Source organism: Prionailurus viverrinus, chromosome B1 (genome assembly GCF_022837055.1).
Source record: "Prionailurus viverrinus isolate Anna chromosome B1, UM_Priviv_1.0, whole genome shotgun sequence".
NCBI lineage: Eukaryota > Metazoa > Chordata > Mammalia > Carnivora > Felidae > Prionailurus > Prionailurus viverrinus.
Window position 1 is genome coordinate 64,058,367 of NC_062564.1, and position 144,179 is coordinate 64,202,545.

Below are 144,179 nucleotides of genomic sequence, written 5' to 3' on the forward strand. Positions count from 1 at the left end.
CCTCTCCATCCCAGGAAGAAATTCATGACATAGCTAATCATATTACTTAGTGCTTTTTATTATTTGATGCATAAACATTACAATATAATTTCTAGTCACCATGCAAATATGTACTTGTTATGTAAAACACACCTGCCACCAAAAATTCTTTGGGAGTAGATGTAATGAAATGGTATTTCAAGATCTTCACGAATTTCATCTAATCAGATTATGAAAAAAAGTTCACACAAAGGATAATCACTAAGATTAATGTGACTCAAATGGCATTTGGAACCATATTTTTTCCCCCTAGCAACTGAGAACTAACTGCATGAATCCCTTTTTAAATGTCTCAGAACTTAAACACACAGTTTGGACAGATGGTCAGTGGAAGGGTTTCTTGTAGAATTGTCCAATGAATAGTAATCTTTAAGAAAATGCTATTTTTCCTTAAAATATGCATAGCAGAGGCATCAGTTAATTCTATATATCCCATTCTACAATGTTCCAAAATGTTTAAATTTTCTTTCGTATTAAGTCATAAAGCAAAGGGCGTTTCTGTAACTGAGATTCGTTGTTGTTTTTGTTGTTGTTGTTGTTTTCTGCGCTAGGATTACCCTGGAGAATGACAGAGAGTTTATTTAAGAGAATCTTGGGTGTTTTGATTAGTAACCCTCATAATAATAGCTCAGTACATGTCTGTCTGCAATTCACTGTAGAGCACAGTCAATGAATAATTGTTTCAGAACAATTGTTTCAAGAACACTTGCCTATTAGCATACTAAATAAATTATAAAGAGAAACTTTGTCTCTGGAGGCATATGCAAAATTTACAGTGCTTTTGGGGTGGTTCTACTTTTTTTTCCCCTTGCAATTTAAAAAAATGTATTCAAAGCAAAGCATCTTAGGAGGGAAGTGTTCTTAGTGGAAAGTTTGAGCACACGTTCTTAGAATGAGACATTCCAAATTGACTCTGTTTCAGGTTTTTTTTTTGGTTTTTTGTTTTTTTTGGTAATTTTTGTTTATTTTTTCAACATAATAATTATATATTTTTTAATATTCATCTGAATTAGCATATAGTGCAACAATGATTTCAGGAGTAGATTCCTTAGTGCCCCTTACCCATTTAGCCCATCCCCCCTCCCACAACCCCTCCAGTAACCCTCTGTTTGTTGTCCATATTTATGAGTCTCTTCTGTTTTGTTCCCCTCCCTGTTTTTATATTTTTGTTTCCCTTCCCTTATGTTCATCTGTTTTGTCGCTTAAAGTCCTCATATGAGTGAAGTCATATGATTTTTGTCTTTCTCTGACTAATTTCACTTAGCGTAATACCCTCCAGTTGGATCCACGTAGTTGCAAATGGCAAGATTTCATTCTATTTGATTGCCAAATAATACTCCATTGTGTGTGTGTGTGTGTGTGTGTGTATGGAAAGTGTGTGTGTGTGTGTGTGTGTGTGTGTATACACACACACACAACCCACATCTTCTTTATCCATTCATCCATCGATGGACATTTGGGCTCTTTCCATACGTTGGCTATTTTTATTTTATTTTTTTATTTTTATTTTTTAAATTTTTTTTAACGTTTATTTATTTTTGAGACAGAGAGAGACAGAGCATGAACGAGGGAGGGTCAGAGAGAGGGAGACACAGAATCTGAAACAGGCTCCAGGCTCTGAGCTGTCAGCACAGAGCCCGATGCAGGGCTGGAACTCACGGACCGCGAAATCATGACCTGAGTCGAAGTCGGCTGCTCAACCAACTGAGCCACCCAGGCACCCCAACTTTGGCTATTTTTGATAGTGCTGCCATAAACATGGGGGTGCATGTGTCCCTTCGAAACAGCATACCTGTATCCCTTGGATAAATGCCTAGTAGTGCAATTGCTGGGTCGTAGGGTAGTTCTATCTTCAGTTTTTCGAGGAACCTCCATACTGTTCTCCAGAGTGGCTGTACCGGCTTGCATTGCCACCAACAGTGCAAAAGAGATCCTCTTTCTCCGCATCCTCGACAACATGTGTTGTTGCGTGAGTTGTTAATGTTAGACTTCTGACAGGTGTAAGGTGGTATCTCATTGTGGTTTTGATTTGTATTTCCCTGATGATGAGTGATGTTAAGCATTTTTTCATGTGTTGATTAGCCATCTGGATGTCTTCTTTGGAGAAGTGTCTATTCATGTCTTTTGCCCATTTCTTCACTGGATTATTTGTTTTTTGGGTGTTGAGTTTGATAAGTTCTTTATAGATTTTGGATGCTAACCCTGTATCTGATATGCGGATTGCAAATATCTTCTCCCATTCTGTCACTTGCCTTTTAGTTTTGCTGATGGTTTCCTTCACTGTGAAGAAGCTTTTTATTTTGATGAGGTCCCAATAGTTCATTTTTGCTTTTGTTTCCCTTGCCTCTGGAGATGTGATGAGTAAGAAGTTGCTGCAGCCAAGATCAAAGAGGTTTTGCCTGCTTTCTCCTCGAGGATTTTGATGGCTTCCTTTCTTACATTTAGGTTTTTTATCCATTTTGAGTTTATTTTTGTGTGTGGTGTAAGAAAGTGGTCCAGGTTCATTCTTCTGCTGTCCAGTTTTCCCAGCACCACTTGCTGAAGAATCTGTCTTTATTCCATTGGCAATTCTTTCCTGCTTTGTGAAAGATGAGTGGGCCATACGCTTGTGGGTCCATTTCTGGGTTCTCTATTCTGTTCTATTGATCTGAGTGTCTGTTCTTGTGCCAGTACCATACCATCTTGATGATTACAGCTTTGCAGTATGGCTTAAAGTCTGGAATTGTGATGCCTCCTGCTTTGGTTTTCTTTTTCAAGATTGCTTTGGCTGTTCGGGGTATTTCTGGGTCCATACAAATTTTAGGTTATTTGTTCTGGCTCTGTGAAGAATGCTGGTGTTATTTTGATAGGGATTGCATTGACTATGTAGATTGCTTTGGGTAGTATCAACATTTTAACAATTTTTGTTCTTCCTATCCAGGAGCATGGAATCTTTTTCCATTTTTTGTGTCTTTTTCAATTTCTCTCATAAGCTTTCTATAGTTTTCAGTGTATAGATTTTTCACCTCTTTGTTTAGATTTATTCCTAGGTATTTTATGGTTTTTGGTGCAACTGGAAATGGGATTGATTACTTAATTTCTCTTTCTGTTGCTTTCATTGTTGGTGTATAGGAATGCAACCAATTTCTGTGTGTTGATTTTATATCCTGCAACATTGATGAATTCATGAATCAGTTCTAGGGGTTTTTGGGTGGAATCTTTAGGGTTTCCCATGTAGGGTATCATGTCATCTGCAAAGAGTGAAAGTTTGACCTCCTCCTGGCCGATTTGGATGCCTTTTCTTTCTTTGTGTTGTCTGATTGCAGAGGCTAAGACTTCCAGTACTATGTTGAAGAAAAGTGGCGAGAGTGGACATCCCTGTCTTGTTCCTGACCTTAGGGGAAAGCTCTCAGTTTTTCCCCACTGAGGATTATATTAGCGTTGGGTTGTCCAGATATGGCTTTTATGATCTTGAGGTATGCTCCTTTTATCTCTGCTTTCATGAGGGTTTTTATCAAGAAAGGATGCTGTATTTTGTCAAATGCTTTCTCTGCATTTATTGAGAGGATCATATGGTTTTTGTCCTTTCTTTTATTGATGTGATGAGACACAATAATTGTTTTGCAGATATTGAACTAGCCCTGCATCCCAGGTATAAATCCCACTTGGTTGTGGTGAATAATTTTTTTAGTGTATTGTTGAAGCCGGTTAGCTAATATCTTGTTAAGGATTTTTGCATCCATGCTCATCAGGGAAATTTGTCTATATTTCTCCTTTTTAGTGGGGTCTCTGTCTGGTTTTGGAATCAAGGTAATGCTGGCTTCATAGAAAGAGTTTGGAAGTTTTCCTTCCATTTCTATTTTTTGGAACAGCTTCAAGAGAATAGGTGTTAACTCTTCCTTAAATGTTTGGTAGAATTCCCCTGGAAAGCCATCTGGCCCTGGACTCTTGTTTTTTGGCAGATTTTTGATTACTTACTGGTTGTGGGTCTGTTTAAATTTTCTGTTTCCTCCTGTTTCAGTTTTGGTAGTGTATATGTTTCTAGGAATTTGTCCATTTCTTCCAGATTGCCCATTTTATTGGCATGTAATTGCTCATAATATTCTCTTATTATTGTTTTTATTTCTGCTGTCTTGGTTGTGATCTCTCCTCTTTCATTCTTGATTTTATTTATTTGGGTCCTTCCCTTTTTCTCTTTGATCAAAGTGCCTACTGGTTTATCAATTTTGTTAATTTTTTCAAAGAACTAGCTTCTGGTTTCATTGATCTGTTCTGTGTTTTTGGTTTCAATAGCATTAATTTCTGCTCTAATCTTTATTATTTCCTATCTTCTGCTGGTTTGGGGTTTTATTTGCTGTTCTTTTTCCAGCTCCTTAAGGCATAAGGTGAGCTTGTGTATCTGAGATCTTTCTTCCTTCTTTAGGAAGGCCTGTATTGCTATACACTTTCCTCTTATGCCCGTCTTTGCTATGTCCCAGAGGTTTTGGGTTTTGGTGTTATCATTTTCATTGGCTTCCATATACTTTTTAATTTCCTCTTTAACTGCTTGGTTATCCCATTCATTCTTCAGTAGGATGTTCTTCAGTCTCCAAGTATTTGTTACCTTTCCAATTTTTTTCTTGTGGTTGATTTCAAGTTTCATAGCGTTGTGGTCTGAAAATATGCATGGTATGATCTCGATATTTTTGTAATTGCTGAGGGCTGATTTGTGTTCTCCAAAAGAGAACATTCCGTGTGCTCTGGAGAAGAAGGTATATTCTGTTGCTTTAGGAGGAAATGTTCTGAATGTGTATGGTGAGTCCATCTGGTCCAGTGTGTCATTGAAAGCCATTGTTTCCTTGTTGATTTTTTGATTAGATGATCTGTCCATTGCTGTGAGTGGAGTGTTGAAGTCTCCTGCTATTATGGTATTACTATTGATGAGTCTCTTGATGTTTATGATTAATTGATTTATATATTTGGGTGCTACAACATTTGGTACATAAATGTTTACAATTTCTAGGTCTTCTTGGTCTATAGACCCCTTGATTATGATATAATGCCCTTCTGCATCTCTTGATACAGTCTTTATTTTAAAGTCTAGATTGTCTGATATAAGTACGGGTACTGCGGCTTACTTTTGTTGACCATTAGATGGTTCTCCATCCCCTTACTTTCAATCTGAAGGTGTCTTTACGTCTAAAGTTGGTATCTTGTAAACAGCATATAGATGGATCTTGGTTTCTTACTCATTCTGTTACCCTATGTTTTGATTGGAGCATTGAGTCCATTGACATTTAGAGTGAGCACTGATAGATATGAATTTATTGCCATTATGTTCCTTGTAGAGTTGGAGTTTCTGCTGGTTCTCTGGTCCTCTGTAATCTTTGTTGCTTTTGGTATGTGTATATGTATGTATGTATGATTGTATTTTTCATCTTTTCTTCCCTTGGAGAATCCCTCTTAAAATATCTTGCAGGGGTGGTTTAGTGGTCACAAACTACTTTAATTTTTGTTTGTCTGGGAAACTTTTGGTCTCTCCTTCTATTTTGAATGACAGCCTTGCTGGATAAAGAATTCGTGGCTACATATTTTTCTGAAACAGCAGATTGAGTACATCCTGCCACTCCTTTCTGGCCTGTCACATTTCTATGGACCTAATCTGTCTTCCCTTGTAGGTTAGAGGCTTTTTTTCCCCCCTTGCTGCTTTCATGATTCTCTCCTTGCCTGAGTATTTTGTGAATCTGAGTGTGATCTGCCTTTTTGATGGTCAGTTTTGTTGAATCTAATGGGAGTCCTCTGTGCTTCCTGGATTTTGATGTCTGTGTCTTTCCCCAGGTTAGGAATGTTTTCTGCTATGATTTGCTCACATAACCCTTCTACCCTTTATCTCTCTCTCTTCCTCTCTGGGCCCCCTATGATTCTGATGTTTTCCTTTTTAATGAGTCACTCTAATTCTTAAATCATGTTCTTTTGCCTTAATTTCCCTCTTTTATTCTGCTTTGTTATTCTCCATAAGTTTCTCCTCTATATCACTGAGTCTCTGTTCTTCCTCATCCATTTCTGCTGCCTTGGCATCCATTCGTGATTGCAGCTCTTTTATGGCATTTTTTATTTCATCCTGATTAGTTCTTAGTTCTTTTATCTCTGCAGAAAGGGATTCTAATCTATTTTCTACTCCAGCTAGTATTCTTATTATTGTCATTCTAAATTCTGGTTCAGATATTTGTATCTGTGTTGGCTAAGTCCTGACTGTCATTTCTTCCTACTCTTTTTTTTGGGGATGAATTCCTTTATTTCATCATTTTGAAGGAGAAAAGGAATTAATGACATTGAAATAAAAAAAAATAAAATTAAAAAATATTAAAATTAAAAAATTAAAAGCACACACACAATAGACATCAAAAAAATGATGCTAGATCCTAGGTGTGTTTTGGTCCGGGTGTGGCTTGATAGTGGCTTGACAGATTAGAGAAAAAAGGGGAAAGAAGAAAATAAAGGAAATCGTTTGAATATTTGAAAAATGAATACACTGATGTAGACTCTAATGAAATGATGGAATTAAACTAGAATTTGAAAAAATTCACACAAAAGTAAAAAATATAGTAGAAAAATGTAAAATATTTTTAATAAAAATTAAAAGTAAAGATGTATTTTTTCTCTTTCTGTATTCAAGAAAAGGAAAAGAAACAAAAAAGAGAAAAAAGGAAAAAGAAGTTGTTTGAAATTTGAAAAAATGAATACACTGAAGTAGACTAAAATAAAATGATGGAAGTAAAATAGAACTTGAAAACAGTTACACAGAAGAAAAATAAATAGTAAAAAAAATTAAAAATATTTTTAATCAAAATTGAAAATAAAAATGCATTTTTTTCTCTTTCTGTATTCAAGAAAAAGAATTGAAAAAGAGAAAAAATGGAAAAAGAGAATAAAAAGAAAGAAAATTGAATAGATGGACCTGCTAAGAGACTGAAATATGACTGAAATTACTTCATTTTCCCCTAAAAGTCAGACTGTGAAGCGCTTTATAGTCCATAAACTAAGCAGGTGGTGAGACTTCTGTTCTTGAAGAGCAAGGTTGGCCCAGTTGGGCGGAGCTTAGTGTAACGGCTCCATTCTCCACCAGGTGGCACTGCTAGCCTATTGGGGTGGATTGTTGTGGAGCTCGTAGGTGCGTATGAAAATGGAGGAAAATGGAGCGGTGAAAATGGTGTCACCCAGCTACCCAGTCTCTAGTATCAGAACTCTGTTCTCCCTGATCAGCAATCGTGCACCAGTCCTTTGTCTTCAGCTTTCATCCACTCCCTATGTTAACACTCTCCGTCACCAAGCCCCAGGTAGTACCTCTCTCCCGAGTTTTGTCTCAGATACGCCTGCTTTCCCTGGCCCCTTCCTTCTGAAGGACTGCGGTTTTGACGGGTTCAGCCCCTCTGCAGAGGGTCTCACCGAGCAGTGGCTGAAAGCTGGCCACACCCAGGAAAGTTCACAGGACGGTGCTGCTGCTGAAGCCCAGAGACTGCGGCCAGGTGCCAGCTCGCCCCAGAAAAAGTTTGTGAGATAGTGTAGCAGCAGCTTTCCAGGGATTATGGAAAATCACAACACATGTGTGGCACAAGGCCTCACCCTTAACGACTTTGTTCCAGCACCAGCTAATGTGGCCGTTCTCTGGGGTCTGCTGGGCCCAGGTTGCCTCCCAGCCTCTACCAAATGTCCTTCCAGCAGTGGAACTGCTTCTCCCCCTGTGGCCTGAGAACCTCCCGGACTCCACTATGTTCCTGGGATTCACCCTTCCCATGAGAGCACCACCAGGTATCGAGTTGCAGAGTTGCAGTCTCTCTGTGCTCCCCTTGTTTACAGTCTTAATGGAATTTAAACCCTCTCCTTTCTCCTTTCTCCTTTCTCCCTTTTTAGTTCAGTCTCTGGGGCTGTTTTCAATTTTCCACTTTCTCTCCAGCTGCTTTTGGGGAGGGGTGCTTTTCCTGTACTGTCCCCACTGTCTCCATCCTCTCTCCACACGCAAAAGCCCCTCCCTGTCCTCTGCGGCTTCTCTTTCCCCAAGTTCACCTCTCCACACCGCGTACTCTTGACTTCTGTGGTTCGTGTTGTGCAGGTTGTTGTGTTAATCCTCAGATCAGTTTTCTAGGTGTGCAGGATAGTTTAGTGTTGGTCTGGCTGTATTTCATGGACATGAGACACACAAAAAACTTCCATGCTGTTCCTCCATCTTGGCTCCCTCCCTGTTTCAGGTTTTAATGTAGACCCGCAAATTGTTAAATGGAGAAGAAAAGAACCATTATTTATCTTCCACTGTCATTATTAACAAATATCTCTAAACTCCATGTGATAAATTATATTTTTGTATTTTTCCAATTATCTCATTTGATTTGTGCTCCAGGTTTTCTTATGAAACTATATTTTTACTGTTTCAAATAGTGATTTAAAATTAAGGAGCTATGAGGAGCAGCTTTAAGCCACTGTATAATTTCTCTTAGAGAAAATTGTTATTCATGGTGAAAAATTAAGCACCATGAAATAATAACTATATTATCTACTGCTGTAAATAAATTTCAATTTTCTGATAAAGATAAAAACACATTTTCATAAACAGAATGGTTTTAATTGTCTCTTGAATCATGTCCTTTATAAAAATGCTTTCTTTTCCTAGTAGTTCAATAAAACTCAAATTCCATTTTTCCTAATGGTTTGGAAAATAATTTATAAGAAGCATCATTTTATGTATTTGTTTCTTTGAATAAAAGCAACAAAGAATGATTTATTGTGAAAGAGAGTTCCTGAATTGCATGAGTTTAGTTTTACACATTGTTCTTGATACGGGAGCTATCAGGCATCAGAAAAAGAATGAGCAATGTAATTGCTATTTCTGATTTTCCATTAAGTTATTAAAGCATAGGGTTGCTGCTACATGGCTTGTCCAGCAGTTTCTTGTACATACCCAGTTGTCTGGTTGAGTTCCTTTTTGTCCCCTTTAATATCTTCGGATATATTGTAAAATGCATCTTATTCTGTTGAACTTGATTCAATTCCACAACTAGTTCTTGATTGGTTACTATGTTCTTAAACTGTGCTAAGCCTAGAATACAGGAATAGAACAGAAACACATGAATTGCCCCTGTCTGCAAGGCATTTATACTTGTGTTAAGAGTGCAACTCATATTTTATTAATTTGTACCAATCAATTTTATTGATTTGCCCTCCACACAGCCACTTCTAAATTATAGTGCCTTTACACCCAGCTCCCCTCTTGGGAGTGCTGTGCTATATGTTCTTGATCCAGAAGTGAGCATTGTACCCACAGTATTCTATCTGTAGAATTGTTAGCTACTCTTGAGTCTACAGGAAGGGTCCTGCCAAAAAGGTGTCGTTATTGACTCTTTCTGGAATGTGTAGGGTAGAACAGGGCAGACACACACAGAGAAAAGCAGAGATCCACGATACAAATGTACATTAACACACACAAGTGCCATATATATATATATATATATATATATATATATATATTTATATAGTATACAGACATGATGAGAGAGTACGTGTGTGTGCACACACACACAACACTGGTTATGAATTAATCAACACTTGATAGTTTCCCAGAATTATAGAGCTAAAGAGGATTAAATTTGTTTTTGCCACATATACCAATGGTAAAATCAACCTTCTTTAAAAATATCTAAGGCCATATATTGTATACCTGAAACTAATATAACACTGTATGTTAACTCTAGTGGAATTAAAATAAAAAATATCTAAGGCAAGTGATCCTATAATTAAATTTCTCTCCTGTTTTCATGTTTGCTTATTCTTGCTGCTTATTTTTTCTTTATGCTCCAATTGATGCTCTCTTTGCACAATACACATTTTCATCATCTATTTGTCATCTGTTTTTACTGATGATATTTTGTATAACCTTGAGCTACCCCCTCCTTTTTCTCTGTTTCTTATCTGTATGGTCATTTTATGAAATCATACATTAGATTTTTTTTTTTTTTAACATTTATTCACTTTTGAGAGACAGAGCATGAGCAGGGAAGGGGCAGAGAGAGGGAGACACAGACTCTGAAGCAGGATCCAGGCTCTGAGCTGTCAGCACAGAGCCCGACGTGGGCTTGAATTCATGAACTTTGAGATCATGACCTGAGCCGAAGTCGGACGCTCAACCGACTTAGCCACCCAGGCGCCCCTGAGATCATACATTTAAAAATATCTTTGGTACTTTGTTTTTTCTTAAGTGATAGCATTTGTAATCATCTTGCATAATTAGTTGAGCTTTTCTGGAGCTTGGATAAGCAGAGAACTCCATGGAGTGCAGAGTGAGCTGATTTTCTAAGAAAATGATCATGCTCACAGATTGGCATCTATAGTGAGTGTGATCTGAAATCAATACATTCTACCAATAATATCATTATAATTCTTTTCTGACTTCTTTGTGCTAGAATCCAGAAAAGAAAATAGCAGATAATTTATTCCCCACAGCTGTTTGTTTAGTTCAATATAAGTGTAATCTCTAAGTTAATGTTTGCTGACATAGCTCCACATTCAGTGCCAGGCTTTGATGGAATTTCAAGACCCTTCTGTGAATCATGTCAAGTCATAAGTATCATTATGATTTTTTTCTACCTAGAATTAAATATGTCGTATTTAGGTTAGTGGTTTTTGAAAAGATGCTTGATCTAACTACTTCAAGTAGAGAGGCACATTTTCTAGTCCTGTCACTCCAGCTTTTCTCATACATTGCTCTGTATTCATTAGTGTATAGTTACTCCATCTGGCAGATATAAAAGAGTCAGTGTAGCTATAAGACAACTGGAAGATTTGACGTGTTTAGTAGGCTCAAGGGGCCAATAATGTGAATGAAGACACATGATTTGAAAGCATTTACAGCACAATAGTTTTGAAGACTTGAACATTAAGCTCATATATTCTTCCTGAAAGGAGGCACATTCGGGAGTTGCAACCATCTTCTAGTTTCTCGGTCTTGTTACATTGCACGAGTTTCCTTATATTTTTGTTTACTTTTGTTGTGCCTGTACTTTGTCTCCTAACTCTAACACCAACCTAAAGGAATAAATGTTTTCATAAATTAATCGTACCTTTAGCATTTAGCAGTGTCCTTTATGCAAAAGATTACAGTCTCAATCCACAAACAATATTTCTTTTATTGTTGAATTGAATTTTTAGTTAAGGTCTCCATACCTCAGAGTGACAAAAATGGAATGACATTGGATTCCAGCTTTCCCTGCCTTTTGCCCAAGGGATTGGGGATGGGAGGTAAGAGATAGTGACACAGGGCAGAGATTACACAGGGTTGGGAGGACAGAAGTTCTGATCTTCCCTGGCCATACATCTGCCTTTCAACTGTTGATATGTCCATCATTTCATCTCAGCCTTAAAGAAGTAAACTGGTTGCTGCCATTTTTTCCCCTTCCATCCCTGTGCGCAAAGCCCCTTTACATCCATCACTTTTAGATACGTCCAAGTTAATTTGGTTACTTCTCTTACTATGCTGGGTGTAAAGAACTCTGAGGCTTTGCTTGGTAAATCCCTGAGAGGCACAGTTCAGTTTTTCATTTTCCCTAGATTTATAGTTATCTGAGGGTTCAGTCTTCAGAAAACCTAGGAAACCTCTTACCTTGTGGGGCAGGAGATGAGTTGTGGATTGTGGGGAAGTCTAGTTTCTATTCCTTTTGTGTTCATCCAGATCTTTTAGATCTTTTGTTTAAGATCTTTTGTCTATTCTTCTAGGCGAAAGCACTTAAAAAGTCCGAAGGTAATAATTAAAGATTGGAGGGACATAGTGTAAGAAAATTGACAACATGTGTGTCACATCTCCACCTATTACCGCCTTCCCAATTTAAAATTACTTAATGAGGGGCGCCTGGGTGGCGCAGTCGGTTAAGCGTCCGACTTCAGCCAGGTCACGATCTCGCGGTCCGGGAGTTCGAGACCCGCGTCGGGCTCTGGGCTGATGGCTCGGAGCCTGGAGCCTGTTTCCGATTCTGTGTCTCCCTCTCTCTCTGCCCCTCCCCCGTTCATGCTCTGTCTCTCTCTGTCCCAAAAAATAAATAAAAAACGTTGAAAAAAAAATTAAAAAAATTACTTAATGAGCAGATTTTGTTACTAATGATTAATTTATGGTATGTGGCTTACCTAACTTTTAATCAGTATTTGTTTGTATAAGGGACTCAATTATATATTTTTTTCTTTTTCTTTTATTTTTATAAACTTTCTGGATGTGCACTGAATTTTATTAGGACATTCATTTATCTTTTAACCTCCGTTGGCCATCTCCGTTTTAGAAGAAATATTTTATCCTTTGTCACAGCAAGTATAGATTATGATCTAAATTTGAGGAATATCAGAGAAGGGCCTAGGAAGTAATATGAAATCAAGTGACTATTAATAATTTCCTGAAACAAAATAATCTTATTGCAACGAGGAAGACTTATTTAAAGCCTAGTAGTGTGCAGGAGGGAGATTAATGAAAGGTGGCAAAGTAATGGGGAAGTAAGTTTAGCAATATCATCAAACAAGCCTTGTCTCATTTCTGACCCAGAGTATGACCTTTTCGTTCTGGAACACAGTTTCTTCTTTAAAAAAATGAAGTCGGTTGATTTTAGTAGGTACCTCAAGATTTCATAGGATTCTCTCTCTAATAAGAAAGGTAAAGAATTTCAGCTGAAGAAAAATACCACAATCTTGGTAAGATTAATTTACTGAATTTTTTTCTTTAATGATTATTATATTCTGGACATGTTATGGAAAATGAACAAACCTGGAGACTACAATTCTTGAGAATGATTTTTTTCTTGTCAGTGATAAATTCTGAGGAATTAAAATTCTTGGCTATGTTTATTTTTCTCTTTTAGTCACATTTTTATTCCATATATAGTGACAGGAACATGATTTTACTTTAGTATAACTTTGTGAATGAGACATATGTGCATTAGTAACAACTAGTAATAACATTTTAAAGGTTCAAGGAATTATTAAATATTTGAAGTGAGTTTATTTAAAAAAATTTTTTTTTCAACGTTTATTTATTTTTGGGACAGAGAGGGACAGAGCATGAACGGGGGAAGGGCAGAGAGAGAGGGAGACACAGAATCGGAAACAGGCTCCAGGCTCTGAGCCATCAGCCCAGAGCCTGACGCGGGGCTCGAACTCACGGACCGCGAGATCGTGACCTGGCTGAAGTCGGACGCTTAACCGACTGCGCCACCCAGGCGCCCCTTAAAGTGAAGTGAGTTTATTTTTAACATACTGCAGTATTTTTTATTCTAAAATTCTATTTACATATGGAAAATATGTGAGGGTGTTCTTTATTAGTTCTTGGTTAATAGAATATTAATGTAGTTTATATAAAATTAATACTTTAAACAAATAGGATACTTTTATTTTCTTAAAAATTTTTTTTTCATGTTTATTTATTTTTGAGAGAGACAGAGACAGAATGCGAGTGGGTTAGGGGCATAGAGAGAGGGGGATACAGAATCCATAGCAGGCTCCACGCTCTGAGCTGTCAGCACAGAGCCCCACACAGGGCTCAAACCCATGAGCTGTGAGATCATGACCTGAGCTGAAGTCGGACACTCACCTGACTGAGCCACCCAGGCACCCCTACTTTTATTTTCTATAAAATACCATTTCCCAATTTTTGAGGTACAGATCACTCATGAAAGCGTGGGGTTTTAGAGTTGGAAGATTCCTTATTCTCAACTTCCTCATTGTTTCATGCTGTTAATTATTGGCGCCACTAGACTAGAACTCAGGTGTTCTGATTTCAAATGCAGCGCTGTTCTGATTGTATAATTCATTCTGGCCGTCTTCCAGTTTTTTTCAACACTCTGATATTTTCCTGTCTAAAATATTCTTTCCCCACTCTTGGGCTGCCACTCCTACTTTGTCAGATTTGAGCTAACCGGCCTTCATCCTGAGCCCGCCACTCAACACGGTTCGTCTTTCTAGAATATTCTGTCCTTTTCCTGAACAGCACTTAATCAAAATTTATAATTTTATATCTGTATGTATGTCAAGTTTATTTGGTCAGTATCTATCTTCCCAACTAGAGTGTAATCCATTTGAAGGTAGATCTCCTGCCACACATTGTTTCTCAGTGCCTAGGACAGTGTTCGGCACATAGTGCACAATAAATCTTCAATGAGTAAGTAAAGGTGGGAATTGATGAATGAAGGGGTTCACTATAATCACAGTAATGTGTTTTGGGTTTTTACAAATGACGTTGGAAACTTAGACTATGTCTGTTTACAAACCTATTTGATGAAAATGTTCAGATTCATTAAAATATTTAAAAATCTAAAAGCAACTTTTCTAAAAAAAACTAAAAGTAAATGGCTTATTTACTACATTTAGCTTTCTTCTTTCCACAGACAAAACAAAACAAACAAAAAACATTCTGTGGACCCAGTAGCCACAGACAAAATCCTGCTGTTCAAGGACATCTGTAAAATTGTGACATGTCAACATAATGGTTGCATCAAGAACACAAAATTTTGTTGTGAATATGTAAGTTATCAGGAAGGATTCACAGGCTCTAGGATCACAGGCTCTAGGATTGTGCGTTGGGGAAATGACTTATCTTGTCATGGGCTTTGCCACAGCCCATTTCAACACAAAGTATTTCCGTTAGAGTAACTTAACAGTTGAAATACAAACCGGGTTACTGTTTGTGAATTTATATACATTCTCAAAAGTTGGCATTAACTGTGAGCCTGATCTGGCCGCTGCTGACTGGCCCTAAATAGTTTGAAAACGAGCGAAGACATGGAGAAGTGGAAGGGTGATATGCAACAGGGCTGTACATGACTTCTCATTTATTTCAAAATGCTCTTGCCGCATATGCAAAAGCTCTTAGTGTACTACTTAGTCAAACATCCTTTGAACTATTGGTTTCGTTTGCTTCTTTAGAATTTAATAGACTGTTGCTAGGAGGCTCACAGTTTGTATTTTACACCCCTGTAACTTGCTTTGTGTTCATGGATTATCTTCAGGGACATCTATCTATACTTGTTTTTTTCCCTTTGGTTATAGCTAATCATGTAGCCTTGTTTCTGGTATCTCTTCTCCAATCTCCTGTTTGCGATCCTAATTGCAAGTTTCTGTACTATTTTGTGACTTGCAATCTTCCAGTCTTTAGGGATTAATTCATAATTTGATTGTTTTCAAGAATGTGATTTAGAGTGAAATAGCTTGCAATTGTCCATTTGGTAAAGAATTGAATAGTATGTCAGCTTGATATCTTAAATGCCAGCAGTGGGTAGGGGTAGGGGAGCTTTTACTCAGATTTATTGGTCACTCCGGGTGTTCATTATCACAGTAAAGCCCATGGGAGCTATAACTTTCCTCTTTCTTAATAGCAACTAAGAAAATAAAATTCCCTTTACTTTGTCTCTCATGAATTTCATTTAAGATCCCAGACCTGAGATGTGTCTGTGTGCGCGTGCGTGTGTGTTGGTGGTAGAGACTGGGGCAATGGGGGCGGGTAGTTGTGGCAAGGACGGTGTGCTAAAATGAAGTCAACCCCATAAGCTGTATGTTTAGTTAATAGTACTTGTTCCAAGGGGATCCAAAAACACTTGACAGGGATGACTACAATTTCATGAAGAATGAAGGATGTAATTTGTTGAATACCTATTCTATGCCAGGCACAATGATAGGTAGTCTGCACGCAATCTAATTTATTTTTCATTTAATCCTGTGAGTTCATTTGTTTTAGCTGCCCTCTGCCTTGGAGGTTGTGGAAAGTATTCTTCCCACCACAGATACATTCTTCATTTCTTGGAAGAGAAATGTGCATTCTTATTTAAAAGATTGAGTTTTTTAAGGTTATTTATTATACAGAAACAAATCATGAAGTTTGGCCACAAGTGATAAAGCCAAGAGGGGCCCATCAAGTTTTAGGGGCCCTGTATGGAAAGAAGGGAGACATAGATGAGCTGGAGAGCAGAAAGTGTGTATGTTCACACACTGGGATGCTTTATTTCAGATTAGGGAGAAAACATGGATCAACTCAAGTGGCAAAGATAAAATTATAGACCACAATGTGGGCCTGTGGAATTAATAACGTCCAACTACTCCCACTCCAGAAAGATAAACATCTAGGGGCGCCTGGGTGGCTCAGTTGGTTAAGCGTCCGACTTCGGCTCAGGTCACGATCTCGTAGTTCGGGAGTTCAAGCCCCATGTCGGGCTCTGTGCTGACAGCTCAGAGCCAGGAGCCTGTTTCATATTCTGTCTCTCTCTCTCTCTGACCCTCCCCCATTCATGCTCTGTCTCTCTCTGTCTCAAAAATAAATAAACGTTAAAAAAAAAAGATAAACATCTATTAGTGATTTTAAAGATCTCTTTTGGAAGCCTTATAAACATGAAAATATTCTTGCAGTTGTATCTAACTGAACTTAAAAAATTTTTTTAATGTTTATTTTTGAGAAAGACAGTGTGAGTGAGGGAGGATCAGAGAGAGAGAGAGAGAGAGAGAGAGAGAGAGAGAGAGAGAGAAGAGAGAGAGAGAGAGAGGGAGACACAGAATCTGAAGCAGGATCTAGGCTCTGAGCTGTCAGAACAGAGCCCAACACGGGGCTTGAACCCAGGAACCGCAAAATCATGACCTGAGCCGAAGTCGGACGCTTAACTGACTGAGCCACCCAGGTGCCCCTAACTGAACTTTTTCATTGTGCAGATAGGTTCCTTTCTTTCTTCAAGCCTTAACAGAATGCTTAGAAATATTCTTTATATGAGAACTCATAAACATAAAAAAGTTTTTAGGCTTTTCCCCCGCCTTATCTTCATAACTGAAATTCTCTACCTTTAAGAAATCATGACATTAGGGTTAATAAAGATTTGCCTTTTCTCAAAAAAGAGATCTGGGAAATTTAAGTTGATTTTAAGATTTTTAATTACAAAATTAGAAAGTAATTTTAATTCAAGACATGCTAAAGTTCAGATATGCCTTTTAAAAATTTTAATTGTGTTATTTTGGAACAGTGGAACAATGTGCTTGTGTAGGAAGTATTTAATGAATCAGATACAAAAGACAGTAGCCCATAAGAGGCCCAATCTGGTGGCGTTCCCAGAGGGTCTTTTGTAAGCTCTTTAGAAAGTGGGTAGTGGCTTTTTCTATTATACAGTGCTCAGTCTAGGCATCACCAGTGACAATTATAGAAGTTGACCTACAGCTGCATTTGCCATCACCACTTTTCAAAAGAGCTGTATAAATTCTGAATGCTCCATCAGTTAAATGTGATGTGCTACTGTATATGTAAGAAGTATCCCCCTCCTTTTCTAGAGAAGAAGACATCCACACTTCTCTCCTGGACTAACCTGTCCCCTTTTCTCTTGCTTCCTATACAGTCCTAGCCCATCATTTGTCTTTTTTTTTTTTTGGTCTTATAATATCCTCTGTCCTTTTCTATTTCTTCCTGCCATTCTTTTTGCATTTTAGTTTTTGTTTCATACTTCATTTTGACTCCTTTGTCAAAGTCAGCTAAATTCATGAGCTCTACCAGACTTCAATCTTTCTAGAACTGTTTTTTCAACCACTTTGGGACATTTTCATTCCTTTTGCCTTCTAGGAGATTGAACCTTTGGCATTATTTCTTTAATTGATTTTTCCCCCATTGGTTTTCTTCTTTGATTCTTTGTTTACTCATTAATTAAATATATAAGCTCATTAAATTTCTGGTATTGGCCTTTTTTATTGGTTCAGCATTCTCCCCTTGGGTGATTCTACCCACGCCCAAGGCTTAGCTCTGAGTTTTGTGCTCGTCACTGTCTAAAGTACACAGATAGTCCTGTCTATTTTTCTTAGCTCTGAAGGAAACTCTTTTTCTGTTGGATGGGCTTTTCCACCTCTTTATTCTATAGAATTTAGCGTGGTTAGATCCAAACCTTTCTTATGATGGCCTTACAATTATTCTGTGTTTCTTGTAGGTTGATAGCTACTTTTTACACAGACTAGAGCATAAATAGGTAAGGTTCCACTTTCTTCTCCTCATTTTTCAAATCCTGGTAATTAAATCTTCAACATACTTCTGTTTTCCATTCTGACCTTTCATTTCTACCGCTATTGGCATGGGTTAGCATCTCTGTTTCTTCAGCTTCTAATGCCTTTTCTCCCTTAGCATTTTCTCACATAGTCATGGAAGTTACTGATTCTCTTTGGAACTTAAATGTCTCCCATTTTTAACATATTAATGCCTAATTATGTGTTTGGGCATTTTAAGATCTGGCTTTATAGTAATTTGTAGTGTCTTTTTTTTTTTTTTTTTTTTTTTTTCATGATAGCTCTCCAAAGACCTTTCCTAGGCAAATGAAACATGCTAGGTATTTTGTTTGAGCGGTTTAACTTCTTGTTTTCCTGTCTTCTTTTCCCCCATCTATTACATCTTTTTTACTCTTTAATGCTCAGTTTAAGTGCTACCTCTTTTTTGTCCCCACCCTGAATCAGACTGGCAAATTTTGCATCTATCTGTTGCACTGATGCACTTATTACCTTCAAAGTAGTATCACTGTTAATTTCATGCATGTCTTTCACCAATATTGTAAAAAACATTATTTAAGGAGTGGAGATTGTCCAGGAGATTGGGAAATCTCTAGAGAGGAGATCTGGGGCATTGGGAAGTAACACCATTTTTGGAATTTAAGGTTGTATTGAGACTTCCATGGATAGGTGAGAAGACTAGGCATAGGTTTTAGGATTTATAGGTGTATCAAAAGCTCATTATGGCCAGCATTAAACTCCAATAAGTATATGGCAGTTGGCTTCAGTCAGCCAGGTATGTAATTCATTGTCTGACATACTGTTTTTAGCCACAGGACTGTGAAGGATAGCTTAGAGTGGCCATTAAAGCAAACTCTTAGCAATAATGAAAATGATAATAATGATATTAAATGTTGGGGGAAGGGAGGAAGAAGAAGAGAAAGAGCCACTTGTGATTGAATTGAATGCCTAGTCTTCAGAAGTCTTCCGGTCCTGGAAGAGTAGGTATAGTATCTTATAGTTTGATTTTTATTTATGTCATTTATAGGTTCCATGGCTACAGATGGGTTTTATATATTTTTTCTTCCATTGAACAGAATAAAATTTTGTCAGATAATTAGTGAATTCTTTTGAAACTTGAAATATTTTAGTACTTTGAATGAGTATACCCTGGGATTTATTTTTAAGATACGACTTACTTTAAAGAGTCTATAATCATAGTTACCTTTGTTTCAGAAAACAGAATGCTATAAAAGGCAAAATCATCTGTCTTTGTATTAGTGTCACTTCTCTAAGTTCTTTTCCTCTGCGCGAATTGAAAACACATTGCATAGAGTCATAGCCCAGTTGCCAAACAACTCAATGATTGACCTCAGAACATCATGGAAGATGGATTGGAATGATATTTGTGGTACTAGAGTCTTTTCATCAGTTTTACCAAGTAGAAAAGCTCTCCTCTGTATGTCTGGGGTCTGTACAGCCTTAGTTGGAATGCTTTGACTGAGCTTGTCAGATTTAATTCAGGAAGCAAAAATCCAATATCCTTAACCTCCAACAAATTGTGCCTTATGTACTTTTGATTACTTGATTCCTTTTCCTTAAGCTAATACTGCATTTTAGTAATCACGGCAATTTCTAAATTTCCCTCTTATTATTTCAGGCCTGCTGCTTTCTGATGCAATCATTTCTTTCCATTACAGTATTTCTAAGATTTCCATTAACATGTCAAAGTTGTCAGGACTTCTGGTGGTAGGTGTTTTTTTTTTTCTTTTTTCCTCCATTAAAACACAGATTTTAGAATTGTGGATAGTTAAGGGATTTGTCCTTGGAGGCTCTCTTAATGGAAGGAGCATAGCTCTATGAAATGAAAATAATGCTACTTCTTTGCACAAACCTAACACACAGCGGGCACTCAGTATTTACTGGATGAATGCATGCTTCCTATCTGTTTTGTAAATGATAATTTTGAGCAGGTATTTGGTGAGGATGTATATGTCAGGAAGAATATATTGTGGATAGTGTGAGTGCATACTTTAATATGTTTTCTGTTTAAAATGTCAAGATTTTTTAAAGAATATACACCTGAAACACATTTGTTTTTCTGTGCTTTTACTTAGACCCTTCCTATCCTGAAAAATTTTCTATCATTTTATTCTGTAGAGTGTACCTGAAAGTGAATTATCTTCTCTCTTTCACTTAACTCCCTCTAGCCATAGCAGAGTATCCCACTTTGCTCCAACTTTTGTGTTAGTTTAACTTGGAGAATATTAAAGTATAACCTTTTTCTAGAGATACTCTCAGAAAAGCAAGTCTTTCCTGTAACCAGGGTGCCGTTTGTCCACAGAAGCAATAACATATTGCCTTTAACCTTCGAGAGTTAGTATCTTTGTAAGCATCCTAAAAGAAATGCCCGTTTTAAGCTCTGGTGGGTGTTTAGTGTAACTCTGTAGAAAACAAACTTGAGAGGCCTTTAGAGAGACTGACTCACAATGTTTAAGGGATAACTGTAAATCCACGTGCGGGTATTGTACCACATCTGATAATTTGAAACAAAATATGAAAATTTACACACACACACACACACACACACACACACACGGGAATTGTTTACATTCTGGGCTATAAATCAGGTAGTGATGGGTTACTTCCAATGGGTATTCACTGCTCAGACTTTGAAGAAAGTATCTGTTACGGGCAGATTTCAGAGTCCTAGGGTTTTTGTTTTATTTTAACTTGCACTCAGAAAGAGAAGTGCTACTTCAAGCTAGTTAATCTGTTTAATATATTCATCCTCTCTTTGCAACATAAACCAACTTGGGAGGGGCCTTTAGTTTTTATCTGTTTATAGTTAGCATTTTAGTTACTGCTATATACTGTTTCATATTTGTTTTTTTTAATTTTTTTAAATATGAAATTTATTGTCAAATTGGTTTCCATACAACACCTAGTGCTCATCCCAAAAGGTGCCCTCCTCAATACCCATCACCCACCCTTCCCTCCCTCCCACCCCCCATCAACCCTCAGTTTGTTCTCAGTTTTTAAGAGTCTCTTATGCTTTGGCTCTCTCCCTTTCTAACCTCTTTTTTTTTTTCTTCCCCTCCCCCATAGACTTCTGTTAAGTTTCTCAAGATTCACTCTTATGTTTCATATTTTAATATGCTATAAAAATACTTCTTGGTAGTGGGTGGTTCATAAAAAAATGCATTAATGCTGACATATCCAAGTGCTTTCACTTATAAGACTAAAAACTGTTAAACCCTAAAATCTTATATTTTTATCCCTATTATTTGGCATTGTACTAACATGTTTTACTAGATTAGATAGATGTGGATTAAGACTTGTCTCGTGAAATGATCAGAATTCAAAAATAATGAAGGCTCAAATTCAGGAGTATTGTGGTATGCATCTATTTAATATTTAGGCATGTTTTAGGTAAATTGAGTCACATGCTTTCTACATTTTATGGCCTCCCACTACTGTCTTTTTAATACACGTTTTATTTTGGAATAGTTTTAAATTTAGATAGAGAATTTGCAATGGATAGTATAGGCAATTCCTATACACTTACTATTCATTTATATAGTTTTTAAATTTTTTTTTTTTCAACATTTATTTATTTTTGGACAGAGAGAGACAGAGCATGAACGGGGGAGGGGCAGAGAGAGAGGGAGACACAGAATCGGAAACAGGCTCCAGGCTCTGAGCCATCAGCCCAGAGCCTGACGCGGGGCTTGAACTCACGGACCGCAAGATCGTGACCTGGCTGAAGTCGGACGCTTAACCGACTGCGCCACCCAGGCGCCCCTCATTTATATAGTTTTAAAAAAAAATTTTTTTTTCTTAATGTTTTTATTTATTTTTGAGACAGAGACAGAACATGAGCAGGGAAGGGACAGAGAGAGAGGGAGACACAGAATCGGAAGCAGGCTCCAGGCTCTGAGCCATCAGCACAGAGCCCGATGTGGGGCTCGAACTCACAGACTGTGAGATCATGACCTGAGCCGAAGTCGGACGCTCAGCCGACTGAGCCACCCAGGCGCCCCTCATTTTTATAGTTTTTAATATCTTACATCATCATGGTACATTTATCAAAATGAAAAAAAAAAAACCCTTTAGTTCTTAACTGGATTACTATTCACTAAATTCCAGACTTGGTTCAGACTTCACTGTTTTTTCCACTAGTGTCCCCTTTCTAAGTCCATGATCCCATCCAAGGTGCTGTGTTGTATTTAGTCATTGTGTCTCCTTAGTCTCCTCTGGTTTGTGACAGTTTCTCAATATTTTCTTGTTTTTCATGATCTTAACAGTTTTGATGAGAATTAATCAGCTATTTAGAGAATGCCTTTCAATTTGGATTTATCGTATTTTTTCTCATGAAAGACTAGGAAGAATACTACAGAGGTGAAGTGCCTTTCTCATCACATCACATCACATCACATCACATCACATCACATCACATCACATCACATCACATCACATTACAGGTACCTGCTATCAATATGACTTATCACTGGACACGTTAATCTTGATAACCTGGAAAGAGGAGTGTTCCCTAGGTTTCTGCAGTGTAAAGTTGCCTTTTCCTGCCTTCATGTATTCTTTTCTTGTAGTTATTAAGTTCAGCTGACACTCAAGGCTGCCTCCCCATTTTTAATTATCTAGGAAATATATGGAGAAAATTGTCATATTGTTTGCATTGAGAAGAAATTTTAATAGTTCCTACCATTTCCTGTCTGCTTTCTTTATTTAACCTGCTGTGCTAAACATATGTCAATTGTTTCTTTTAGTACTACAGACCTGTAAGATGGAGGTTATAATTTCATTTAAAAAATTAAAAACAATTTTTTAAATTTTATTTATTTTTGAGATGGTGAGAGAGCAGGTGAGCTGGAGAGGGGCAGAGCGAGAGAGGGAAACACAGAATTTGAAGCAGACTCCAGGCTCTGAGCTGTCAGCACAGAGCCCAATTCCGGGCCGAAGTTGGACGCTCAACCGACTGAGTCACCCAGGGGCCCCAGTTACTTTTTAATTTTATAGATGTGGAAACTAGAGCCCGAGATTAAGCAATTTTACAAGGTCATAGAGAGCAAGGGCATGAACCAGGTTTTGCTGGGTGCTACAGCACTTGCTTTTCACCACTAAGCTATGCTGCTTTCTTTATAGATACGCCAAACTTTGCCGAATATGGCCACAGAAATTTTTCACATACTTTCTGTTTTAGCTTTTTTATTCCATTTAAATAATAAAAAAATGCATATTTGAAGAGAACAAATTGGTGGTTATCAGAGCGGCGGTGGGTGAGGGTCTGGGTGAAAAAGGTAAAGGGGATTAAGAGTACATTTATGATGATGAGCACTGAGTCACGTATAGAATTGTTGAATCATTATATTGTACACCTGAAACTACTGTGACACTGTACATTAATTATATTGGAATTAAAAAAAATAAAAAAATATAGGAGAACCTGAGAAAAAATAAAATGATTAAAAATGCATGTTTGGGGCAACTATTTTTACACTAACACACATATATATAACTTGAAAATTCACCTTTTCTAGATATTGTATTTTCATGACAAGTGCTGTGCCATCATATGTATAAGGTATATGTGACATCTGAACATGAGAGTGACTACATGCAACTATGTAGATATTAAAGATCGTGGAACTCTCCTAGCAATTAAAGCTTCTTTGACCATTGAATACTTGTGATGTGTGTTAAAAAAAATCAACAGCAGTGACCGATGTGGAAGAAATGTGACCCATCTTCACAAAGCCAATGATCCCCAGCCTGTTGGGAGGCTTAAGCATTACTGATTTTGCGACACTCATCTTGAGTAGTAAAAAATCTAGTGTTATTTACTAATTACTTCTTAAGTTAAAGTGAAATTATTTTTTTGAGAATTTCGAAATGTTTCTTGAGATGATTGTAGTCTAATTATACAGAAACGAAGCTGGGTTTTCTGCTTAAGAGATTCCTACTTTGAAATGCCAGACAGATTTCTTTCTTTTAATTGGTGGTGCGTGTATGTGTATGTGCACGTGTGTGTGTGTTATGGGTGTTTCGCTTTCAGATTCATCCTTAATTCCTCTTCCTTCCACATAACAATTACATTTATCCAATCAATTATTAAGTGCTGTTGATTGTAATTAACTCCCAGATGTGCCCTCCGTCTCCCACCCCTTTTACATTAGTTCGGGTCATCTTTTCCCACTTCTTTAACGAATGTGCTTAGCTCACCACCTGCTCTTTCTACTTCTATTCTTTCTCTTTTCTTGTCTGTTATACCTTGTTTATGTGACATTTCTTCTTAAATATTCCAGTGCCTCCCACATATGCAAAATTGATTTACTAAGATATATGCACAAATTGCTTAAAGACTTGAAACCTACCCAGTTGTTCTGCCTCATTGTAGCAGTTGCTCCTGTGGAATCTTATACTCCCATGACATTGAATCTAGTGTAGTTCATAAAAAACCTTGCTATTTTATTCTTTCATGACCTCTTCCATACTAGTTTCTTGTGGGAAATGGTTTTGAGTGTTCTCTATTATCAAAATAACTTAAGCTGTATTTATACTCTATTATAATTCTTTGTAAGTATACACCCTTCCCTACTGGTTTGAAAATATTTTGAGGCCAGGAAAGAATCATGAAATATTTTATTTGCATTTATAGTTTCTGTGACAGTTTGGTGCATGTCAAGTAGAAGTTCAATAAATATTGAATTGAAATTTATAATATGTGTAATAGATCTTTCTTAATTGATTGTGTGATTCTGCTAAAAATGTTCTTGATTTGAGAAAACTTCATAGAGAAGACAGAAGATAAAAGGGATTGTAAAGGAGAGGAAGAAGAATTCAGAAGATCTTAGGAACCAGGTGGTTTATGTGGCATGTAAAAAAAATATCATCTAGAGTCAGGACGGTAAATAGGTTTTTTTTTTTTATTTTTTTTTCAACGTTTATTTATTTTTGGGACAGAGAGAGACAGAGCATGAACGGGGGAGGGGCAGAGAGAGAGGGAGACACAGAATCGGAAACAGGCTCCAGGCTCTGAGCCATCAGCCCAGAGCCCGATGCGGGGCTCGAACTCACGGACCGCGAGATCATGACCTGGCTGAAGTCGGACGCTTAATCAACTACGCCACCCATGCGCCCCGGTAAATAGGTTTTATTTGTAGTATGGACTCTAGTCAGTTGGTTGTGGCTGCAGCCATGTGTGAGAAGAATGGTTAGGCTCTAGCAGAATCCAGAAGTAAAGAAAGGGACAGCTGGCTGGCCCAAATGATACAGCATGTGACTCTTGATCTTGGGGTTGTGAGTTTGAGTCCCACGTTGGGTGGAGAGATTACTTAAAAATAAAATGTTTTAAAAAAACAGAAGTAAAGAGAGATATAATTGATCTGTAATTCTTCCAGGGGCACAGAGGGAAGGATTGGGAAGCACTGAGCCTTGAGTGTACTGAGCTGCATCTGGAGCAGTGGTTCTCAGCCATTTGGATGTTGAACATGCATTCATTTACATAGGGATATTGTTTTGATTGAAACATAAATAAGATAGTTTTGAAGCCATTTGGTTACCTGCCCCCTAGATTTTCACAATTGATAATACCAGAGTGTTTTGACGCTCAGGTGGAGAATTGCTGGTCCTCAGCAGTGATTTCCAAGCACTGGGCCTTAGATTCTTGGGGAGTAGAAGGGGGACTCTCATGTCTATACACATAACAAACATGATATTTATATAAAAAAGTCATTCATTTGTATATACTAGTAATTTTAACGTGTATATGCCAGTTATTGTGATTCTTAATAAAAATTTGTCTAAATATTTTATTAATGTATAGTAGCTGTGTGTCATTATGGGTTTTCTTAAAATTTTTTTTAAATCTGTATTTATTTTTGAGAGAGAGAGAGAGACAGACAGACAGACAGAATGTGAGTAGGGGAGGGGCAGAGAGAGAGAGGGAGACACAGAATCTGAAGCAGGCTCCAGGCTCTGAGCTGTCAGCACAGAGCCTGATGCGGGGCTCGAACTCACAGTTCGCGAGATCATGACCTGAGCTGAAGTCAGACGCTCAACTGACTGAGCCACCCAGGTGCCCCAGTGGGTTTTCTTAATTAGTGAACGCTAAAATACCATTACTGTCATATAGGAACACATTGTATTTTTCATGTTCGAATAGTTTCTTATACTCAGAGAAAATGGATATCATTAGTTAAGACAAGAAGACAGAGAACCAGATTTGACTTTCACAGATGTTATTAAAGAACAGTGACAGAAAGAAGCACCTGGGTGGGTCAGTTGGTTAAGCATCCAACTTCAGCTCAGGTCATGATCTTGTAGTCCATGAGTTGGAGCCCCACCTCACGTTCTGCTGACAGCTCAGAGCCTTGAGACTACTTCAGATTCTGTGTCTCCCTCTCTCTCTGCCCCTCCCCCACCACTCTGTCTCTGTCTCTGTCTCTCTCAAAAATAAATAAACATAAAAAAAAGAACAGAGATAGGAAGGTCAAACGATTGGTTAGGAGAAAGACTTAGTTATATGGCATCTTGAGTTGTGTAAGAAGACTAGAAGATTTTAGGGAGAGATGACATTGATACACCAACATGCAGGAAAAACAGTTTGCGAAACGAGATTTAAATGATTAAAAAATATATATGTTCCTGATGTTATTGTCGTAAAAACATTAAATGAAAAAAAAGCCCGTTACTAGCACTAAGGCAAATTCATGGCCACTGTCTTTCACTGATTCTAAGATGCACATGTTTTAAAAAATTTCTTTAATGTTTATTATTGAGAGACAGAGAGAGACAGAGCATGAGCATGACGGGGGATGGGGCAAAGAGATAGGAGGAGACACAGAATCCATAACAGGCTCCAGGCTCTGTGCTGACAGCTCAGAGGTGCAGGGCTTGATGCAGGGCTTGAACCCACAAACTGCAATATCATGACCTCAGCCGAAGTTGGATGCTTAACTGACTGAGCCACCCAGGAGCCCCTAAGATGCACATGTTTTACACATCTTTAACATTTCTGAAATTCGTATGCAGCTTCCAGTTGCTATTTTCCAGTTGGTGATTGAGACACAGTTTTTTTGCCTTTCCATGAACAGACTTAGTTGTGACATGTACTGGCATGACAATACAGATGCAGCATCTTGGCAGTTCAGTAAATAAACCATGTGAAAATTGTTCAAGGGGGACTATGATTCCTATGTATTATCCAAAAACTGTTTATTGGCATTGACTGGTAAGATCAATAAAACATCAGCATCAATACCTGCTGTGTGGGTATAAAGAACTTGGAGACAATCCTAGAACTCTCTTTTAAGAAATACTGCAATTGCACTACTAGGGATTTATAGAGGTTACAAAAATGCTGATTCAAAGGGGCACATGCACCCCAATGTTTATAGCAGCACTGTAGACAATAGTCAAATTATGGAAAGAGCACAAATGTGCATTGACTGATGAATGGATAAAGAAAATGTGGAGTGTGTGTGTGTGTATATGTGTATGTATATATATATGTGTGTGTGTGTATGTATGTATATATGTATATATTTATATATATACACACACATATATATACACATACATATATATATATACACACATACAAATATATATATATATGTGTGTGTGTATATATATATACACACACACACACACACACACACACACACACACATATAGGAATATTACTCAGCAATCAGAAAGAATGAAAATTTTGCCATTTGCAACAACATGGATGGAACGAGTGTATTTTGCTAAGTGAAATAAGCCAGTCCAGTCAGAAAGACAAATACCTCGTGATTTCACTTATATGTGGAATTTAAGAAACACAACAGATGAACATAGAGGAAGGAAAGGAAAAATAAGATAAAACTAGAGAAGGAGGCAAACCATAAAAGACTCTTAAATAAAGAGAACCAACTGAGGGTTGCTGAAGGGGCGGGTTGTGTGTGTGTGTGTGTGTGTGTGTGTGTGTGTGTATGGGTTAAATTTGTGGTGGGCATTAAGAAGGGCACTTGTTAGTATGGGCACTGGGTGTTATATGGAAGTGATGAATTCCTAAGTTCTACTCCTGAAGCCCATACCACACTGTATGTTAACTAACTTGAATTTAAATGAGAAAAAAAAATACTGTTTCACCAGTACTTGGTGGCATAGAGAATAACTCTGTGTGAAAAAGAAAAATAAACATTGGTTGCTTTGGTAAAATGTTTCATAGAAATTTGAGTCAATATGAAAAAGTTTTAGAATGACTCTTAAGCAATTATTTTGCATGTATTTTTCAACAGGAGTTGGTAGAAAGAAATCTGTGGATAAAGAAGTCTAGAAGAGTCCTTTCAACAAGTATTAAAATAAGTGTTATAAGTGATAAGAAACTAAAGTGTCAAAGATTTAAATAGCAGATGCAGTTTTTTACTTCCTTAATGGTAGAGAAAATAATGGGACACTTACAATTGGTGGCATCTTAAATTAGATAAAATATGAAAAATCTTTACTAGTTGGCAAAACATAAACCAGAATTCACTGTTAGTTGGTACTTTGGCAAAATCTGTAAGATAGTATCAATGCCATTTGTTGAGAGAATGAATGAATGAATGAATGATAGTATAAATAACATTAAAATATCTTAGAGAAAATAATACATCTAAAACATCTCAATAAATGATAATTATATATTATTGCATTTAGATGGTAATACAGACTCACTCTTAGTAAATCAGATTATTTTGTTACCAAAACAGTGATTCTCAGAGCAAGTAGTTTAAAGATTTATTACATTTATATTCAAAGCACTAGAAATGACATGTAATAAATGATTTTAATTATATGTAATTGAAATCTATTTACATTAGATCTTCTCCAAAACAGACTTTCTTTTCTATTACTGAAAGCCAGATTTACTTGTGTGATCAAGAACTATGTTTTATAATGTTGAATTATAAAATTGGAATGGAAAAACTACACCAATCATTCACAACTTAATTCATAAACATTTAGAAGTTGTAATCTAATGACATGCTTTGTCATTAGAGTTTGAGTTCTCTGGATCCTTAACCACATTTTTGGGGCTTCAGAGGTTTTTTTTTTATTTCAGTTTAAAAATTAAGATAAATAAACAATTGTAATACTATCGATAATTGTATTTTAAAAAATGCTTAAAATGCATAAATTCAGAAAGATTAATACATGCAAATATATTTTAAATGATATACTAGTGATGTATTTTTATCTGAAGTCATTTGGATCTGTTCTTCTTTTTCCTTGTTTGAAAAATGTATCTATTTTTAGAAGCTAAATAGAAATAGATTTAAAGGATAATTTTTCATGATCTTTCTTTTTCAGACTACTCTATGACAATTTGAGATAGCATAAAATCAATTCTTAGCTTTCAAATTATTTTTTGAATATGAAATATGAATACTTTTCAAATTATTTTCATTATTTGACAGCATTTCTCTCTTTATATGACTAAATATTCATTTATGCATTTTTTCTGTAAACCACATAACTGAAATTCTCACCTAATATATTACTGGCAAAAATTAAGCAAGAAAATAAAAAAAAATTTTTTTTCTCTCTGTCAGGGAGAGGTATGGGGGAGTTCTTGGGTTCTTAATTTCTTCTGAAGCAGTCTTTTTCTTTTCCCCAGTCATGGTTCTAATTTAATGACATCCCAAGAATTTTAAATGGGGAGGATCAGGTTTTAAACTTTAGGAATCATTATAACTTCTGCAAAGTATGTAATTAGTAAACCTCAAGAATGTATGTAATGTTCTTGTAATGCAACATCGTTTTTGTTTGTTCCAGTTGATGGAATTTCAAGTAATGTAAGAAATAATGGGTAGAGTAGGTCTTCGTGATTTTTTATGTAATTACAGAGACATCATAATTCACCCATTCATCAAACTTGTACTGAGTGATTGGCAAGACCCAAGGAGAGTCAAATGCGGAGAGTGCAAATGAATAAGATAAAGCTTCTGACTTGAAAGAGTACATTTGTTGGTGGAGAATATAGGCAGATAATGTGTGAAGGCTATTCTAGAACTATATATGAGGTGTTTCAAGATAGGGAAATGTGTGTGTGGTGAAGGATTTAAGAACAGTGTTAGAGAGATGTGAAGTAAGAGAAGACATCAAGGAGTTCCATGAAGGCACAGAATTATTAAGAAGCAGCAGGTCATTTGTTATGGCTGAAGTATAGACTGCAGTTGTAGGAGATGAGGCTAGAAAAATAGGCTGGGGTTAGAGGGAAAGAGCTGATTATTTTGATCTTTATATTTGTAGTGATGATAAACCACTGAAGTATATAACATATGCCATGATATGATCCAATTTTTAAAGGTCTTTTTAAAAGCAGTATTGAAGATGGAATGGTTAGAGAGTGATTCGAGGCTCAAAGTCTTACAAGCTATGAAATTCTGATCAAATGTGAGGTAAGGGAGACAGGATGGCCAAGATTGGCTCTATTGTTGCTTCAGTCAGGGGAATGGTGGTTTGAACAAGAAAGTCTGTTTTCTTTTTTTTTTTTTTAACTATTTTTTTTAAGTTTATTTATTTTGAGAGTTCACGCAAGTGTGTGCGCTTGCATGCAAGTGAATGGGGACAGGCAGAGAGAGAGGGAGAGAGAGAATCCCAAGAAGGTTCCACACTGTCAGCACAGAGCCTGACTCGGGGCTTGATCTCATGAACTATGACATCATGACCTGACCTGAAATCAGGAGTGTGCCACTTAACCAACTGAGCAACTCAGGCTCCCAAAATTCTGTTTTCTTTAAGCACTCTTAGCAGCTCACTAACTTCCTACCTTCTGCAGCATTAATGCATTGTTATCCTAATTTCGTTTATTTGTCTCTGTCTTTTCTTTTAGTTCATTATGGGCTGGTTTTGGGTGGGGCAACTAATCAAGCTCTGAGGTCAGTAATGGTGGTGATGTTTGGGGGGTGGGGTATGCCACATGGATGAGAATAGTTGGATAGAACTTCTGGCTTGATTCTTTAACCAAGCAATGTTGTAGCATGGGCTCTGTAGTTGCCTAGATTCTCTGGCCAGGCTTACTAGATGGTTGGGGTTGGGTACTATGTTTAATAGTAGATGGGTCTATGAATTAACCTGACTCTAACCCTAACCCTAATCCTAACCATAAAAAGCTTCTGCACAGCAGAAGAAACCATCAACAAAGTGAAAAGACAACCTACAGAAAGGAAAAAAATATTTGCAAACCATGTATCTGATAAGGGATTAATCCAAAATATATAAAGAATTTGTATGATTCATTAGGAACCCCTCCCTCCACACAGGCCAAATAAAAACTGAGAAAAGGGGGTGCATCTGGTGGTTTAGTTGGTTGAGTGTTCGACTTCGGCTCAGGTCATGATCTTGTTTCTTGAATTAGAACCCTGCATAGGACTTGGTGCTCAGTGCAGAACCCGCTTCGGATCCTCTGTCTCCTTCTCTCTGCCACCCTCCCCCCCCCCCCCCCCCCCGCTAATGCTTTCTCATTCTCAAGAATAAACATTTAAAGAAAAACTGACTCTTGATTTTGGCTCGGGTCATGATCTCACAGTTCGTGGCTTTGAGCCCCATATCAGGCTCTGCTCTACGGCATAAAGCTTACTTGGGATTCTCTCTCTCTTTTTCTCTCTCCCTCCCTCTTCCACTCATAGTCTCTCTCTTAAAATAAATAAATTAAAAAAAATAAAAAAAACCTGAGAAGAGGACCTGAATAGACATTTTTCCAATGAAGATATATGAATGGCCAGTAGGTATGTGAAAAGATGCTCAGTATCACTGATCATTAGGAAAATGCAAATTACAGATTAAACCCACAATGAGATATCAACTCATACCTGTCAGATTGGCCATCATCAAAAAGTGATGACAAATGCTGGCATGGATGTGTAGGAAAGAGAACGTTTATGCACTGTTGATAGGATTGTAAATTGTTGCAGCCCCTATAGAAAACAATGTGGTGGTTCCTCATTAAATTACAAATAGACCTACCATATGATCTAGCAGTGCTACTTCTGGGAATATATACAAAGGAAATGGAAACATTAACTTGAAGATACATCTGCACCCCTGTGTTCACAGAAGCATTATTTACAATAGCCAAGACATGGAAACAATTGTGCATTGATCGATGGATGGATAAAGTTGTGGCATCTATATAAAATGGAATATTATTCAGCTATAAAAAGTGAGGCAATCCTCCCATTTGCAGCAACATGGATGGACCTTGAAGGCATTATACTAAGTGAAATACGTCTGACAGAGAAAGATAAATCCTGTATGATGTTGCTTACGTGTGGAATCTAAAACAAAACAAGACAAACCAAACTCATAGAAAAAGAGATCACACTTGTGGTTACCAGAGGCAGAGGGTGAAGGGAGGGGGAAATTGGAGACAGATGGTCAAATTAAACTTCCGATTTCAGAGAAATAACTATTAGGGATATAATGTACAATATGATGATTACATTAAACACTGCTGTGTGATATATGGGAAGGTTATCAAGAGAGTAAGTTCTGTGAGTTCTCATCACAAAGAGAATTTTTTCCCTTTTTCTTTTTTCACTTTATTTTCTTTTTATTATGTCTACATAAGAAGGTAGATGTTAGCTGAAACTATTGTGGTAATCATTTCACAATATAAATCAAACCATTGTGCTGTATGCCTTACATTTATACTGTAATGTACATGAATTATTTCCCAATAAAACTGAGAAAATGTGAAAAGCAAAACTTTAAAACTCTTAGAAGAAAAAAAGAGTGGATGTCACTTATTGTTCATTCATTGTGAGACTCCATTAGACTTTATAAAGCCCAGTTACTAGTGTTTGTTTTATAATGAGCATAGATATTCATCCAACTATTAGATATCTGTGAGGATCTCATAGATCCTCAAATTAGGATCTCAATTTAATTAGGGTTAGTTGAAACTTACAAAATTTTTAGAAAGGAAAAAAAGAGTATAGCAAATACAAAAAAAAAAACAAAAACCCAAAAAACAAAAACAAAAAAACCCACCATACCCTAAACAAAACAAAATACAACAAAACAAACAAACAAACAAAAAAAAACCCAAAAAACAAAAGACTGAACTCAGAAAATATCTTATCTGGAACATTCCAAATCTCAAGCATTCAAGATTTAACTACTTTTGACCTATCCAGTTCTAGCAAATTGTAGTAAAACAATTTTAAAAGGCAAGGGATGAATGGGAATTTGTAGTAATAGGATTTGTTCACAAGTTTTCTTTAGTGAAAATTAAACTGATATATATTTCAATGACAGTTATAAATGTTACATGGTTTCTGAGAAAGTAAAGGTGGAAAATCCTCACATATGTCTTGAGTCTTAAAGATTTCAAAAGGACTTCTTTCATGAATAGAGCAGGTCTCTAGAATAATGTGGTGAAAGATGAAAATTGGCTGGTTCTTATATAATAATATAACCACGGGGAGAGAATCATTATGATTGTTGGACAGGAGGGAAATCTCTTACTTCTTACCTTTTACTGTGACATTTCATCTAGCTTGATGACTTTATCTTTTTTTTTTTTAATCTTCTCTCACAATTTTCATTAATTCTTTCACATCTAGGAATTCTCATTCTGTGTATTTCTTTTCTTAATTTCGTGTGCATATAGCTACTGTTTTCTGATATGAAACAACACAGTCTTAGTCTCCATAATTATAAAACGTGTCTTTTGTGATCCACATGGCTATCACTAAAAGCCCTAGACAGCATTCCCTTTTCATTTCATTTCTTGGAATTAATTCCAATGGAGTCTCTTTTCCAACCCCTACTAAAAATCCTTGTTTTAAAAAAAATCACAAGTCTGAATTTTAATCTATTTTTAAGTACTCTTGTAGTTCTGGCTCCTGTGGTAAGATTTTTTTGTATCTGTCTTATTTGTCCTTTGCACAGTAACATTGGCTACTTCTAAAGTCCATGAAGACTCAGACTTTACCAGTGAGTCTCTAACCTTGTGAATTTGCAGCCCAGGATTTTCAACCATAAGGATCATGGATTTAATCTTTGCCTGTGACATTTCTGTTTCCTTCCTACACCCACACAACATTTCTTTTTTAGATACTCATAAGCTTACCATAGCAGCCTTAGTTAAAATTGTATCTTTGTGTTTCTGGGCCAGTTTATATTAATAGTTGTAGAATTCATTTCAGTGTGCTGATTTTTTGCTTCTCTGAGAAATATATCACTTGTAATCTAATGGTTTTATAAACAAATTTCTAAGAAATTTTATTTTTACCTGCAAAATCTTAAGTAATACAGTCAACAATGAACTATTGTTTTTTTTTTTTTTTAAGTTTTATTTATATTTGAGAGAGAGAGAGAGTATGAGTGGGGTAAGGGCAGGGAGAGAGGGAGACACAGAATCCGAAGCAGGCTTCAGGTTCTGAGCTGTCAGCACAGAGCCTGTCGCGGGGCTCAAACCCACAAACTGAGATTATGACCTGAGCCAAAGTCAGTCGCTGAACCGACTGAGCCACTCAGGCATCCCAACAATGAACTATTGTTAAGTGAACTTCTGAAATCTTTTGTGAAGACAAAGATATTAGTTTACTTTTCATGTCATGCCAGTCACTGCTTCCACCAAAATGACGAAAAAGTTATTTTTCTTTTACACATTCTGAAGAGATATTGTAAAGGTCGCAAAGTTTGACTAAAGGATTACCTCTTATTTAAATCCTAGTAAAGTTGCATACAAGGTGATCAGGAAGAGTGGTGTAGTCTCAATGACTTTAAAAAATTTGATTCTAAGGAATGCCTTGAAGTACACTCTCATAATCAAGATGTCCAGTGACATCTTTGCTGCTTTGATACTGAGAGCTTTGTTATAATATGACAACTTGGTCTTAATCCGTATTGTCATTTAGCTTATCCTGGGGACTGTCCTTTGGTGTGACAGTCAGGAAATAGTAAAAATGATGATGGGTACTCCTTGACTATTTGCCCTCAAAATGAATTAATTTTCTATGAGGATGGGTTGTTTTCTCTTGTTTCCACTCCCATGAAATCCCTGCCATATCCTTGATTATTGACAGTGGACTTTGAAGAACCCTTGAACTGAGGGGAAAAATGACCCTTAATGTAGATTCATTTACTTTGTGTTATATATACACACACATCACAGGCATACACACATATAAATACACATAAATAACAATACATGAAATCATCTAGCATATATTTCTATGCTCTTTAAGGAAGGATTATCATTTGTGGTACTGATTAATAATAGAAAGAATAATATACATTTCACTGATAGTAGGATCTAATTTTTTAATAATACAGTAATGGTCATACAGAGAGGGAAACATTTTACTTTGTGTTTTAATGTGATGTCATACTGATTTCTTGTGTAGGGTTGCAAGATAAAATACATGATGTCCAATTAAATTCAAAGTGAAGATAAACAGGAAATAAATTTTTACTGTAAGTTTGAAGTATTTGAGACTTGTTATATCAACCCTGTTAGTTTGAAATTCATATGTAACTGGGTGTTTGAATCCAAGAGTTGAACCACAACCCACCTAACTCTAATTGATGATCATATGGCTTATTGCTGTTTATGAGAATAATGTTACAAGGATTATGATGAAATTCCACATTTGGAAGGGGCAGGGAGAGTAAAAAAAAAATAATCTTAGAAGAGCTTACATACATTATAGAAAGTCTGCATACTTCATATTTTCCAGGTATTCAGTGCTTTAATTTTATTATGTATTGACTCTTTCCTAAATAGATGAGTTAAATTAACAGGGTGACCACATCCACATGTGTGAACTCACAAAGCCTACTGTTCATTTTATGGGATGAATTTTATTTATCTGTTTGTTTGTTTATGTAAGTTTCAGGTGTACAGCTTTATAATTTGACATCTATATACATTACAAAGTGATCACCACCACAACTCTTGTTGTTATCTGACACTACATGGTTGACCTTTTTCACATATTTTGTTCACCCACAATCTCCTTTCCCTCTGGTAGCCGCTATGTCTGGGTTTGTTTTTGTTTTATTTTGTTCATTTGTTTTGTTCTTTTAGACCCCATATGTAAGTGAAATCATACAGTATTTGTCTTTCTCTGTTTGACTTACTTTGTTTAGCATATACGCTTAAGATTTATGCATGTTGCAAATGGCAAGATTCTGTTCATTTCTGTGGGTGAATATTATTCCATTGTATAAGTACAGCACATCTTTTTTATCCATCCATTTAATAGACATTTAGGTTGTTTCCATATATTGGCTATTGTAAACAATACTGCAGTGAACATAAGGGTCCATATATTTTTTTGAATTAGTGTTTTCATAGTCTTCAGATAAATACTCAGAAGTAGAATAGCTGGGTCATCTGGTAGTGTTATTCTTAATTTTTTGAGGAATCTCCACACTGTTTCCCATAGTGAGTGTACCAATTTACAATCCTACCAACAATGTATCAAGATTCCTTTTTCTCCAGATCCTCTCAGAAACTTGTTATTTCTTTTTGATTCTAGCAGGCGTTGGATGATAACTCATTGTGGTTCTGATTTGCATTTCCTTAATAGTGATGTTGTACATCTTTTCATGTGTCTTTTGGCCATCTCTATGTCTTTCTACCACCTATGTTTTCTTCTAGGAATTTTATAGACTCAGGTTTTATATTCAAGTCTTTAATCCATTTTGAGTTAATTTTTGTGTATGGTGTAAGATAGTGGTCTAGATTTATTCTTTTGCATGTGGCTGTCCAGTTTTCCCAACACCATTTATTGAAGACACTGTCTTTTTCATTTGTATGTTCTTGGCTCCTTCATCGTAGATTAATTGTCTATATATGTGAATTCATTTCTGCGTTCTCTCAGTTCTGTTGCACTGATTTGTGTGTCTGTTTTTGTATCAATACCATACTGTTTTGATTGCTATCTTTGTTATGTAGTTTTAAATCAGAAAATATGATGTCTTTGGCTTTCTTCTTTTTCAAGATTGCTTTGGCTATCTGGAACTTTTTTGTGGTTCCATACAAAGTTTAGAACTATTTGTCCTAGGGGCGCCTGGGTGGCTCAGTCAGTTAAACATCTGACTTCAGCTCAGGTGATGATCGCATGGTTCATGAGTTTGAGCCCCATGTCATGCTCTGTGCTGACAGCTCAGAGCCTGGACCCTGTTTCAGATTCTCTGTCTCCCTCTCTGTCTGCCCCTCCCCTGCTCATGGTATCTCTCTCTCTCTCTCAAAAATAAGTAAACCTTTAAAAAAAATTAAAAAAAAGAACTATTTATCCTAGTTCTATGAAGTATGCCATTGGAATTTTCATGGGGATTGAATTAAATCTGTAGATTGCTTTTCATATAGATATTTTAACAATATTAATTTTTCCAATCAGTAGGCATGAAGTATCTGTCCGCTTATTTGTGTCTTTCTCAATTTGTTTCATCTGTGTTATATTTTCATTTGCTTAGGTTTTTCACCTTGGTTAAATTTATTCTTCAGTATTTTACTCTTATCAGTGGAGTTATGAATGGAATTGTTCCCTTGGTTTCTCTTTCTGACATTTTGTTATTAGTGTATAGAATGCCATAGACTTCTATATAATTGATTTTGTATCCTGAAACTTTAATGAATAATTTATTAGTTCTAACAGCTTTGTGGTAAATTCTTTAAGGTTTTAAGTATATAGTATCATGTTGTGCAAATATCGACAGTTTCACTTCTTCCTTACTGACTTGGATGCATGCCATTTCTTTTCCTTGCCTAATTCCTGTGGCTGAGACTTCCAATACTACGTTGAATAAAAGTGGGGACAGTGGGCATCTTTGTCTTGTTCCTGTTTTTAGAGGACAAGCTTTTAGCTTTTCACTATTGAATATGATGTTAGATATAGGATTGTCATATAAGGCCTTTATGCCTACTTTGTTGAGAGTTTTTATAGTAACTCGCTATTGAATTTTGTCAAAGGCTTTTTCTGCATCTATTGAAATGATCATACGATTTTTATATTTCTTTTTTTTTAATATTTTTAAGTTTTTTTTTAAAGTAGATTTCACGGCCAGCATGGAGCCCAATGTGGGCTTGCACTCACAACCCTGAGATCAAAGCCCGAGCTGAGATCAAGAGGCACTTAACCAACAGAGCCACCCAGGTGCCCCATGATTTTTAATTTTTTTTTAGAGTAGTCTCTACACTAAATGTGGGGCTTGAACTTATAACTCCAAGATCAGGAGTTGCATGCCCTACCTACTGAGCCAGCCAGGCGCCACTGTCTTCCATTTTTCAAATGTGATGTATCACATTGATTTTGTTACTGTTGAACTATCATCCTTGCATCCTAGGAATAAATTCCACTTGATTGACTTTACATTTTAATGGTGTCCTTGTTTGGTTTTGATATCAGAGTAATGCTGGCCTTGTAAAATCTGTTTAGAAGCTTTCCCTTCTTTTCAATTTTAGGAAGAGTTTGAGAAGGCTGGGTATTGATTTTTTTTTTTTTTTTTTAATGTTTGGTAGAGTTTGCCAGTAAAGCTGTCTGGCTCTATCCTTTTCTGCGGGGAGAGGGGGTGTAGTAGGGAGGTTTTTAATTACTCTTTCAATCACCTGAATTGAACTATTTAGATTTTCCATTTTTTCATGACTCAGTCTTGGAAGATTGTATGTTTCCAAGAATTTATCCATTTACTTTAGGTTTTCTGGCTTGTTGGCATACAACTGTAGTATATCTTACAATGTTTTGTATTTCTGTGGTAACACTTGTAACTTCTCTTTCTTTTCAGACTTTATTTGCGTGCTCTTTTTTTTCTTGGTTAGTCTAGCTAAAGTTTTGTTTCTCTTCTCAAATAACCAGCTCTTATTTCATTGATCTTTTCTATTATCTTTGTAGTATCTTTTACATTTATTTCTTCTCTGATCTTTATTATTTCTTTCCTTTTACTAATTTTGGGCATTGTTTATTTTTATTTTCTAGCTTGTTTCAGTCTAAAGTTAGATTGTTTATTTCATATCTTGTTTCTTGATGTAAGCCTGTATTACTATTAACTTTCCTCTTAGAACCACATTTGCTGCATTGTGTAGATTTTAGTGTGTTTTATTTCTGTTTTCATTTGTCTCTACCTATTTCTTTATTTCTTCTTTGATTTCTTCAGTGACCCATTGCTTGTTCAGTAGCATGTTGTTTAATGTCCACATTTTTTTGTAGTTCTTTCCTTTTTTTTCCTTGTAATTAATTTCTAGTTTCATACCATTGTGGTTGGAAGATGCTTGATAGGATTTCAATCTTAAGTTTATTGAGACTTGTTTTGTGACCCAGCATGTGATCTGTTCTAGAGAATGTTCCATGTGCACTTACACTTGTACACAGAATGTGTATTCTGTTGCTTTTGGATGGAATGTTCTATATATATCTATTAAGTCTATCTGGTCTAAAGTATTGTTTAAATTTGATGTTTCTTTATTGATTTTTTTTGTCCTGATAATCTATCTATTGGTGAGAATGGGGTGTTAAAACCTACTATTATTGTATTTCTTTCAATTTCTTTAAGTCCACTAATATTTGCTTTGTATATTTTGTTTTCCTATTTTATCTGTTATTATAGTCTTTGTTTTAAAGTTGATTTTTTTCTGATTTGAATGTAGCTATTCAAGCTTTCTTTCATTTCCATTTGTAATGTATATCTTTTTCCATCCCTTCACTTTCAATCTATTTCCTTACTTTTGAAGTGAGTCTACTGTATGCAGCATATAGTTCAGTCTTGTTTTTTAATCTGTTGAGCCACTCTATGTCTTTTGATTGACAAAATTAGTCCTTTATATTTAATGTAATTTGATCAGTATATACTCATTGCCATTTTGTTAATTGTTTTCCAGCTTATTTTGTCATCTCTGTTCCTTCTTATTTTTCTTTCTGTCTTCCTTAGTGGTTTGATGGCTTTCTTTAGTGTTATGTTTACATTCCTTTCTCATTTACTTTTGTGTATTTGTTACAAGTTTCCTGTTACCATGAGGTGTATTTGTTACAAGTTTCCTGTTACCATGAGGTTCACATAAAATATCCTATGTAAATAGCAATCTATTTTAGGTTGTGGAAACTTAATTGAAACATTCAATAGCTTTACCTTCTTATTTTTTCCCACAGTTTACATTTTAATGACACATTTTATATCTTTTTTATTTTATGCTTCCACTAATTATTATAAGTTTAGTAAATTTTACTACCGTTTTCTTTTACCTTCATGCTTGCTTTATAAGTGATAGATCCATTACCTTTGTTACCTATGTATCTTTCTATGTGATATTTTAATTTTCATATGTTTTCTTATATTTGTTAGTGTTGTTTATTTTTCACTTAAAGAATTCCCTTTAACATTTCTTGTAGGGCTTATTTAGTGGTGATGAACTCCTGTAGCTTTTGCTTGTCTGGAAAGCTCATAATCTCTCCTTAAATTCTGAATGATATTGTTACTGAGTAGAAATTTCTTGGTTGGTAGTTTTTTGTTTTGTTTTGTTTTTAAATATATTATGCCATTCCTTCTGGCCAATAAACTTTCTGCTGAAAGATCTTATAGTCTTACAGGGTTTCCCTTATGTAGCAAGTTGTTTTACTCTTTCTGCTTTTAGGGTTCTCTATCCTTTACTTGTACTATTTTGACTATAGTCTGTCTTGGTGTGGATTTCTTTCAGTTCATCCTATTTGGAACTGCTTGGGATTCCTGGACCTAGATAGCTGATTCCTTCCCCAGATAAGGGAAGTTTTTAGCCATTATTTCTTCAAGTGGTTTTTCTGGGCCCTTTCCTCCCTTTTCTTCTTCTGGGATCCCTAAAATGCAAATGTAATTCTGCATAATGTTGTTCCAAAGGTTCCTTAAGATAGCTTCACTCTTCCTAAATCTTGTTTAATTTTGCTGTTCTGTTTAGGGTAAGTCCCATTGCTTTGTTTTCCTACTCACTGATTCATTCTTCTACTTCATCTAGTCTGATATTGAACCCCTCTAGTGTATTTTTCAGTGAAGTTATAATTTCTATTTGTACTTTCCTATATTTTTTATCTCTTTGTTAAAGTTTTCCCTGTATTCATACATTCTTCTCCTCAGTTCAGTGAATACCTTGATGAGCGTTACTTTGAAATTATAGGCTGCTTATCTCAGTTTTGGTTAGTTCTTATTCTGAGGTTTTGCCTTATTCTTTTGTTTGGAACATATTCCTCTGTCTTTACGTTTTATCTATTTTTTTTTTTTTTGTATTAGGTAAGTCATATAATATTCTTAGTCTTGAAGGCATAATCTTATGTAGGAGATAGTTTGTACAACTCTGAAGCACAATGTTGCCTGGTCACCAGAGTCAGTGCTCAAGGGGTGAACTCTTTGTATCTTCCTGAAGTGCTGTGGTCATAGCTGTGATGCCTAGGTGGGTGGGGCTCGTACTTGGTTTGACTATGGGATGCAACTGTCATTGCTGCAGTGCATTTGTGGGTTGGGATGGTCCCTGGCACAGTTGTGTGGGCATCTGGGACTGCTCCAGTTGGGGTGGGGTTCTCAGTGGAGCATTCCTACTGGCACTAGTAGGTTAGAGTGGAAAATCCAAAATGGCTTCTGTTAGTGCCAGTTTTAGTAAAATAGACTGAGATCATAAAATTGGCCTCTGCCATTGTCTCAGTCCCCAGAGAGAGTCCTGGCTGTTTCCTGCCTCTCCAGCAGGATCTTTAAATTTAGTAAATAGGTCTCCTATACCTATGGTCTATGCACTTTACAAATTGATGTTTTTGTGCTGTTTTCTGGATTGAGTGAATCTGTGCATTAGCCTTTTAAGAGCAGGTTTTGGGTTCCCTGCAGTTTTATAGTTTTCTTGAATGTAGTCTGTCTTGATTTTCAAAGCCCAGTGTATTGGAGGTTCTTCTCTCCTGTGTAGAATCTAAGGGTTAGGGTGCTTGATGTGGAGCTTAGCCTTTTGTTCTTCACAGAAGAGTTTCATACTTTTGATATCACTCCCAATTCTGACTTGCCCCAGCTGGGGTGTGGTTTCATTTTCTGGTGACTCTGATGTCTCTGGCTCTGTTTTCCCTCTTGATACTGTCCTTTTATCCTTTGTTATTGCCGAGGTCCAGTCCCAGAAGGTCCACGGGTTCCAGAAGGATGAATGGCGTCGGCAAAAATAACAAATGGACACAGACAACAGCAGTGTGTTAGACTGGCCACTTTATTGTAGCAAACATGGCATTATATTTGTTAGCAAATTCCTTATAGCGTGCGTCATCTATGTTTTCTGGCATTACCTAATTCTAAAAAAATTCCTTTGTGTAATCACCCATTAAGGAACAACATAGTTATTTTCTTGTAACGTTCCCTCCTGCCCTTTCAAGGTCATCTATCTCTCAATACCTCAAGTGTAACGTTTACAGGGATATGACTTCTTAATGGTTCCTTTGAACCATTGGCAGTACAAGGAGCAAAGGTATTTGCTTTGGTCTGGGGTGCCGGGAGGGAGCCAAGAGGGCCCTGGGAACCCACGCCTTATGCGCTCCCAGAGAGACAATGTATACCTAGGAACGAATGAACCATTCTGTACCTTAACCCACCAGGTCCAATCATCATCTGGAATGCCTCCTGGGGGCCAAGTGGGCCTAGGGTTGGAGTAACTTGTATCCATAGATACATTCCCTTGTTGCTGGAGTGGGGATTTCGAACCTATTTGTCCCCCTCCTTGGCTGGGAAATATATGGGGCTATCCTTCCTGTAGGTGGAGGAGTCTTTATAGGGGGTGGCAAGGGCTGGATGTAGGGCCGCATAATTTCCCTGCAGACTCTTATTTCTTTCCCCAATGGTTCTTTTCCCAGGGGGCTTGTTGTGGGCAATTCCCCAACTGACAAATCCCCAGGTACTTTCATTGGGAGGGGGGCTGCCCTGACCAACGCTAAGGCCAAATTACAGAACAGCAGGAGTACGAGAAGCTTCACTGTCAGTGGGCCGCCATGCTGTCCCGATCCGTTCACCACCCGGGCCCTGCCATCAGGCTGGTTGGATAGCTCGGCTTCCAGCAGCTATGGAGGCTCTGTTCATTAAATTTTCAAGTCCGTTTTGGCGTAAATTATTCTATATTTAGTTGTAGAGTTGTTGTGTCCATGGGGGGAGATGAGGTCAGAATCTTGCCATGCTGCCGTCTCGAATCTGGCTCCAGAATCTATAGTTTTAATCTCAATGGTATCAGGATATACAGAAAGCTCTACTCAAAATTAGCTTTCTTTAGAAATGAACGCTGTTTGGGAGAGAAATGATTTCTCTAGGAGAATCAAGGAAAAAAGTTGATGTGTTTTTTCAAAGAGATAAAATCATCTCAGTTACAGAAAGAGGGATAAAATGAAAGGTCAGTTGTGTTTGATAAAAATGAGCTGTCATCCAAGACACTTCATGACACACGTTGAGCCCATGTTCCATCTGTGTCAACTTTTCCTTTCAATGCTATGATTCCCCAAGGGAAAAACAGAAGATAATAATGGTTGAGTAACAAGTCTTGGGAGGTTATTCATGTGTTTATTAGTTTGTTAAATTAAGTAAAATGTTTTGTGCTGGTGTTAGAAAAAACTCCTACTGGGATTTGTTAATATGTTAACTTGCAAAGGGATCCCTTTGGAATAACAAAATATGTGGAAAATAGTGTTTTATTTTAAGGCTAAACTGAAACAAACTACAGGTATCCTTTTTTTGTTTCCAATAAAGTATCTTAACTTAAATCTAGCACATGAGATAATATATATAAAATACTCAGGGTAAATTATTGATACATACACTGTGGTGGTTGTTTCTTATTATTCACATAGTGAGATTTCTGATACAAATTTCATAAAAATCACAGAGCTGGAGTTTATGACTAAGATTTCACTTTATCTTTGGAAGGGTTGAACACTAGTAGACTGTCTTTCTAAATACAGGGTATCTAAATATCCTTCTAAAGAACCAAGTTCTTCAGCCATTTTTTGGTAGTCATTTCAGTTAATGGAGTATTTTCCTTGATTTTCCTATACCTACGTTTAGATTTTTATATTGGTGCCTTATTACTTAATTTGCATGTTTACTCCTCACTGGGAGTGATGGGGGTAAGATTTTACCAAAGTACTCTAGGTTGCTACTTTTTTTTTAGGAGTTCTACTGTGAGAGATTATGACCTAAGATATCATTAATTTTTATTTTATAGAATCTACGGCTTCAGTTTAGCCTCTTTCAAAAGATATGCATTGAAGATAGAAAAAATGACTAGAATATTCAAATTAAATAATAAAATAAAATCTTATTAGTAAATAGCAGTTCAATTTTTAAGCCCCTTTTTTGTTATAATGAATTATTAGTTTCCAGTGACATGTCTTATAATTGCTTTTGTTGTGCAGCTCTTACAATCTTTACAGTCTGTAATCATGTTATTGTGTGGCATGCCAGGTAATTTCTCATTGAAAAAATATTTTCTACTCCTGCCTTCAGTAGTAAAACCACTCTTGTAAAATAAACACTTGTTGAAGAGACTGCCATTCTGTATAGTATTATGTGATCCATTCATGAAGGAGAAATAAAATTAGCCACTGTAAATGTATATGTGTTTCAATTAAGGTTCTGAGAGAAACTTAATTCTGTGTTATGTAAAAACCCAAGTTATTTGGACTGCTCTGCATCTAATTTCCCCATGTTGTCTTTGGAAACAATGTGCCAAGTATATGTCATTGAAGTATATTTTATTTCTCAGTGTCTATCAAGGAAGAAAAATGGTTGTGATGGTTGAATATCTTTATGATGTTGGACTAGTTGTTCTTAACATACAAGGCAATTACTGTCAGCCAAGCATCGCTAAGGGCAATAGAGCATATCCTGGAAGTCAGAGTAAGAATAGACTGTTCTTGGTTTTCTTAAGACAAAGCTATTCAAAACTATTTAAAAGTTTTTTTTTTTTTTTAAATCTAAAATTGTCTTTCAGCTTTTGTAAACAGAGTTGCTTCTTTCTAGGTATGCAGTTTGTGGCCTGAATACTCAAATATTTAATTGTGTAGTTGCTATGTTATAAAGTTGCATGTGCCCGGACACACTATAGGTCACCTTATTTCCTGTAGGATTTTTCTAGTTTAGTAAACTGAATCAGACCAACTATCTTTTTTATTTTTCCCCTTTTTTGTCTTCTGTAGCTTAAGGACTGGAATAAAGACTAGTTGGTCCTAAATATCTTTCCATTTGGTCTCCTCTTGAATATGTATCAGAATTCTTAAGTGAATGAGTTATTAAACAATTTTAGTTTGACCTCACATCCGAATTAAAAATCTAAAACCCAATCATCTCATGACCTAAGCTTGCTGAATTTCCATATCTCTTATAAGTATGTCTTATGCAGTATATCTTGTCCAATGTAGGGTTGGGCTGGAACATGGGAGCTGTGAGATCATGACCTGACGTGAAATCAAGAGTCAGATGCTTGACTGACTGAGCGACCCAAGTGCCCTCCAGTTGTCTTTTTTAAAATAAGTCATTCTCTAACTTAACCAATTTAATAATTCTGTCTGAGCTGGAAATAATCACTGATTGCACTGACAACAAAATAGTCTCTTGTTGATAAATATAATAAGTCAAATCAGAGTTCAGAATCATACTCATTTTTGAAAATTCCTTTTCCCTTTGTTTCTATAATATTTACTACCTCTGCTCTCCTCCATGTACATTCCTTCCTGACTTTTCTTCTGTATTTTTTCTACTGTTTTGCTCTTCTTGCAAATGTGTTTAAGATTATTTATTTATTTTGAGAGAGATTGCAAGCAGGAGACGGGCAGAGAGAAAGGGAGAAAATCCCAAGCAGCCTCCACACTGTCAGTGCAGAGCCCAAGGCGGGTCTCAATCTCATGAACCATGAGATCATGACCTGAGGTGGATGCTTAATCAACTAAGCTACCCAGGTGACCCTCATTGGCGAAATTTTTAAATATCTCCATTGATGCTTCTGGTTCATGCTGCTTTTTTCTTACTGTGTATTGCCTACAAAGCCTTCAGTGAGTACACTGAAGTGACTATACTGATGAGTTCCCGAGATTTTCCTGACCTGCTAGCACTTCTAGAAATCCTCATTTGGATACTCAAAATGTCTCAAAGTGGATTCATCATGGGTCTTGTTCTACAGACCTCTGTGTCTTCCTCTTTCTGTATTCTCTTTCTTAGTGAATAGCATCATTTCCCCCTATTTCCTAGACATTTTCCTTGAAGACAAGTGTGGAAACAGATGGGTTTTGTGAGAAAAATATGAGGCAGTTTCTTCAAAGTGGATTTTATATATTGTGGATATGGTAGGGAAGGTGTGTTTGGTATTTAGGAGAGAACAAAAGCAGACATTCTGAACCCAAACTGTGGAAAATGAGATTATGAAGTAAAACAAGTAGGCTTTTGGGGGCAGTATCGAATGCCTATTTGATTTTTTTTTTTTTAATACGAGGATAGGAAAATCAAGGGAGTGACATAGAAAGAGAATTAATAGACCTAATCAAATAAATTTCTTTCCTATATCATAAAGGCGGCCTTTCAAATTAGTGGAAAGAAATGAATTATTCAAGAAAAGATGTTGGAACAACAGGCAACTACTTGGAAAAACAATACTGTTGGTTTATTCCTTATGACATGAACCAAAATAAACTCCAGATGGATTATAGATTTATGTTCAAATATTGAAAACAAATTTGTTACACATGTCAACTTAGCCCAGAAAAATAGAAGTCTGTATGTTTTCACAAATTTAGGTACATTTCAGGAACAGATATGAGACCTTTTAAGGTAAAAATTCAGACTGCTGTTTTATATTTCAAAATTCTTAATATTTATTTTTTAAATATTATTTCACCCATTATGCTAAGTAAGTAGATAGTGGGGGAAGCCATGGGGTCAAACCAGTACAGACATTTCTATTTTCCTATTCCTGAGCTCACTCTACCTAGATATGAAGACATTGGCTGAAAATTTCCCAGATTCTGTTAGGACAAAAATTAGTGATTACTAAGAGAATCAATGAGCAGTTATGCATCCTTTGGGGAATGAAGAGAGGAGTGAATGGGATGTGTTCTAAAAGAGTATTTATGGGACGCCTGGGTAGCTCGGTCTCTTGAGTGTCTGACTCTTGATGGCAGCTCTGGTCTTGATTTCATGCTCATGAGTTCAGGCCCTACATTAGGCTCTGTGCTTGGGCGTGAAACCTGCTTTAAAAAAAAAAAAAAACAACTATGTCTCAGGACAATGTGGAAAAAATACATTGCTTATAATCAACTTGAATGCTCAGGAGAAGTTTTGACTCAAGTGTTTCTCAGTGTTTCAGTTATACTCGTACATTATTGGGTTGGATAATCTTCAGGAGCACAGACACCATTTACCGTGTAGCAAAAATACATGAACGCATAGAGTAATGAGATTGATCACCTGAAATGTTCAAGAAGAAGTTTGATTGTGTCATGACTGCTTTTGATCTGTTCAATTCATTCACACCACAAATGACTATTGAATAACTCCCACATGCCCTTCTCCTTGAGTGCTAAGTATACAAGTTATAATGCTTCATATCAAAGAGCTTACATTAAAAGTCAAAGATGGTGTAGTTTAGTAAGCGCTGTAATAGTAATGAAAGATGCGGGAGCCCTTTCTGAATTAGGATTCACCTAATCCAGAACTGGTGAATAAAAGAATGTTTCCCTGAGGAGGTGTTGCCAGAGTTAAGTCATGAATAATGATGGCAAGTATCAGCTAAAAGCAGATGTGGGTGGAGTAGAAGGGAAAGGCATTTTCATGTAGATGAAAAATATGTATATGGAGGCGCCTGGGTGGCTCAGTCAGTTAAGCATCTGACTCTTGATTTCCACTCAGGTCATGATCTCATGGTTCGTGAGATCGAGCCCTGTGTGGGGCTCTGTGCTGACAGCACAAAGCCTGCTTGGGATTCCCTCTTTCTCTCTCTCTCTTTCTCCTTCTGCTCCTCCCCCATTCTCTCTCTCTCAAAATAAATATTTTAAAAAAAGTATGTATACAGATCTGAGGCAGGAGACCATAATATGGAATATTTAGGGAACTAAGAGTGGCTTAATGAGGCTGGACAATAATATGCAATTCCAGGAAGTGGCAAGAGAGGGGGCTAAAGGCGCTGGATCATAAAGAACCCGTATATACCATGATAAATTCATCACTTTATCATTAGGGCAGTATGAAGCAGTTGACTTCAGACTACTGTACCGCCATTTCCTATTTTTTTTCTCTCCATTTCCCTTTAATACTGTACAGTATTTTTATTCAGTTGTAAAATGACTTCAAGAGCAGACACAGGGAACATTACTGACAGACCTCAGGGTACAAAAATACCACTTGTAAGGGTGGCTAGTTGACTTTTTTTTTTTACACTATTTTTAAGAAGTTTGCAAGTTTATAGTGTCATTAAATTTGTTTAATGTCAGGATTACAATCAAAGCCATGAAGAATGTTTTATTTTGCAGGGATGGGTGACTGCAGCATAAATTCGACAACGCAGTAACAGTGGTTTCTCAGACGACAGTGGGCATCAGAATCCCCCAGAGGGCTTGTCAAACACAGCCTGCTGGCCTCAGCCCAGAAGCTGTGATTTAGCAGGTCTAAAGCGGTGCCTGAGTATCTGTATTTCCAACAGGTTCCTAGGGGGTGCTGTTGCCTCTGCTGGTCCCACACCACACTTGGAGACCCACTGTGTACAGGAAGCGAGCATTTATCTACAGCACCAGTATCTGCCATGCAGGCTGCACATCACACACACCTTATGGCAGCCTGCAGAGGCAGTTGGTTTGCCCCAAGTTTTTCTAAAGGACGATTTGACCTAATCACAAAACGTCCCACACTTTGGCAAACCTTAGTCATACCTGTCAGACAGAACTTGGCTTTCAGCAACTTGTAACAAAACAACTGGGTGATTCTCATGGCCACACTAGTCACACATGTCGCATCTGGCCCACTGAATTGCATTTGCTTCCTTCCTTTACCGTTTCACACTATCTGGGCCTCCTACTTTCTAATTTATAGGCTCTTCCATAAGTCAGTCTTCTCTCTGAATGTCACTTCCACTCTTTTGCATTAACTGAATTCTATTTACGTGGAGTTTGTTTCTTCTACCTCACATCATATATCCTGGCTTGCAGTTTGCCCCGCTCAAATCATTCTGTCTCTTTCCTCCCGCAGTCCCTGTCTATTTGAACACTTAAACCATGAGGTTCTACCAGCGTCCTCACTAACACCCTCCAGCTCTGTAATTCACCCACGACTGTGATTCTTTGCTTAAATCTTTTTTAGCTCTGTCATCGTACATCCGGGCCTACTAGCTCCTTGAATTCCTCACCTTTCTCCACCTCAGCCACCCCCTGGCATGATTACACGTGGGGCATGACTGTCCCCCATGATCATACAGTCTCCAATATCTCAATTTCAACAAGTTTGCTCTCAGAATACTGCCTACCAACTCCCCTTATCTAGGAGCAGGATTTCAGCATCATCAACCCCTCTGACACATTTACCCATTCTACTTTCTCACCATGCATCACCACTGTCTAGCTTGCCTTTTCATATGGTTCCTTATTACAAACACTCTCTTGCAAACACCCTCAACTCTCTTGCTCCTCTTTCCCTCAAAAACATTTAGCTGGTCTTATGTGAGAGTGTTTATTGTCGCTTAACTCATTTGACCAAAAAGGGAAATTCTTTGTGTCTTACAGTTTGGAAGTATAACGGTTCAGAACAGCTGGATGCAGAGGTTCAAAAATGATCAATGGGCTTCTACGTCTGTATCTCTTTGCTCTGTTTTTCTCTGTAAGAGTGTTATTCCTAGGCAGTGAGAATGACTCTCCAATAGCACTAGACTTAAATAATCTTTAAAATCAGTGGCCTTAGCAGAAAGGAGATCTCTATCAATCACCTCTAAATGACTTGATTCTACATGCACTATGCACCCATCTTGGCATCAGTCACAATGGACAGTGATTTGTTGTTAATAAGAGTTCAGTCTTTGCAGTCATACAGGCCTAGGTTCTGACTTCAGTTCTGCTTCATGTTAGGTTTATGACTTCAAGGAAATAGCCTTTCTAAGCCTCAGTTTACTAAATGCTAAAAAAAAAAAATAGGGATAATGATAAGATGGGTATAACAATGATATTGTTTTCATAGGATTATTGAGAGGATTAATTGAGATAAAGTACTTGATACTATGTATGGCACACTGTAAATATTCAATGAACTGTTAAATCTCAATCTGTTTCAATATGAGATTTGAGAATGCTCCCTTAATTTTAACTGCTGTCTTAAAGTTTAATTTTTCCAATTGTTTTATTTCTATACGAACACAGAAACTTAAAAATCATTGTGTAAAGTTTTCAAAAAGCTTTTGGTGGTATTTTAAGGTTTATTAAACCTATAGGTAAATTGGGTGAACCCATGGGTTCCTCAGAAACATGGTACATATGTAACAAGGGATAGAAACTATATCCCTTAGTAAATTTAGAAGAGCTTTTACATTTCTCTCTCTATATAGATACAGAAAAATGTTAGTTTTTAGGTTTTGAAAATGGGATTGATTTTTAAAATTTTGTTTTTAACTGATTTTTGCTGATATATTACTGAGCTATTGTTTTTTGAATATGCACTTAGCAATTTACCACCTTTCTGAATTTTCTTAGTTCTATGAAGTTTTCTATTATGTTGATTCAGGGATTATCAGGTAGCTTATCTTGTGCACAGTTAATTTTCTCTTTGCCATTTTAAAACATAAAATTTTCAATTTGTTTTCTGATTGATTTGATTAGAACTATAGGAACATTTCATTAGATGGCAAATTCTGTTGGTGCAGGAATAATAAGGTGCTTACTTTTTTAACTTGTTTCTAACTTCTAGTACACAGTAAGAATGTAAATGTTTAGCCAAATATGCTTTTGGCATCTATTGAAAAAAAATATGTAATTTTCTCCTTTAAATTATTGATGTGGTAAATTATTTTAATCAGTTCTCAAAAGATGAATTATTTTTTAAGTTTCCAGAATAATGCATGATTAATTGAGTATTTGGTTCACACTACATAAAGCTGGTTTTAATTTGATAATATTTTAATTAGGATTTTAAAATTTGTATTCAAAACTAAGATTGGTCTGTGGAATTGAGATTTTGTTCCTCTGTCATATTTAATATCAAGATAATTTTAGTCATACATAATAATTAGGGGGCGTTCCATATTCTTCTACATTCTGGAATAGTTAAATAATATAGGAGTTCCATCTTCGTTGAAAGTCTCATAGGACAAAACAATTCTCTGTGTCAAAGACTATTTTTCATGTCAGTTTTTAAAATTTTAACTTTTATTAAGTTCAAGTGTATTTTATCTTTCAATTTTTATTTCTTCGCAATTAAGTTTGGTATATTTACCTAAAAAGTTTCCATTTATGAACATTCAGATTTTATTATTATAGATTTTAAATTGAATCTCTCATTTTGAAAAATGGTAATTTATGTATGTAACAATTTTCATTTATTTATTTATTTGAAAGAGAGAGAGAGAACGTGCACACAAATGGGGGAGGGTCAGACAGAGACACACAGAATGTGAAGCAGACTCTAGGCTCTGAGTCTTTAGCACAGAGCCCGATGTGGGGCTTGAACCTGCAAATGGTGAGATCATGACCTGAGCTGAAGTTGGACACTTAACCAACTGAGTCGTCCAGGCGCCCCCCAAATTTTCATTTATTATGTTTCTTTTTTAGTTTTGACTAAAACTAGTTTTAGACAGAGGTATTGTATTTTATTTTTCCTTCAACTCTTGCTTATATTTACTTAACCATTTCTATTATTTTCCTGCTTTTTCTAATAGATTATTCTATGCATTTATCCTTTAAAAATTCTTTTACTCTCTTTGTTTTCTTTCTTCAGTATTTTTTTTTCTCTGAAAATATTTTAAATCTTGTATATATAAACTTCATCAGGTTAGAAATTTGGCTGCATCCAGGGGTGCCTTTGGCTTAGGTCATAATCTCGCAGTTTGTGGGTTCGAGCCCTCCGTCGGGCTCTGTGCTGACATCTCAGTGCCTGGAGCCTGCTTTGGAGTCTGTGTTTCTCTCTCTCTCTGCCCCTCCCCCACTCATGCTCTGTCGCTTTCTGTCTCTCAAAAATAAACATTGAAAAAAAATTTAAAAAAATTGCGTCCCTTATTTTTTAATATTTATAACTCTTGGCTTTTCCCTTCTGACCTAAGACGTATATAGATCACATTTTAAGTTGTGTACAGATTTTGGTTAACCATTTATAAGTTTTTGTTAATTTTCATGTGAACTAGAAAACTCATCCGTTATGATAAAAACTATAAATGGGCTTAACTGTATACTATTAGCTGTGTGTATATGCATTTGCATGTGTACATGTTTGTAAATCTGTGTATTATTTGTATGTTTACTTTTACCCTTCCTAACTCATCGTCTAAATCCTGTGGGTAGAAAATACAGTAATCAGATGGTGTGAATAAGAAACTACTCTAGGCTTGTAGAGCAAAGAATTTATTTGATTTTAACTCCCCCCTCCCCATTTCTTTTGTATAACAGATTGACTCCCAAAGGAATTAATCAATTTTGAGTGTTGTCGTATATGTTAGGGTTTCAAAATCTCTGAACAAAAGAGGGGATCAAAGAGTGACTTTATCTGTTGCTATTCAGATACATTTCATTTCAAAAACATACACTGAGGAATTGCTGATAGAGTCTTAGGAAAACATTCACATGTAACTTCCAATCACATTGAACCTTATTTGGAAGATTTTTCAAGGTCAGTTCTGCCATAAACTAACATTATGCTATTTAACCCAGGAATTATTTTAGTCTTTGATTAATGGGCCTATGTTTGGTATGTAATATAATTTTGTGAATGCTAAATCAAATTGCAACTTAATTAGGTTGATTTAGTGGCTTGGGAAAAAGCTTAAAAGGTTTTTTCCCCCCCTAATTTGTTGCTATTTTTTACTTTTTAAAAAAGTCTTTTATTAATTTGGAGCCTTTCTTTTAATAATGGTTCCCTTAATTGGGGGTTAATCTGAGTGGACTACTATGTAGCCACTTTTCTGTAATAATCCCTGCTATCCTGATTTAAAGGCACATCATTGTTTTCTTTTCCACATCCATTCCTTGAATTCTTACTGACTACACACACTTATGCGTTAGGTACTGCACTAGACACTAGACAAATCAGTGGTGGGTAAAAACAGGGTCCGTGCTTTCAGATTTACAGTCCAGTATGAGAAACAGAATTGTTAAACTGTAAATGTGCACTTGAGAAACATGCCACAGGAAGCACATGTTGATGTGCGAGCATACAGTAAATGGCCTAGGAGGACAGGGGAGGATTGCAGACCCAGTGGATCTTCTTCCGAGATTGGAAGTTGAGCAGGGATTTGTCAGGAAAAGTTGAGAGAAGATCCTTCTAGGCAGGGAGAGGAGCATATGCATGTGCCCTGAGAAGCGATGAAACGGGGTATATATAAAGAAGTGAGAAAAAGTCTAATGTGGCTTGGATATTAAAAACCAGGAGGAGAGGAGTTGAAGAGATGCTGGAGAGGGAGACCGCGTCTGCATTCTGCAGAGACTTATATTGTAGAAGATTTGTTCTCCAAGTGCAATGTAAAGCCAAATAAGTGCTTTCAACGGGTGATGAATTCTGATTTAAATTTATTATTTCATTTAATGAATATTCATCAAGTGCCTACTATCTATCTGTCCGACATTGCTCTAGGCGCTGGAGATACACCTGGAGATAAAACAGACAAAAAACTATCCTCTTGCAGCTTATAATGCGTTGCAGGCTTAATAGGTCAAAGATGTCCTCACAGAGGAAGTGACATGTAAGCAAGAATCCGCAGAAAGTGAGGAGATTCAGGAAGGGAATTAATGATGCAAAAGCCCACGAATACAAATTGACCTGATGAAGCGATTGTAGTTGTCCTGAATGGATACTGCAGCTCAAAGGAGATTGAGGAGTTAGTTTCCTGCCTGTACATTCGCGTGCTTGCTATTTATATATGTACATATATGCACGCACACGTGCACGCATGAGACGTGCATACACATACGCACACGCAACACCATGCGTGCATATAATGTCCAATAATTTAAGCAATGGGCAGGGATAAATTAGGCTACAAGAGGTAATGTAGAAAGACAAGAAAGACTCAGGCAAGGTTTTATGGCTGGATGGAGAAAGATGAAGTGGCTGTGAAGATGGGAGAAAAAGACCCATAAGTATGTTCTGTGACGGAATTCAGGGCGAAAGGAAGCTAGTGACAGCATCGTTAAAGGCTGAGAGGTAAGGATAAGAACTTTGACATGTTTTGAATTTAGTGACTTCAGCGTTACAAAATCCTTCTCTGATGGAGTCCTGGAAGCCAAGTCTATTAGAATGTAATAAACAAGAAATGGAGAGTGTGAGGATAGGTAAATTTTGAAAGCTTTTCAAAAATACAAAAATAAGAGAATAAATTAGTGTTTGAAAGGGATTATTGAATTGGAGTTTTGTGGTTTTTGTTCTTTTTTTTTTTTTAATGGGAGAGACTGTGGCATATTTAGACGCTGAAGAGATCAAACTGAGTGGAGATAGTGAATATACAAATGAAAGAAGACAAGATTAGTCTTCTAAGACTATACAAATATACAAATATACAAATGAAAGAAGACAAGATTAGTAACAGTGGAAAGGGTAGCTTGAACTTAAATACTGTGAATTTTTGTGGAGGCACAATATATAGATGCAGTCTCTTTAGTAATCAGAGTCATAAATTTATTTCTTATTATCACTTTAAATGTAGTGTTCCAGTATCAACTAATCTCTATTTAACGAATGTTGTTTTTTTAAAGAAAATGGCATTTTATTCTCTTAGTTGAGTATTTGACTTCATTCACTGCCTCAATCTTGCTTCACCAAAGATAAATGAAATCTACATATTACATACCTTTGCAATGCATGATGGTTTATAAATAGCCAAATTTTAGGAGCTAATATTAAGTACCTGAGTGGAATTTAATCAACCATTAATCTCTTTCTCACTTCTGGGTTATTTATCACCTTTATGTCAAGGGACCAGGAAAAATTATCCAAACATTGTTTAGTACAATCATCATTAATTAGTTAACACTTACTGAGAGAGGCTTTTAACCTTTTTCTCCCCCCAAGGATTATTCTAATGTCAGAGTAGAATAAAAAATATCCATAGCGACCCTTAACTTTTCCAGGCTTCACATTTATTATAAGTCAATTAGCTCTCTACTAGAAGCAAGGGGATGAAGGGCTGGTGTGGGAGTCTGTGTAGCAGCAGCAGAAGAACAGCTGAAAAGAAAAACAGCTTCTAGGAAAATCCTTTCCCATTTCCCTTTAATAGTTTTAAGATTCTGACATGATTAATGACACATTTTTGTTTATTCTTTGCTTCTTTTTGTGGAACTCTTTGTTGATACGCAGTAACTATATATGGATTAAGGGCAAATTAGCCTTATCTTACATTTTTACAATTTTCAGAATACTATTTACTCTGTCTTAAATTCTTTTTTTAATGTTTATTTATTTTTGAGACTGAGAGAGACAGAGCATGAGTGAGGGAGGGGAAGAGAGAGAGGGAGACACAGAATCCAAAGCAGGCTCCAGGCTCTGAGCTGTCAGCACAGAGCCTGATGTGGGACTTGAACTCATCAACCACGAGATCATGACCCCAGCCGAAGTCGGACTCTCAACTGACTGAGCCACCCAGGTGCCCCTGAATACTATTTACTCTTTAGAGTGGACTCCAAAGCACATGCTGTGTGTCATGTAGAGAGTAAATCCTGGCCAAATGGGGAGATTTCAAATGTAATCAACACTAGCGTTCTTTACTTGCACAAACAACAGTGAATGCCAGGGATTTGAGAATGTTTTTCTCACATCTAATATAACTTTCAAATTGATTTTTAAAAATAATTTTTTTCCTGATTTGTTTCCTAATTTGTTTCCTATTTGCTGTAAACAAACTCTAAAATACAGATAAGGCCCTGTAAGTCATCTGTGAGCTAAAAGGATGGTCAAGTTGCATGTGTCCAGGAATTAATGATTTGCTACCCACTTGCTCACCAACAAAGAAAAGCTCCAGATAGCATAGAACCTGGATAAACAAGATACTTGTTTCTTTCGTAGAAAATAATTTACCATCAACGTCCAGTTAGTTTTAGACTAGGTAAATTTAGCTTTGTGATTTATTGCCTAAGACATTTTCTTCTTCATTGTAAAGCCTCATGTCAAAAGAAGTGATTTTGGAGGGTTGGGGACCTTTGATAAATTACCTACAATTCTGGCAGTTTGAGCTGAATATTGATTTCTTTATTCGTCTTTCAAAAAGAACATTTGTATTTGTTTATTTCTTAAAAAAAAAAAACTTTAGCTCTTACCTGCTTTCTTTCTTCTTTGTTATCATAGTTCTAGGGATTTGGCTTGCTTCTGTGAATAAGCTGGCACATCTTCAGAAATTGTCAGATTAAAAACACCACTAATAGAGTTTCATTAAATTTTAATTACTATGACTAGTGAAACATATATATCTGTATTACTGGGGGTATTCTACTATAGTTAAAAGTTATAATAATAGCCTCTATTTAAGATCAATCACCTGAATTGTTTCTAAGGCTTTGCACATGTTGGAAGTTAGTTTTCTTTCTTAGGAGGCCATATTCATTCTTGTAAGCTAAACAAGTGAGTTTTATGTCTTAGCATAGATGGTTTACCACTGTCCAGTTGTTCTTTAGTAAGAATCCTGTCAAAACATTAACTTGTATTTTTCTCTGAGTTTAAAATTCAATGCATGCCTAATATATAAAACTTGAATTACAAATATTTAAAATGCATTTTCCCACTAATGTAGGAGGTAATATTTTGGTGTGCTCTGTTTAATATTTTATATTGAAAATATTTGTATATTGCATTTATATATAATTATGAACTTGTATATACAACTATGCATTATAAATCTACACTTAAGAATATGACTATGTGATATACCATTACTCAACTGGATTATAACTTAATTCTCCATTTCTTTTTTTTTTTAAGTTTATTTATTTTTGAGACGGGGAGAGTGAGCACGGGAGAGGGGCAGAGAGAGGGGGAGACACAGAATTCGAAGCAGGGTCCAGGCTCTGAGCTGTTAGCACAGAGTGACACGGGGCTCGAACTGATGAACCTTGAGATCATGACCTGAGCTAATGTCTGACACTTAACTGACTGAGCCACCCAGGCACCCTTCCATTTCTTTATTGTTGGCTGTTTACAATTTTCCACCATCATAATTTCTCAGGTGTATTATGTGACATTTAATACATATGAAATAACACAGTATAGATGTAAGTATAAAGAATGATGCTAGGGGCACCTGGGTGGCTCAGTCGGTTGAGCGACCTACTTCGGCTCAGGTCATGATCTCACAGTTTGTGAGTTCAAACCCCACATCAGGCTCTGTGCTGACAGCTCAGAGCCTGAATCCTGCTTCCAATTCTTTCTCCCTCTCTCTCAGCCCCTCCCCCACTCATGCTCTGCCTCGGAAATAAATAAACATTAAAAAAAAGTTAAAAAAGAATGATGCTAAAGCAAATACTAGTGTTCACACCACATGATTTTTAAAAAATAGAACAATGCTAATCATTTTTCAACTGAGATCCTCTCAGTCACTCAAAATCATTGCTTCCCTTTGTACTTTCTTTGATTTTCTTACAGTTTTGTCACAGAATCTGCTGCTAAAAAGTACATTTATTTTTCGTGTCTTTGAACTATGTAAGACTGTAATAATATTTTACATATTCTTCCTCTGTGTTTTTTTTTCTCACTAAACAGCATGTTTGGGATATGCACCATATTTGTGTAGTTATAGCTGATTTATTTTAATGGCTTCATATTATTTGTTTGAATAAATCCAGAGTTTTCTTATATTGCTGGAAATTTGGGTGATTTTCATTTTTTTTTGCTGTCACAATGTTGTAACCATTTTGTATATGTCTCCTGGTATATATGTACAAGGTCCTTTGGGGTAAATGTTAGCAGCAAAACTGTAGGGTCATCACATATACATATTTACAGCTTTATTTTATAATGCAGTATTTCATAAAGTGGCTGTATTACTTTACATTTACTAGCAATGGATAGACATTCCTGTTATTTCACATTTTTATATACATCTTCATATCTTCATATCACATAATAATAATAATAATAATAATAATAATAATAAATTTTAGACTGCTTAACTTTTGCTAGGTTGGTGGATGTAAAAAAATAATCTCGGGGCACCTGGGTGGCTCAGTCAGTTAAGCATCTGACTTCAGTCAGGTTATGATCTCATGATTCGTGAGTTCGAGCCCTGCATCAGACTCTGTGCTGATGGCTCAGAGTCTGGAGCCTGCTTCAGATTCTGTGTTTCCCTCTCTCTCTGCCCCTTGCCAGCTTGCGCTCTCTCTCTCTCTCAAAAAATAAACATTAAAAGAATTTAAAAAATTTTAATGAGTTTTAGTTTGTATTTCCTGTTTATTTATGAGAGTGAGCTTCTTTTCATGTTTATTAGCCATTCTTCTTTCCTTTTTGTTCATGTATTTTGCTCCTCTTTTCATTTTATGTTTTCTTTTTCTTATGATTTTTGAGAATTCATTGTGTATGTTCTGAATATATATTCTGTATATATTTATTAGTTATATATGTTATAAGTTTTTAAAGTTTGTAATTTGTCTTGCCATTTTGTGGTATCTTCAAAATATAGAAGCTTTGTATTTTAATGTAATCATATATACATTTTTCCACTTTGGTATTTGTGTTTCTTGATGGCATGACTATGACCTGCCAGAGGTCATAAAAATTCTCACTTGTTTCTATGTAAAAATTTTTAATATTTTTCTGGAATCCATCTTGAATTGATTTCTATTGATGGTATGAGAATAGGTATCCACTCTAATTGTTTTCCATATAGATAATCACTTGTTCTATCGCTGCTTTAACAAAACCACCAACTAAGTGGATTAAGACCACACAGGTTGACAGTTTACAGTTCTGTGAGTGAGAGATCAGACATGAATTTCACTGGACTAAGATCAAGTTGTCAGCAGCAGAGTGTTTCTTCCTGGTGGGTCTAGGGTAGAAGTAATTTTCTTGCCATTTCTGGCTCTCAGAGACCACCAGCATTCTTTGCCTCATGGTCTCGTGTTCTTCCATCTTCAAGAGCTAGCAAGATCACTTTCTCTGACTTTCATTCCCTTGTCATAGCTCTCTCTTTCTGACCTCAGTCAGGATAGGTTTTCCATTTTTAAGAACTTGTGTGATTAGATTAAATCTCATCTGGATCACGTAGGAATATGTTCCACCTCAACGTATGTATTCTTGACTGTATCAGAAAAGCCCTTTTTGCTCTATAAGATAACATGTCTTCACAGGTTCTGAGGATAGGGTGAGCACATCTTTGAAGGCCATTACTCTGTCTGCTACTTTAGTTTCCCTAATATTGATTAAATTGTCCACCATTTACTTAGTGATTTGCAGTGACAGCCCTATGAATTATCAAAATTCATATAAGCATTGCTATTTGTTTTATTCCATTGATCTCTCTTTCTATTCATATATCATGGTACATTGATATTATTGCAGCTTTAAAATAAGTCTCAAAAGTTGTCAAGGGTAAAATGGAGAATATTAAAGTAGAAAGATTGGTAGTATATGACTGTAAGTGTATCACTTAAAAAATTTTTTTTTAATGTTTGTTTATTTTTGAGAGAGAGACAGAGTGTGAGTGGAGGAGGGGCAGAGAGAGAGGAAGACATAGAATCCGAAGCAGGCTCCAGGCTATAAGCTGTCAGCACAGAGCCTGACGCAGGGCTTGAACTCACGAACTGCAAGATCATGACCTGAGCTGAAGTCGGAAGCTTAACCGACTGAGCCACCCAGGCACCCGAGACTAATTTTTAGTAGGATGGTCAGGAAGACTTCCCACAGAATGGGACATTTAAGAATAGACTTGAAGGATATTGGAGAGCTCTTCCTCTGTTTATCTGTGGGCAAAATCTTCGAGGCAGAAGTGCCCATAAGGGCAGACACTCTGAAGGAGAAGGATGCTGGAGATTTTTTTTTTAATTTTTCTTTTAATCTTTATTTATTTTTGAGAGAGAGGCAGAGTATGAGCAGGGGAGGAGCAGAGAGAGAGGGAGACATAGAATCCGAAGCAGGCTCCAGGCTCTGAGCTGTCAGCACAGAGCCCAATGTGGGGCTTTAGCTCACGAACTGCACGATCATGACCTGAGCCAAAGTTGGACACTCAACCGACTGAGCCACCCAGGCGCCCCAAGGATGCTGGAGTTTTATGGAACAACAAAGAGGCTGGCATGACTGCAGTAGAATCAGCCTTGGGAGAGATTAGAAATTAGGCCAGACAGTATATGGATGCCAGATGGGGGCCACTTCTCAGGCCATTGTAAGGAATTTACTTTTACTGTAAATACTGTTAGAAACCATGAGAGATTTTGGAGCAAGAGTAGCAGCATAATCTTTTATATGTTTTAAATGTGTTAAATGAACACTCTAGCTCTGTATCGAGAATAGATTGTAGGAGTCCAGAGGAGAAGCAGAGGTGCCATTCGGGAGGCTATTGGAAAAAGTTTCATGAGAAGAACAAATCAGTAAAAAAAAGTAGCAAGCCCAAACTGACTCAAAGAGAAATAGAAAATCTTCTCATCTTGAATTGGTAAGTTAAACCCCATTTCCAACCAAAAAAAAGACAACTGAAAACAAAACCCAGCTCAGACATTTTTACAGGAGAGTTCTGGCAAGCATATAAAGAACAGTTAATTTTACAGAAACTCTTTCAGAGACAGGAAGATGGGACACACTCCCCAGCTAATTTTATGATAGGAGTATCATCTGCCCATTAAAGTTAGATATATGTAGTGCAGGAAAAGAAAATTAAAGGTAGGGCCCTTTCAAAAATATAAATCCCCAAATTATTAGAAGATGGTCTTGAATAAGAGAAAAAAGTGTATTATAATAGACAGTTCAAACTTCACAGAAATTCTGACCTTTGCTACACTATCACCAATCTTCTAGTAAATGGTAACACTTCAGATTGCTGAGTTTTCTTATTGCCTGTTTCTTCAAATAACATTCAGAATTGAACCACTTTTCCAAATCTGCACTAATAATCATCTTAGTCCAAACAGTTATCATATTTTCATTTTAAGAAGTGCAATATGTGGTTCTTTTTCTTCTCTTTATGGGTGATTTTTAAATATTCTAATATCACTCAGAGTTTGATCAGGAAAACAGAAGCCACATTACATATTCCAGTAACAATGGCTTATTATTAATTAGGGGCTTATACTATTGGGAAAGCTAGGGGGACAGACATCAGGAAGGTAGCTAGAGAAGATCAGAGGAGCTCTGCTTTATATCCGAGATGTCAACCTGAAAGACTGAGTGGGTACAAAACCCAGAGCTTATGGGGATTTCCGAAGAGTCTGTGACTCCCACTGGGATTGACAGGTGGGATCTCTGAAGTGGTCTGCAAGTTGTCCCATCAGCTAAACCTGCCATGTCTAATCCCCAGCCTTCCTGAATATAAAGACCTGCTCTTCAGCTTCCCCTTTCAGCTTTAATCAGTTTCTTTCATTAGCAAACTCAAACGTGCAACAATGTACCTGGAGGGAGACTTCTTTTTTTTTTTAAATTTTTTTTTTTTAACGTTTATTTATTTTTGGGACAGAGAAAGACAGAACATGAATGGGGGAGGGGCAGAGAGAGAGGGAGACACAGAATTGGAAACAGGCTCCAGGCTCTGAGCCATCAGCCCAGAGCCTGACGAGGGGCTCGAACTCACGGACCGTAAGATCGTGACCTGGCTGAAGCCGGACGCTTAACCGACTGCGCCACCCAGGCGCCCCTGGAGGGAGACTTCTGTAGCAAGGTTCCCAGACTTCAATGGGAGTGATAACAGTGGTGACAGGTTGACCATCAGCACAGTTTTTGTTGTTGTTGTTATCCTTTAGTCATAATTCTGATTCCTTGTTTAATTTTTTAAGCTCATTAGCATATTTTATAATCTGTATATAATAATACAAACCTTTGTAATGTTTTTTTGGGGGGTTTGAATCTGCTGCCCATGTTTCTGCTCACTCTCCATTGCCTTGTTTTATCATATAGTTTATGATTTTGTCTCAGAGGCCCATGGTCTTTGAAGCGTGATGATATATGGGATTTCTGGAGGCCTGGTTTGATGGGGTGTTCCTCCAGAGAGGATTTCTTTCTACCGGGCACTTTGGACTGTTACCAGTCTGATACCATTTTGAATTAAATTCTCAGCTTGCAGGTGTGGGAAACAAGCAGGTAGTGTGAATTCAGACTGAAACCTGTTTGAGTACTGAATTCTGGTTACAGACTCCACAGGGAGCATTTTCTCCCTGCACTCACAGCTGAGACCATAGGAAAATTTACTGTCTTGCAGAGTTTATTTTTTTATTTCTAGTTCATACTTTCACTGAATGAATAGCACTTATGAGGATCTCAAAACCAGTTTTGTACTTTTTAGGAACCCTGGCTTTGTCTCTGAGACCCCTCACCCCTTTATCCTGTGTGACTCAAAGTGTCAGCCATTGCTGCGGTCATCTCAAGGTGGTTGGGGGCGGGGACGGAGTGGATTCTCTCCCAAGTTCCCTCACATGCTCCTTGGCTAGATTCAGTTCCTCCCAGGTTGTTGGACTGAGAGTCTCAGTTTCTTGCTAGATGTTAGCACTAGTACTCAGTTAGTTTCTATATGGACCTCTCCATTGGGTAGCTTACAACATGGCAGCTGGCTTCATCCAAGTGAGCCACCAAGAAAGATAAGAGAGGGCGAAGGAGGAAGGGAGGGAATGTTTTGTAACCTAATTTTGGAAGTGACATCTTATTACTTTTGTTATATTCTCTTCAGTGGAAGTGACTTACTAGGTCCAGCCCACACTCAAGGGTAAAGGAATACATAAAGGCCTAGTTGCTAGGTGGCAGAGGTCATTGGAAGCCATTTTAGAAACAGCCACAATATCTTATTCAGGATGTATCTTATTCAGAGCTTCAAATATAATCCTTCCCTGGTTACTCTAATAGAAATAACTCTTCCTCCTGTATACTTTGATCTCTCAAAATTTTTTGACTCTTAGGACATAAGACCCCTGTTTTAGATATTTGTGTTTATCTTGATTTTTCATAGTCCTCTAAATTCCATGAATATTGGACTGTGATGATCACATCATTTTATTCCACCAAATCTTAGCAGCTTATTGAATATTGACTACATACTTGGTTGTTAATGAATATTTCTTAAATTGCTGAATCGAATTATTATCTTACCTCTGTTGTTTCTCAGCTGGGAGGAAAAAGAATTTGTCAGGTTGTTATTTTAGTGACTGGTTCTATTAAAAGTTACTTTTTTTCCATGTTATTTTATTAGACTAAAATACAGAACTTTAAGGCTAAAATAAATTCTCAAAATTTTGTTTGTATAATAGCCCTCAGTTTGTTTATTTAACCCCTGTTTTCATATGCATAGTCCTCTTGAGATAGGCAGCCATTAGAGGGAATTCATAAATCTTGTTTTCTTTTCTGAACTACAAAAATAAATATTTACTTTACAAATTTAGAGAAATAATCCTAAAAGTCAAAGGGTTAGTTGGGTTATGGGACCCACTGATACCACTAAGCACAATACTGATAAATGTGGATCCCAAGAATTCTGTGGATTAGAGTCTCAGAGGCAATATGTAGACATTTATTTGTTTTGAGAATGGCTCAAAATAATGAGTGCATTTAAAGCTGGTTAGCTTTAGTATTCTTAAGTTGGGAATGACTTGGTTTCTAATGATAGTATTAATAATAACGATACTTGCTAGTGTTATTTTAATAGTGTTTTATGGTTTTTCAAAATGCCGTTCATTTGTATTACATATCTCACTTGATCCTTAGTAACCTTTTGACTTGGGCAAGATGACAGATGCTATTGTTTATCTTTTCTTGTTTCTTCTCCTTTTTTTTTTTAATGTTTATTTTTGAGAGAGAGAGTGTGTGTGCACACGATTTAGGGAGGGGTTGAGTGAGAGGGAGACAGAGGATCCAAGCAGGCTCAGTGCTGTCAGCGCAGAGCCCAGTGTGGGGCTCGAACTCTGGAACTGTGAGATCATGATCTGAGCCAAAGTTGGATGCTTAACTTCGAAGTTGGATTCCACTCAGGTGCCCCATCTTGTTTTTATTTTTGGTTTTATTGTGGTAATAACACTTAATATGAGATTATACTCAACAGATTTTTAACTATATAATATGCTATTGCTATGTACAGGCATAATGCTGTAAACAGATTGCTAGATATCTGGGCGTATTCGCATTGCTTATCTGATATTTATATGCATTAGTTAGTAACTTCCCCTTTCCTTCTTCTTCTAGCCTCTGGAACCACCATCCCACTCTCTGTTTCTGTGAGTTTGATTGTTTTAGATGCCTCATGGAATCATGCAGTATTTGTCCTTTGGTAACTGGCTTATTTCACTTAGCATAATGGCCTCAAGTTTTAATTATGGTGTCACATATTGTGGGATTTCCTTCTTTTTTTTTTTTTTTTTTTTTTTTTTTTTTTAAGTCTGAGTAATAGTCCATCATGGAATCTGAATTTAAATGAGATTAAGAGATTTAACAAGGACATGTATCCAGGAAAAAAATAGACTGGACCAGAGTTGTATTTCTCACAAATGACCTGAGTGATTATAGCTTTTATGATCTTTTTAGCACTCTATTCTAAAAATGAGATATCTGCTCATTTACTTATTCATTTGTTTAGTACTTGTTCAGCATTTACTGCATATTCCAGGCCCTATTTTAACTGTGTGTAGGAGTGAACAAAACAAGCCAGTCAAGTCTCTTGACAGAAATAGATGTTAAATAATGAAATTTCCCAATTGCTTTAAAATTATGAACATGATGAGATACTGGGGTGCCTGGGTGGCTCAGTTGGTTAAGTGTCTGCCTCTTGGTTTCAGCTCAGGTCATGATATCATGGTTCCATGAGTTCGAGCCTCGCATCAGAGGCCCCGTCAGTGCGGAGCCTGCTTGGGATTCTCTGTCTGGCTCTGGCTGTCTCTCTCTCTCTCTCTCTCCAAATAAATAAATAAACAAACAAGCAAGCAAACAAGCAAACAAACGTGATGATATACCAAATGGCCATACAGTGGTTCCTACTTTAGTTGGAGAGGGGAAGCATTCAAAGAAGCCTTCCTTAAGTCAGTGCCATTTGTGCTGGATTATGATCAATGATTAGTAATTTGTCAGGGAAAAAATTAGTCTAGGCAAGGGAGTACAGATACAAAGGCCTGAATGTGGGAAGAGCTTGTGTTGGTCTAGGAATTAAAATTTCTGTGAGTTCCTGGATCAGAGTGAGGGAGGAGACCAACAAATGCCATTTCACTCATGACCCTGGAGCTCATGGTAGAGATTTGGGATGTTAAGGTAAATACTAACAAAGACGTGTAAGTTGGTAATAAAAGTGAAATTTCATCATATGCATATTTCTAAATGGTTCTTTAAAATTTTTTTTTCAATGTTTATTTATTTTTGGGACAGAGAGAGACAGAGCATGAATGGGGGAGGGGCAGAGAGAGAGGGAGACAGAATCAGAAACAGGCTCCAGGCTCTGAGCCATCAGCCCAGAGCCCGACGCGGGGCTCGAACTCACAGACCGCGAGATCGTGACCTGGCTGAAGTCGGACGCTTAACCAACTACGCCACCCAGGCACCCCTAAATGGTTCTTTTAAAAATGCAATGTAAACATGTACAGTGTTCACCTTTAAGAAATATTAACTGCCTAGTACTAGCCAGGCACAGTTCTTAGCTACTTGAATGAAACATATATTCTAAATTGGCAGAATTTCTTTAATGAAGAATCCAAAGACAGTGTCCATAACTGTCATCTGGATGTTTTATAAATTCTCTGTGATGATTTTTATCTATATTACTTGCAGAATTGTAGTTGGTTGTGAAATAGGTAATGATAATGGTCTTCTGTTTTATTTTCAAAATTGCAAAATGATGGTGGCGGATCTTATATCTCAGTATTGACACTAACTCTCCATACCTCAGTGTCCTCATCAGTAGAAAGGAATGAATATGGTAGTGTTTTTCATATTACCTTGCAGATGATAAAGAGATTTTATTTTTCCATCAGTGTATTAAGTTGAGCTGCCTCATTCTAATCTTGGCATGGTTTTTCAATTTAAAAGGTATAAAAATTATTAAATGCAATTTAATTCTTTACACACACACACACACACACACACACACACACACACATTAACACTTCTTTCCTTCTCATGTCATTGCTTTCTGTCTCTTTAAGTGTATGTGTCTCTGCTGCCTCAACTTTTCTCTGCTTCTCATTCCTGTAGTCTTCCTAGGCCTCCCTCTGTCTCTCACTTACTAATACACACACACACAACTTGAAAACTACTCTCCTCTGTTTTCTTAAAGCTTCCCAGAAGTCTTTAATAAAATCAGCCCTTGTAAACTCTTAGCGTTCTCATCGACCTTTCTTCTGCCCTCCTCTTCTTGTTACCATTTATAACTTACACTGTTATACCAAGTGGGGAAGTAAATACTCATATTTTTTCTATTGTCTTTATCATTACTAGATATCTCTGGTTCCTATGGATGGGGGGGTACAATATTTATTTGATTCACTCTAAAATTCATTCCACTCAATGAATACCCACATATTCTTCTGTGGTTGAGAGTTCATGACTGTTAATTGTGCCCAACACTTTAGCATCAGTATAACTGAACATTATATGTCCCTGTTTAATATCCCAAAAAAGTGCTGGCATTTCACTTGCCCAAAGTTCAACAAAGTCCAGTGGTGGTTTCTGAGTTGTCCACCCAGGCTTGGTCTGCAAAATGAAAGGAGATTGGCTCCTCATTCATAATAGTGATCTCATTTCTACCATCTGTGTGATTGGCATAGTTTCCTCAGATGCAAAATGGAGATAATGATTTACCTTATCAGATTATGAAGTGTATTTGTTTTCAGGGGTACTGTAAAAAAAGTATTTCAAACTGAGTGGCTTAAACAGCAGAAATTTGTTGTGTCACGGTTCTGGAGGTGAGAAATTCAAGATCAAGAGGTTGGCAGGCCATGCTCCTTTCGAAAATTCTAGGGGAGGGACTGTGCCAGGCCTCTCTGCTAGCTTCCAACGGTTCTTTGACTTGTGGTGGCAGAACTCTAATCTTCACATGGCATTTTCTTTTTATAAGCACATAATCATAATGCATTAGCATACCTTGCCCATCCCCCCGGTTCATTTCACATAATCACATCTGCAATTTTCAAATAAGGTTACATTTTGAGGTATGAGGGGTTAAGACTTCAATGTATGAATTTGGGGGGAGCACAATTAATTCCTTAACATGAAGGTTAAATGAAATTATATATGTGAAGAATTTAACAAAATAGCTTCAAAATAGAAAACAGTCTGTATGATCTTTTCATTATGTATTTAAACCTTTGTATTATTGGTATATATGTAGGCTTGTTAAAGGTAGAGGTGGTCGTCTTTGCATCTTCCACTCATTGATAGCTGATAGCATAAGGCTTTTGCACACTCCAGGTACTAAATATTTGATAAATGCTCTTGAGTCTTATACATACTGTTACACAATTAGATTCTGTATGTATAAGAAAGTTGATGTTTTGGTGTCTATGGCTAAGCACGAAGCCATAGTGTTTAGTAAATCTCTGTGGTGAGGGAAAAGAGTGTGAGTGAAATTATCAACCAGGTTTTGCTGACTTCAGCTGTGTGTCACGTTTTATTGGTCAAGAGAAATATCTAAAGTGAGGCCCTTGGAGCACCCTGGGTAAGTAAGCACAGCAGGTGGAGCAGTTACTGGAAATAGTGTGCCAACCAGAGAGAGAGAGAGACAGAAAAGGAACAGAAAGTTAATTTAGCATTTCTTCAAGTGAAGTATGATCCACAAGTTCTACAAAATTTAAGTAGTCTTAAAGGACATTTCACTGACAGATTTATCTTATAGTTTTTTGCTTTGTATACCACTGCTTCAAAGCAAAGCAATTTATTGAACCCAATAGTATCATTGTTCTGGAGGTTTATAAGGTTAAAAATATCTGGAGTTTTGTGAGCAGCAATAGCATGAAATGGGATATTAATAATGATGATCATGTTTACAGTACTTATGAACAGATAGAGGCTGATGCTTGATGGCTGATGACCCTGAGTGAGAAGGAACAAGAAGATAAAACTTTTTATTATATATTTTTTAATGTGAAGAAGAAAAGAACTTACCTTCATATTTCTTGAATATTCCCTTTTTACAACTTGGTCAGTGGTTCTTACTTCTGGTTATAATCACCTGGAGAGATCTAAAAATATATGTTTCAGGCCTACTCCAAATCATTTGAATCATTGCTGGGGATGGCCCACTGGCAGCCAGGGTTCCGAACCACTGTTGGACCAGAGTTTTTCCCGGTGGCCAGTTAGGATAGTGATAGCTGTAGGATATGTACATTACAGAATGGTAACTGAAAATGGTTTAGCTTATGTCCAAGGTGCTGAACACCTTAGACCTGATGGTTTCTTGGGAGTGACTAAATCCATGCAAATGCTGGAAGTTCTGTCCCCACAATATTTCAAGGGTTACATAGAATTTATATGTATACACCTTCCTCAAGCATCATGTAGATTCACCATTCCTGGAGAAAGCAGAAAGTTTAATAGTGAAAAATGCTAAACTGTTATCTGCCTGATGTTTATTTCAGCTATGTATCCTAATTAATCCTTATAGAACAACCTATGTTGATGGGTAGGTGATGCACAGGGATGGCATGAAGTTAGAAGGAATGTGATTAGCTTCTTGACCATAGAAGATTGGATTCAGTGAATTTAATTTAATACGGATTTACTGTATTAAATTGCTAATTTTGGGGGGGGCTGGAAAAATACCTAAGTTTCACCTAGAAGTATTATAAACATGGTGCCTCCTATTATCTAGGAAGTACTCATTAGGTTTTTCTCTGCCTTTTTAAATTTTTTTTTTCAATGTTTATTTATTTTTGGGACAGAGACGGAGCATGAACGGGGGAGGGGCAGAGAGAGAGGGAGACACAGAATCGGAAACAGGCTCCAGGCTCTGAGCCATCAGCCCAGAGCCTGATGCGGGGCTTGAACTCACAGACCGCGAGATCGTGACCTGGCTGAAGTCGGACGCTTAACCGACTGCGCCACCCAGGCGCCCCATTCTCTGCCTTTTTAAAAATGAGCTAACCATTTGACAGATGGACAGGATTTCAATGACTATGTATTTGACTTTATAATCTCACTTATGCCGATTCATATGCTGAAATATTTTTGGGTCCCAAAGATTAGTATTTGCCTCTATAATCCTGACAGGTCATTATTTTTCACCATTAACAAAACTCTTAGACTTTAAAGATAATAATTCCCCAGAATAATCAAACCAGAACTATTAAAATGAGCAAGAAGAATGATGAAAAATAAATTAAAAAAATAAATTCAGACATTCTTTGAATACATACTTATAATCAAAAGGCTACACTATGTTTTGGAGCCAAAAGTGGAAATGCATTATAAAATATCTGCATAAAATGATAAAAAATATGAGCCTCCAAGTACATTTCCTTGATATAGTAATTCTTTTCACATTGCAGAAACTCATTTTAACAATTGCGTTCAGTGGCAAAGAACTCTAAGACTCAAAAATAAGATTAACTATAATCCGTAGGATAAAAGATGATTAAAACTCTGAATTAGGAAGAGAGTATCACACCCCTAATTAACTGTGGAGCGGGAACCAGAACTCAGATCTCCTAACTCCTGTATTACCTTTTATGAGTCCAAGACACTTACTTAAAACTGGCTTTCTTTCTTGCTTACTCACAGGCTCTATTTCTTGCTTTGATGCTGGCTTTCACTTCTATTATCAAAACATAAAAATATGGAAGTTTAAAAAAATATTATTTCTCTTAAAAATTTAAGAATTGTATTTTTCAGTATATTGCTTTCAGTAATCCCTTTAGATTCGGTATATCCCAATCATATTACAACTTTCTGCATTTTATTACATATTTAAAAATATTATATCCTATATTCATATATTTTATACTTTTGTTTTTACATACCTATTTTATTTATTGTTAACTCCTGTTTTTCCAGAAGTATTTAAGTTGCCTTACAACTAGTTATTAAGTTGCTATACAATTTAACCTAATAAAACATAAAACAAATATGTTAGAAAGAAAAAAAAAAGTATAAAATATTTATCATAACACATAATTGTAAGAAAAAAATTGCAGGTATAAACAGATATGTGGATCAGCCTGGGGGTAGATATGCTTTGTGTTATGTGCATAATAGGTGGCTTACATTTCTGCATCACATTTAAGAGTTTTACTGAGTGACTTCATTGTAATTTTAAGTAAGAATTCACCTACTGATTGATATTTGTGATGTTCCCAGTATTTGTAAATATTATGTGATGAATAGTTTACGTATAGCTCTTTTTTTGACTACTTCATAAAGATAAATTCCCGTGAAAATGGAAATCTGTGATTCTTAGAATGTAATATTGTTATTTTCCACAAGGGTTGTGACAAATATACTAGTAAAATCAATTTATGAATACATTGGCTTTCCCAATCCTTCTCATCCTACAGTGTGATTTTTTTTTAATAAAGAACACTTTGAAATAGAATTAATGGAGGATATGGTATGAACATTTAAAGAAAAATATGACCGAAATATACACCAAACTGACGGTATCCGTTTAAATTCCTGGTTTTAAGGATGCTTTGGGCATAGCTGTTGAAGTCTTATTTTATTTCATAGTACTCGGTCTACTCATGTGTTTGACTAATTCTTGGATTTGGTTTGATTCGTATTGTTGTAAAAAGTTATTTAAATAAACTAGACCTCAAAATTATTTTAATATTTTTCATGATTTCTTTTATAATGCTTAAAGCTTTTTTCAATCTGTAATCATTGACCCCGTTTTTCGTTCCTGATAGTGCCCGTGTTGGTTTTCTTTCCCTTTTTTTTTTCAGATTATATTCTTATCTATTCAATCATTTCTTTGAAAAACATTAGTTTCAAAAAATTTTGTTAGTTCACTGTTTTTATCTTCATGATAGTCTTTTCTCTCTCTCTTTTTTTTTTTCTATCCTGCGTTACAAGTAAGCACACATTTTCAGTCTTTCTGTTTTCACCTCATTGCATTTAGGGATATCAATTTTATTTTGAGCACTACTTTGGGTATAGCCTAAGGTTTTGGAAAACAGTGATATTATTTTCATTCAATTTTAAGTTTTTAATTCTCTTTTATTTATTATTTGAATTAAAAATCCAGATACTTGGATTTTTATTTGATTCTTTGTTGTTTTCTAAGTGTTGTATTGTGATCAATGATTAGATAATAACTTTTGTGATATAATTAAAAATTTTTTTCTTGGGCATGGAATATCTTTCCATTTGCTTGTGCCATCTTCAACTTCTTTCATCAAGGTTCTATAGTTTTCAGAGTACATGTCTTTCACATCTTTGGCTAAGTTTGTTTCTAGGTATTTTATTATTTTTGGTGCAATTGTAAATGGTGTTTTTTAAATATGTCTTTCTCTGACTTTGTTATTAGTATATAGAAACACTACTGATTTCTGGGTATTAATTTTGTCTTGCTGTTTTACTGAATTTGTATATTACTTCTAGTAGCTCTTGAGAATGCCTTTGTGGTCTACCAAATAGTCTAACTTTATAAATATTCCTTTAGTATATGATTAGAAGATTTATTCTCTGTTGAAGGAATAAAGCAATCAGGTTATTTGTTAATTATGTCATTCAGCACTTCAATGAATTTCATTTTTTTAGGTGTTTGGTCTAAAGAGTTATATCAAGTTATCAAATATTCTTTATAATTCATTGACCTTTTATGAAATTATATCAGTTTTTCTGTATATACATTAATAGTATAAGATACAATAATTTTAGGACTCATATCATTTGGTTTCTTTGTCCATTTGGACAAGTTTTTTTTTTTTTTTCAATATATGAAATTTATTGTCAAATTGGTTTCCATACAACACCCAGTGCTCATCCCAAAAGGTGCCCTCCTCAATACCCATCTCCCACCCTCCCCTCCCTCCCCATTTGGACAAGTTTTTCCTGCTCACTCTAGCAGCACATACACATTTGGACAGACTTTTCAGCTTTGATTTTAATAATTCAACAACTATTTTATTTTGCTTGATATTACTTGTGGCTTCCAATTTTTCTCAACAACCTGGACCATCTGATTTTAGGTGAGTCTGTTACAAGCAACATAAGTTGGATCTTGTTATCTGTGATATTCTCCATCTTTTCAATAGTTGAATATAACTCATTTTCATACACGGTATTATTGAAGAGTTGAGACTAGTTTCTGCCATATTATTTCGTCTTTTCTACTTTTTTTGTTTTTTCTTTTTCTTTCTTTTTTTTTTTCCATCTTTCTTACCATTTGTTAGATAATTGCATTTTGCCCTTCACTGATTTGGAATTTATAATTCATATTCTTTTAGGGGCTATACTTAAATTTTGTTTCTGTTTTTGTTTTTTAAGATTTTCATAGTTTAAAACAATTTAGACTCCTGGAGTTGCAAAAATTGGATAAATATATCCATGTCGGATCACACAGTTTTCCCTAATGGTAACATTTTACATAGCTTCAGCACATTATCAAAAACCCCAAACTGGCATTAATATGTATGTAAGTAAGTACATTTCACCAGTTTTTGCATCATTCAGTTTTGTATGTGCGTGTATATTTCTGTGATATTTCTCACATATACAGATTTGTATAATCGACACCAATCAATACACAGAACTGCTCTATCCACAAAGGAACTCATTCATACTACCCCTTTAGGGAACATTACCTTCCAACCTACCCCCGGCTAGGTTGCATCTCTACAATCGTATTATTAGAAGAATGTTATATAAATGGAATCATCCAGTCTGTAACTTTTGAGATTATTTTTTTTTTCATTCTGCGTCCAGATTTCCTGCGATTCTGTAGTTTGTTTCTTTTTAATGCTGAGTGGTAGTCTCTTATATGGATGTGCCAGATTTTGTTTATCCATTCACCCCTTGAAGGACGTTGAATTATTTCCAGTTTTGGTCTTTTACACAAAAAAAGCTGCTATAAATATTTGTGGACAGATGTTTGTGTGAACATACATTTTCATTTCTTTAAAGTGAATACTGAGGAATGTACTTAACATTTTTAATATGAAATTAATCTTGTGTCTTTTAAAGTCAAGTCTAGGTTTAATCAATATTCATAACTTCCCCCTCAAATCAATATACTGAATATACTAAATAGACTGTATTTTCATTGTAATCCACCACTGCTTTCCTATTGTCTGGGCTTTTAGTTCCAACTTCCTATAAAAAAACATTTTTTTTGAAAATAAAAAATAAAAAAATTAACCTATTCAATAAAAAATCAACCTCTTCAATAAAAAACAAAACAAAACATTTTTTTGTAATTGGTATCTATTTAAATATTACAGTAGATTTTATTAAATCAGTTGTTTTACTTTTTCTTTCTTTTTTTTTCTTTTTTGAATTTTATTATTTCCTTCTAGAATTTTTTCTTCTTGGTAGAATAGTTTTACTTAGCAAAGGTTTTATGTGTGGTTCACTTTCTAAGTTCTCAAATGTCTGAAAAATACCTTTATTGAGCCCTTCTGTCTTGGATGAAAGTTGGACTATTAAAGATTCCTAGATTTCAGTTCTTTCTCATGGCATTTTAAAGATGTTGTTTCATTTGCAAACCATAAGATAGAAGTAGTATACTTTCTTCAGTTTGGAATAATCTATCATTTTTATTTGAATGGTTATATATATATATATATATATATATATATATAAATATATATATATTTATATAGTTTGGAATAATCTATCATTTTTATTTGAATGGTTTTATATATATATATATATATATATATATATATATATATATATATTATCCTTGTTTTCAAGTTTTGTTTGGATCACATTATTGCACCTTAGGATTTTAATCCTTTTCATTATATAGTGGGTCTTTCATTTCAAGGACTATCCCCTCACTTTTCCCCTTCTCCCAATTCTGGAAAATTCTCAGGCATTATTCCTTCAAATACAGATTAACTTACATTTTCACTTACATTAACTCTTTTTTCCCCTCTTTGAAAACACTAAGAGATAGATTTTGCAACTTCTCAATTTCCCAATTCCTTCTTCAGTCATTTGTTGAATTTATAACAATTATCTTTTTAATTTTTAATTATTATTATTACTATTAAATTCTTGTTGATTATTTTCTGTGTTTATTTTATGTAAATACCATTTCCCTCCTTTCCGTGAGGATATTAGCTTACTTGTTGTAATAAATTAGTATCGATTAATTTATTCGTTCTTATGTCTAAGTTTTTTTTAAATGTTTGTTTATTTTTGCAAGAGAGAGAGAGGGAGAGTGAGCGAGTGGGGGGGGGGTGGCAGAAAGAGGGAGACAGAGATCCCAACCAGGCTCTGCATGAGGCTCAAACTCACAAACTGTGAGATTATCACCTGAGCTGAAATCAAGACTTGGTTGCTTAACTGACTGAGCCACCCAGGTGCCCCTGTCTAAGTTTTTTAATGTGTAAAATTTTGTTGATTCTTTTTGATAGTGTTGGTCTTTCTCAGGTATCTGGCCTCCCAAATGGCCACATGACTTGAGACTGCTTATCAGTACTGATGCTGGCACTGAGCATATATGTGGCCATGGGGAGTAAGGTGGCTTCAAGATGAAGCTATACTTGGAAGGAAGCTTCCCAGGTCTTCCTGGGCTGAAGCTCGTTATTGCTGGGTGTCTCTTCCCTTTTCCTGGGATCACCTCTAGTGATTTTTCTACTTTTTTCTTTTTTTTGAAGATGTATGTAGTTATTAATTACAAAAATGATTCTGTTATAAAGTTGATGCAGAAAGAACTGAAAATTTGTAAGCCAGTATATTTATAATAACATTGGCTTAAATGGTACTTATTCTATGCTAAATTCTCCTTTTCATTGAATTGCTTAAGTTACAGAGGCTAATCATCTCTTGCAGGATTCTTTTTTTTTTTTTTTTTTGTATCCATCTACAGGCAGATTTAAAAAAAAATTCAAAGCCATCTGAGGTTTAGTAATCATGTTATCGCTAGAATAATTTGAGTATTTCTTACCCCATTTATTTTGTGATGGTTTATCTAAGATGAAAACTATTGATTTTTTAAGCAATCAGAATCATTAAAAAAAAACCATTAGTACTTTGTGCCTTTTTGGAATAAAATTATTTGATTTTTTTTATATTTCTTCCTTAGTCTTCCTCAAATTATCAGTTCATTATTTTGTCAGTTTTGAAATGTATCCTTTTGATTTCTAGATTTATTTCTGTTCCGTTAAGATTTTATTTGTCAGTATACAGCTATGGTATGTTGTCTGTGTGGAAAATTTTGCGGGAAGGGTTAGTAAAGCAATGCAGAAGGGTTTTCATTGAAGCCAAGTCCTGAATTTTTCAAAATCACTGTGAATTATGAAGGAGGCAGCAATAAAAGTTTTGTTTTATCTATACTACATGAAGTAATTTGCCTTTACCAGCGTCTTGATAGGTAGAGTGCAAAACCACATCCGTTTACACACTGTGTAAAACAATAATTTAAAGATCAAAAGTGATCATTGTTTCCATGTGAATTTGTCTTTGGCCTGAAGCTAAAAATTGGCATTTGTGGGGTTGTGCAGGATTTGACTAGGAGAAGGGCCAAGAAAGAAAAGCTGCCAGGGCAAACGTTGTATTTCATAACATAAACATCCTCCAATGTTCTTAGTCTCATGGCTTACACTTTATCTTTTTTCTATTGATCATTTCATAAAATGGAAGCACAACATTGTAAGTTTGAATTGGCTAAATATAATTATATGTTCTGTTTGAAATAGTATCCTACCTTAGAAGTATAGAAAGAAATGGCATTCGATGCAGTGTTAAGCAAAGAGCAAATTCAAGTAGATTTTTCTGGGGAAATACAGTTCACAAGTGGATAACTCAGAGAAAAAAAAGAGTATGAAGTTTATATTAAATATTTAATTTTTGGGTGTTTGTAATGATTAACATATTGTTGACCATTTATTTATATTAAATAGCGATGCTCATAATAATTGTTCATTGTAATATATTTCTTGATCTTTGCTGTGGATCTATTAAATGTTATTAAGAAATGACATCATTCAAGTCTTTTCAGCGCTCCTCTCCCAAAATAAAAACGAAACAAAATAAAACAAGTAGGGTATAATGAATTAGCTCAACTATTCAGATAACTTCTGGTTGGTGGATTTGAAGGCATTGATTGATTCTTCCTTTTCTTTATTGCTATTTTACATTATATTTCCTCCTTTTCCTTGTTGTGGTCAATGTTGTTAAAATACTTTATCATCCTATTTCTCTAGGTTCTAGTAATTTTTTTTAAATTTAAACTGCTTTAGTTGTCATAAATAATGCAATTGGTTATTAAGTAATTAACCAAATTCTAATTTATCATGATTTATGATTAATTATTGAATTATTTAATCAACCTGGGGTGACCCTGGAATGAGAAACAACTTCCAAAAATATAAATATCATTTATTAATATAATGAATGTGGTGTTAGTTTTATTAATTAAGAAATCTTGAGGTGGAAAATTGAGTTACCATTTTTCCTCTAGATTTATTTCCCAGTTTACACAAAGAAATCAAAATAATACTGAAACTATTTGGGCTATACACTTTGAGCGTTTATCTTTCATGTTTCCTACATTCAGAGCATCCTCTCTCTTGAATTTGTGAGAGAAAATTCTAAAATCTGATAACAAATGAAGATCTGTAAGATGTAATTGTTCATTTGACTATTTCCTCTTAAAAAATTTTGGCTTCTATTTTCCCTAACTGGCTCTCCCCCTTGTTTTAATGCCATGTTTTCTCGATTACCGTTCTCTATTGAAGTGATTATTACTATGCATATGACTCTCCCCATATCAGTCTTGGATCTTCTCTCTCTCTGGAGGTCCAAATTTGTGACTCAGTACCGTTACCCTGAATGTTACACCTCTTTCTGTAACTTGGCAAGACACAAACTGAACTGATTGTCTTTCCTGGGTTAACACTTGTTAACAGTATCATCTTGGGAGTTCACCTTACCTGCCTCAGTTTTATCAACTATTACGAGGTTAAAGGAGATAATACAAAAAAATCTGCTTAGAATTTTGTCTGGAGGTGCTCAGTAATTGTTCCCCCTCTGACCACCTCTTTGAGATTTCCATTTCTGCCTGTAGAACCTCCATTCAGTCACAAAATCATCATCTTTCAGTTTGCGCTTTTCCTTGCCTCCCACATCAAACCCATGGACTCCCATCAGTTGTTCTGAATTTGACACAAAGTGATTATATTCTCGGTCAGGATCTAATTGCCTGGATCATTTCAAAGCTGTTTTTCACTGTTCTTCCCGGTGCCTCACCCTTCCTTCCTTATTTAGTTCTTATGCATTGTTATGAGAAACTTCTGAACTGTAGTCCTATGTGTCATTCCCTTACCAATAAATTTTCAAGAGATTCTCCAATACCTATAAAATAAAGCCCAACTTATTTGGACCCTCAATAATGGGGTGCCTACCCATTTCCCTCTAATTTGGCTCTTCTCTTTGCAAACTTTCCCTCCTATCACAGTAAGTTGATTTAATTTTACATAAATACCACATGTTTTCTTTCTCAGTCTTTTATGTTCCTCCCTGCCGCAGTGCCTCTGAATGTTTTTTTCCTCGTACCTATACTACCAAAATCAAAACCGTATTTTAAAGGTACAGCTAAAGCCTTCCTTTTTTCCCCAGTGATTTCAAGTAATTCAAGCATTTCTTTAAAAAATTTTTTTAATGTTTATTTATTTTTGACAGAGAGAGAGAGAGCATGAGCGGGGGAGGGACAGAGAGAGGGAGACAGAATCTGGAGCAGGCTCCAGGCTCTGAGCTGTCAGCACAGAGCCCAACGTGGGGTTCGAACTCACAGACTGTGAGATCATGACCTGAGCCGAAGTCGGACACTCAACCGACTGAGCCACCCAGGTGCCCTGATTCAAGCATTTCTTAATAAAAATTCCTACTTCATCTGTATGTTTCACTACTTGCTGCTTTCTGTTAGTTACATGTCCTGTTTCCCTATTTGTCCTTAAGTTTCCTGATGGCAGAATCCCTATCTTCTTCATCTTGGTATCCCCTCAAAGGTTGTAAATGAAACTTGGCCTATAGTACTTCATTATTATTTGTTGAATAAGTAAATGGATGTGTATTGATTGAGTTATTGCTCATGTGATTCCTAAAAAAGATAAAAATATGAGGATAGAATTAATGAGAATACCTAGAAAAATATGTGCATTCCTTGCTATCATAGATTTTCTGTAATATGAGTAGTCTCGACATTTGCTACTCATTACTTATAAAATACTTTGAGACTCTGAATGAATTCATTTTTACTGTGGTTTTGAAAGTACGTTCAAAAGTGTTGAGCCAGTTGCATTTTTAAAACTTTAGTTCAAGCAAATGGTATTAGAAGCATTCCTTTGTTTCTTTTGCAAAATATTTTTTTAATGAGATCTTTATTAAGCATCCTAAGTACAGTGATGTTTCTCATTCTGTAAAACACATCACAGGACAGGAGATATTTTAATTGATAGTAATTTATATTTCATGGGCAATATTTATTTCTGAATAAATATCTTGTAGAGCTGGGATTTACCTGATTTTAGTGCCATATCGTATTCAAGGATATTTTAATAGTGACTCAAATTCTTAACAGCTTTTTGTGAAAAATTCTTTACATTTTCAACTAAAGTAAGTTATGTGATTTTTAAACAACAAACTATTCAGATGAACTCAAGATATTTTAATGAGCTACAGGAAAGGTTGTAAAAGCCAATGTACTCAGCCTTTGTTGTCTAACCAGGGAACTTACAAATTTTTAAGAATGTTCTTTAAAACACGGTTTTCAGTGATTCATTTAGTCAAAACATATTCTGCCCTTTAAAAAGGAACATCTCTGTCAGTCCTCCAAATACATTCTATAATTTAAGCTTCTAATTAGAAGCTTTACCACACAAACTTTGCATCAGGATTTTGGCATAACATAAATATTGCACATTCTGGGATTTTTAATTCCCAAGACTGTTAGCCATTTTGTGTGTGTGTGCGCACGATTCTTAAAAGTAACTGATAGTTTCTCTTTCATTTACTTTGAAATAATTATTGAATGTCCTAATTTTAATTGCTACTTAGTTTTTTTATATTATTAATACTAATATAGCTTTTTCTATCATAATGAAAGTTTTCATAGTAAACCTTTTATACTATAGAGGCTAAGGACATAGGAAAGACCTGAAAACTAATCACACTGAATTTTAGTCTCAGTGTTTTCATGTACTTATTCATTTGTTAATTCATATATTCATATATCCAAGTATTTATTGAGTGTCTTTTAGGCTCTAAATTTGGCATGGAGCTACAGAGATACCTTGGATACTAGAGCTATATGCTATGTTAGAATTGAGAGGAAGAAGGACTCAGGGCTTCCAGAGGTTAGGTTAGTTGTCTAAACAGAAAGCAGCAGACTAAACACTGAAACCCAGCTCTAGCCTAGCCTTTTCTTTATGCTGAGATCCATTGCCATGAGGCCATTCATTTTCTCTGTGTTTTGCACCTCTCCTGTGTTGACTGAAGGAGATATTCTGGATTTTTCTCAACCCAAGGAATATGGTGGGGTAAAAAGAGATTATGTAATTGAAAACTTTTAGGTTTCTGTGAAGAATGATGCCATAAAATTCTAAGGTGCCATCATATAGTAGTGGTAAATTTTATGAATCCATGGTCTTTCCCTGTAAGTAAGCTTAAAATTCTTGCAGCATTGGCTTGTGTCGCAATAACCCTTTTATTATAAATTGTTCCAGAATCTTATGTAAATATGAAAGAATAACATGGTAATGGGCCACAGATGATGTTTACACACATGTACTTAAAACACACAAAAATCTTTGTGATTAAATTGATAATTTTGTGCCTTTGTTGTTGTTGTTGTTATTAGCAAATTGGGAATAATAAGGGAGGAGAATGTGTTTAACTTCAATTGAAATGATAAATCCACAAAAATAAATAAACATTGAAAAAAAAATTTAAGAAAAGGGGCGCCTGGGTGGCGCAGTCGGTTAAGCGTCTGACTTCAGCCAGGTCACCATCTCGCGGTCCGTGAGTTCGAGCCCCGCGTCAGGCTCTGGGCTGATGGCTCGGAGCCTGGAGCCTGTTTCCGATTCTGTGTCTCCCTCTCTCTCTGCCCCTCCCCTATTCATGCTCTGTCTCTCTCTGTCCCAAAAATAAATAAACGTTGAAAAAAAAATTAAAAAAAAAAAAAAAAAGAAATGATAAATCCAGTATTTGGAACTGTTAAGGTTAGGGTCCACTTGTCCTTTCACTAATTTCATAAGGTACTTTTTGAATGAAATGCCAACAACACTTTCTAAATGATTTTGCCTCTGAAAAATAGGAAGCATCTCTTTAGGGGATCGGGTTTGACTTATTTACATATTCCAGTGAATTTTTTATGAAATTTAAATTTTCCTAGTCCTTACATGTAAAACAGTGTGGTATATTGTGATCTTTACTATTTTTAATCCTCTTGATTGTAGGAAGAAATAGATATAAAAGAATATGTAACAACTGCTTTAAAATTGAGACATCCTCACTAACAGTTTTTGCTTTTTCAACAAATGTTTTTTCTGAACTTACATGGCCCCTGGTAAACAGTGGACAATTAATCATCCCCAGGAAACAATGCAGAATATATTACTGAATTTCTTAAAAATCATTATTCATTTATTCTAGTTCCGTCTATTTTCCTCTTGACATATGAAATAGTTATTTTGTATCTGGAAATTTAGGTTGAGTCTCAGAAGCTGCTTAAGAATTTGTTGGAAACTTTGATACCATGGAGGGAAAACTGAGAGTCACACAAATCAATTTCTAAGAGGAGCATTATAATCACTTTATGCCACGAACCACTGTCACCATCACCGTTATAATCATCATGCAGCCATTACTAGGCTGACATGTAGAAAAGCTTTAACAATGCAACATTTGCTCTCACAGTACACCTTGGGATTTGTGCATATATTTTGATGATTAAATGCAGCTACTGAAGCCCCAAGATTGTAAGAGATTTGCTGAAGGTCACACAAAAAAATTAATATCGGTTACAGAAAGAACTAGTGACATTACATCACTAGGACAAGTATATTGGTCACTAAGTAACCTTACTTTTCCACAGTGTGTGATGAAAAAAGATTATATTTCACAATTTGATTTAGGGGGCAGTATCACAGCCATAGTATGTGTCAGTTGTTAGTTTTCTCCAAGTCCTGAGCTTTGTGTAGCTATAAGCAAATCACTTTGATTTCTTGATCTTTAAGAGAGTGACATGGCTTACTAATGATTTCCTGCGTTTACTAAGTGTGGAGTATTATGGAATGATATTGGTAGATTGTATTTTCCAGTGTGGCCTCCACAACTCCCATTGCACGTGGCTTTGAGCAATGTGACTTTGTCATTCCCCTGTCAGTGGTAGGCGTCTAATTCTGCTCCCCTGAAGTCTGGGCTGGTCTTAGTCACTTGTAACCAATGGAGTGCACCAAAAGTGATGCTGCATGAATTCCCAGACCAGGTCAGAAGAAGCCGTGAAGCTTCTGCCTTTGTCTCTTGGAGCACTTCTTCTTCTTCCCCTCAGATTCTCTCCCTGGGAGCCCCAACTCATTCTGAGATTTCCAAGTCATCCTGAGAAGCCACATGCAGCACGGGCAGTCCTAGCTGAGCTTAGCTTTTAAATCTTTCAGTTCTGATGCCACGCTTTATGAGAGAAGAAGCTTCCAGATGCTAGACCCCACCTCCCTGAGTGGCCTTCATTCCTTTATGTTTTACCAGCTGAGGCTTCAGACCTCAGACTAGATACAAGCCATCTGCACTTCACACTGTCCAAATTCCTGACCTACAAAGTATGTAAGCAAAATAAAATGGTTGCTGTTTATGCTACCAAGTTTGGGGGATTTGTTTTGCAGTAGATAATTTGAACAGATGGTAAAAATAAATTATTTGGACAAAATAAAAATTGTTACACTATCTATTCTTGATATTCCTGCTGGAGCAGAGAAACTGATAGTTCAAATGTATAGATACTGTATCTTTACTATCTTGGCTGTTAAGATTCTTAGGCCTCAGTAAGGCCTCCTATCCCAGATTTTCAGTCACACATCCTTTCCATTGAAACTGCTGTCTCCCCCACAAATTCTGCCCACTCAACTCAATAAAATTGAGACTCTAGCACTGGTCTGTAAAGGACCTACAGCAGTGGATGGGCGGTGGTTTTTGAATTTTGGACATGTCCATAATGCTGTAAGATACTTGTAGAAACTTCAGAGGTTGGAGTTCATGCTGATGCAGAGGCAAAGCATCTTGGTAAACAGTGACCTGGACAAAGAAAGGGAAGTCCCTGACCCTTACCTAGAAAATCCCTCAGGGCGCTATCTATATTTAGTTGTTTCTTTCCCTATCCCTCCTCCTAGGGTTAATGCAAACAATAGTGAAAGGGTTAAAATAAACTTCTAAAGAGAAAACAGCAAGATCCTGACCGATATATATACCATAATACCATATCTGTAAAAAATATGTGTGTGTCTGTGTGAGGAAGTATGCATGAAATCTGTCTGTGAAAGAGTGAAAATCAGCCTTTAGGGGAATCTGCCATATCATTGACAGTGGATGATTACCTCTGTGGATAGAATTAGAAGAGCTGAGAGGGTAGGTTAGAAAAAGTAAACTCTCTGTCTCTCTCTCTCTCCCTCCCTCCCTCCCTCCCTCTCTCTCCCTCTCCCTCTCTCTCCCTCTCCCTCTCTCTCCCTCTCCCTCTCTCTCTCTCTCCCTCTCTCTCCCTCTTTCCTCCACTGTCCCCTCTTTCTTCCTCTTGTTCTGACTATAACAGAACTGAATAATTACAACATAGATCTCATCACAGATCTCATAGATCTGTGTTGTTAAAAAGTTGGTCTCCCAACTGGTAAAATGTGGAACATTTTACCAGACGCCCCTTACGTGTGACTGCAGATTAGCTCAGTCTCTTTCGTTTCAACTATTACTGAGTCAGCCAGCTCTGCCTAGGTGCCAATAGACTTTCCTCAGGTTCAACTTGACACCCGTCACCTTGTGCCCTAGCTACATAACTCTTTTCCCTTTGCCAAAGGGATTCTTTGACTCCAAAGTTTGGGCTGCTTAGCACTCATGCAGACAAAGTTCAGAAGTGTGAGAGATTTAATAGTCCATCACAGAAACTTTTGACCAGTGCAAAAGGGAAAGAGTAGATAAAAATTTTCTTTCTGTCTTCCATAGATGGAATGACCTGATGTGAGGTATATGTGGCAACTCAGAAGATAATCCTGTGTGATTGCAGGCACATTTAGCCATGGCCAGTTTGATGAAGCATCCTTATATTATCTCATGCTCTTCCTGTCTTATTTCACTCCCTTTGTCTGGTACTCCTGTTGCCTGGGATTGCACTTCTTTATAAAGTAGTAGCATATGAGTCTAAGATTCAGGCTCTACTTTCTGTTAAACTCAGTATAAGATACATAGAAAAGAGGACTTTCTCAATTTTAGGCCTCTTGTCCAAACCTCAGACACATGACATATTGGCAAACTATTCTCAAGGAAAAGTAAAGTTTGGCCAAATATTAATCTAAGGTTTAATTAAACTCAGGGTATCAATGTGTGCTGAGAGAGCACTGGGCCAAAATAAAAAAAAAATTATATGAACCTATGAAAATACAAAAATAAAAATTAAATATTTATTATAGCAGAAGCCATTTCTTGGTAGAGTGATTGGTGGGACCTAATAAGATTTGAGTGACCAAAGCCCATGTATCTACTAAGGAATTAAGAGATAGGCAGAAAAAGAAGAGGTAGCTCTTATTAAAAATGAGCAGTAGAAGTGATGATCTCGATGCAGAGTTCAGATGATGTAGGCATGCAAGGCAAGAAGAAGAATGAAGGCTCCATTGGAATTGGTCCTAGAAACTTGTCTAGACACCAATATTTATTGTGGAAAGCCATCTCTAAAAGGTGGCTAAAGTTATTTCAAAGTAAAACTAAATACAATAAAACATTTTCAGGCTATCCCGCATGCTGATACTTAGGGGTCACTTTTAATGAATTGTATACTGCTTATATTCTAATAGAAAAATTCTAATTTGTGAGCTAAAAGTGAATTTGAAATATCTCACTGAAAGAGTAGAGATAAAGCATATGATTGGTAAGTGACAGTGCTAGAGCGGGAATCCAAGTCCCCTGGTTCTTATTCTGTGTATCCTTTGAGGCAATACAGTTTTTTTTAAATGATCAGGTCTGTCTTACTTGTGCTATAAATTCAGTGTCTGTCTCAAGGCCTAGTAGCGAGAAAGTGCTCAATGAGCATTTATTGAATTAATGAGTAGCTGTGACCACACCATAAATGTTTGTTTGTTTGTTTGTTTGTTTGTTTATTTATTTATTTATTTATTTTTCAATGTTTATTTATTTTTGGGACAGAGAGAGACAGAGCATGAACGGGGGAGGAGCAGAGAGAGAGGGAGTCACAGAATCGGAAACAGGCTCCAGGCTCTGAGCCATCAGCCCAGAGTCTGACGCGGGGCTCGAACTCAGGGACCGCAAGATCGTGACCTGGCTGAAGTCGGACGCTTAACCGACTGCGCCACCCAGGCGCCCCCATAAATGTTTAAAGCAAAGATGTTCTCTTGCTGTATTTAAACATGTACTTACCAATGGAAGGTAGGAACCGAAGAAATGCTTTCTGTAAGATACTAATAGCATCCAATTAAGAATATTGTCTTGCTTTTAGAAATATTTTCATCAATATGAAGTCACCATTAAGTTCTGAAAATTGCTTAGAGGGCCAAAGAAATGGAAGAAAGAACCTGTCATACACATAAGCTTTCAAGAAAAAGTCTATTAGATTTCAAGTTTTCAAGAGATAGTCTATTTTATTTTTTTATTTTTTTAATTTTTTTTTAACGTTTATTTATTTTTGAGACAGAGAGAGACAGAGCATGAACGGGAGAGGGGCAGAGAGAGAGGGAGACACAGAATCTGAAACAGGCTCCAGGCTCTGAGCCATCAGCACAGAGCCCGACGCGGGGCTGGAACTCGTGGACCATGAGATCATGACCTGAGCCGAAGTCGGACGCTCAACCGACTGAGCCACCCAGGCGCCCCCAAGAGATAGTCTATTTTAACACCAGTGCTTTATGAAGTCACAAGTTTATTACTGGAAATGCTGATGGACTCATGATTTAGATGGGATCCCAAAGTCTCTAAGTATAAGGCATTTTCAAATTTTATCAAAAATACTTTCCTGTTCTCAAAGCATGTGTGAATTAGTGGTAGTGTGCTGCTCCCTGAAAAGCAATCTGAATAATGTGTAATCCCACAGGAAAACCAAAGATGTCAAGGACTGCCTGACTATAGTCATGTCAAACCTGATTAGGAAGATCTCTAGGGATGCATCATTTTTTGATACACTACTAAAGTTTAAAAAATGTTCTCAAGTATTGAAAGTAATTTTTTTATTATGAGTATAAAAAAAATGGACTACATGTTGGCAAATTTTGAGATAATGTTTTTTAAAAAAAATTTTTTTTTAACGTTTATTTATTTTTGAGACAGAGAGAGACAGAGGATGAACAGGGGAGGGTCAGAGAGAGGGAGACACAGAATCTAAAACAGGCTCCAGACTCTGAGCTGTCAGCACAGAGCCCAACGCGGGGCTCAAACTCACAGACTGCGAGATCATGACCTGAGCCGAAGTCGGCCGCTTAACTGACTGAGCCACCCAGGCTCCCTGAGATAATGTTTTTAAAACTACAGTATACTTCAGGTACCTGGCATATAGGCTGGAATTAGTAAATAAGTAAAATTATGCCTTTATCCACACAAAACAGATGTTCCAAAGTTCTTGCAGTAAAGAAAATCAGGACATAGCCACTTTGCCCCTCACTCAGAGCCTATTCACTTTTATTGATGTACAATTCAATAGAACTGTAGGCTGCAAGTTAAGAAGGATGACAGAAAGCTTTAAGAAATAAAAAGTTTGACACTAATAGAACATCCCTCATTTAACCAGAAAAATAAGTAGCAAATTTGACCACAATTTGGCTAATTAAGGCTTTATTTTATGTTTCTTTTCTAAAAAAATTTTTTTAATGTTAATTTATTTTTGAGCAAATTATTGTCTTGCTTTTAGAAATATTTTCATCAATATGAAGTCACCATTAAGTTCTGAAAATTGCTTAGAGGGCCAAAGAAATGGAAGAAAGAACCTGTCATACACATAAGCTTTCAAGAAAAAGTCTATTAGATTTCAAGTTTTCAAGAGATAGTCTATTTTATTTTTTTATTTTTTTAATTTTTTTTTAACGTTTATTTATTTTTGAGACAGAGAGAGACAGAGCATGAACGGGAGAGGGGCAGAGAGAGAGCATGAGCGGGGGAAGGGCAGGCAGAGAGGGAGATAGAATCCGAAGCAGGCTCCAGGCTCCAAGACACAGGCTCCAGGCACAGAGCCTGATGTAGGGCTCAAACCCACACACCATGAGATCATGACCTGAGCTGAAGTTGGACACTTAACCGACTGAGCCACCCGGGAGCCCCGATTTTATGTTTCTAAATACATATTCTTTCATTAAAGACATGGTTCTCTTTTTATGAAAACTTATTTAGTAACTCTGTTTTCTAGATTCAATTATAATACTTCTACTTTAAAATATCTTTCTTAACCATATTTTTTAAAACCATAAAATGGGATAAATGGACCTTTTTAACCTCTTTTCAGATGATATTTAATGTCATATATACCTTTTGAAGAAGAATTAAGGGCATAAATAAATCTAAATTTACTTCATTAGTGACCAAAATGTGATATCATCATGGAATGTTTTATGGAGGACTCAGTTCTTTCCTTGTGAAGAGCAGAATATGCCACCCCCAAATATGCCTCTTTGGCATATGGATTATCTTGAGCTGAAGGCAGTGGAAGACCCAGCAGATTCAGGAAGAATGTTTACCTCCCCTTAACTGCCTAAAATAATTTAAATAGGAGGCCTGGCCCTAAAAGAGAGACATTAGCAGGGGTAATGCTGAAAGACTAAGCAGCATGGCAGGGGAAACATGTGACTAACAAACATCAGCACTTCTTATCTTCCTGTGAATTGCCCTCCTTATCTTTGAAGCCCCAGCCCCCCCCCCCCCCCCCCCCCCCGCACCATTCCATCACTCAGGATGGCATATAAGCTTCAGTTGCCTGACTGCCTCTGGGTCTCCTATTTTTACAGGGCTCCTGTACACATGGAATTAAATGTTTTTCTACTGTTAGTTGGTCTTATGGCAATTGAATTATTAGACCAATGAAAGAACCTAGGAGGGAAAGGAAAAAATTTTCACCCCTACACTTACAAAGTGATGCAAATTGTACTTCAGTGGTAGGGTTAAGGTGATTCACATTTGGAAACTTCAGCCCTTTCATGTGAAAAATATATAAAATATCAATATGAATAAAGCTAACCAATTATAGCTAATGGAGTTACCTCAGTTTTTCTCTGTTGGCTGCCTTTTTCTGTTTTGACATTTAGTCACCACTGAGAGACAGGAATGGGTTGCCAAGGGCCAGGGTTTTCTGAATATGCTTTTGAATTTTAAACTCAAAGTTATTCACTCAATAGAAATAATTTCCAAGCAAATATTATGGAATCTCTAGCCTAAAAGTTGAGAAACTATCAGTGCTTACATGTTTTTAAATATTTGATTCCATATGAATTGCTTCTTAGAGCTTATAATAGGAACCTTGTAGTAGTATTTGAGAACACTATTATTTTTGTTCAATTGTTCTGAATTTTAAAGTATAAATAATGACTTCCAATATATAGATGAATCAACAATTTAAACGTTTCTTGCATATCCCTTGATGTATATCACATGAATCAATATTTCAAGTTTTTCCAAAGTATTTTGTAGCATTTTTTAAGGAAAGAGATACTAGGTTTTTATTTGAGTTTTTTTAAAAGATACATACTCTTAAATTAATCTTCCTTTTTAATGTTAGTAAAAACTCCATTCCTGAAATACATATACATATATATGTATATATATTCATACATACATGCATACATATATATTTTTTCACGTTTTAGTTTTGCAGCTATGAGGCTTAATTCTAGGTCAAGCACAAAGCACTGAGCAGCATTTTGGAGAGATTTTTAAGGTCAGAAAGAAGCACTTTTTGAGTGGCATTATTAAAAAAAATGTTAATAGAGTAGAAAAGCAGTATCAGAGTGCTTTGCAATTAATAAGGGAGGGATTATTTTATAAACTTTTATTTTAGAAATTTTCATGTTTCTGTGTGTGTGTGTACTAAGTCAAAATACAAAGTGTATTTGATATTGTGGGTTGTAGACAAGTGACAAAACTAAATTTAGCAACAAGTTTGATGTAATTTATTTAAGAGAAAGTAATCCATGGGTTGAGGAAGTATAGTGCGTCTCCCCGAGGGATTTTGGGTACGAGCTAGTTTTTAGTGCATTATAGACAATGTAGAAAAAGACATGATTGCCCAGGATGTATACCTAATGTTACTTGGAAAGATCAAGGAACAAGAAGTAAGTATAGAGCCCAGTGTTAGCCTGGCATTTGGAGATTGGCTGATTGGAAATACTGTGTTTTAGGAACATGAAAATTTGGTTTGCTGATGTGGCATGCCAGGCAGAAGTGACTCTTTTTGGCCCAGAAATTTATTTCAGTGTAGTCAAAATTTTTGAAGGTCCTTACTGTTAGGAATGCCTTACAGATAGAGGGAAAGAAGAAAAATAGGAGACGGTTACAAAGATAGGGAAGCAGCAACAAGTCATTGACACAGCAATGTCAAATACTAAGCAAGGAAGGCATGATGCACGGAATGATAAAAAGTTACAAAGGGTGGAGTAAGTGCTTCATGTTTAAATGAGATATAAACCAAAGCCATCAGATTTGGCAGGAAAGAGGTTTTTGGTGTTCATAAAGAATGAATTTTTAATTGGGTGTTGGATGTAGTGGCCTTTTTTTTTTTTAAAAGAATTAAGGGCTAACAGGGAGATAAAATGATGTCATCAGATATAAGGGATTTATTTGAAGATTTGTAAATAAAAGAAAAAGAAAATGAATAATAGTTAAGAATAAGACATGATCTAGGAAAAGGTTGATCAAGATGGTAGGAAGTGGAGTCTATTTATTTGAAAGAAGTGTTTGGATTTGGAAATTTAAAGAACCAAATGAGAGATACGAAGTGAAATAGTTATATAATGCTGACAGCCAAGATGGATTTACTAGTGTAGGGGAGGAAAATTTTTCCTCCTCTCTTCTGAGTTCTTTTTGATGGTCTATTAATTAAATTGAAGACAGATTAAGAGGAGAAAAGCAAATTTGATTTCATTTGAAGGGGAGCCCCACGAAGACATGAGAGGCTCAAAGACTGTCAGGCAGTGAGGTTTATATACCATCCTGAGCTAAGACAAGGGAGTAGGGGCCTGAGGTTTCAAAGGGAAGTGAGACAATTCATAAAGAGATGGAAAGAGCAAATGTTTGGTAAACAAATGTTGGTCATGTCAGGCAGAGACTGTGGGACACGGAGCGAATTTGAACAAGCAGGCCCTGCCCAGCTCTCCCCAGCTTACTACACCTAGCCCATACTCTGTAGTTATATCTGCTGATACAACTTCTGGGGTCTTGATTGTCTTCAACTGAAAATAATTCACATGCCAAAATGACACATTTTGGGAAAGCTCATTCTGAACCCCATCATGCCATGCAGTTTGTAGAAACCGACAATGGCCAGTGAAGTGGAGATAGGCCCAAATAGGAGGATGCATGCTCAGGAATGTATCAGATTAACCCAGTTTGTAGGAGTCAGAAAAATTATAATGTTTAAATTTCAAAGCCATCACTTGAAATGTATTCTAGTTCAGTTTTCATTATTCATGGATTCTGTATTTGCAAGTTCACCTACTCATTAAAATTTATTTGTAACCCCAAAAACAATACTTTTAGCACTTTCACTGTTGCCTGCACGTGCACAGCAGCAAAATGTTTGAGTTGCCTGATCCATAGATTCCCAGTTGAGGTAAAACAAAGGGACACTGCCTTATTGTTACAGTCTTACTCTGTGAACAAGTCTCCTTTTGCTGTCTATTTTTTGCCACATTTTCCACAATTTTGTACAATTTATTGGTGAATTCACTGTTTAAAATGGCCCCAAACAGGGGCGCCTGGGTGGCGCAGTCGGTTAAGCGTCGGACTTCAGCCAGGTCACGATCTTGCGGTCCGTGAGTTCGAGCCCCGCGTCAGGCTCTGGGCTGATGGCTCAGAGCCTGGAGCCTGTTTCCGATTCTGTGTCTCCCTCTCTCTTCCCCTCCCCCGTTCATGCTCTGTCTCTCTCTGTAAACGTTGAAAAAAAAAAAAAATAAAATGGCCCCAAACATAGTGCTAATGTGTTATCTAGTATTTCTACCTATAGGAAGGCTGTGATATGCCTTATAAAGAATCTTAGAGTAAGGGTATGTTAGACATAAGCATCATTCAGGCATGAGTTATAGGGAGTTCAGTGTTAATGAAGCAACCGTTTATATTAAATAAGGTGTCTTTCAAAAGAAGCAGACATGCAACAAAATATTTATTGATCAGTTTATGGAAATATGACCAGATGCCTGCAGAGACCTAATATAGTATTTCCCCTAGAAACAGTGGTACAGTATTTGCTAATTCAGTGTTCATAGTGACCATTTAGAATGTAACTACTGTGAATGACAAGAATTGACTGTATGTTTAAGTGGTCCATATTTAAATGGATTATTTAACTGGAATATTGATAATCCTTTAAAATATTTCTCAGTTCTGTTTTATTGTGCTATATTTTTTTTGACCAGGGGGGCTTGGTAATTGATAAAACATTTTTCATAAGTTTCTAGTTGAAGCAAAGAAAATGCATTCTATTATCTTTACACAAAAACCCAAACTAATTATTTGAAAAAAATTTCATAACAGTGTATTCAGTTGTATAGATTTTTCAGATAATAAGCCAGAAAAAATAATTTGTGTGTTAAAATGATTTCTAAACAATATTTTAATTATTTACTTATTTTTTAAAATGATTATTATTGTTTAACATTTTTTTAATGTTAGTTATTTTAGAGAGACAGAGAGAGCGTGAGTGGGAAAGGGGCAGAGAGAGAGGGAGACGCAGAATCCTAAGCAGGCTCCAGGCTCTGAGCTGTAAGCACAGAGCCTGACATGGTACTCGAACCCATGAACTGCAATATCATGACCTGAGCTGAAGACTCAATCGACTGAACCACCCAAATGCCCCAAAATAATATTTTTAAAAAGAATTTTAAATATGATTATCATCTTATATACCATGAATAATAGCATTAGTAAGCATTGGTATGTGTGTTTTCTCCATATGAGTTTATATCTTTAGTACAAATTCATACCTAAAATTTGATCACTAGTGTGAATAATGCCTTAATGTTTTCTAAGCCTTCTGTTTTATTGGTTCAGCTGTCTATTTTTCCTATAAGCTTTTTTTGTGATAATGTTATTGTTTATATTATCAGCCAGGAAATCTGCTAGACAGTTGAAAAGACTTCCAGGCAATGATCTTTAAGTGTTTTTTGTAGGAACTATGGAATAAAAATGCTTGAGAACAACCTTCCTATATCTATGCCTCTGCTGCCCTCCAAAGAAAAATTGCATAATGAATTAGTGAAAGTTATCATAGGACTCAACGTGATGACATTTAAAAAATTTAATATAGATCCTTCTGAGAATTTGACAGGCACAGAATATTCATCAGTTTAACAAGCATTTAATAAACCACATAAGGTTATGTGGAATATTTCTGTGATAAAAAGGTAGAAATGGTTGAAGAAAGGAGGAGAAATCAGTTGAAGACTGCAACTCACAAGAGACTTTGAGCCAGAACTACATAGCTAAGCAACTTCCAAATTCCTGACCCTCAGAAAGGGTGTGAGGTAATAATTGCATGTTGTTTGAAGCCAATAAAATTGGGAGTAATTTGCTTTGCAACATGTATAACCAATAAACTTATTATTATTGCTGTTGTTACTTTGGATCAAGAATTTAAATGTATTTTTGCTTGTATTGCTCAGTGAGGTTTGTGAGAAGGAATAATTGAAAGAAGCTTTGTACTGAAATTCCAGAATTCTCGGAACATCAGGAAGATCGTAATCCTAAAGAGAATTACTTTCTATGTATCAGGGTATAGTAAATGTAAAATAATAGAATATAAACGATAGAATAGAAAAGATAGAATACAAACAATGCTGCTTCCTCTTTGTAATAGGCCAGGATGTGAAAAATGGAAGAAGGAGGCAAAAGGAATGAATTTATTTTTTTAATACCAGATTCTGCATGTAACCGGGTTTCTTGTAGTTTCTTTCTAGTTTTCTGTAGCTTTGGCGGAAAAAGAAGAACGGCAAAGAAATTAAGCTAGAACTTAAGAAGTAAACCACAACTTAAATTTTATCTCAGGAGGTTCTGGATCTCAGCTTTTATCACAGAAGGAGGAAATTCTTAGGACTAAGTTTTAGATGAGGTGCAATAATTTTTCTAAAGTAAAGGTACTCTTGTTATGGATCTAAAACATAAGAACTAGTATGAACTAATGCAAATTAATAAAATGCAGTCTTCTAAAAAGTGACTTGATGCTTTTGTGTATTTTTGTTCTGTAACACCATCTAAGATTTAGAATTTGAGGTATGGGGAAATAGGGATTGTTCCTCCAGTTCTTGTATGTGGAGAAGACAGGAACTAAGCTGGCTATAACCAAGAATATGTTCTTGGAAAGTTTACAGTGGGCACATGAGGAGAGAGTGAATTGAGGGAAAGAAGTCTAGAGGAGGAGTTTTAAGGAATGTCTTATTGAAGGCATTTGAGGAAAAAGGTGTGAAGGAAGGGAAATTACAGCAAAGTGTAGCAGGAAAAACAGAGAATAGAGTGCTCTAAAGGCATGGATACCTCAACCTGATTTAAGCTGCAATAAAACTTACGTTGGTATAAAACCACATTTTTCCTTTTGATCGGGTCCTAGCAAAGACCATTCGAATCTAACTCAGTAACACTGCTGAGTAGGAATTTGGTTGCTGAGGTAAAGAAGGATTCTCGTAAGGGTAGTTTAAGTGGAAACTGTTCCCGTTTTATCTGTTGTTAAAAATCTTGTTTAAAATTCTGTATCTGTCTTTGCTTTAATATCTTATGGAGCCTTAAAACACATCATTTTCATCATATATTTCTGTGGATTTAGGAGATTAAGGAGAATTAGTTCTAATACCACAGCATATCTTGAAGAAGCTTATTCCAAAGAAGTCCATTGTAAAACTTCATCATCTTTATCTTTGTTCCCCTTAGAAGTGTATTAAAGTAATAATGCATTTTGTCAAGGAAAGAGGACAAGTAGGCTGAAACCCTGTATTGGTCATTTATTATGACTATCATAGATGTGTTTAAAATAATTTTACTGACTAAAGCAAGGTAATGGTCTAAAGATTTCACTATTCTTTTTTATTTTTTTTATAATTTTTTTTCAACGTTTATTTATTTTCGGGACAGAGAGAGACAGAGCATGAATGGGGGAGGGGCAGAGAGAGAGGGAGACACAGAATTGGAAACAGCTCCAGGCTCTGAGCCATCAGCCCAGAGCCCGACGCGGGGCTCGAACTCGCAGACCGCGAGATCGTGACCTGGCTGAAGTCGGACACTTAACCGACTGTGCCACCCAGGCGCCCAAGATTTCACTATTCTTGTGGTCATGTCTTGTTCATTTCATTTGAAATTTCTGGCAAAATTAATTGTAAAAAAGATACATATGAATTATATTATGTCTTTATAAGCATTTACCATACATAGCTCTTATATAGTTTATTCAGTATGTGCATACATTTTAAGACTTTAGAAAAAAGTGTTAGCAACATATCGGATTAAATATGTTTTCTGTTGTTTATCCAGATATTAATAACTCCAGCTTTTCAAACCATTTGACAGTATCCAGAAGTTAATTTTTGTCTTTCATAGTAATTTTAGATAGGAGACAACTTCAGAGTGAGTTTCCCAGAGGTGCTTTGCTTCATCTTAATAGAACTCCAATTGATAGAGACATTCTAGAAGTAAACATTTAAGATATGTGAAACATAAATTCTCATTTAAAAATCTCAGAAATAATTTGCCATCTGATATGAATTTCAGTTAATAATGTATATGTGACAACTAAGTTATAAGAAAAACATGACCTTTTAATAAGATATTTGTAAAATGACTTTTTAGAGATCACGTTTACATTTTATGATTCTGTTTTCTGGGTTTTTTTTGGTGGTGATGGCAGTATTGGTATATCCTTCCTTAAGTTTCACAAAATTATTTACATGATTCAATTTCCAAATATGTAACATAAAAGAGACATTTATTTTTCTACAGATTGAATTGACCAGGAAAGTCAATTCAAGTATAGGAAAGTAATATCTCAGAATCTATTCTATTTGGCTGGGCAAGGAAAGTAATATCTCAGAATCTATTCTGTTTGGCTGGGCAAGTTTTGAGAAAAAGGGCCAGCCAGGAGTGATAGGATGCATAGTTCGAAGCCTAGTGTGGAGACAGCCTGCTCAAGGCGTGGTTTCTAAAGGCATGGACACCATCCATAGGTATTAGTCCTGTTCCATTGTTGGCCCTGAGTAGTTCAGTCCAGGATAATAGTGTGTTATCAGAGATAAACAGAGCCAAGCCCTGCTGAATGTAAGATGGGAAGTAATAGAAGAATCAGGCAGGCAGCCATGCAGACAGATTTTGGTCTGGGTCAAGATCCTAAACCCTAAATTGTAACTGAGGGAAGCTCTTGGGATTTGGGTGGGATATTGAGTAAAATGTCAGACCCAGAGAGAGTATGTCGTTGAGCACATTAATAAGACAGCAGTTCAGAACAATGAGCAAGACTGGAATCTGGTTATTAGCACCCTCTGAATAGTAATAATGTTACTTTAGAAATAAGCAGAAATGAGCAGCTGTGAGAGAGCCGTACCCCAGACTAAGAGCTAGAGGGTAGACTTGCTGATATCCTTTATTCATGTGTTTAACAAACACAAGGGTTCTGTTAAGTACCAAATACTGTGTTAATGATTCTGAATGCACGAATGATTCTGACTCCAAGAATACTATCGTATAGGTTGTAAAAACTTCCTGAATAATGACAGAACTATTTCTAAAACATAACTGAATCTATAAATTTTTAGGGAAAATTTTTGCAGAGGTAGGGGATGAGAAGGACATGACGAAGGTAGTTGCTCACAGTGCCGAATCTCATGTTATCTATGCAAGAAGTTGTATAAACTGAGCCATAATGCAGCATAAGTGTATATGTGTTTTTGTACATGTGCACATATAGTTGTGTAACTACTATTGCATTTTGCACTGAAACTGAAGGTAGAGTGGAATGTATATATTTCTTAGGCTTTAATACACCTTGATCAGCCAAGCAAAGAATAAATTATTTTATTGCCACAATTGAATATAACACATCACAAAACATTTTTGTTATTCTATCATTCAAGGCCTAGATTTTTTATTCAAGGCTAATAGCAGATTGTTCATGGTGAAAGGAATAACCACATACTAAATACATTATTATCAGAGAATCTATAGATCAGTGGATGGCTGCATGTGGGCCAAGAGTGAATTTGTGGTATAGGGATAGTATTTCTAATCTTCAGGATATGAGAGACAGGAATTTGTATTTTTTTGATTATTGGTTATCATTTATTGATATAAATATTTCTGTGCCTGATTCCTGTCATGTATATTTCCTTGTCATCATGAGGCATTACATACACACCCCTGATGTCATATACTCCCTTGTCAACATTTGTATATGTGTATGTGTATATATGATAAGCCTTTATAAACACAAAGACACTTAGACAGATTCACCTGTGTATCTAGGAATAATATTTAAGCATTGTGAGGAATTTGTGGTGTTTCGCAGCAAAGGGTATAAATGTAGTATGATAACTCTATGTATTAACCTTCAAAAACTAGCAATCATTTTTGTTCCATAGTCAAATGAAGACAGTGATTAGAGCCAAAAGATGATGAATGAAAATGATATTGCTTGATTAAAATTAGGTTTTACTAAAATTAGTACTGACTTTGTTCTTTGTGAACTAATCAAGCTTGTCATGTAAGTGGTTGCCTTCTTTTCTTTAGAGTAGATTCTATGTAAATGAAATAATACGGTAATTTAATTCCAAAAATTTCTCACTGGTCAGTCATCCTATTATACATTTTATGATCTCATTATAAGAGTTAACTCAAGACATTTACTGATGATACAACTAGGGGTCATTTAATAATTTTCACTGTAATTATAGTATTATAGCATATAAGTTGTCCATAATCTGTCATAAGAACCTGAAAAGAGAGTTGGTTATGGAATTAAGAACTTACTCTTCTGTTGAAATATATTACTCTCACTTTTATAAGTCTGACCTGGACCATTACAGGTTCAGGGAAGAGTATAGTAGAGAATGTATTCCTTCAGTAGTTTAATATTGGGTATTTATGTGTAATTTGGGCTGAGAGCTAGGAACAAAAGATAGGAGATTTGGTTTAAAGCCATGAATTTTGATCCTTGGCATTTAGTCCTCCACTGCACATCAACATGCTATACACATTTGTAACTCTTTAAATCTGTTCTCCCATCTAGGATTTTATGTGTCAAGCACATCAGGGAGTCCTCTTCAGTGTCTGCTAGACTTAAAGATGACATGACAACTGTCCAAAATTTGGAAGATTTACATGCTGGATTTGCTCTATTTTGATCTAGATTGCAGGAGTGTGTTCCAAGGGAAAGGGAGATTCTAATCTACCAAGAATCTAATAATTGGGGTTTCTAAATTATAGCATGCTTTAAAAAAACAAATTGATTCTCCATCAATGAAATTGCGAAAGAAGCAGCCGTATTGTAGTATGTCAGGAATACTGTGGAAGAAATTTCTGTGGAGATGGTATTGGGTGACCTGTACTTTGACCTTACCTCAAACATTTATTATTATTGCTATTTTTAAAAAATATCTTATGTGTTGGGGCGCCTGGGTGGCTCAGGCAGTTAAGCGTCTGACTTTGGCTCAGGTCATGATCTCACGGTTTGTGAGTTGGAGCCCCGCATTGGGCTCTGTGTGACAGCTCAGAGCCTGGAGCCTGCTTTGGATTCTGTGTCTCCCTCTCCCTCTGCCCCTCCCCTGCTCATGCTGTCTCTCAAAAATAAATAAATGTTAAAAAAATTAAAAAAAACCTTATGCTTTTTCTTTCTTTATCAAAGCAATATAGAATTAATGGTAGAGATAGAATTTGGACAAGGTGAAGACAATACATCGTCTGTTTTTGCTCCTCACTGTAAGTCCCATATTTTCATATCCGTCCACATCTTGTTCACCAAGCTAGGATTCTACTAGTTGTAAGGAGAAAGTAGGATTCATTAAGCATTTATGTTCTAATTTTATATATGTATTGTTCTCAGATTTCTAGGCTGCAATGCTTTCAGGGAAAGGATTATTATGATATTCTGGGGATTCTAAAATTTCAGTACTATGTTTGTTTGAATTAATGCTTCGTTATTGTCTCACAAATCCATACACTGAGCAATAAAAGCAAATGCCCATGTAAACTCTTTACTGAAAGTAATGATAGTAGCATATATTGGTTACTAATCTCAAATTTGGTAACTCAGAGCCACTTAGGCGTAGGTTAAGTAGGTGGTTCTGGCTAAGAGTATCTAATGATATTACAGTAAAGATGCCAGCCTGGGCTGCAGCCAGTTGGAGGCTGAATGGGGCTGGAGGTTCCACTTTCAAGAAGGGCCACTCACATGACTGTTGACCAAAGGCTCAGTTCCTCATTGGCTGTTGGCAGCTGGCCTCAGTTTTTTGTCATGTGGGCCACTCCATTGTGCTGCTCACAACATGGTAGTTAACTTTCCTAGAGTGAGTGATCCAAAGAGAGCACCAAGGAAGCCACAAAGTCATAGAGATGGCTGTAATGACCTTGTCTCTGCACATGCACACTAGTCCATCCACCTTATCCTATGTATCATTAGGAATGATGGATTAAGTCTAGCCTACAGTCCGGGGAGGATAGGCAGACTCTACCTTTTGAAGGAAGAATTTTTGGACATTGAAAAATTACTACATAGCACTATAATTGATAATAGCTGCCATTTAGTGAGAGCTTATTGTAAATTGGACACTGATCTTTATGAGCACAAAGGTGGTTCTCTGTAACTTCCCCTCCTACCTCAACTTTGCCTGATGCACACAGATTCCCCTAACTTAGCATATATGAAGCTTTGATAACCCTCTTCCCCTTTCCTGCTTTTACTGTCTTATTTACATACCAAATTTTCTTTGTTTATTTTTTTATTGTGAGTCTTCTTTCATGCATTACCTTGTCCTCTTCTTCTATCTCTATTGTAAAGACTGGGATTTGTTTTATTAACTCCAGAAACATCTGTTTTTTTCCCCCTGATCAAGAAGGCTAATAGATTTACACCCATTTGTTCACATGAGCAAAGTTTCTCAAGTAATACCTAGCAAAGGAACTAGAAATTAAAACCGTATCCCCTCCTATTCGATATCTGAAGGCAAGAGAATTGTGGAGGGCCATGAATTTCCTCAGATATTCTTGTTTTAATAATTAAAAAAATAAGAAAACGTCACATATACAGTCTGAATTCATTCCTGGTAGGTGCATTAGGACTAAGGGAAACAGTTTATTCCCCAAATCTTACAGATTTAGCCATCATTCAATGTAGTGCTTCTTTTGGAGTAACCTCCATGATAAACCAAATGGTTCCACAAGTAGATTAACTGCCAAAGAGAACTTTTCAAAGTTAAGGTTGTTAATCGTGGTAATTAACAAGAATTAGGCTACTTGTTATAACATTCCATTCGTGTGTTTAATGCAATCTGTAGTTATTCTTTAATAGATTTAGGTATTCCTTAAGTTAATAGGGACAAATAAATAAAATGTAGTGATAGCAAAGAAAATTCAACCCTCTGTCATTAAGGGGAGAGTCTGTGCCTCTAAACCTAGCTGGGATCACTGTAATATCAAGACTGCCTGCTGGCAAACTGAGCGGGATGCTTACTCCTGAGTGTTATGTTACTGTCGTCGTCGTCATCATCATCATCATCCTCATCATCATCATCATCACCACCAGTTGACATGCGTTGAGAATTATTATGTTAGTAATGTTTTGCAAACGTGCTGTAATTTAACAGTAAACATATGCCTATAAATAAGGCCTCTTACGAGGTCCACTTTACAGATGCGGGCACTGAGGCATAGAAAAATTAAGTGACTTGACCAAGGTGACAGTTCTAGGATACAGTAAAGGGGGCCTCAGATCCATACAGGGAAGAGGGTCTTAAATCACCGTGCTGTGTCATCCTCTGACGGTAGTACTTCCACCATGTATAATACTGCCTTTACCGGCTATACTATCTCTACCTTCCATCACAGTGTAATAAGGTATTTATGCTATCCTCAGACCCTTGGCACAGGGGCTCTGTAATTGGCTGAGTGTACCGATGTAGTAGTTTTTTTACTAGCAAACTTGGGTACTCACAACAGGATATGGTGGGAAATATCCAGGACTACAAGAGCACTTCTCTTGTTCTCCTCCTCCACTCTATTTTTAACAGAAATTTTGAGAAAATCACACTGAGGTAATAGAGTGGCTTTGGCTAGTTTTAACACATCATCAACATTGCTACCTTTGTTCCTACTCCCAGCTCCTAGCATATTATTCTGTGTGAACAAGTATTCTTGCCATCAAATATCAGAAAATGCCACTCCCTTCAAGTCTTTTGACATCATGACATCCTTGACTATAGATTTTGGGTCTCTGTCAACAAATTTGTTATTCAGTGCTCCTTGTTTGCTATGATGTTTAAGATGTCTATAAAAATTTTATGGAAGGGACTTCTCCCAATCTGTTTACTAATCCTTACTTTCTATTTTTCTACTAAGTCCTTAGGGAAAACGGTGGTGTGTGTTTTTAATTTTAAAAATTAAATGGTGCTGCATTTTAATTAATAGACCTCTTTGGCTTTTTGGTACATTTTCTGTCAGCTATTACGGATCAAAACCTTTCACCAGAAAGCAAAATAATGTCAGAGAGATGGGGGTGAGGGCTGGGAAGGAGGACATATAATGCAGTCATTTGATATAGTCCATAGCTGTTTGAAATGTACTTTCATTCTCTGTATATTAAGTATAAGGTTCTGTGTATTTTCTGGTGGTGTGTGTTCTGTTCTTAAAGTGTCTATTATATATATTGTAAAATATTATAATGTAAAATGTATTATATATAGTAAAATATGTGTACTGAAACACATATGTGCATTACACGTGTATATATGTATACACACATGTACGTATGTATATACACATATGTGTATATACATATACGTGTATATAGACACATGTATGTATGTATATGTATGTATATACAACTGACCTCATCTCCATCTGTATATGTATATACGTGTGTGTACATATGTATAAGTAATATATATGTATGTCTCACTAGACATATTTTACAATGTCCTGTTCTGTCATTTTTATATCTTGTTTCTTTTCCCCTGCTTTTTATTTGTTTGTGTTTTTGCACTGAATTTTGGTACAATCTTTTGGGTGAGTCGTCAACTTAGTAGTTGAGTCAGTTGTTTAGTCTACTCCTCAGTCTATTTTGTTGGTTCATTTACTTGTTTTCCACTTAATTTTATTTTGACAGACATTTTTTTCCTTTACCAATTCTAATAGATTCTTTTTTTTTTTTAATCCCCATGGCTATCCTTGTTGTTGCTGATAGCCTTTTGAATATCTCTGAGGGTATTAATTACATTTACTTACTTACATTTACTTACACTTACTTACATTTACCTTTATTAAATGTGTTTTTCAGGAGTTATCCTGCCTATATTTGAAATTTGCAAATAGCTTGGTCAGATTTACTTCATCCTTAATGCTAATTTTCTCCAACTTTTTGGTGATTTGAGGGTATTTATTCGTGTTTGTGGTTTAAAATTTAGATTAAATAGTACTGACAGCTAGAGTGTATTTTTAAAGACTAAGTATATATTATGGAAAACTAACTTTGTTGTTCATTGGTTGGAGGAATAAGAGGTACTCCAGGTGGCAGAATAGATAAGTGGTGTATTTTCCAAGTGCTGGGCCTTTCGACCTCTTCTTTTGGCCATAGTTAGTTGAGAACATTGTTTTATTCCAGAACCCATTTTAGAATGTACTTGCTTTAGCTGTACACACATAATTTAGCTAGACGATGTGTATATATAATTTTTAAAATTTGTATTTAAATTCCAGTTAGTTAACATACAGTTAACATTAGTTTCAGGCATACAATATAGTGATTCAACGTTTCCATACATCATCCAGTTCTCATCACAGCAAGTGCACTTCTTAATTCCCATCACCTATTTTACCCATTCCTTTCCTCACTTCCCTTCTGGTAACCATCAATTTATTACCTACAGTTAAGAGTCTGTTTTTTGGCTTGTGTTCCTCTCTTTTCTTTCCTTTTGTTCATTTGTTTTGTTTCTTAAATTCCACATATGAGTGAAATCATATGGTATTTGTCTTTCTCTGACTGACTTATTTCACTTAGCATTATACTCTCTAGCTTCATCCATGTTGTAGCAAATGGCAAGATTCCATTCTCTTTATGGCTGAGTAATATTCCTGCGCGCGCGCACACACACACACACACACACACACACACATCTTCTTTATTCACCAGTCAATGGACACTTGGGCTCTTTACATCTTTTGGCTATTGTAGATAATGCTGCCATAAATATTACGGTATATGTATCCCTTTGAATTCGTATTTTTGTATCCTTTGGGTAAATGCCTAGTAATGCAATTGCTGAATCATAGAGTAGTTTTATTTTGACTTTTTGAGGAACCTCCATACTGTGTATCAGAGTGGGTGCACCAGTTTGCATTCCCACCAACAGTGTAAGAGGGTTCCCCTTTCTCTATATTCCTACCAATATCTGTTGTTTCTTGTATTGTTGACTTTAGCCATTCTGACAGGTGTGATATGATATCTGATTGTAGTTTGATTAGTGTTTCCCTAGTGATGAGTGATGTTGAACATCTTTCCATGTGAATGCCTATAATTATATACCACTTGATTTTATAAAATTTCTTTTAAAAACATACTGACAAAAGAGAATAAATTTCAGACAGAAAATATAAAATACTTCCTAAATGTCTACTTTATAACAGGCATTCTGTTAAGCACTGCAGCAGACACAAAATAGAATGTAATTTGATGTAAGCATGGTGAGACAATTATACATTTATCTCTGGTTCAAAGTAGATTGTGAGATGTACCATGGGAGACCTACACCACGGCATTCTGGAGCTGGGAAGCAGAAGCAGTGACATCTGTTAGAGGGAATTAGGGGAGTCTTCTTGACAACAAAGATAATTAATTTGGTCCTGAAGAGTGAATAAAGGGTTTGTCTGTTTTTTCATTTTGTTTGAATTTTAGTTATAAAATTATTGTTATTGTAGAGAGCTTTGAAAATCCAGATGTTTAGAAAAAAATACGCCTAAGATTTCAAATCCAAATAAAACTATAATTAGCACTCGAGTATAGTTCACTTTAACCTTTCTCTGTTTTGCCTCATATATTTGAGGAAATAGTATGCATATAATTTTATATGCTGCTTTTTATTTTATTTTTTCCTTTTTACTTATATTCAAGTTAGTTAACATACAATGTAATCTTGGCTTCAGGAGTAGAACCCAGTGATTCATCTCTTACATATGACACCCAGTGCTCATCCCAACAAGTGTCTTCTTTAATGCCCATCACCTATTTAACCCACCCAGCAACCCTCAGTTTTTTCTCTGTAGTTAAGAGTCTCTTATGGTTTGCCTCCCTCTCTGTTTTTTATATGCTGCTTTTTAAGTTAATATTTTGTTAAATAACTTAGAGTTGTACTTTTTAAAACAAAGAATTATTATAATGTTACTGGCTGTTTATTTCACCATTCTCAATATTCTAAATACTAAACCAGCCCCCTTCTACAGGACATTTGAGTAGTCTTTGGTTTTGCTAATGTAAAGTATATATTGAACATCCTTTCATGTAAAGCTGTCTTTTACATTTCAGATTTTTATAGAATATATTATTAGGGGAGAGTTTGTGAAAGTTTTTTAATGATAGTGATATGCAGGCAGATTGGGGAGAGAAGGTAAGTAAATACTAAAAAGAGGGAAGAGCATAAAATTAAATAACAAGAGAAGTAAGACATCTGTATATGGAGAGCATCTAGTTCTCCACTTTGGTGAAGGATGGTGTATATGGAAAGATAGTGTAAAAGAGAATGCTAGGGATGCCCTGAGGCAAGACTAAAATTTCCTAGACTGGAGTATTAATTTCTTTGGATGCTAGTGGTTAACATTAGAGAGTGCTCTGGGTGCCAATAAACTTAGAAATTTAACAACTAAACAGATTAATCAAATTAAAAAGATATTTTTGCAGGTGTTTTCATAGCTTTAATTTTTTAATGTGAGACACTCTTCTCTAAGAGGTGAAAATGATATGTATGTTGTATGTTAATATATGTGATATATATAATATATAATATATAACATATAATATATATAATACATAACATATAACATATTATATATATATATATAATACATATATTTACTAGAGCAGGATCAGTATTTCATGAAACACACTGTAGAAAATAGTACGCTATGGCAGAAGCGATTTGACTGCTAAGGAATTTGAACTCAGTTTTATGGGCATGAAAATCAGTAGAGAGAGCCTAGCCTCTCTGCTCACATTTACAATAAATAGTGAAATTTTTGTGTGAATCTTCTTCTCAAAACATTAGACCTAGCTCACATAAGTATCTGTTGTTGAAGAATGAACGCGATCAATATTTTTCATCTGCTTTTCCAATAAGTTTATGTTACTGCTCTCGGTATGCAATCTTTTGACCTTTATGGGGCCTTTTGAAGAAATGCTCAAGTCCTCAAATGTTGCTATGAACAGCCACAATTGTTACTATATATATGTATTTGCATGACAGCTTCCAGCTTCTCCCTTTACTATTCTGGTTAATTCAGAATGAAACCATAAAATCACATTTTCTCCCTATAGATTTACTGTTTTTGTTTTGCATTTCTAATACCTCATGATTGGTTCAATTCTACAGCATTCCCTTTGAGGGCTTTCCTCCGATTTCTCCACATGCTTTCTTATTCCTCCTGTGTTTACTGATAAGTAGTTCATGCCCACTAATTAAGTACTGCCCTTAAAATAGTGTAACACATGTCATAAACACTGAGGAGTCATCATTTGACTATCCCTACTACTTTTGATTAGTCAGACATTTGTTATAAGTTATTGCTCACTCTTTCTTTCCTTCCTCTACCTCTTTTCCTCCCTCCCTCCCTTTCTCTGTCCATTTTTACTATTTGGCAGATGGTGTAAGTGGTCCCTGTGAAAATCTGGGTGACAGGGGTTACTTTGTCTGCATATGCTAGTGGGGCTTATCATTTCTGCTATCTTTTCCAGCCCTTTTTCCTTTCACAAAATTATTTTACTTATAATTTAGTCTCTCTTCCTTCCTAATATACACAGATCATATATTTCTTTAACATACCTGAAGAGCTGAAGAACAATTAAAAAAGGCAGCTCTTTTGAAATATTTCCCATAAGTTAACTTCCTCATACACTATAAAGCATACAGAACTAATCTAAATGAACAGGCAGGCAGGAGAAAATAAAAACACACATGTTGATTTAAAATCTAAAATGCTAAAAATACCAAAGTGTTGACAGGTGGTATTCAAATACATATTTTTTTACTGAAATGACAAAACAGTTCACATTTTCTATAGAGTGTAATAATAAAGTGTACCTGCCTAACCGATTGAGGTAATTTAAAGATCACCTACATAAAATTTCAACCTTTCTAGCTTATTAAATTATAGTAAGTTTCTAGAGGATATTTGATAGCAGATATCAACTGTTATCTTCCTACCATCTTTTTTTTTAACGTTTATTTATTTTTGAGACAGAGAGAGACAGAGCATGAACGGGGGAGGGGCAGAGAGAGAGGGAGACGCAGGATTGGAAGCAGGCTCCAGGCTCTGAGCCATCAGTACAGAGCCCGATGCGGGGCTCGAACTCACAGACCGCTCGTGACCTGAGCTGAAGTCAGACGCTTAACCAACTGAGCCACCCAGGCGCCCCTCTTCCTACCATCTTGCCCCACTAAGTCTTTTTCTTTGCTACCTGAACCTTGATTTCTTTAGGTACTGGCATATGTCCCTTGAGCTCAAGGAATGCGATTCAAAGAATTGTCACAATTCATCCAAACCAGTCCTTATAAACTCATTTTCCTTGGCCCACAATCGGTCCGGGAATGGACATATTACCCACTTTTGACCAATAGGATGCAAACAGTCTACTGGATAAGATAGCCATTCACTCCTTCTCCTTTCTGTTTGGGACTCTGATGTTCAGAAGTATAGCAGCAACTGTTTTGTGACCATTAGCAATATGCAAGAGTATAAAAGTCAACAAAAGAGTGATGGAGGAGGGGAGAGAGAAAAAATCCTGTATTTCTGAGAGCGTCAGTGAGCATCTGTAGTCATTCCTGGATTTGATCTCTGGGTGTCTGTTTGTATGAGAAAATAAACTTACATTTGCTTAATTCACTATAGACACATTGGTTTTATTTTCAACTAAAATAATTTCTGTTGGATGAAAAATTGATGCCATATACTTGCTTTTACTTAATTATGGTTTATATGAATTTAAGATACGTTTTGAAAACTAAGTTAATTTGTGTTTTAATGAATTTTATTTTCCACTGTTTGCTCAAAAATCACTTGTTCTCTGATACTTAGTTCTTCCATAACCAGTATCATTGCTTCATGCATTTTGCCTTCTCAGTTGTAATTTAATTTGTATAATTCCTTGTTTAATATCTAATTTATCCATTAGAGATCTAGCATCTCAGATGTTTTGAACATTGGACTACACAATATCCCATAAAGCTTGATCTGACTTATACATGTGACACAATAATACACAGATTTGCTCCTGTGTGTTTTCAAGAATGGTTCCAGTGTGGAGGTGATGTCCTTATTGTCAGCAATTCATCAGCAGAGTCAAAGACTATTCTCGTTATGTATCTTCTAAATGTAGTACCCAGAATTGAATAGTGTCCATTAGTGTGTGTTTAAAATTATGGAATATGTTTTTTGGAGGATAAAAACAATGTTGAACGGAAGGGGTGCTTCTGTCTTTCTTCTTCTTTTTCCCTTTTTGTGTTTTCAGACTCCACTAGGGGAACGAGTAGAACAAACATATTTTGAGGGAGGAAAAGGAAATTGCTGAAAATGACCCTAAAATATATTATTTAATCCCCCTGCTGCTTTATTTTTTTTAAAGTAATGGACTTTATTTCTAATAACTTTGACTGTGATCTATAAGGCTGACAAAGTATAATTTGCCAAAAGTTAAAAATGTAACCCCTCATACAAATACAAGATGATGGCTGTTTTATTCAAATCATTAATTAGGTAGGTAGAGATAAGATGGCAAACCAGGAACAGCTGAAAAACTGAGATTACTTAGTCCATTTGGAAAAGCTTTAAAAAGTGTTAGGATAAGATTGCTAGGTTAGATACACATAAAGCTGGTCATCAACACTTCCAGGGCAATAATACCATCTTTTCTGCTGGACAAAAATCTCAAAGTTAGCGTATAATTTCACAGCATCTTTAATTAAATGCAATTAAGTAGACATGCCAAAATCAAACACAGGTGTTTTCTCTTGGAGATTTAAGTAATCCTTGAGTGGTTTGCTAAACTGTGCACTGGTGTCATGTTAGAAAAGCATATTGCCTACCATTTTCTTTTTTGGTATTTTTCCTGAGTTTTAATTAAATTTTAAGAGGTTAATCAGAGGCACTGTATAGTTAATTTTTTTTAAATGTACAGAGGTACTGACTTTTTAAATAGCTCCTTTTGAGATTTGATAATTCTTGCTTCCTAAATCACTTTGGTGTTATGAAAGCATAGCCCAGATACTTACCTCCTACCTTATGTTACCATTTTATCAGTGAGACTGAATTGAAATATGACATGATCTGTCTCTGTGAAATTCATAAAATGGAAGACCGGATCAACATAAATGTAAAATACACGGGAATGTGAAGGTTTATATTGTGATTGATTCTTCATTATTGTGATATGGTTGATGCTTGTTCTTTGTATTATATATTACAAATTGCTGTGAAGAAAATATTGCTGTGAAGAAAATTTATTTGAATGTCACTTGTTTTAAACTGGAGATAAAAACTACATCCCAAACTTCAAAACTGATTTCAAAAATGGGATAAGAGCGACTGGTGTGGGGAGACAGGCATCATTTTGTTTAATTTTTTAAATATATATTTTTTTACCATTTATTCATTTTTTGATAGAGACAGTGAGTGGGGGAGGGGCAGAGAGAGAGGGAGACAGAATCTGAAGCAAGCTCCAGGCTCTGAACTAACAGCACAGAGCCTGACGCGGGGTTCGAACTCACAGACCATGAGATCATGACCTGAACTGAAGTCGGACGCTTAACTGACTGAGCCACCCAGGAGCCCTGGTATCATTTTGTTTATTAATGGATCTTTTGTTTTTGAGCCATCTTACTGTTGTTTAGCTACTCATTGTGGTAACTATGGATTAAATATTCAGTTTTAACATCACTTATTTATATTATTAATAATAAAAATATACTCCATATCTTTATAATTTTACTCAATGAAGGCACAACTGAAACATCCTAGGAACACTCGTGTAAGGGTTTCTTTACAAAAATGCAGATCTCATGTGAAACTACGCTAAGATTGTACTTTTCAAGAAGGAACTTAATAGGAGAACATTAGGGAATAAAGTACTATCTATCATAATTCAAAGACTGATGTCTGGGTATCCGAAGTATTCTAGTCTTTTGGGGACACCTTTACATTAATAGCTAAGTAAAATGGCTCATGCCCATTGCCTATAGGTTTGTCATCTTTGGTCCCCTCCTTTTCCTAATCCTGTTTCTGACTCACTCTTGCATTTCCTGTGGCTACTGTCCTTTCACCCCTTTTCCTTTATTCTCCATTTTTGTTAATGTAATCCCATGAACTTGAAAGACTTTTCTTTTTTTTTTTTTTTTTTTTTTTTTGGTATTCTAGATACTTATAAGACTTCTGTATTCATTGTCTATTGATGCATGACAAATCATCACAAAATTAACAGTTTAAAATAACACCCACATTTTTAACTCACATTTCCCTAGGTCAGAGGTCCAGATGTGTTCTCTGCTTAGGGTTTCACAATGGCAAAGTCAAGACTTCATCCAAACTAGACTCTTAGCTGTAGGTTCTGTGAAAGAATCCATTTCCAGGTTCATTCAGGTCGCTGGCAAAATTAAATCCTTGTGGTTGTTAAGACTGATGTCCCTCTCCTTGCTGGCTCTTGTCAGAGGAGTCACTCCCAAGTCATTGTTTACAGGAAAGACTTTTCTTGAAGGTATGGGAGTGACACAGCATAGAAAAGAACAAAAATATCACCTAAATTTGAATACTTAACACTACAGTTCTCAGACTCTCATGGTCTGTCCTCACTACAGAAAAGTAATTTCTGGGGCGCCTGGGTGGTTCAGTCGGTTAAGCGTCCAACTTCAGCTCAGGTTATGATCTCATGGTTCATGGGTTCGAGCCCCATGTCAGGCTTTGTGTTGACAGCTCAGAGCCTGGAGCCTGCTTCAGATTCTGTGTCTCCCTCTCTCTCTCTACCCCTCCCCTGCTCATGCTTTGTCTCTCTTTCTCTCTCTCTCAAAAATAAACGTTAAAAAAATTTTTTTTAAAGTAACTTCTTACTATTTCCAGTAAGTTCCCTTTATTATTTCTAGATATTTCACTGTTGCTCTACTCTTACTTGAATGCCAAGTACTTATTTCCCATTTTATAATTTTGTTTGCTTAATTATGCAGGGAAATTTAGAACATTATCTAAATGTTTTTCATAAAGGCTTTGATTGTCCATTGAACTTTGCTGTTTTCAATCAAAAAAAAAAAAACACAACTTCTTAAAATGTATTTTTAAAGAAAAAGCCTGAGAGACTTCTATGATGAAAATACTTTCCCTCCCTTAGGTACCAGCAGCTAGACTATCTTTTTTTGAAAAGAGTTAATTTTATTTTCCTCTTTCAGTTACTAAATTATACCTCCACTAAAAATCTTTCTTAATGTGTGAGTCCTGCTTTCACATAGTTTTCTTATGGAATAGGATACCTGTGGGCCATAGTTAATCCCTTCATGCTGGGTGAGTCACTGGGGTGAGGGCATTTCCCCAGCCTGCTTTGCGGAAGTTTTCTCATCATATCTGTGGACAGATAGGAATACTGATATGTGGGGAGCAACTTTCAGGTTGCAATTTGGCTTCCTGGAGGTGGACATTTTCTGGAGCTGATGGGTCTGCTCTTCTCTTTGTGTTTTAACCATTTGAATAACCCTTCTTAATGGTCTGGGCAGATGTGCTCCTGAGGCAGAAGTAGGGTATCAGTGCTGACTTCTGGCACAGAGTTTTTGTCACCAAGGACGTTGTTAGTCATTCCTGAGAAGAACCACTCTTACTTGACTGTGATTATTTAAAAATGACTTGTGTTTTGAATAAAAAAGTACTTTTCCCTTGTAATAGGCTATTTCTATCCTTAATAATACTAGCTGGCACTTTTTCCAAAACTTACATAGAGCTTTTTGCCTTTGATAGACAGATGAATGAATGGTAAATGAATACACAGAATCATGTTTTTGTTGTTGTTGTTGTGGTTGTTGTTGTTGTTGTTGCTTGTTTAACAAATATCTCAAAACTTTTGCCTTCAGTCTTTTTTTATTCCAGCCTGTATCAATAAAGCCTGTATCAGAATCCCTTCTAGTGGAATATAGGTAAATGATACTTGTCCCCAAATTGGGGAAGTTATCTGGTGTCATTGAATAAGGATATCAAGGAAAACCAGGCTAATTACAAGTGGGTTGTAATTTAGTACTGATATTTAGTCTGGGGTATGGAATTCTATTCAACAGCAGAAGAGAATCATTGGCAAACTGTTGCAACATTGACGAATTGTAATCTCTAATAAATGAGACTGAAAATGTGCTCGCTGTAAAGGTTTCTGTTTATTTCTGGTGGTTCTAATTCTGCATTTGTACTCCAAGCTATATTTATTTTCATGCTATTGATTAAGGTATAAACGTCCTGAATATTTCTAGAATATTTGTAAAAAATACATTCAGTAACTTATAATTAGATATGTTTTTAAAAACAAAAATTAATATTCTTGGATTCCAATAGTTACTAACATTTGTAGATCACAGAGAAAGATGAAAATATTATCATTTAAAAAAATATTGTCATCTTTTTAAAGTCAGGACTTTCCCTGTAGCAGCAGAGGCCTGTGTAAGAGCCCTGCTTTTACATGGTTTTCTCATGGAATGAAATACCTGTAGGACATAGATAATCCCTTTATGTTTCAAACCAGTAAAAACGTTAAGAGTATGAGCTCTGTATTTTATCATGAAGCTCAGAATAATTAAAATTTAAATATTTTTCTTCATCAGTAATCAATCTAATCCAAGAAATGACTTCACTTTATTAATAGAAAAATTAACTAAACTTGATCATTCCTTTGTTAGCAATTGGGTTCCAGCTAATTAAATTTTCACATAATTATTTTTTCAATCTGCTGCTATGCCTTATAAAGCATATTTTTTTCTTCTTTTTCCTTATTAACATCACATACCCTTTCACCTTAAATTGAGAGATTTAATGAAATACTAATGAGACTTTCAGATTCAAAAGAATGTTAAACAATGTTATTTTCCAAGGCATTTAGAATAAAGAGCCGCAATTGCACATCATTTTTTCTTTGGCTACCTGACAGTTTCTCCTAAAATACATATTTTTATTTCTAAGCAAATGAACCAACTGCCAGTGTTAATACTTATGGTGTTTCCTTTGATAAAGGTCAAGGGAGAAAATGGCTAAGCCATAAAGGGAAATGCTTTCATGTATTCAAATGTCCGCATGATCACAAACATTTTTTTTTCATAAAGACTTTCAGTGCAGGTTAGGTTTGTTCTAACCTTGCGAACCATTTCCTATGTTGCTGACCCCATGCAAAATTGAGTCCCAAGTGCCCTCATTAATTATGTAGGCCTTATATAAGAACCAAGTGGGTTTTATGTTTTTTTCCCTGTGTATTCGTTGATCACTTCTAATTCTATTTTGGCAATTTTATTTTGTCATTTTTTCATACAATAGAAGGATCGATCAGAATTTTCTCTGGCGTGGTTGATTGAAAGTTGGTTTTATTGTTTGTTACTTTAGAACACTATATTTCAGCTTTACAACTCATCACTGGTAATACTATACAATTCTTTAGAACCGTTGATCAGTTCTCTTGATTTTTTATGTTAATGTTCTGGCTATTCCTGCTTAGCCTCATCTCTTCCTCCTCAGATCTTTTAAATTTTAGATTTTTTGTCAATTTTACTTAATTATGTTGTTTGAAGTTTTTGGCCAGATGTAGCATAATCAAATTATTTTAAGAGTCAGATAGTAATGGTATGAAAAGGATACAGACAAGAGGAATTGTAGGGTGGGGGGGGGGACTACAGTAAATCATAGCGTGTATGCCCTACGTAAAAGGCATTAAAGTTTTAAAAATACACTAAAACTTTCTGCTTATCAGAGAAAACAGACCCTTGGCTAGAAGGTGCCCATTAATGTACCAATTTGTGACCTGCCTTCTAAACTGACAAGAAATCTGAAGACCAGCATTTTAAGCACCTTGTCTAATGACTCAATGTTATGGTAAAGCTATGAATGGGATCTAAATCAGCCATTTACAAACTCTTTGATCCGAGCTTGATATTACATTGTCATATATTAGGTATTTATAAACTAGAGACATTTTCGTGAGAATAATGGGGATTCTGTGAAGGGAAATGATATAAACAAAGGTGTGTTTTCAAAGGAAACTTTGTTTATACTAAAAACTGGATTGTAGGCATGCAAATACAATAATGGTTTTACGTTAATCATATAGGTAGTTGTTAGGAATTTATGTAACAAATTGCAAATGTAGTAGCTTCAAACAACATCCATTTAGGGGCGCCTGGGTGGCTCAGTCGGTTGAGCATCCGATTTAGGCTCAGGTCATGATCTCAGGGTTTGTGAGATCAAGCCCTGCGTTGGGCTCTGTGCTGACAGTTCAGAGCCTAGAGCCTGCTTCAGATTCTGTGTCTCCCTCTCTCTGCCCCTCCCCTGCTCATGCTCTGTCTCTCTCTCTGTCAAAAATAAATACACATTTAAAAAAATTAAAAAAACAACACCCATTTATTACCTTATAGTTCTGAAGTCAGAAATCTGAGTGGCTACCACCCAAAACTGCTACAACTTCTATTCTAACACTACCATTTCTTTTCCATATTTTAGTGCCTGTACTAAGTAGCTTGTTTTTATTTGCTTATTTAAATCTCATAAGAACTCTGTGAAGATTTTAGTATTATGCTCATTTTATTTTATTTTATTCATTTTTTTTATATTTATTTATTTTTGATAGAGCACAAGTGGGGGAGGGGCAGAGAGAGAAGGAGACACAGAATCCGAAGTAGGCTGCAGGCTCCGAGTTGTCAGCACAGAGCCAGACGCGGGGCTCAGACGCAGGGCTCAAACTCAAAAACTGTGAGATCATGACCTGAGCCAAAGTCAGATGTCTGACCGAGCCACCCAGGCTCATTTTAAAGATGAGGAAACTGAAAAGTGGGGGGTTTTTGGAATTTTTCCCATCAGTGATTGAGTATTTCTCCCATTGTGCTCCTTTTCCTAACTCACCTAAAAGTGGAAAGTAAATAGTGTCCTGAGATGAAGAATAGAGATGTCACTGATGTGCTGAGGTATTCCCTCCCCTGCACTCTAGTGTATTAATGGTGTCACTTTCATTTAGCTATAGTGCTGTCCTTTCTCCTCCCAAATATGCAAAAGTAAGTTTTCATAAAAAGCCTCATTCATGCATTTTAGAAAATAAAAATTACTGTAAATATTGCAGGTAATTACAGGGAATTTGTTTTAAAAGTTGTGAGAGGGTTGGAGGAGGAGGGAAGTTGATGCCTTCCCCGTATTGATAACCGTCAGAAACTCTTTTTATCCTGTCGGGATAAAAAAAGGAAGGAGTGGGGAAACCAGAGTCTAAGAGCAGTTCTGTGATGGGAGTTCATTGCTGCCTGTAAACCACTGACACTGCAGACACTTCAAAGGCCACTCAAATCTCAGACAGACACCCTGGAAGCAGAAAGAAGGCGTTTCTCCCTCTAACTTCCTTTTTTAGTGCTTTTAACTGGTAGAACCCAAACTAATGTAGCATGAAGAAAAGTGTAGAAAATGTAATTTGTGGGCTTCCCGATACCCTGAGATAGAAAGCGGAATAGAAGGGACTGGAATAATCAAATGACTGGCATGCTGGGGACAGATGCTATGGGAAATTGGTATAGTTCCTGAAGTTGTTGGTTCTTCATACCCGTCTTCCACTCTTCTCAAATCAGCCCTTGGTTCTCTTCCAGTGCTTTGGGGATTTTAACGGAAGGATGTCCGTGTATTTTTGAAAGGTCCTGTCCTTTGCCTGTGTTGAATTTGAGCCCTATCTGTGGTTGCTTCAGTCTTCCTGCTTCATAATACAGTCCAGGCACAATTTCTGGTTTTATCTGTGGTATCCATCGTAGTCCCATACTGCTGTAGATCTTATTGTTTTTAATTTGGGAGAGAAGAGCAACAAATTATTGGGATTAGTTTGTTTTCTTAAAAATCAGGTGTTCTTATTGAAATTTTGACTGTAAAAATGTTCAGTTTTAAAGATCTTCTCTTACGTTCTGTCCAGAAGCTTTATAGTTTTAGCTTTGACACTAGGTCTGTAAGCCACCTCAAATTAAATTTGGAGTGTGGGATGAGATAGGGATGAGATGAAGATTATTTTTTTCCATAAATATATTTCTGTTGCCACAGCATCATGCATTAAAAAGACATTCTTTTCCCTGTTTGTTTAGTCTGATATTTGAAATATCCCATTTTTTTTTACTTTTGAAAGTCTTTTAGGTTTATTTGCCTTTATTTTTATGCTTGTAGTATTTACCAAGCACTTAAAAAATATGTCTGTTTTTGTTTTGTGTTTGCCAACCACGGAAAATCAAATAGTGTTCAAAGCATGTTGTGTCAGTAAGAGCAGTATCTTTGTTTTCTGAATAAGAATGACCGTACACTTGTAAATTTATTTCCAAAGAGCTCTGCTTAAGGTCCAGTTGATTGTTTATAATGCCACAATACACTCAATTGGATAGAAGAAAAAAAGTGTTTCTGGTAAGTGATACGAAACTCTCATTTTAATTTTTATCAAGTTTTAGTAATCACAGAAAAAAAATCAAGAAAGTTATGTTAGACATTTTAATTTATCCATTGTTAGTGCCAATATGTTAACATCTCTTCCTGCATTTTTTAACTCTCCAGGGTGCTGGCTGTTATCTACAGCTGACTCTGTCTCAAAAGTTATACCGAGGAGTGCACAATAAATACTAAATCTGACATGCACAGTCACTCTAGATTGCTTAAAGCCCTATTATGCCTCAATATTTCTGTTAATCTATTGATTATTAATATATACATCGCATTTTTTCTCATTATTTATGTCACTGCTTCCTTAGTTTTGTGTTCTGTTTTTAATTTAGCTTTAATTCACACGTTTTTAAAGTAACAATGCCATGAAATTATGATAACTGATGAGTATCATTCTCTGGCTCAGTCATATATTTATTTTTATGAGAATATTCTGGTTAGAATATATGAGTACTGACACTGTAAAATATACAGTTTTTTAAAATTAATTTCAGTATAATTAACAGTGCAGTGTTATATTAAAGGTGTGATTCAGCAATTCTGTACATTGCTCAGTGTATATCATGAAAAGTGTGCTCCTAGTCCCCTTTATGTATTTTACCCCTTCCCCCACCTGCCTCCCCTCTGGTAACCAGCAGTGTGTTCTCTATATTTAAGATTCTTTTTTGTTGTTGTCATTGTCTTTTTCTTTGTTCATTTGTGTTGTTTCTTAAATTCTGCATATGAGTGAAATCATATGGCATTTGTGTTTTTCTGACTTATTTCACTTAACATCTACCCTCTAAATCCATCCATGTAATTGCAAATGTGAAGGTTTCCTTCTCTTTTATGCCTAATATTCCATGCATATATGTATACCACATCTTCTTTATCCATTCACTCATTGATAGACACGTGGGCTGTTTCCATTATTTGGCTCTTGTAAATAATGCTGCAATAAACATAGGAATGCATAGATCTTTTCGCGTTAGTGTTTTTTAATTCTTTGGGTAAATAGCCAGTAGTGGAATTACTGGATCATGTGCTAATTCTATCTTTAATTTTTTTGAGGAAACTTCATACTGCTTTCCACAGTGGCTGCACTAGTTTTCCCTCCAATGGTATATGAGAGTTCCATTTTCTCCCCATCCTTGTCAATACTTGTTTATTGTGGTTTTGATTTTAGCCATTCTGATAGGAGTGAAGTGATACCTCATTGTGGTTTTGATTTACATTTCTCTGATGATGAATCACGTTGAGCATCTTTTCATGTGTCTCTTGGCCATCTGTGTGTCTTCTTTGGAGAAATGTCTGTTCATGTCCTCTGCCCATTTTTAACCTGGATTTTATTTATTTATTTATTTATTTATTTATTTATTTATTTATTTATTTAGGTGTTGAGTTGTATAAATTCTTTATATATTTTGGATACTAATGCCTCATCTGATCCGTGATTTGCAAATATCTTCTCCTATTCAGTCGGTTGTCTTTCAGTTTCATTGATTGTTTCCTTTGCTGTACAGAGGGTTTTTTTTTTTTTTTTTGGATGTAGTCCTGATAGTTTATTTTTGTTTTTATTTCCTTTGCCTGAGGATACCTATCTAGAAAAATTTTACTATGGCTTATGTCAGAGACATTACTCTCTGTGCTCACTTCTAGGTTTGTTATAGTTTCAGGTCTCATATGTAGGTCTTTAATCCATGTTGAGTTTCTTTCTTGTATGTAGTATAAAAAAGTGGTCCAGTTTCATTCTATTACATGTAGCTATTCAGTTTTTTTCAACACCATTTGTTGATGAGACTGTCTTATTCCCACTGCATATTCTTACCTCCTTTGTTGATCATTAACTGACCATGTAATTATGGGTTTATCTCTGAACTCTCTATTTTTTTCTGTTGATCTAAGTGTTTGATTTTGTGCGAGAACCATACTGTTTTGCTTACTAAAGGTTTGTAGCGTATCTTGACATTTGGGATTGTGATACCTCCAGTTTTGTTGTTCTTTTTCAAAATTGCTTTATCTATTCAGGTCTTTGGTGGTTTAATACAAATATTAGTATTATTTGTTTTTGTTTTATTATTATTTAGTTTTAGTTCTGTGAAAAATGCTGTTGGTATTTTGAAAGGGATTGTATTAAATCTGTAGATTGCTTTGAGTATGAACATTTTAACCATATTTGTTTTGTGAATCCATGAACTGGGAATATCTTTCCATTGTTGATATCTTCAATTTTTTTAAATTTTATTTAAAATTTTTAAAAAAATGTTCATGTTTTGAGAGAGAGATTGACAGAGTGTGAGCAGGGGAGGGGCAGAGAGGGAGGAAGACACAGAATCTGAAGCAGGCTCCAGGCTCTGAGCTGTCAGCACAGAGCCCCACGCGGGGCTTGAACCCATGAACCATGAGATCATGACCTGAGCCGAAGTCGGAAGCTCAACCGACTGAGCCACCCAGGTGTCCCAATAGCTTCAATTTCTTTTATCAATGTTTTGTAGTTTTCAGAGTACAGGTCTTTCTCCTTCTTGGTTAGTTTATTCCTAGGTATTTTATTCTTTTTGGTGCAGTTGTAAATGGGATTATTTTTTTTTTTTTTAACTTCATTATTAGCATATAGGAATGCAGTGGATTTCTCTGTATTAATTTTGTATCCTACTGCCTTACTGAATTTGTCATTTCTAGTGTTTTTTTGTGGAGTCTTTAGGGTTTTCTATATATAGTATAGAATTTTACTTCTTGTTTACCAGTGTGGATGCCTTTTATTTGTGTGTGTGTGTCTGATTGCTGTGGCTAGGACTTCCAGCACTGTATTGAATAAAAGAGAGTGGACGTCTTTGTCTTGTTTCTGATCTTAAGGGAAAAGGTCTGTTTTTCACCATTGAGTGTGATGTTGGCTGTGTTTTTCATATATGGCTTTTATTGTGTTGAGGTATGTTCTCTTCAAACCTATGTTGTTGAGGATGTTTTATAATGAATAGACGCTGTACTTTGTCAAATGCTTTTTGTGCCTCTATCGAAATGATCATATGGTTATTATTCTTTCTCTTGTTGATGTGATGTATCACATTGATTCTTTTGTGAATATTGAACCACTGTTGCAGGTCGAGAATAAATCACACTTTATTGTGGTAAATTATTTTTTTAATGTGTTGTTGGATTCAGTTTGCTAGTATTTTGTTGAGGCTCATTATAGCTATTGGCCTGTAGTTCTCTTTTTTTGTCATATCTTTATCTGGTTTTGGTATCAGGGTAATCCTTGGCCTCTTAGAATGAATTTGGAAGCATTTCTTTCTCCAATTTTTGGAATAATTTGAGCAGAATTGATATTAACTCTTCTCTAAATGTTTGGTAGAATTCACCTGTGAAGCTGTTTGGTCCTAAAGTTTTGTTTGTCGGGAGTTTTGTGGTTACTGATTCAATATCTGCTGGTAGTCAGGCTATTCAATATTTGTATATCTTCTTGATTCAGTTTAGGAGGTCATATGTTTTTAGGAATTTGTCCATATGTTCTAGTTTGTCCAGTCTGTTGGCATATAATTTTTCATAATATTCTGTTATAATCTTTTGTATTTCTGTGGTTTTGGTTGCTATTTCTCCTCTTTCATATCTGATTTTGTTTATTTGAGTCCTCTCTCTGTCTCTCTGCCTCTGTTTTTATTTTTGATGAGTCTGGCTAAAGGTTTATCAATTTTGTTGATTTTTTCAAAGAACTAGCTCCTGGTTTCATTGATCTGTTCTATTGTTTTTTTAGTTTCTGTTTTGTTTATTTGCACTCTAATCTTTATTTTTTCCTTCACTTTGTTGGTTTGGGGCTTTGTTCTACTTTTTCTAACTCTTTTAGGTATAAGTTTAGTTTGTTTATTTGAAAATTTTCTTTTTGAGGTAGGTCTGTATTGCTATAAACTTCCCTCTTAGAATAGTTTTGTTGCATCCTAAATATTTGGACTGTTATGTTTTCATTTTCATCTGTTTCCATGTGTTTTTGGATTTCTCCTTTGATCTTTTGGTTGTCACCTTCATTATTTAGTAGCATGCTATTTAACTTCCTTGCATTTGTGTTCTTTCCAGATTTTTTTCTTGTGGTTGATTTCTAGTTTCATAGCATTGTGGTTGCAAAAGGTGTATGGTATGACTTCAGTCTTTTTGAAATTGTTCATTTGTTGAAACTTGTTTTGTGGCCTAACGTGTTCTATTCTGGAGAATGCTTCATGTGCATAGGAAAAGAATGTATTCTTCCATTGCTTTAGTATGGAATGTTCTGAATATATCTGATAGATCCATCTGATACAATGTAATTTAAAGTCATTGTTTCCTCAAAGTGTCCAGGACATAAAGTAGTAGAGGTTTGAAATATGGAGATACGTTACTTTCCATATGAATAAGAATATATATTTATGTGAGGTGTAGAAAATAGTAAAGATCTAATAACAAGGAATCCTACAAATTCTCAAAAAGGGCACAATTAACAAAAAAACCTCAGTATACCTATTGGTGAATTTTAGAAGAGCTAAATCTTCAGAAATTATAAACACCAAAAATCATTAGGAATTTTCTTTTTTAAGCCATATACTTCTACTCTCCCATTAAATGCAGTTTAATGAACTTTAATTGCACTTGTTTGTGTAACTTTCAGTGTAAAATTACTCTCTAGGACATAAAATGTTAAGAAAGCTGTAAAGTTTGTGGAAAAATCGTGTTTAAAGTAAAATTAAACTCACTAAAGCTTCCCTTACATTAAAAAAATAAAGTAAAAAAAAATTAAAAAAAATGTTTCCTCATTGATTTTCTGTTTGGATAATCTATGTATTGGTGCTGGCCTTCTTTAGTGATATACTTGGATTCCTTTCTCTTTATTGTTTTGCATGTCTATTACTGGTTTTTGACTTGTGGTTACCATTAGGTTTATATATATAACATCTTGGGCATAGAGTAGTCCACATTTATTTGATAATCGCTTAAGTTTGTACCGATTCTAAAAAGTAAATTCTAAATTCTAAAAATTTTTACTCCAGTTCCCTCCCATCATGTTTCAGGTATATGGTGTTATACTTTACATCTTTTTATTTTGTGAATCCCTTAACTGATTCTTATAGATATGCTTCATTTTACTGCTTTTATGCTCCCAACGTTTCTTTATTTTGCTTATGGCTTTCCTTTCCACTCAGAGTCCCTTTTAATTTTTCTTATAGGGCTGGTTTACTGGTCATGAATTCCTTAAGGTTTGTTTGTCTGGATACTTTTTTTCATATAAAGATTTTTTTTTTTAATGTTTATTCATTTTTTGAGAGAGAGATGGAGACAGAGCATGAGTGGGGTAGGGGCAGAGAGAGAGAGAGAAATACAGAATCCAAAGCAGGCTCCAGGCTCTGAGCTGTCAGCACAGAGCCTGACACAGGGCTCAAACCCACAAACTGCAAGATCATGACCTAAGCCAAAGTCAGATGCTTAACTGACTGAGCCACTCAGGCACCTGTTTGTCTGGATACTCTGTATCTCCCTTTCTATTCTAAATGAGGACATTTCTAGGTAGACTCTTCTTGGCTGTGGATTTTTCGTTTCTTTTTATGCTTCTAAAAATCTCCTTGTATCACTTTTTTTTTCCATTTTAATTGCTATGTGTCTCACTGTGGATATCCTTGGGTTGACTTTGTTGCAAAGGGATCTGTGTGCCTTCTAGGTCTGGATTTGTTTCCTTCCCCAGATTCAGGAAGTTTTCAAATATTACTTCTTTGAATACATTTTCTGCCCTCTTTTCTCTATTTTTTTTCCCTTCCTTCTGGGATTTCTATAATGTGAATGTTGCTATGCTTCACGGTGTTGCTGAGTTCCCAAAGACTATTTTCAGTTTTTGTCAGTTTTTTCTTTCGCTTGTTTAACTTGATTGCTTTCTGTTGCTCTCTCCTCTAGGTCATTTCTTTGTTCTGTTTCCTCTAGTATACTACTTATTCCCTCTAGTGTATTTTAAAATTCAGTTATTGAGTTCTTCATCTCTGATTGGTTCTTGTTTGTGTTTTCTATCTTTTTTTTAAGGGTCTTCCTTTAGCCCTCCACTCTTTTCTCAAGTTCAGTGGCAATCTTTGACCATTACTTTAAGTTCTCTATCAGGCATATTACTTCTATTTTGTTTATGTCTCTTGCTGTAATTTTGTCCTGTTCTTTATTTGGTCCATATTGCTTTGTGTACTCATTATGTCTAACTCTCTGCATATGTTTCTGTGTTTTAGGAAAGTCACCTATCTTTCCTGCTCTTGAAAGTAGTGGCCTTATGAAGAAGATGTCCTGTGGTACTCAGCAGTGCAATGTCCCCTGTTTCATCCACTTTGGATGGATACATACAGAGATTATGTTGGAAGGGGTGGCTTTGCAGGAGAGTGCAGGAGGAACTGTGAGGTGTTAGCAAGATTTGTGCAGGTCAGCTGTGGGAGGAGGCCTTTAGAAAGCTCCTGCCCAGGGAGTGTTGGAGGGGATGTGCCTGAGGAGAATGTGGGGTGGAGTACACTGTTAGCAAGGTAGGTAGTGAGCATTGGCACCATGCTGGTTCCTCCAGATGTCTGTGTCTAGGTGAGGGTTGGGGACAGGAAATGATGCCCACCAGCTACTTTGTTCCCAGAGAAGTCTCCCAAAGATCCCTGCCTCTCCAGCACAGGCTCTGTGATTAATAAACAAATATCTCTCCCATTTAATCCAGGCATTTTTCAAACTACTGTTTCTGTGCTGTATCTCAGCAAGGTTGTTTGTTATGCTGTCCCTTTAGTGGGGAGTACTCAGTTTCCTGTTGCCCTCCAACTGTCCTACCGCTGAGCTCTCTGATTTCTGAAGGTCCAGGTTTAAGGTCCATTGATTTTAAGAACTTGAGAATTTAAACCCCTCTTGTTTTCAAAACCAAATGTTATTTGGGTTTGTCTTCCCAGTGTGGTCCCCCATGTCTGGGATGCCTGGTGTGGGGTCTGCTCTTCTACCCTCTCTGAGCTGCAGCATCCCTTTCTAAGATGGATCTTCTCACATATCAGTCTGCGTCCCAACCATGCCTCTGTCTTTCCTATTCTCTGATGTAGCCTCTTCTCTAGATTTAGCTTTGGAGAGTCTGTTATGCCAGTCTTTTGGTTATTTCCTGGGTTGTTTACACAAATGTGGGTATTATCTAGGTGTGACCGTGACAAGGTGAACTTAGGATTGTCCTACTCTATCATCTTTCCTGGAAGTCTGGTGTATACAATTTCTTACTAGAATGAAGACTTAGAACATTGCACCCAAAGGTTCAATCTCAAAAACCCTCAATTACATTTTTTGACTTAAAGTACTCATTAAAATTTCAATTTCAAAATGTCCGGAAGTTGTTTTTGCAAACTAGTTGGTATAGGTTACATTTTGGAAAAAAAAAAAAAAAGTTTATTTATTTATTTTGAGAGGGAGAGGAGGAGAGAGAGAGAGAGAGAATGAGAATGAGTGGGGGAGGGGCAGAGAGAGAGGGAGAGAGAGAATCCCAAGCAGACTCCATGCTGTCAGCACAGAGCCCGATGCCAGGTTTGATCTCACAAACTGTGAGATGATGATCTGAGCCAAAATCAAGAGTCAGATGCTTGCTTAGCTGACTGAACCACCCAGGTGCCCCATAAGTTACATTTTTAAAAAATTTTATTTAAAATTGAGATGTAATTGGCATATAACAGTTTATTAACTTCAGTTGTATAATAAAATATTATATTTGTATATTGCAAAGTGATCATGACAGTAATTCCGATTAGCAAGGATCAACATGCATGTTATGAATTTTTATTTGTTAGGATGAAAAGTTTTAAGATCTTCTCTCTTGGCAGGTTTAAAATGCACAGTTGAATATTATTAACTATAGTCACAATGTTGTATAGTGTATCTCTAGGACTTATTTATTTTATGGCTGGAAGTTTACCTTTTGACCATTTCACACATTTCCTTCACCCACTACTCTGACAAAGACTAGTCTGTTCTGTGTTTCCAAGTTTGTTTTTTTGTTTTGTTTTGTTTTGTTTTATTTTGTTTTGTTTTGTTTTAGACTCCACATATAGGTGGGATCATGTGGGATTCTCTGTGTTACTGATTTCACTTATGTAATGCTCTCAGTATCATCCATTTTGAATGACAAGATTTCTTTTTTTTTTTTATGCCTGAGTAATATTACGTTGTATGTATAAATACCACTTCTTCTTATGCATTTATCTGTTGATGGAGAGATTTAGTTTGCTTCCTAACCTTAATTAGCATTTTCATTTTCTTTTGGTAAATGCCCAGCAGTGGAATTACGGAGTCATATGTTATTTCTATTTTTAATTTCTTAAGAAACCTCTATATTGGCTGCATGAATTTAAATTCCCACCAACAGTGCATGAGGGCTCACTTTTCCCTCATCCTTTACAACCCTTGCTATTTCTTGTGTTTTGGTATTAACCATTCTGTTGGGTGTGAGGTGGTATCTCATTGTGGTGTGATTTTCATTTCCCTGATTACTGATGTTTAACACTTTTTCATGTCCCTGTTGACTATCTGTATGTCGTCTGTGGAAAAATATTTAGATCTTTTGACCATTTCTTATTTTTCATTTTTACTATTCAGTTGTGTGAGTTCTTTATATATTTTGGAAATTAACCTCTTATCAGATATATGATTTGCCAATATTTTCTCCCATTTGGTAGGTTGCCTTTTCATTTTGTTGATTGTTTCCTTTGCTGTGCAGAACCAAATTGTTTTTAAATTTATAGTTTTTGTTATCATATATATATTTAGATTTCTGATAATATTGTCATAGAGCAGAGAATTAATATTTTAAAATAATAATGTGCTAGGTCCAAGGAACATATCATATTTGATATAAATTCTTTAAAATTTTCTGAAATTAGTTTGTAGTTTTAATATCTAAGAATATTAATGACATAATGTAATTTTATTAGCACATATTTATATTATTGATAGCTCTTTTTTTGTTGACTATCGTCTATGTGTTATTTATGTTTTAACCATAAAATATCAGAGAAAAGGGATTAAAGGCATTTGAAAATTTATGCTAGGAAATGATTTATTTATGATAGTTTTTATGTGACATAAAAAACACTACTCTCCTTCTCTCTTTGTCCTTCCCCCGCTCACACTGTCTCTCTCTGTCTCTCAAAAAAGGAATATTTTTTTTTTTTTGTTCAAGATACCTTAGTTTTCCTCATTTCTTTCCCTGGCAAAATGGTGCAATAATTGTTTCTTACAAGGCTGTCATGAGGCTTAAATGAGAGAGACGTGTGCCCAAAGTTTTAAATGGTGCTTAGGACACAGTATGTGTTCAATAAATGTTGTGTTGCTACTCTTTTTCTTCTTTTGCTTAGCATTGTCATCACTATTAGGGAAATTCTTAGTTGTTTTTAAGGGAAGTCAAATACCACATGATACTACAATAATCTTCCTTCTCAGGAATTTTGTTTCATTGATTTTTTACAGTATCTCCTTGATCTCTCCCTTTTCAGTTTTTCCTTCCTATAAGTATTGAAACATGTAGTGTTCTCCATCTTTAAAAAAAATCATTTAAATTTTCCTTTATCACTCTGTGTTTCTTCGCAGCAAAATTTATCAAAATAATTGTCTGAACATGTCATCTTCACTTTCTTCCTTCCACTTCTGATTTCGGGCATTACCATATGACTAATAATTTGGACAAATTCTACTGCTTTGTTTCTCCTTTACTCACACACCTGATACTTATGAATTGTATATGTGGGAAAAACAAGCAACTCCCTGTTCTACTAGCTGGATGTCTTATAATTCAGTTCAATTCTGATACTAACAGGAGTTAGTGCAGACACCACAGGTTAAGGTCTCAGTCCCCTACTTCAGATGCCAGTCACAAGTAGGCCCCCAGGTTATCCACAACTTTTTTCCAACTTGGCTGTAAATTGGAGGTTCCCATGACCTGCCCTTTGGATTTGAACATCTGCCTAGAACAGCTCACAGGACTCAGGGAAATGCTTATACTTTGTTTACCTGTTTTATATGATAAAAGGTATGACCAAGGATATAGATGAACAGCCAGATGAAGAGATACATGGAGTGAAGTTTCGAAGGCTCCCAAACAAAGGAACTTTTGTCCGTGTGGAGTTGGGAAGTGCCACCCACCTGACAGATGGATGAATGAATGTCCCTGAACCCTATACTGTTGAGATCTTTATGGAAGCTTCATCATGTAGGCATGCTTGATTATTATCTCTATTTCCAGCCTTCCTCCCCTCTCTGGATAATGGGAGGTAGGACCGAAAATTGTAAGCATCTGGTCATGGCTTGGTGTTTTTGGTGACCAGTCCCATCCAGGAGTTCCCCAGAGTCCTCTTACTAGAATAAAAGACATTCCTGTCACCCAGGAAATTCCCAGGGTTTTAGGAACTTGGTGTCAGATGCCCTTATCATTCAGGAAATTACGAAAATCTTAGGAATTGTGTGTCAGGAACTAGAGTCAAAGACTAAATGTTAGAATAAAAGATTCTCCTAGCACTCCTCTTTACAAGTGTTTGATGAGCTCTATGTCAGGAACCAGGAGCAGAGACCAGTATACATACATATGTGATTTACCTTCCTCTGCCTTTCTGACTATATTTTGTCCACATTGCTGGCTCCTACTTCTTAATATACTCCTAAATATTGAAGTCTATAAGACTCAGTACTGGATTTATCTGCTTATGTCTTAGCTTTATTCATCTAGTTTTGCGGTATTAAACACTATATGCCAAGGTATGCCAATATTTATATCTCCAAATGACTTGACTTTTCAGAGCTCCAACCCGTACTTACAACTGTCTACCTGACTTTCCCAATTGGGTGGCACACAGGTATCTCAAACTTAATATGCCCCTAATTTTCTTCATTTTGGTTTCTAGAATCTACATTCATCCAGTTGCTCCTGCTAGAAACTGAGGTTAGCCTTGACCTCTCTCCCCCTCATCTTCCCTATGTAACCTGCTATGAAACTCTCTTGCCAATTCTGTTTCAAAAGTGTTCTGTAGCTTTAAGCCATCAACTTCTCTTTATCAGCATGATTCAACCCCTGTCACACTTAGGCAAATGTAATCATTTTCCTGTCAATTACTCTCTTACTTTTGCCTATTTCTAATCAATACTCTGTTGTGATCAGAGTGATATATCAGTTTTTCATTACATATTCTTTAATTTATAACTGAAAACTGAAATGCTATAGCAAAACTTTCTTTTGCACTACTAGTGGAAGATTAATTTTTAAGAAAAAAGTAGAAAGCCTTTAATTATATGTGACTTGCCTAATCAAGATGTTTATTCAAGTAACTCATTTCAGAGCCAATAAGGCCTAATTGTTTATTCTTTTTCACTGTTTTTTTTTAATACTTTTTTTTCTTTTAATGGTTGAGATTCTTCTCATCATTAATTCTGAATTATACATGGTTTTCATGAAACCTAAAGTTTCTTCTAGAGGCCACTCAATAAAATTAATGAAGAGATTTTTCATATCAGTAAAATATTCCAATTGCAGATACATGTTAAATGAAGAGGATTGATTTTAGGAGAAGAGGCAGTGATTCATGAAAGAAAAAAGCAATTTGTAACGCTGTATTTATACAGTGGTGACAATTAAAAGCACCGATATTAAAATATTTCTGGAGAAGATACGCTAATCTGCTTCCTCACTTGTATTTGCCAACATAACATCAGTCTGAGGAAAACTGCCATTCCTCACAAGTGGGACAAATGATCAAGCAAGAGAGAAAAGTTACCTTGCTCTGAAAGATAACAAGGTATCAGATAAGAATTGTGCTACGAAGTAGGACAAAATAGTTCTTGTTTTGTTTCACTGGTTTTGGCCACTCCTTGTTCTCCATAAATCTGGATCTCTTTCTTTGTCTTAATGTTGGTTGTTTTGCACCACAGTTTCCGGCAATATGTATCCTAAGTTAGCCTTGCAGTCTCAGAGACTGTCTGGCTACTAATTCACCTCACCTCCTCGTCTTCCTGGGGACACAGGTAGACTGTCTGTACCAGACTGCCATGAAATTAGGTCTGACTGACTTCCTGCCAGTGAACTGTGAACTGTGAACTGTGAGGAGATTCCAGCTCTGGGCCATAGAAGCTTCCTTTGTGTGACACACTGTAATCCTGAGACTTTGCACATAGGTAAGCATGAAGATCTTGAAAACCACACTTGGAGGGGAATATTCCTGAATTACCATTTAGAGGAGAATCCTCTGATCAGGAAGAACATTTTGTCTTTGACTTGAACAGAGCAACTAATTAAGCCACTGAGATTTTTGGTGCTGTGTCCATCTAAAGGGCTTTACCTTAGCTTAAATTAATACCATCAAATGGCCACCTAATTTTCTTGCTTTTTCAATTAAAATTAAGAATACAGGGGCGCTGGGGTGGCTCAGTCGGTTAAGCCTCTGACTTCAGCTCAGGTCATGATCTCGTGGTCCATGAGTTCGAGCCCCGCATCGAGCTCTGTGCTGACCGCTCAGAGCCTGGAGCCTGTTTCGGATTCTGTGTCTCCCTCTCTCTCTGACCCTCCCCCATTCATGCTCTGTCTCTCTCTGTCTCAAAAATAAAAATAAATGTTAAAAAAATTAAAAAAAAAGAATACAAAGAAACTTTCAAATGCCCAATTTTCATTACTGAGAGCTTTCGCTCATTCCATTCTCTTGAAGTAGCACTGTTTTTATATGATGCCACCTGCAGTGGTTCTTAGCTTTTCTCTCTTGCTTGTTCATTTGTCCCACTTGTGAGGAATGGCAGTTATCACCAGACTGATGTTATGTAGGCAGATCCAAGTGAGGAAGCAAAGATTACTGTGTCTCCTTGGCAAAATATCTTTAGATGGCATCTGGGAAGACTCAGATTTAACTTAAGTCAAACTTCTGCAGTTGGCCCATGGAGGTTCAGCTCCTTTCTGGATACTTAAGGCTGGGTATTAAGTAAAAGTTGTATTTTCCAGTTTGCAACGGGAACACAAGGAGATAAAAAGAGTCTAAGCCCAGGGGTATCAGAAGAAGACATCTTTTGTAGATGCAGATTAAATTCTGTAACGTTCCTTCATAGAACCCTTTAAATATCTTCCCATAGCACTTGAGTCAAATCCCACAGTATTCATGTGGCATAACAGGCCCTGGCACCCTCCTGCCTTTTCAGCTTCTTCTCAAGGTTTCTTTATTTTGTTCCACCCACACGGATTATTCCATTCCTTGGAGGTCCAGCGCTCTTTAATACCAGGAAGTCCATGTAATCAGTCCCCCTGCCTAGAATGCTCCTCCCTGAAACCCTAGCCTGGAAGGTCCTATCTTCCAAGGCTCTGCTGACTACCATTTACTTAGTGAGGTCTTAACTATTTCTATCCCAATCAAAATTGGCTTCTTTTTAAAGTAAGTTTTCTTAATAAATTATGGTTTTCCTTTATTGAAGCTATCATAATTGGTATTTATAAATTGGCTTTTATGGTGATTTGCTGCCTGTTTTATTCCCGTATGCACTTGCTCCCATTCCCTATAACATAGTAGTAGGAAATATTTGTCAAAATGAATAAATGAATGAAACTAAAATAGAAAATTGAAAAGTCTATTAAATTTACTGGCTAAACATTGACTAAACATTTCCAAATTGGCAGTGCTATACCAGTGTGATCATGTTATACAGATGTATTAGAAAATAATGTTTTTATGCATTCTGAAATGCACAAGTAATGATGACTTCATTTTGGCATATATATTTCTATTCTCCAGTTTTGTTAAGAATGGCCTACATTTTCCCTTCCTCCCTTCAAAAAAAAAAATTCGAGGAAGTACTTTCTGTTTTTAAATGAGTTTATGCAATAAATACTTAGTGTCTTCATATAGTAAGTTCTTGGTAAATATTAGCGATTACTATATCTTTAAAATTTTTATTTAGTGTATATGTTACAATTTAATGAAATTATTATAAATTTCATTTGGTAAAATACTTATAATTTTTATTTTTTTAAACTGTTTTACAGAGTAATTTTGTACTGTGTTATGGGTTTAAACTTTTAGTTCAAACAATTACTACATATGGTTGTTACATATAGTAATTATATTCCAATTAAATATATCAAGATCCTATGATTGTTTACCATACAAAAGTATAGCCTAATTGTTAATGATAATTAATTTTGAAAGGAGTAAGGTACTGATTCAAAAGTCACTTTATGGATCTTTGAAAACTAAATAATCTTTACTTCTTTCAGTTAAAGATGATTGTAGTGTTATAATAATAAGTTAATGAACCAGAGTTGTTTCTTCTTTGCCATTCTAATTCTTAGTTTCATGCCTTAATTCTTAGTCTCACTGTGGATTAAAATTTTAGTTCTTTCAGTTTTGTTTAGTTTTGGTTTAAATTTTTTTTCATGTTTGTTTTTGAGACACAGAGAGAGAAACAGCATGAGCGGGGGAGGGGTAGAGAGCGAGGGAGACACAAAATCCAAAGCAGGCTCCAGGCTCTGAGCTGTCAGCACAGATCCCAGTGTGGGGCTTGAACTCATGAACCATGAGATCATGACCTGAGCTGAAGTCGGACGCTTGACTGACTGAGCCACCCAGGCATTTTAATGAATAAGTTTTGGACCCCATTTAACAGAAAGAGAGTAAAGGGTATAAAGGTTAACTCTGGTCCATGTATTTTGAAATAAAAATTTAGTTTTTCTCATTTTCACTTGGTTGCCAGAGGTAAATGGGGATGAGGATATTAAGCTACTTTTGTGTTTAGAAGCAGAAGTCTAAGAATACAGAATAGAATAAAGTTGTGTCATGTAAGTTTTAGTCCTGAGCTTAATTTTTATGTTCACATTATTAATGCTGAGCCTATTTTTAATGGCCATTGCTGAAGTAGGAATCTAGTTGTATACCCTCAGAAGGTAACTGTGGTGAAATATATCACTATGAAAATTTCTGCCAAATTTTATAGTGTGGTTGGATTTTTAGTTTTCTTTGGTTACCTTACAATTTATTTTTACTAACTTTTTATAGCTGTAGAGATATCTTGTAGGATTTTCGGCTAAATGAGTTTTAAGAGTAATTAGGAAGGTTTTTTTTAAGTAGTAAATTTTGGCTCACCATATCATTGGATAGAGCAGAGAGATCATAGAAACATTCAAAATTTCTATGAAGTATTTTAGAGAAAACAAACAAAAATGATTCCCTCATACATTTAAGTCCCCAGTGGTCCGAGTGGAACCTAAGTGATTTATCACTTAGAGTACTTTCGGTTATTTTAAATTAAGGAGAAACTTAAAATCTTATTATATAAATCTTAGTCCAAGAAAATGGACAATTCCTGTTTGTTTCATGTCAGTTCATTCCCTGATAGGAAGAGACAGCAAAATGATTTTAGAGCAGTTACTTACCTACTGTACAGACCAAGGTTCAAGTCCAGGTTCTTCTGTGTGACTCTGGAGAATTTATCCTGCGCAAATTTTTGTTTTTCAGATGCAGATAACAGTAGTGCCCCAATGACTGAATTATTATAAATAATAAATAAAAGTACTTTGTACAATTTGGGGATACACTGACTGCTTAATAAATATAAGCTCTCATCATTACTAAGTGGTAAAATGTAGCCAGCTTTTATACACGGATTGTCTGTCTTTCTGTCAGTGACTAACAATGAAATTAATTCTTAGATATCAGTTTCTTTTTAATTCAGGATTAAGACTAAGGCTTTCATTCAGGATTAAATAAGAACACAGGATTTTAAGACATTAAATCAAAGGAAGAGATACAGTAAAACACTAAATAAAATTAAAACATGTTCTCACAGAAAATGTTCACTGCATTTGGTTAATTTCAGTTTTTAAAATGTTGAATACTATTTTATTCAACTTTGTTTATACTAAAAGAAATGAGGTTCTTTGTACAAGACATCTAATACTGGAATGGTAGGAGAGAATTTCGTGTTGTAAATGTAAAATTAAATATTTAATGCTCCCATTTAAATTTACAAGTCCGTGAAGAAATTACCTTCTGATGAAGCTGAATGAGGCTACAAGTGTTGCTGCAGAGAAAATACTTAGTACTCTGCTCTGAATGTCTTTTGACGCCTTCAACATTACCTTTGACATTCTTTTCACAGCCTAAGCATTACTGGCTTTCTGATGCCTGTCATAGGGTGCATTTTCAGGGTTCCAGGGTTTCTGAATCAGACAAGCTGCTTGCATATTTTATTAAGCACAAAGTTTTTAACACAGAATGGTTAGATATAACTGGGTCATTGCTACTAAAAGTGAATGACACATTTAATGTCATTTTTCACTGGCAAAATCTGCTCTGTACTTACAGTGAAATAGGACTCACACAAAGTGAAAGGTTCATATTATTTTCCAGGCTGTCTCAAAGAGTGAAAAGTAAAATCGTGATTTTTAAGAACAGGTTCCTTTATGGAGGTACATGTCTAGGGTCAGAAGGAAAACATTACTCATCCCCAACAATTTCTGTAAGTGAAAGGCATGTTTTTTGAGTACTGTTATACATTGATTTTTAATGTTAGTTCTTTTAGCTATGTTCAAAATGGTGAACAATTAGGGTGTATCATCTTTTGCTTTGAGGGAATGACGTAAAATCTGGGGAATTTTTGACTTTGAATGAGACTTCATGCAGCAAGCTTTTATGTAGCACCTATCAACTGAGTCTGGGCACATAAAAAATAATAGAGCCTATCCCTCATATTTAGTCACATTAGAACAATAGTAGAGGGAATAGGTGCTAACAGAGTTGTGTTCAAAGCACTGTCATCAAGTAATGATTTTAGAATTATAACAGATCTGTAAGTATATAATTATTTTATTGCTTATAATTGAAATTAATGTGCCTCTGGATCTGTATTTAAACACAGTTGAATAACCCACATTATACAAGTTATGTAAATCAGAACTTTCTGTTGATAGTTCATTTTCAGTTTTGTCTCTTCCACTTTCTCTCCAATGTGCCCCCACCAATATGTCTACTCTCAAGTAAGGGTGTTTTTGCCAGGGCTCTAGATTAACAGTGAGGCAAATCTCTGTGACTCTCAAAATCCTCCAGTAATGGTAAATTCCCCCCCCTCCCCCCAGTAATAGTTAATTTTATGTGTCATTTTGTCTCAGCCATGGTGCACAGACATTTGGTTAAATATCTTTCTGGATGTTTCTTTGAAGGTGTTTTTTGGCTGAGATTAATATTTAAATTGGTAGAATTTGAGTAAAGCAGATTGCTCTTCATAATGTGGTGGGCTTCATCCAGTAAGTTAAAAGCACTAATAGAACTAAAACTAAGCTACTCTTAGCACAAAGGTCTGCCAGCATACCACGTTTGGATTCAAATTGCGTGTTTCCCCAAGCGTCTCCAGCCTGCTGGTCTATCCCATCAGATTTTGGACTCACTAAGCCTCCACAATCACATGAGCCAATTCCTTAACATAAATTTCTCTCTCTATAATACATATTGGTTCTATTTCTTTGGAGAACCCTGACTAACATAGCTCCCATAACCAACTTAAGTTTCTGTGGAGTTTTGTATCCCCCTCACCCTTTGATCCTAAGGAGGGGATATATACAGCAGGGTCCCACATGACCATTCCATAGCTCTCATCTTCCCATCTTCCTTTCTCTCCTCCAGACCCTTCTACAGTTCAGAAAAGTCTGCCTTTGACCTATTCCTCCCTCCCTCTCTCTCTCCATCTTTCCTTTTCCTTCATCTTCCTTCCCTTCCTCTCTCCCTCTCTTCTTCCCTCTTTCTTCATCTCTCTCCCCTCCCTCTTTCCTTTTTTTCTGTGTATCCAGAAAAAAATGGTTCTATTATCTTATACTCTCCCTTCTCCGTGGTTAATTATAAGGTTCTAGCTTGACTCTACAAGTCTTAAACATGTACATTTTTTAAGCAAAGCTTTTATAATTCTAAAAGCCCCATAAAAGCCCAGTTAATGTCTGATTATAGGCATTGAAATCCAGGGCTTTCCTGATTATTTTCTATATAAAGATGGAGAAAAAAAGAAAGAAAAGCAAAGAAAAACAAAAATCAGAAACTCAGTCCACTCCTTTGTTGCATATATCTGTATTTTGCTGGTTTGGTTTAATGGTGAATAGGATTAGGTCAAAAGGAACTAAGAAGATAAAAATTACATTGCCTAGATCACAATATTGTTCCATTACAGTTACTGTAGGTTGGCAAAGAAAATTCAAAGAAAGAAACATGAGGCTTGGTTTCAAGCATTCTGAAGGATGCTTTTATGTTCTGCAGATGACATAAGCCAACAGTTGGAAGTATTTGGGGATGATGATGGTTATGTGGGTACAGCAGAAGGAGGTAACAGGACATAAAATGGGAAGGTGTGAATTTTAATCACACAGAATTGGATTTTTTTTTAAAGTTTATTTATTTTGAGAGAGGGAGAGAGAGTGTGAGTGGGGGTGGGGGTGGGGGGTAGAGAGAGAAGACGAGAGAGAATCCCAAGCAGGAATTGTGCTGTCAGCAGACAGCCTGATGCAGGTGAACTCATGAACCATGAGCTCATGACCTGAGCTCACACCAAGAGTCAGATGCTTAACTGGAGGAGCCACCCAGGTGCCCCATAATCACACAAAATTGGATTTTCAAATGCTGGTTTTAATCCTAGCTATGTACTTTAGACAGGTTTCTTTCTTTTCTTTTCTTTTTTTTTTTAATTTTCAATTTTATTTATTTATTTTTTTTACACAAGCTAAGATTTCCACCCTCCCCCCCCCCACCATATATACACTAGGGATAATCATATATATCTGCCTGATTAACATTGTGGGAAAGTCAATTTTTATACCTTCTTTTAAAATGTTACACATTCTTTTACACAGTGTTTTAAGATGCTTATCAAGTATACCATTCTTTTGCTTTGTGTATTTTATTTCCTTAATAAGGGTTACGAAACCTTATTTCCTGTTACTATAACCCATAACCCCTTTCTGCATCTGCAACGATATTTCACCCTACTTTAGCCCTTGCCCTCTGTGATTCAGCTCCGTGGAACCATCTTAGTTCATCAACTCCCCGGGCATTCTCTCACCTTTGGATTTTGGTACAGATTGTGTCATCTGCCTATAACTCCCCTTCAGCTATCTTTTTTTAAAATTGTTTATTTATTTTGAGAGAGACAGAAAGAGAGAGAGAGAAAGAGAGTAAGAGGGGCTGAGAAAGAGAGGGAGACATGGGATCCGAATCAGGCTCCAGGCTCTGAGCTGTCAGCACAAAGACCCACACAGGACTTGAACCCACAAGCTGTGAGATCATGACCTGAGCTGAAACCAAGAGTCGGAAGTTTAACTGACTGAGCCACCCAGGCACCCCTCCTTCAGCTATCTTCTTAGCTTAGATAACTCCTGTTCATCTTTCAGATCATCTAAATATAATGCCATTTCCTTTGGTAGGTTTTCTTAATGCCCTAATCAAGTCAGTTTCCCAATTTATAGGCTCCCCTACTGAAACTTAAACTTATGTAACCCTCATAACACATGAAATTATTTGTTGCATGGTTCTCTTCTCTACAAGTTGCAAACTCCAGTATAGCTAACATATTTTTATTTTGTTTACCACTATATCCCTAGGACCTAATGCAGTCTCTGTGAATTCTCAATAAATATTTGTTCTTTTATTAAAATTTTTTAAAAAGTATTTATTTTTGAGATAGAGAAAGACAAAGTGCAAGCAGGGGAGGACAGAGAGACACACACAGAATCCCAAGCAGGCTCCAGGCTCTGAGCTATCTGCATAGAGCCTGATGCGGGGCTCAATCTCATGAACTGCGAGGTCATGACCTGAGCTGAAGTTAAGATGCTCAACCAACTGAGCCACCCGGCGCCCTTCAATAAACATTTGTTTAATTGAGTGGAAACATATAGCACCTAGTTCAGTGGATATATAAGCCTTAGTTATATCTCTTCTCTCTCTAATATTTTTGTAAATATAATATATACTTCATTTATACCAAAAAGAATTAAGGCTTTATACATTATGCTAAGGAATTTGGATATTAAATTCAAAGTGTTCTTTCCACAGACAAAATTCTTCATTTCTGTCCCCAAATTTGTTCTTTCTCTACTCTCACCCGTTGAAATGACACTTCCCATCTTTCTGGTTGCCCAAACCAAGAATCTAGATGCTTCTAAATTATTTCTTTCCCTTCCCTCTCATATGCAATTTATTAATAATTCTTTGTGATTCTGTCTTCTAATTCACCCTTATTTCCCTTTTCCAAGCCATGAACAGGTCTTGATGGCATAGCTGCAGTAGCCTCCGAACTCTTGTCCTATTAAAAATCCATTTCTCAAAGCAGTCTTTAAAAACCTACATCAGCTTTTGTATTGAGAAGACTTCAGTATCTTCTTATCATTCTAAGATAGAATCCCTATGCTTTTTCTTGAACTGTAAGGCCATTATAAGTTTCTTCTTACCATCTCCCACAACTCGTTCTTCTGCCTCACACTTTTTAGCCAAGCTGAGCTGGCTTTTTTTCTGTTTTTGTACAATCCAGCCCTTTCTGCCTTGTGCTTTTACATTGGCAGTTCACTATGCTTGGAATGCTGTCTGTCTTGGGTCTTGGCTCACTTGTTATCTTCATGGGGCAGTCTTCCAACCATCCATCTGCATGAACCTCCAGTTACTCCCTGTAACATCATTCTGTTTTCTTCTCCTCCTAGCACTTACTACTGTCAGAAATTATCTATTTTGGTTGCTTATTTCTTTTTTGTCTTTACCCTTACTGGGATGTATAAGATCCACTGAATCACTAATCTTTCTGGATTACTTACTGTGGTAAACTTAGTGGTGAGGTTGTAGAAGACACTGGTTTTTTATAAAACGACTGAAGAAACCTTTCTGTAGAAAGATAACTGTGGGAGCAATTTCATTTGGGAACCTTTGTTAAATTATCTGTGTATCTACAAGAGACTATGACCTGGTAGAAAAAAGATAGAGGAACAAAGAAATGTGTTATAGAGCTGTACCTTGAAAGATAATAGAATTGAATTAGTTAGGGAAGAGGTATATACACAGGAAAACACTGGAAACAGGTACAAGATCTATTTAGAAACTGGTAAGTCACCATCTGAGTATAACTCAGAGCACAGCGTATTAGAGGGTGGAGAGATAAAGTGTACCTTATTTTCTTGGTTATTTTAGTTTTATTAGGACTTATGCCACCCTTGATACTTCTTTTGGAAAACATCTTAAAATGAGTGTGTTTTTAATGTTCACAACGATATTTTACATGGTCTAACAAATTAATAAATAATATGACAGTCACAGGAACCCAAAATAATAAGATGACTAAATCATTATACAGGGATAGACAGATAACAAAGCAAATAACACAATATAGTAGCTGCAGTGGTACAAACATACGTACCATATTTGTATGCAGAAAGAAGGGGCACTTCTTGGAATCCAGAATCACCCAGGAAGGCCCTCTATAGAAATGATTATCTTAACTGATTTTATAGGAAAAAGTAACCAATAGCAGCTGGGGTTTGCAGAGAGGACTCAGGCAAAAAGCACAGGAGTAAAGGCACATAGGTGCAAAAGAACAGTGCTTTTGAGCATGGTTTCAGCATTTTGCTGCTTCTGGAGCATTTAGCTCAGGTACAATGTAATGGGAGGGGACTGATCATGTACACAGGCCCCAGGGCACAGAGCACCAAGTAGTGATAAGATGGCTGAGAAGACCTTGGGAAGCCACTAAAACTCAAGCAGGGGAGGAGCATAGTTATATCTGTACTTTAGAGGTGTCATTTTTGTGTTAGCTTGTAGATGGGTTTGTGGGAAGCAAAGCAGGAGGATGCGCTCAGTAGCAGAAGTTAATCGGAGAGCTGTATACAAAATAATGTTGCTGAATGTCTGAAAGCCAGAAGGAACAGTGGAGTTGCACAGAATGGAAACATGGTGGGAGTAAACTGGGCAAATTTTGCAAATGTTTGTTTTTAAGACTTATGCTCATTAGATTATTTCGGTGTTCTCTTACTATGCATGGGTTATAGGATTTGGAACATATGATCAGTCTGAGCACATTTAAGTCAGAAATCTGAGTAGGATTGTTAAAATCTATAAAAGTTTTACTCCTGGGGTCTGGGATAATTTCTAGTTGCTGTTTCTCATTTTATTTGAATTTATTGCTTATATCCTTATAATAAGGGTTTTAGGAAATGTATTTCTACTTTCCTAGTGTTGTAGACATTTGGTTTCGTACTTTTCATTTTGGTTATAGAACATATTATGTGATGGGACAAAATGAACTTCTCAATTCACTGATGAGAAAATGAGACCAAAGAAAATTTCCCCAAACCTACCACATTATTTACCCAAGGCTTTGGAGGTATTTACTGGTAGAATTATGGCTCAGACACAAATTTCCTAATGCCTGTTCTAACTCTTCTCAGTAGACCACTGTATGAAGTTACCTTTTTCCTGAATACTTCTTATCCTGAATCCCATAAACCTGTGAAAAAATTATTTTATGTAAATATTCTTTTTAAATAAAGTACAGTTAGTAAACATAGAAGATTTGTCTCGTAGCTGCTGGAAAAGATCTCATGATCCTTGTGTAAGAACTAATTAAACCCAGTAATATTATTTGCTTTGCTTACTAAAAACAAGTCTCAGAAAGGAGAAAATTACATCTATGTAAAGGGATATATATGGCTTTGTAATTTTATTCCTGTATCATTTGTCATTTGTAAATTGGTTAAATGTTTTGGTTTTAGTTAGAACAGGTAAAACTGACATCATATAGTGAGTGAGAAGTGGAAAATTCGTATTTCATAACACTTTGATTAGCGATTACAAGTCAAGTTCCTTATTTGTGAGCTTTTTGAAATCATTTCAACCTAAAAACAGCCTACATTATAAGATGTTTTAGAAAACACCAATAACGGATATGTTTAGCTTTTTTAGGAGATTATCTTGGCATTTTATTTGTTCTTTCATTTGAGAGGAAATCTCACCAAAAATATTTTTTTTTTTCCTGCTCTCTGTGTTATTTATTGTCTGCTACACATATTCTCAGGTTTTATGTTTTTTAATTTGTATTTATTTTTGAGAGAGGGAGAGACAGTGTGAGTGGGCGAGGGGCGGAGAGAGAGGGAGACACAGAATTTGTAGCAGGCCCCCGGCTGTCAGCACAGAGCCTGACATGGGACTTGAACTCATGAACTATGAGCTCATGACCTGAGCCGAAGTCGGACGCTTAACTGACTGAGCCACCCAGGTGCCCCATCAGGCTTTTTTTTTTTTTTTTTTAATCTAGTGTATAGATTTAAAGAAAGAATCATGCTGTTCTAGGTCTCTAAAATTAAAAAATGTAATGAGTGGTCGTGAAGAATGACTCTCTGACAGTAGGGTAGAGAGGAGTTCCTTGTGCTTTCACAGATTACCGTCACTGCCGGCATCAGATAAGATTTCTTCTCCTTGTTAGTCACACACAGCTTCTAAGAAGGAAGATATGTATGCTGCGATGATTGTTCTGCTCGACCCATGTTACCTGTCAACTCCTTCACACATTAGATTGGTGAATATTAAGTAGGACAACAGCTTTCCAGAAAATTTTCTCTGTTCTTTTTAAAAATTATAGCCCTAGTAGAGGAGAAGACACTACAACCCCAGTTAGGAGTTCTTGCTCCTGTTTTCCAATGAGATAAACTCTATGATAAAAAAGAAAAAGTGGGGGTGGGGGCACCTGGGTGGCTCAGTTGGTTAAATGTCCAACTTCAGCTCAGGGCATGATCTCAGGATTTGTGAATTTGAGCCCCGCGTCTTCGGGCTCTGTGCTGACAGCTCAGAGCCTGGAGCCTGCGTCGGATTCTGTGTGTCCAACTCTCTGCCCTTCCCCCTGCCTGCCTCTCTCTCTCTCTCTCTGTCTCTCAAAAAAAAATCATTAAAAAATTTAAGAAAAAAGAAACAGTGGAAAGAGAAAAGTTTACAACGGAAGTGTTACTGGAAAGATAAATTACAGTGAGTTTATTGCTAAAGCAAATTTTACGTAGTTTTTTTGGAAAATAATATTTTTCTTTACATCTGATTTTATATTTGAAGAGTTTGATTTATAAACCTGAAGAAACTCATTGCAACTATTATTTTAATAGTATGTTGGAAATTACTTAAATGGTGCAGAATCATTGTATAAAATCAATGAATCATCCTTGGGGACATTATGCATATATCTGTTTTAGCAAAAACAGTGTGGAAAAAAAGATATTCTAGAGAGTAGTAATAACTAGCAGTAATCAATAGCAATAAATAGCAGTAATTAAACACTATCATCTAACTCAGGGCGTCATCAGCGGTACCTTTATTAACGTAGGCACTTACCGGTGTATCAATTGCTGGAAAATGCAGCGTTACAACTATATTGAAGTTGAGTTTTTAGCACTGACATCTTTATTGTTAGTATAATGCAGAATTATAGACCTCAACAAATTTTAGCCATAAGTTAGTTTTAGTTACTAATATCAGATTTCAGTAGTCCCTAATAACTCCCAATTTATAGTGTGTGAAAATAAAAATCTATAGAATTGCAGTAAAAACTCAGAAAAGATTTATAATATTTGATTAGTTTAAAACCCAGTAAGAGGAAACTCTATGGTGACCATAAAGCTTGGAAATGTGAAGTGCCATTGGTCTATATTTATAGAACTTTCCTGCTGGTCTAGTATGTGTGCTGCTGAAGCGAGCACAACTGCTGGGCTAGTCTGTCAGATTCCCTTGAGTTCTGAAATTATCTCATTTTTGAAATAACAACTGATGAAAACAAGACCACGAGTGTTTGAATTCTGGATGCAGGCAACAAACCACAGAGTTGCAGAGCCAGGAGGAAGGAAGGCACAGGGTGTAGTCTGGGTCCCTCTCTCCTGCAGGACAGGAGGACAGCTTTGTTCTCATTGTCATAGAAATGGTTGGGATAAAAAGATTTGGAGATCTTAAGATTTGTATTTAGCTTTCTTATTTTTAGCCTATTAATCTGGTTAAAATATTTCTGATATCCTAAATATATCACATTTTCCATGAAAACATTAGTATAAAACATCCATTTCTCTTTTTACTTCTTTATTGTTTTTCTTTATAGTAGCACAAGAATCCTGAGATTTTACATTTAAATTTTATTTGGAAAAACATCTTCCTCTTTACTCAATAAATATATGAGTGCTTGTTACATGAAAATCAATTAGTAGATATGGGGGGTAGTGGTACAAAGATTAGTAAAAAAATGAATCATGTTCTCAAAGAACTTAGAGTTAACGGAGTATTAAGAAAATACGTTTCCTTTAAAGTCAGCACAATTTTCAGATGTGTACATTAGTGCATTAGAGTTTAGTATAACAATTCATTTAAGAATTTCTGAAATACTGGGGAGCCTGGGTGGCTCTGTCGGTTAACGTCCAACTTCGGCTGGGTCATGATCTTATGGTGGTTCGTGGGTTCAAGCTTCGTGTCGGGCTCTGTGCTGACAGCTCAGCGCCTGGAGCCTGCTTTGGATTCCGTGTCTCCCTCTCTCTCTGCTCCTCCCCCACTCACGCTCTGTCTCTCTCTCTCTCATAATAAACATTAAAAAAAAGAATTTCTGAAATACTAAAATTTGAATTTTATTATTTGATATCAAATGGTTAAGACTGTGCTTTTCTCCTTTCTTATGAAAGCCTATTAAATGCTCATAGAACATGGCCTTAACATTTTGATATTAATTAATAGTATCCTGCTAAATTTTATTGTAGAATGACAGCATATAATTAAGAGATGTAGACTGTGAGTGTGAAAAGTTAATTAACTGCAAGATTTTGACAGACACCAGGTAATTAAAAATTAAAATGAAAATAGTTTTTTAAAAAATTTAATTACGCTTTATTTCATATTATGATGCTAAGAAAAGTGAAAGGGGATGTTTTCCATTAGCTAGATTTGTTCATCCATCATGGTATTTCTCACATTATGCTCCCAATGAAGTCGTAATGCTCTTCCCACCTGCAGTGCCCTTAATCTGTTTCTGAAAGTAATTTTAGAAATTAGGATACTGCTGTGGCATTAAAGTTTAATACTTCGTTGGCATCATAGGCAGGAACTGCTAAAAGAAAAAAACCCTACAAAATTGAAACTAAAATCATATTTCTTACCTTGTTCTCTTTTCACAAAGAAGTGGAACTTGTGTGTAATACAGTCATGAGGGCAAATAATTTAATTTATGACTCACTATAATGCTCTAGGAGCATTAGCTATTCCTTATTATGTCTTGATCTCAGTTTCCTGATATTTTGATTTTATTGATGATTCTGACTGATGTTGCCTAATTTTAAAAGAGCACATTCTTGTGAACCATGGATCATGATCATCAGGATCTTTAAATGGGCTTTAGTCTAGTGTATACTGAAATCTTTAGACCACTGACACCACTAATGTAGAACTTCTGAACACAAAAATGGGATTTCTTGGGTATGTGAACAAGAACCATTTGCTTTTTAAAGACAAACTTAATTATTACACGGTTCTCAGTTTGGAGGGTCAGATGACGAACACTGGACTTCTGGCCTGAATGTTACATGTCTTCTTGGAGGACTTTAGTGGACAAGTGCTAGAAGATTCATGATAGCATTTATTTATTCACCAAATATTTATAGAGTGTTTACTATGTGATGATGATTCTAACACTGAACATGAAATAATGAGGAGACATGGTGACTGCCCTCATAGAACATTCATTAGATTGTCAGTACTTAGGTGGAAAGAAGCCATCTTGATGCATGAAGTGAAATTCATTATTCTATTGAAAAAAAGTGTGTTGAGGAGGTATCTTCCCTCTGTCTTTCACAGAAACTCAATTTTTTTTCTAGAAACTCTTCATAAGGAAAGCTTATTTTAAAAAGTGTTGAGTGGAGGGGCACCTGGGTGGCTCAGTCAGTTGAGCGTCCGACTTCGGCTCAGGTCATGATCTCACAGTTCGTGAGTTCGAGCCGTGCGTCAGGCTCTGTGCTGACAGCTCAGAGCCTGGAGCCTGCTTCAGAGTCTGTGTCTCCCTCTCTCTCTGCCCCTCCCCAGCTTGCACTCTGTCTCTCCCTGTCTCAAAAATAAATAAACATTAAAAAAAAAAAGTGTTGAGTGGAAGATAGCAGTTTATGCCCCTAGTGTAGGCCAGTGTTCTGAGTAACTTAGGGAGGACAGAGGAGCTCTTAATATGCCTAGAGTTGAATCCACCTTTACCAACTTTATTAAGTGTTTTGTATGTTACAATTCCGTAGTTGATTACATTTTAAAGCATTAGTTGGCTTTAGGGGAAAATGTGAAGAAATACAATATTATACATACTAATTTGTAAACTGAAATAATTTTTAGAGAAATCCTGTTAGTTTTTAGTAATCACATTGCTTTTAATCATTGTGAACTTACTGCAATGTCCGTTTTCTCCCTAATATTTACTTAATGGTGTAGTTATTTTTTACTTTTTTTTTTTTTTACCATTGGTTTATTTTTATTTAGGTTTATTAAATTTTTACTTTTTTTATATTCTACCATTGTGTTGTTTTCTCCTACCAGTTCCTCCAAATAATCTCAAAAACAATTCCTTAGGCATAATTATAATAAGAATAGTAACATGGCGTTATATTATACATAATGTTCATTGTGAACAGGTTTAAGTAAAAATACAGAATATGAATATTCATCTGTTAGTGAGTGTGATCACAGTTATTTCAAAGAAACCCATTTAAGTATGGGGCAAATAGGAAGCATAATCATCACTCTATTGGTTTATGGTAATCCATTTGCCTTAACTTTGTAATACAGTACCTATTATATAACTATATCAAATAGTGATTTTCAGAACAAGTACAAAATCTCATTTTCAGTATAAACTTGATTAATTCTGTAATTGTATATAGAGAAGGGACAGACCTTAGAGTCATTGTTCAAAATTGCACTTCTGAAAGCAAAAATAACATAAATAACACTATTTCCAGCAAATTTGTAGAAACAGTTACAGAGGTAATTACCAATATTATACTCAGTAGAACAAGTTATTGGTGAAATTTCTTTGTTAAGTAATACTACTCAGTGCCACACTACATTAGTGATACACATTGTAGAAAAGTAATTACTTTTTAATATGTTTTCTGACAGACACATGATTTTATAACTGGATTAATCAACTGATGTGCGGATGAAGAATCAGCTCTTGGCATACATGAAACAGAGTATGAGGGAGAAGTGTTCAGTGGTTAATTCAGCTCTGCCTATATGAGGATTAAGAAAGGACATATTTACTTTGAAGCGAAAAGATTTTGCATTGAATTTTAATCCACGTTCTGAGTCTTGATTATATTGCATATTGAGGGAAACAGTGAAAAATTACTATTATGGGGGCTCCTGAGTGGCTCAGTAGCTTAAACGCCAACTTGGGCTCGGGTCATGATCTCAAGGTTTGTGAGTACAAGCCCTTCATGGGGCTCTGGGCTGACAGCTCAGAGCCTGCAGCCTGCTTTGGATTTAGTGTCTCCCTCTTTCTCTCTGTTCCTTCCCTGCTTGTGCATGTGCTCTCTCTCTCTCTCTCTTTTAAAAATAAGTAAATAAACTTAAAAATATCAAGAAAAAATTGTTAAAAAATTACTATTATCTAATCACCACCACCAAATATTATTCTATTTGATATGCTAAGAGAACTATATAACTTTGCTTGTCAACTCTGAGGTCAGCTGACCATTGAGGATAAAGACAATTTGCCAGGTTTTGGAAAGAAAACAAAATCAAAACAATAAAAAACTGTTGCTTATTGATTCCAAACAGAAGACAAGTTCTGTGATTTCAAGGGACGTGCCCAAGTAACTATCTTAGTAATGTACCTCAGACACATAAAAACCTGAACCCATGCTTCAAGGCTAAAGAAGTAAGATATCTTATTATATAGAAATACCAGGATTTCATGTGAAGATGAAATTCAGTAATTAAGAATTGAACACTCTCCTGATAATCATTCTAAAAATTTTTCCTTTGAGAAGGTATTTTTTATATATACTTGGACATATGTAAGACGCACAACAAAATGTAGCAAAAGCATGGAGAACCAATTCCCAGGACTGTAGGCAGAAGTCAGATTTGAATTCCATGCACTGTTCTTTCTCCTAAAATAAAACTCTCGGCCTACTAGTTTTGAATATGCCTTGCTCTCTGACTTTGCTTCTGGAGTGCTGGAAACGGACCTTAAAGAGAAAACGTTAATGATTTTTGAATCCATACTCAATCTGAATATTCTGAATGCCTTTATAGTGCCAAAAATGATTGCCATTTTCAGTA